Source organism: Corvus moneduloides, chromosome 2 (genome assembly GCF_009650955.1).
Source record: "Corvus moneduloides isolate bCorMon1 chromosome 2, bCorMon1.pri, whole genome shotgun sequence".
Lineage (NCBI taxonomy): Eukaryota > Metazoa > Chordata > Aves > Passeriformes > Corvidae > Corvus > Corvus moneduloides.
The window spans coordinates 18,025,719-18,158,411 of record NC_045477.1 but is presented as its reverse complement, the minus strand read 5'-3'; the positions used below and the strand labels follow the sequence as shown (position 1 = coordinate 18,158,411).

General features: G+C 41.0%; 3 protein-coding genes and 1 long non-coding RNA gene across 16 annotated transcripts; 3 read left to right on the top strand and 1 right to left on the bottom strand.

The window, feature by feature from the left end:
- Positions 1-11,741: 11,741 nt before the first annotated feature.
- On the bottom strand, positions 11,742-29,821 carry LOC116439146. The gene is made up of 3 exons (XR_004238062.1): positions 29,308-29,821; positions 27,633-28,515; positions 11,742-17,933 (listed from the first exon to the last, which is right to left on the bottom strand). It is a non-coding gene; the product is annotated as an uncharacterized LOC116439146 (long non-coding RNA).
- Positions 29,822-37,880: 8,059 nt separating this feature from the next.
- Positions 37,881-103,560, top strand: PHLDB2 (pleckstrin homology like domain family B member 2). Of its 13 annotated transcripts, none has more exons than XM_032098293.1 (20): positions 37,881-37,905; positions 48,256-48,365; positions 51,672-53,020; positions 61,790-62,173; positions 64,420-64,563; positions 65,421-65,558; positions 74,488-74,616; positions 78,186-78,341; positions 79,100-79,210; positions 79,946-80,035; positions 83,183-83,326; positions 84,151-84,324; positions 84,980-85,120; positions 85,698-85,797; positions 93,065-93,272; positions 95,046-95,136; positions 95,560-95,706; positions 98,062-98,281; positions 100,832-100,917; positions 101,602-103,560. In XM_032098293.1, the coding sequence occupies exons 2-20, from the start codon at positions 48,317-48,319 to the stop codon at positions 101,740-101,742; spliced, it is 4,002 nt and encodes a 1,333-aa protein (XP_031954184.1). In that variant the 5' UTR covers positions 37,881-37,905; positions 48,256-48,316; the 3' UTR covers positions 101,743-103,560. The 13 variants fall into 13 exon arrangements, with proteins under 13 accessions (XP_031954184.1, XP_031954181.1, XP_031954187.1 ...); XM_032098290.1 differs by lacking the exon at positions 37,881-37,905 and adding an exon at positions 39,137-39,177; XM_032098291.1 differs by lacking the exon at positions 37,881-37,905 and adding an exon at positions 39,433-39,976.
- A 1,558-nt stretch (positions 103,561-105,118) lies between these two features.
- Positions 105,119-112,172, top strand: ABHD10 (abhydrolase domain containing 10, depalmitoylase). The gene is made up of 5 exons (XM_032098289.1): positions 105,119-105,227; positions 108,118-108,301; positions 109,110-109,221; positions 110,156-110,293; positions 111,340-112,172. The coding sequence occupies exons 1-5, from the start codon at positions 105,134-105,136 to the stop codon at positions 111,679-111,681; spliced, it is 870 nt and encodes a 289-aa protein (XP_031954180.1). The 5' UTR covers positions 105,119-105,133; the 3' UTR covers positions 111,682-112,172.
- A 9,232-nt stretch (positions 112,173-121,404) lies between these two features.
- Positions 121,405-132,105, top strand: TAGLN3 (transgelin 3). Its single transcript, XM_032098288.1, has 5 exons — positions 121,405-121,785; positions 122,208-122,389; positions 123,244-123,418; positions 127,928-128,030; positions 131,552-132,105. Exons 2-5 carry the CDS (start codon positions 122,210-122,212, stop codon positions 131,691-131,693), a joined length of 600 nt encoding a protein of 199 aa, XP_031954179.1. The 5' UTR covers positions 121,405-121,785; positions 122,208-122,209; the 3' UTR covers positions 131,694-132,105.
- The last annotated feature ends 588 nt before the right edge of the window (positions 132,106-132,693 follow it).

The following is a 132,693-nucleotide window of genomic DNA, read 5'->3' as shown; positions in this document are numbered from 1 at the left end:
ATATCTGTTCTTGGGAAAGTAATTCTAAACTTGCTATGGTCTCCTCATGTGTTTATAGTATCACCTGGATTGTACAAATGTTTTCACTAGAGCTGGTTGAAATTTTCTTGTAGGAAGAGTCTGCAGAAAAGGATTTTACTGAAAAATAAAAATTTCATGTGGAAAAGGAAAGCTCTTCCTGGGACATTGCTTTGGACTGTTTTTGCTATCTCTGTTCAAAATGTTTTCTGTGAAAAGAGAAGGATTTTAAAGCTAAGGAGTCTTGCTTTCAGACTTCCTGTGAATGTTTGTACTTTGTGGTAGGATGGAGGGGAATATTGGTTCCCATAAGTGTTGTGTGGATTGTAGACTTGGCAGACCTTTGAACATGTGAAGCATTACAAAACTTCTGTTATTTTTGATGTGAATTACATTCTCAGTTGTCTTGTAAATGGTTTTTAAACCCGAAGAGCAAAGAGCTCCAGAAAACCCAAGTGTAACATAACTACTGACCACTAATTTTTTTTATTATTTTTGCTTTTTAGTGTACCTGAATATCTGTAAGAGTGAATGACTGTGGTTGGAGTTGAAGGTGGTTCAGGATTATCCCAAGTTATGCTTGAGGCATCCCAGGGTCCACACAAGGATTAGGGATATTTTCCTGGAAGTTTTGCTGCAATTTTTCTTCACAGCTGGTGCTGGTTTTTTACACCATTGTTGCATGATGATGAGCTGATATTTGGAGGAGGTGACTGTGTCTGCTGAGGACTGATTTCACTTGGTCGCATGACTGTTATAATTTGGAAATGTGTGACCAGTTCGGGAGTCTGCTCTGGACTGAGGTCCTGAGGTAGCTGGAGAATGGATGAATGAAGGACTGAGAGCTGAAGACATTCAAAGTCCCCTTAAAATGGTGGCTTGTTTTACTCCCTGTACCCAAGGCTAACAAACCTGACTATTTCTTCTGCATCCTTTCTATGGACAAGGTATAGGATTTTGATAAGCTCTATCTTCTTATGCCCTTGGAGACTGTCAAGAAACTAAGTATCTGTGCAAAAGTGAGGATGCAGCAGGCTTGTGGCTTTTCACAAAAGCCAATCTATTCTTCTAGCTCAGGCAAGATGTTCTGCAGGAATGAAACCACTCCTGCAGCCCCTGTGGGCTTTTTAGTAAGGCTCAGTCAGGCAGTTATCAGATTTCGGTAATGCTGATGTTATCGCTGTTCGAACTGCCTCTGTTTTGATTCCGAGCACCGCCCACGTTCTCAGAGATGGTTTGTGAGGCTTTCACCGCCGGCTGCCTGTGCCCACATTCTGAGGTGCGTTGGGACAAGGCTGGGATTCGTGCCTGAAATGCCTGGCGCATACCAACAAACCCACTCCCACTGCCTGTCTGTTTGGAGGAGGCACTGGCAGACCAAAGGGCTCTCGTGGCCTCCGATAAGTTAATTACTGGTGGCTTAAATGTTTATGGGGTGGAATGTGCCTCCCATTCAGCATCTGACCTGTGCTGAGAAGCTGCCTTTGACAGGTTGTTTCATGCGTGAATGGTTTAAAGCGTCTGTGCAAAGTTGAAAGTTGTTTGAACGATGTATTATCAGTGCTCCTTTATAACACTGAAGCTTCTTTGCTGTCTGATTTAAAATATGAATAAGCCCAGTACACTGGAGCTGGGGATGTAAGCTCATCTGGCACAAGGGTTTCTCTGAAGCAGCCGTGTAGCCCCTTCAAACCCAGTATTTTGTGTGTGTAATTGTGTTGTTGCTAGTTACAAGGTAGTCATTGTTTATATCCTCGTCTACCCTTCCGGCTTCCTCTTGGAAGAACGGGCACAGCTCCAATCTCCCTGAGGCAACTGGAGGCTGTGGCTGATGGTGGTTGGCAGCACCAGCCAAGGCGTGACACTTGCGAGGGGAATGTCTGAGCTGGGACCCAGCAGTTGCCCTCCAGATCATCCTAACCCAGAGCAGGACACAGAGGAACAGCCCCTCTTGTGGAAGAGGCGGCTTCCAGGATGAACAATAGCCTTAGGGAATGAGATCTCGTGCAATGTACAAAAACCCCCTTATTCTGCAGTGAAGTAGAATATGAGTGCCACCAGAATAGTTAATTTGAGACAACTCTGTGGCTAATTGAGTGTTTAATTCTTAAATCAGGGAATGGTTTTGATTTTAGTTTTCCTAAAAAAAAAATCGTTTTTAGGGAAATGAGAAGAAAGAAAGGAAGCATACTTTTCCTTTGGAAACAATAACGAGAGGTTTGGATTATCAAATAGCAGCTGTGTTGATGCAAACACAATAGCTGTCTGTCAAGAGCATGCAGACAGTTTACGGATGAAATTGCTGTGCTCCCAGCTCCCAGCAAACACTGGTATCCACTGTGGGGGAAACTGATGATGGCCATGGATGAGGCACTTCCTTAGCAGGTTTCTCCAGCATTATAGCTTAACATGCTGGGGAAAATTTTGATGAAAAGGTTTTCTGTGGAATAGAGAATGCCGTTTTATCAAAACTGAAACACCTTCTATGAAACTGCGGATCCTGGAAAAAAAATTATTTGGAAAAAAAGAGAGTGATTAGTTTCCTCTGTTTGGTGAGGGTGAAATGTCTATACCTAATCAATTGTGTTTTGGGAAAGTAGTGTGTTTCATTTGGTTTGTTGAAGAGTATACTCAACCCGAACTGCATTGGGTATCTTAAGGCGGATTTGAAAGTGAAGAAAGAATGTTTGCCACAAGGTTTCCCTGACTGAAATTAGAAATGTGAATCTAAAGATTTTTACTGGTCTTAGAATTGGGATTTTTTCGGCCTTTTTTGCTTGTTAAGACTGAATTACTCTTAAACATCACAATGATTTTCAAGAACAAACCCTGATTCTTGGCTGGCTTGTCCACAATAAAGCATTCACTCAAGTAGCTACCTAACTGCTACACAGCCTTCAGGACACTAGTGTTTGAATTATTTCATTTAGGCTGCTAACCTCTTCACTTGAAATAGCATCCCCCTCTCCAGTCACAGTGTTTTGCCAGGAGCTTTTTGTACCACGTGGAACAGGCAGAGGAGACACAACCAGCCCAGCATCACATCTGAGCTTGACTTGCTTTAGATTCTTGGGAGAAAAAGCCCAAATGGTACAGCCGTGGCAAGCTGTACAAGAGCAAACCACCTGCGTTAGTGTGAATAGAACTCCCTTTTTGTAGCATCCCTCAACACAAGGGAACTTAAAAATCATCACATTTGTGGGCACATCTTTGTATACTTGATATGCTCATTGTCCTCAGAAACACGGGAAAGACAACAAGGATGCAGGTCTTCTGTTGTGCTGTAGTGGTCCTGGAGGATACCATGGTCAGGTGGAAAAACCATGAGAAGAAAAGATTCCAAGTGTGTTTGTGATGGGGAAATGAACTGTGAGAGACAAAGCAGGAGGGGAAAGAAGTCCCTGATCAGCATACATTGCTTTAGAAGGAGTCAGTAGAGGCTCCCTGGCAGCAGCACCACTTGCTTCCAGCAGTTTGGAAAATGATTATGGACTGAGCAAAACACAGGGGCCTGGGAAAGGGCATATTCTTCAGCAGGGTTTGGGACAGTTATGTCCCTCTGTCTATTCCTGTCTTGCATAAATACTTTAAACTGGCACCAGCCTGTAGCCAGTTGCAGCCGATGTTGCATATTTTTCATGTACCACATTTTGAAAATGTGACTCAGAACTGCCTTGATCTGAAATGTAAGTTTAATTTTAAAACTGGGAGGAATGGCTTATAAGCCTTTGTGTAAAAGGAAATGTTTTAGTACACTGTTATTTTTAAACATGTTATGGAATTGCAAAGTTGTGTGAATCAAGTGCTGATTCTCACGTTGTAGCTAGAAATAGGAAAGTCTGTATTGAAGAGTCAAACAACACTGAAATTTAGAAGGTTAAACTAGCAGTAAAAAGGGGGTTAATGCAAGTAAAATATTAACATGATTTCTAAGGATGCAGAGCTGTTTAATCAGACCTGGTACTACATCTGCATGTCTTTTTCTGTCTGAAAACTCTTTTTATCTATTGTCCAACTTTAGGTGTGATAGTGGGAGGAAGGTATTCAAAGTGATTAATTTTTGCCAATGAAATGCAGTGAAAGGGTGGAGAAGATACTGCTGTTCCCCAGAGAAAACTTAGAGGTGATGGCAATCTTGCATAGACACCGGAGAATCCTTGCAGAGGAGCCCTTGTGGCAGGGAGAGCCACCTTGGGAGATTGCAGCCCACCTTTGTACTGGGCTAGGCTCTGCTCTTTTAGCATTTTTATGGAAATAGTTTTAGTGGGAGTCACACAGTGATGTGCCCAGCAAAGCCCTGTTTGTTGGAGAATGGAGATGGTAGAGTGTAGCAATGGTGATGGGCACTGATATTTCCGTGCAAGCCCAAAGGCATTACAAACCCAAAGTTCTATAAACACAGAGCTAAGATTGCTCAGTTGTCTGAGCAATCAGCAGCATGGCATGGGGGGAAGAACAGTGCCTCTAGCAACAAATGTGAAGTCAAGATGTACAAATTCCTACCCTGGGAATTGTTGGTTTAGAGTATGGAGTGGCTATTGAATTGCAGAGATTAAAGGCTGCCTCTGTGTTTAGAAGTTGTGTAAATATGTAAAAAATTAAAAAGATGGTGCTAAAGAATTTGAGGTTTTTATAAGGCTACATTTCACAGATGCAAAGTGTAACACATTTTTGCAGGTTTTTCCTAGTACTGTTTTCCCACTACTAGATGGTGGAGATGTTCACTGGACCTGCTAAGGAGAGGTGCAGTCAAAATGTGATGCATAACTTGGTTCTCAAGCATCACAGTGCAGGGCTCAGTTTCAGAGCACTGAATTCTTCTTGCCATGGGGATTGGCCTTGGCTGCTTTCAGGTGACGTGTGACAGCAGTGTGGAACGTCGGGTGATGAGCGTGGTGTTACAGTGGGTCTTCCTTACACGTGGTCTAAATCTCATCTTTGTGCTTACAGGGAAGAAAGCTGCTCCAAAGTGTCCTATAGACTGTGTGAGGGCAGGATATGACAGTGCTGGACAATGCTCAACCAGACTGAACTTCAGATATTCCACACTGTGGTAGCCAAGTACTGAAATGGCATAAAGCCTGCTCTTTAGCAAACAGAGCTCACCAATTCCTGATGATGGCCATAATAGGAATATTTTGCAATGGCAGGAAATCCTGATGAAGCAATGGTACAGCATAAAAGGCAGTTTTGCTGCTGACACTTCCCACTGTGGAAAAGCTGTGCTCTCTTTCAAGATTCTCAGAAAGACCAACTTACTACTTTATTGCCTGTTTCCTAAACTGTGGAAGTGATGTGCTCACCATATTATTTTATAGAGTAATATGTAATGGTGTTAAACATTTAGCTTTAGCAGAATAGTAAGATTTATGAAACTGAAGTTTACAAGTTAAGGAAAAAATCAGAGGCAATTGCAGTAGAAAGGTTTTAAATCTCTTTGAAACTCTAAGGTTCTAAAAGTTTTTGTTATGACAAGGTGCCTCTTGATTTCCAGCTTTAAATGCCTTTTGCAGGCAAAGATAATTGTTTTCTCATGCAAGTCAAGTGACCATGCTTACTTTGGTCTTCAAAGTGAAAGATCCACTGACTAGTGTTTATGAGAAATGATGCTATTAGAGTCAACAATAAATAGTTTCTGTAATGCCATGCTTGACTGTAGAAGAGAATAGTACAACTGCGAGCAGTAAAACAGAAAATTGCTGCAAAAGAGTTTAACTTAGCAGTTCTGGAAATCCAGATTTCAAGTTTCTGTGAGACTCAGGTGGTGGAATGTTTTGTGTGTGTCAAATAATACTTTTAGAACCAGACCTCTTGGAACTCTGGTTTTATTGTGCTATTATATTTCCCTTGGAAGTAGATGGGAAATAAAACCGCATTGATCATGGGCACTATCAGCTGATGTTTTTCAACTTGAGCTGCACTGTATTTTTGGTACTGTGCCTTTCTGTTCTTTTTATGTTCTTTTTGGATCCTGGCTTTGTTGAAACTGGTCAGACCCTAAGCCTTTACACTTGTGAATGCAATTCTTACACTCTGCCTTTTGCAGGGTGCAGCAAGCAAAAATGTTTTTGTTCCACCCAGCACAAACACCAGACACAGCCTGGCTGTGCATGGGGGAAGGGGAGCAGGATCTGGTGTGCCAAGGAGCAGTGACTGCCTGCGAGGTGGGCTTGGTGCTTGTGAGCACTGCAGCCATGTCCTTGCTCTGCACTTACTGTGGGCTGGGCTGTCAGCCAAAATTCCTTGAACTGGAGGAAAAAATGAGTTTTGTGTGATGCACTACAGGCAGCAAATCCAACCTCTGTGGTCCTCTTGAAGAATGACGATTATGATGAGGGTGGTGAGGCACGAGCATGGGTTACCCCAAGATGCTGTGGACGCCTCATCGTTGAAAGTGTTTAAGGCCAGGTTGGATGGGGATTTGAGCAACCTGGTCTAGTGAAAGGTATCCCTGCCCATGGCTGAGGAGATGATGATCTTCAAAGATTCCTTTCAATTCAAACCATTCTAAAATCCTATAAAGAGCATCTTGGGACCTGTCTTTCAAGAGAATGGTGGAAATAGATGAGCGGTGGCTAACCCCATTTGCTGAAGAGATACTAGAAGATCAGCTTTTGGAAGAGAGGGCAAAAGGTGGCTGCGTCTTCTGAGAGGCAACATGGGCTACTTGTCACTTCTGCTTGGTAAATTCATGCTTGCTCTAGTTATTTTAATCTGCAAGTTTTCTGTCAGAACTCTGCAGGAGGAAGAACTTTGATTATCCTTTTTCAACACCACAGTAGTTTACATCAGTCTTTAAAAGATGATACAGCCAACTGTAGATGTATCCGTTTTTAATCAAATATTCTAAATAATGTAGGTATTGTCTTGCTTAATAAGTCTAGGGAACTATGATCTAATCAAACAGCAGATCAGAGAAATGGTCTTCAAGTACTAGCTGGGATCATCATCCAAATGAAGAAATTCATCAGTGTTTTCCCTAATGATTTGGATGATGGAACAGTGATTCATGATTAAATATATTTGATAAAGTAATATTTGGGCTGGAAGTGAGGTTCAGGATTTCTAGGCAATGAGTTTCTGGTTCAAAATAACTGAAAGAAACTGAAAAAACTATTTGAAAACAGATTATATATGCCAGGGAAGACAAATGTGAATTTCTTCATTGTAACAAGCAATAATTGGTCAGTTGGTCACAAGGTGGGAAACTGATTAGTAGATTGCAGTTCTGCAGAAAAAGATCTTAAAATGTCAGATCAATTTATATTATTGATATAAATATATCAATAATATATTTATATTTATCAGTAATATATATTGTCAGTTATTCCACAAGGTTAAACTGACAGAGGTGATAATACATGCAAAGGGATCCTACTCCCTCTAAAACCAACTGGAGAGGCTTGAAAGGAATACGAAGAAGGACTGGGGCCACGCACGGTGAAGAGAAAGACGGTTGTGGAATTCAAGGCAAGTAAGGCTGAAAGAAACCAAATAAGTTGTTTGCAAAGACAAAAGCAATGCTCTGTTCTCTGGCCCATGGTGGCCAAAATGGGCATTAAGATGGCTTTGCTGAAAGTAACAGTGGCTGGAATAGGCAAGCTGCAGAATCTCTGTTCAAACCATTTAGATGAAGTCTGTCAGGGCTCATGTGCTCAGCTGATTCTGCCTGGGAACATGACTGTGTGGTTTGAATTCATGAGGTCCTGCTTGGTCTTCTGCTGCTGATCACACTGGGAGGTGGGGAGGGGAGGGAGGAACCCTTAACGTGTGGTGATCTTACTTTTTGGCCAGTGCTTGCTTCTGCCTTTCTTCAACCTCATGCTTCTAATTCCTGAGCTCAGACTCTGCTCTGCCTGCTTGTTGACATAAACTATGCAGCCAGTCCTTTCAGGCAGGGGCTATGTTTACCTGCCTATTTATCTGCCATCAGTGGGGCTCCAGTGTTGATTGGCGCTCCAAGAATAAACAATAACCATTGTCAGAGTAGATTTTTCAGAACAGAGCAATCTGAAGTAATTTGGTTATGAAAAGCTCCCCAGAGCATGAGTGCTTGCTGTGACCCAGAAATTTTGGCATGAAAATCAATTACATGGTAGGATTTATGTGGCAAACTTGTGGCTCTTCCTTGTGCAGACAGCACACGGTGTCATGGAGATGGTGCCTATTGTGTGAAATATATGTGCAGCCTTCCTAAGGGAACAAACTCCAGCCATGGGAAAGATGGCTGAAGGAGCCCTTTTGTTGGGAAAGGGGGCGATGAAAAGACAGTCTTTGGAGTTTCCAAAGTGAGATGATATGAACAATAACTGCTGGGAGTGAGATCTAGGGGCCAAAGATGCAGGGTGTGAAGCCAAGTGACTCCCATCAGACATTGTCTCCAAAGGGACAGCAGCTCTGTTGTTTGAGAGCTGGTTAGACAAAGCACTGAAGAATCCAGAGCTGTTTGAAATGGGCCAAAATCCCTTTTCTTTTTCCATTTCTCTGCCCTGCTGCTTTTTGCCTCTCATGAACGTTCCTGCCAGATTCTGCTTGCTTTTTGGTTCGTGGGGAAAAACTGGGAAAAATTACTCCTATCACCTGCCCTGTTTCAGAGAGCTTTTCTACTGAAGGTACAATAATCTCTTGAATGGGGACTCAGGCCCTGGGAACTGTTGCTATATTCCCCACCAAAATTGTGGAAACTGCTAAGACGGTGTTGTATCCTGTGGGCTTCTCAGAGCTGTTAAGGACAGTCACCTGGGCAGGCAGACTGTGGGTGCAATAGACCAAAAAAAAAAAAAAAAACTTTATAAAATTTGAATTTCTCTAAAACAGCTTTAAAATGAAAAATTTGGGCCTTTTTTTTCCCCCCAATAATAAAAAAAAAAAAATAGTCAACCAAAACCCCTCAAAATGGCTAAAGGTCTTTATGGAGACTATGTTAAATCTTAATCTGAAATTATAAATCTGCCCCAAGGACTGAATCCATCTGAAGATGATCAAAGCCATTCTTCCAGTTCATTCTAACTAGCAGAGCAAGGGAATTTCCTAGCAAGTCACTATTGGTATGTGAAAGTGCAATGTGTTAAATATCTAAAAGATATGCTCTGCTCAGAGCAATGAAACTTGTCTTGATTTCTGCTCTGGACAAGTTTCAGAAACGCAGAGACACAGAGATAGAAAGGTAAAGCAGCAAGAAAATATGCATGTCCAGCATCCACACCTCCCTCTGGGGCAAATACCCAATTCTTGAGATGACAGCAAAGAAGCCACGTACAGCACTATGAGCTTGTGTGATAGGTTCATATGCAGTGAGACACAGTTTCTTTCCTAATCCATATGGTGATCAGTTTAAACCATGAAGTGTGAAATGTGATTACTCTTGTCCAGTGTTTGAATTAGGGGGCTGCAAGGAAAGGCCCATTGCTCTGGATTGCATGAAGGAGGAGAGAACAGGCACAGAGACTGAGCTGCTTCCTCATGTCTGTGAGGCAGGGCAGAAATATTCCTCTTCCATTTATTCCTTGAGATTAAAGTATGATGAAATAGATAACATTCCCTCAGGAGAGCTTTAATACAGATCTGCCATGCAGATGGAATGCACTGACTTGGAGCCCTTTCTCCTACCCTGTCCTGAAAGGTTTTCTAATAGAAAAGCTAATGTGCTTTGCTGTTGATCTAACACTGGTACTTTTCACACTATAAGGCTGAGAAATTCACTTTAGGGTTGCATAAGCTTTCTTTTGAATCTGTGCTGCCACTTGAGCTGTCAGCTTTGTAGAGAAACCTCACAAAACTGTATGTAAGTCTAGAATGTGTAAATGAGAACAGCTGAAAACCAGTGGTGTTTGCATTGAAACACCAAGTGTCATTTTCTGTTGCTTCTTCACTTGCTTTGCTTTTGTAGACTGAACTTCCATATTTTTTTAACCAGTTATAGTAGCCTTCTAGAATCAGAAGAGTCACTGCTCTCCTCTAGAAGCAGCTGTGTGAAATGTTTTGGTTTTAAGTGTGGTTTCACCTGAGTGCACTGGCACCCCGTGATTGCCTCTAGAGAGACAATCCCATCATAGCTCTGCGCTGTAATCGCCTGCTTGCAAGTACGTGACCCTGCAGTTACTTGGACTTGGACATGTTATAATATTCACGAGATATTGATGGTCTGTATCAAAGGAAAAGAATTCATTCTGCTAGCCAAGTCTGGAAGCTAGACTTAAGGAAATCCACACGGTACAAAAATCTCAGCTTTGGTTTGGTGGGCTGCTAATATGTGATTGGTTTATCTGAGAACAGAATGGTGTTCTTCACCTGCCTATAAAATGCTACACAGCAAATGCATCAGAACAGTAAAGATTGGTAGTCTTTATGCTTATTCTCTCTTAGAGGCTTTCTACTGGCCTTTGAAAACAAATTCATTTTCAATATTTCAGTATTCACTCCATGCAAGCTATTGTGTAGACTACTGGCAAGCTACCTACAGAGAAATTCCAGTCTGGTTGCCTGTTGCCTTTTTCTGTCACATTATTGACGTATTAATATCTTTCCAAGCATAAGTCTGTGCACTGAGATTTTTTTTATTCAGGGCATTTTTTTCCCCAGTTTTCTGGGGGAATTTCCTTGAGGAAATTCTGGAGGAATGCTGGAGAGATGTTGTCATGCTGGATGAGTCTCACTGCTGAGTGCAGGGAATTTCAGTCGCGAGATGGAGCCTCAGACCTGCCTCCTTGACACAGTTCCATGACTTTGCTGCTCAATAAGAAAAGATATTGGAAGAAACAGAGTGGCTTTGGGCTGGGAGCCAGGAAAGGTGGGGAGATCCCTTGTGTTTGGCCTGCTGGGGATTTGGCTGGGGTTTTGGGGTGCTTTTTAGTGAGCCTCCCTATTCAGCAACAACAGTGTTTTCTTCATTCATGGCCTGTCCTAGGCTTAAACAACCAGCCATGTGGCCCAGGCTGTGGATCCCATGCTAGTTAGAATATAAAAGGTCCATTATTTATTATAAAATAAGCAAGTACAGATAGAAATGATATAGCTTGAGCTATGAATCACATCTGATTCACGTAAAGGTTACAAGTCCAAGTCTACATTCATCTGTATCAAGTGCTGTTCTACTATTGGTGCTAATACATGAAAACACAGGCGTTAGTACAAGAAGGCATTTCATGTGAGGTATTCATCTTATCTTGCTTCAGACTAGGTATTTCGACTGTGTCGTCACTTGTATTTAACAGTTGTCAAAACAGCTGAATATGGCAGAGGGGTTGTTTCTCATCAGCCGACTTTGCAGCCTGCCTGACTTCAGATAATAAATCCCTTCATAGCATAAAATATTTTCCTATGGAGAAACCAATTATTAACTTCTGCCTTCCTCAAGGTTTTAATAATATACTGTATATAGGCGATATCTGTGGTTTGGATAGGAGAGAGATGAGAAGAAATATAGCAATTTATTTTTACATATTAGGCAATATGTCTGGATAATGGGGGATGTGATAGAATTAATTATGTAGAGCTGCAGTGACAGCTAAAAAATGGAGCATACAAATATGTATGTATCTTTTGACTGTTGCTAGTTCTAGCCACCACAAATAATAGAGACTATAAAGCTGGCCCTGCTTGGTTAGTTCATTATTTCCAATTAACTCTAATTTCCTCCAGATGTATGTGGCATTAGTCATTTTTGTATGGCGTGTATATATAGTGTGCTTCATTTTTTTCAGATTATTTGTTATTTGTTCTCTGGGCTTGGTTTAGTAATCCCAATTATGCTATTTCTATTTCCCCACTACATGACCAAAATGCATTGGCAGAAGAGCATTAAAGAAAGAAAGGAAATGCATTCAGACATCCTAACTTTCATAATCTTGTTAATATCAATCAGTGTTCTAGGAGCCATAAACAGTTTTACAAATACTTGATAATCTCCAAATATTTTCAAACCTTTAATACTCTGGTCTGGTAATTGAACACAAATTAAGCTACAGGTTTAATTTCTTTTTAAAGCCATGCTTTATTTTAAGCTTTCTTTTCTGTTCCCATGCTACCATATTTGATGCAATTGCTTCTAGCCAGAGGGGTTTGTGTTTGTCACAGGCTATCATTTCCCACAGGAAGCCAGGGGCCTTTGGGTTCCTGAGGCTGGGAGCTCTCTTGCTGCATTGCTGTATTTGTTCCCAGGGTCTCTGCCGTGAGCACGGCCGCACTCACCACTGCTGCCCTGGCTGCTTTTCTCTTTTGTTGCTGTGGCAGGAACTCGACTGTATTGGGTGTGCATGGCAAGGGTTTTGTAGCAGGGTGGCTACAGGGGTGGCTTCTCTGGGAAGCTGCCAGAAGCTTCCCCCATGTCCAATGGAGCCAGTGCCAGGTGGCCCCAGGCTGGACCTGCCATTGATCAAGGCTGAGCCCATCAGTGACAATAGTAACGCCCCTGTTAAAACATGTGTAAGAAGGGAGAAAAATCACTGTGCAGAAGCAAATTGCAGCCAGAGAAGAGCAGAGTGAGACCATGTGAGAGAAACATCTCTGCAGAAACCAAGGTCAGTGCAGAAGGAGGAGCAGGAGCGGCGCCAGGCATCAGAGCAGAGATTTCCCTGCAGACCGTGGTGAGGCAGGTAGTGCCCCTGCAGCCCATGGAGGTTCATGGTGGAGCAGATACTCACCTGCAGTCCATGGAGAAGGCCGTGCCAGGCTGGGTGGACACCCAAAGCAGGCTGTGACCCTGTGGCAAGCCTGTACCTTTTGTTGTATTTTCTCTCCCCGGCCCAGCTGAGGAGGGGAGTGATAGAGCAGCTTTAACAGGCAGCTGGCATCCATCAAGGATTCAACCCACCACATCAACTTAGTTCAAGAAATACATTTTTTGGCACTGGCAGTCACTCTTATGGTCCTTGTGCCTACTGGCTGGTGCACAAAGCACAGAAAGCACTCCTGACCTGTGCCTCCAGGCAGCTCTCATGACTGGTATCAGCAAGTACCACCTACCCACGTAAATCCTTATCTCCTTCTGCCCTCCACCATCTCCTAATTGTTCACTGATGCATCTTCCTTTAGAACCATGGTTCCTAAAATCAGTTTATACCACTATTGAGGCTAGTAACAGCAGCAGCTCTGGACTCTGTGCTTTGGGCATGAGCAGTAAAAGATGGTTGTTGGTTCAGGCAGAGCTTCTGTAATATGTGAAGTATCTGGCATGCAGCTTGCCTAGGAAACCCTAATGAAGACCATTGTTCATCACGGCTGGATGTAGAGTTGGGCAGATGTCATGGACCTACCTGGAGTCTCAGCTGTGAGCCTCTCATTTTTGGTACCAGACTTCCATTTTCTGCTTTTCTTGAATCCATGAAAGAAAGCTAAGAAACAAGTGACATCTGTCTTGCACATCTTTTCTTCACATGTGAGTAGTGGGTCTAATGATTACCAAAGGAGACCTTGAGTGAAACAGGCAATAGAGAGGTACAGACTCAAAACTTTGTAAGGATTTTAACTGTCTAGCTCCTTGGGATGTTAGTTTTATTTGTGTGGCTCTTACATTTTAGGGTTAATTATTTTAAATACAAGCTAAGCAGGATACATAATTATGTAAGTCCCTTGGTATCCTTTGGAAATAAAAATCATTTTGCTGCTAGATCTTGCTAACTTCAGGAGGAAAATACAGCTTTATAGTATCAGGCAATAAAATTAAACTTTACCCTAGAAGAGACCTCTTTGGATATTTCTACAACTTTGCATGATGTCTTGGAAATGTCTGATGTATGCAAGAATAATAAACCTCCTGCAGTGTCTCAGCTGTAGGCAAATGGCTCTGTCTCTGAATGGTCCATGCAAGTGGTTTCCTATACTTGAGGGGCAAATTGTATGATTAGGCAATTAATAGTAAAAACTTTGCTCTTCTCCAGTGGAGTGCAGCAATATTCAGCAGAACCTATTGCTCATTTGTTCCTTGTAGTTCGTTTTTGCTTCTTAAACAGTCAGCACTGGTTGAGTAATTATTTTTTCGTATAATTAAAACAGCTCTGATTGCCGAGTCACCGCTTTCTGTAGTCCCATAGTGAATACATCTCACATTCATTTCTCCTTTTGAACCTACATGTAGAGGAGTCATCAATACAAGATACTTGCAATTACCTCTGCTTGTTCAGAGAAGGCAATTAACCATGTGATTCTTCATCTTGTAAACTGATGCTTTGTCTTAATGGGCCATTTTGCAAACAAATTCTGATGATCCATTGAGCACACAGGTTCACGTGCGGGAGCCTCGTGCTAATACTGCTGCAGCCATAGGTGGTAAATAAGGCAAAGGGCAGTAGCAGTCTTTCCATAAGGGCCTATGATGTTGCTGAGGGAGGGAATACTAGCACTGAGGAAAAAAGTAGTCTTCCATCCCTCACTGAGTCACTGATATCCAGAAGTAAATAATTCACTGTCTCAGTCTTTCCAGTGTCATCACTTTTGATAATATGGGCCTGTCTGTAAGAAGCAGTAGAACTTGCCTGTATGTTTTTGGCAAGCCATTTCTTTTCCTTAGAAAGGATTATGTGTATTTGCTGACTTATTTGGCATAGGTATGCAATTATTTTACTTTGTTAGACAGTATTTACAGATGTTTATTTGAGACTATTTGGTTTGTGAGTTTAAACATTCCTGTCACTGGTGAAGCAAATAAATAGTCTGGAGGAAGATGTTTAATCTGTCATCATTCTTCATTAATAAAGCAAAATCTAAAGAAAAGAGCGAGGATGGACTCTAGTATGACTGCATTTGATCTGGTCCTCTGAGGTATTGCCTGCTTAGGCTATCTAGCTTGGGTTTCTCTTGCAAGCAGAACCCCTGCCCAATGCCTCCCAGCCTCTAGGGATAGCGGTTTCTGATCAATTAAAAAATATGTTTTAATCATGATTAAAGAGTCAGTCAGAAAACCAGTCTTTTCAATTTTGTAAGAACTGAAGATACACCTGCATAAAGCCTGCAGGCAACTTAGGGTTTGAATCTATAGGAACATTCCTCAGGCTATTTCTGTTGACAGATGATTTTTGTATAGGAACTTCTTAACTTATGGAAGATTGGGTTTCAGTTTTGAATATATTTTTTTTAGCCAGCTTTAAACACTGACACTTCTAACATATTTATCTTCTTAATATGAGTCTTCTCACTCCACCTCCTTTTCTCTGCACCTCTAGAAGATATTCCAACATGTCTGACTATATTATTTGGACTCATGAATGATGTCAGTGCACATAGGCAGCTCTGCTATATTGGGGAAATAGAAAAGGAGGTGGCTGAACACCCCTTTCACAGGGGTTTACAGGAGAGGGATGGCCTGAAGCTGGGAGAAGGCAGCACGTGTATGCGCACACCCATCTCTCTGCCTGGCTTCTCTATAGTCCCTCTGTCACATTTAGGGAGGTGAGCATGCAAGAGTTGGATGTGAGGACAGAAAGGCAGAACAAACATGAGGGGTGGTGGGAGAGGCACGTGGTAAACCCCTGTGCACTTTGGATGCTGTCAAGGTCAGTGACTACACTCCTGAAGGTGAACGTCAGCTGCCAAAAAATCCAGGGCTCGGGCTGAATGTCTGCAGATGTTTTGTATCTCCCAGTAAGTGCCAAGGGCACTTGGACCACCTAAATAGTGGGGCAAGGCTGAGAAAGCCTTTCCTCAGGCAGGCAGCTTGGAGCAGGAGCATTGCTTCAGAGAAGTACTTGGCCATTCCTCACATCCGAGATGTCACGGGCTGTCAGTGGCTGCTGTACAGCAAAGCAGGGCTTAGTTTGCCCATGGCAGCCAAGAGCCCCGTGGGCTCACACGTAGGGTTCAGGCCCTTGCTGCCCCAAGCATCCTGTGCCATGAATGATCTGCAGAAGCAGCTACTTCATGCCACTTGCCCCATGGAATTATAATTCCCCTCAGACCAAAGTTATTCCAGGGCACGGGATGGGTATCTGGCAGTTCAGAAAGGAAACAAAAAGGGATTCTTGTGACACAGCTCCTGGATACTGTATTGTCCCTTCTTCAAAGATGTAGTGGTGTCACTGGTTGCTAATATATCCTGGATAGAAAGATCAAAGATTAAATGGGGTGCATGGGATGAAAGAGGAGACTGGTCCTGTAATGTAACCTAGAGAGTGAAACTACCTTATCCTTCCCTTGGCCATGAAAATACAATTTACTTTGAGTATTGTGCATGTGGATTGTGTGTAATCCATAACGAAGCCACTGCTGAAGGCACAGGCTAAAATTGCATGGCCTAATTCTCTGACAATTGGTGGTGTCTGCTTAAAAGACATCGTGTTTTTGTGCAGATGACTTTGGGTTTTCAGAGGGAAAGTCTTCAATGTTGTCTGAAAAACAAAGCAATCTGAGCAGTTCTGCATGTTGCATATGCCAAAACAGAGATCTAAACTCACAGTTACTTTAGAAAATATGGACTAAAATATTTAAAAATTAATTCTTCATCATTTTATTTCCAGGATTAATTCTCTTGAGATCACCACTGACATAGACATTGTCAGTCTTTCAATTTCATTCCTGTTGCTGTGGGCACCTATGAAATGGGAGCACTGCAATACTTCCAATTCTTGTAGTGCAGAGAAAATCCCAGCGTTTTTTAAAAGACTTGTTTGTTCTGACTGAATTCAGAGAAAAATTGTAGCCTTTGGTTTAGAAGTTTGGTTAAATGGTGACTTTTGGCAGTCTTTTTCACAGAATCAGTCAGAGAACCAACTAGCTTGGAAAAGATCTCTGAGAACACATCCAACCTTTGACCAAGCACCACCATGTGAACTAGAACATGGCACTAGATTTTTCTAGACTTTTTTCCCCCCAAATATAGATTTTTTTTTGTATATCATAAATCAGAAACTAAGTGACGTGTAGCAAGACTTGAAAAATATTAGTTTTACCAGATGTGACACTTGAGCACAAGATGTTCAAAGAAAAAGTCTTTGGCTTTCTACCAAAATGTCAATGACATTTGTGATGAATTAAAATAAATTTTGTCAATTGCCAAAAACTAAATGGGAAAAAGAAAGCATTTTCAGCTATAGAAAATTATTCTGACTCCTTCCCATTACACTGGATAATAAGGTCTAAATTCCCTACTCAGACTGATGCAGATCCATAATAATTCTTCCAAAATCAATACCTAGCTCATATTTACATATTTACAGGCAAGTGAACAAATATTGCTCAGGTAATTTCTGCAACTTCGATAAAGATTCCAGTTTTCTCAGATTAATCACCTTAGATTAAACTTTTTAAATGTTTGCATAGGTCTTAAAATGTATATTTATATTTTCACAATTTCAAATTGAAAGTATAGAGCATTCTGTTTGTGGAAAATAAAGCCACGATTTAATTGATACTGGTTACATCCTGTTAAAATATTTTCTGAAATTTACTAATAAGTGGAACTCTATACATAAAACAATGAAAAGTTGCTTATTCAGAGGTACACAGATGTATAATATACTGTGCATTAAATTTTAACAGCCTGATTGCAGGCATCGAGCATTAGAAGTAGTAGCCAATAAGTAGGCAGAACTTAAAATGGTAACAGTGAAATTTCATTCTGGATTAATCTCTAAAAGGAGAACTTTCTAGTTAAAAACAGAGTACTGGATGTCTGTCCCATTAGAATCCTTACAATGGTTCCTAGAAAATGGGAGTTATTTGCTTCAAACACCCATATTAATACTTCACCAAACTTCCCAGGCCCAGCAGGACACATCTTGCACTCACCTGCTGAGATAAAAGCTGACATTTGAAATTCCCCTAAGCCACGTCACTCGGCCAAACTGAAGGTCCTGTGTCCATGTCAGTGTCTCCCTGGGGCCCGTGCTTCCCAGCAGAATCCCTGCTTGGTGCCTCGCCCCTTTGTGAGCAGCAGTCGCACAGCTGCCTGGTGCCGTGTGCTGATGCTCTTGTCCAAATGGTTCCTGCTTAGAGATAACAAAAATCACAGAGGTTTGCTGCTGGAGATACTGATGCAGGACTGCATCCTTCTGAAATGTGACTGTAACAGGCTCTGAATGAGCTAGGCAGTAAAAATGTCATTAGTTTGCCTTCTAAAAAATGCCAATGGCTTGATTTTTTCCCCAGCAGAATGCATTTGGAGTTCATCAAGACGAGCACACAAAGTGAACTCGTTGGTCCTTGTGCTCCTTTCTATTTGGCCTAGAATTTGATCTTAATTTGTATTTTTGGTTTGAATAAATTTCTCACTGTATTGTGCTAATACTTACTTCTCTTGCTAATACTGAATAAGAAAAGAATTTTATTTATGCATCAAGTTTTATTAAGCAGGAGTGCATAGCATGCTCTGGGATTAAATTATTAAATATAATGTATAAGGTAAGTGACAGAACTAGCAGAGTATATATATATTTATATAGCATATAGTATTATTTAGTATTTACTGTATGCTAAACAAGAAAAAAACATTTCAGTCATTATTAATACAGAAAATAAAATCAGAAACCAGAAGAAAGAGGGACACAAAACTAGATTTTTAAATATTAGTTTAAGTTAATGATTAAACACCCAAGTATCTGTGGAATAGGTTATGGTGGGAGAAGAAACCAAGTGATGACAAATCAGTGGCTGGTGTAGTCTTAAGACTTACAACCTATGGCTCCTGGCTCCCCAAACTCATCTTTGGAAGGAACGAGTAGGGCCCTTCAGTGAAGCTGTACTGGTTTCACAGGGTACTCCTGGCTTGAGGCCTTCTGGAAATGTTTCCTGTCTTGGTGCCATTTGGGTGCCTATTACTCTTAATTAGGTTTCCAGACCACTTTGGTGTTTTGCAGAAATTTGAGAATAAAACAATAAATACCTCATCTTTTGGGGTTTTTTCACTTGATTTTTTTTTTAATACAAACCAGAAGAGCCTGCTTTTCAGTTTTAGCTATGGAAGAAGCTGGACTTCTCTGAGGGACAAAATAGGATAGCATGAGAAATGGCATGCTTTAGTATTTGTGTGCTTCACACTAGATGAAGATGACAGAGATCACCTGTTTTCATTTAGAAGCTTCTTTTAGTTAAAGCTGCCCTTCTTTCAGCCTGGGCTTTACCCTTATACGGCAACTTACTGAGTAAAATTAAATAATTTTAAAATAAATGGTTTGTATTAAGGCCACAGAGGACAGTTTTTAATCTCAATCTTCAAAGAGTCTTTGACCTGAGCAATCTATCTCTTTCTTCTCCTTTGTATTCAATCCAGTGTTCATTCCGTTTACCTCACTGCCTCATGCAGATACTAAAACACACACTATTGTTTACCTTTGGCTGTAATTTCTGTACCTCTGTGGGGGTTTTTCGCCACCCAGCCAGGAAACACAAGAGAGGGTGTGCTTTTAAAGATAGGAAAGTAGCTTTAAATATCCTGATGGAAGAGCTGTGGGATTTTTTTATTTTTTAAAGGCATCATTTTCTTGAAGACTTTCCAAATTTGTGCCTTTGTGAAACATTTATTTTAGAGTCCATTTCTGAGTCTAGAAGTGAAGCTTTTTCTAACAACATAAGCAGGACTTCCTTTTCTCCTCTCATCCCCCTGCCTTCCCGGGGCCTTAAAAAGAGCATTTTTCCTGTAGAATAAATAACTTCACCAAAATAGGTATACAAACCCACTGTAGAACTCAGTCTGTTTATAGCTGAAACCCAACTGTTAGTTTGCAGCTGGTCTCTGTAGTTTATGTTGAAGCTCACAGAAAGTTGTCAGCTTCTCTGAGATTTTTGTTTCACATGTTAGTTCCCTTAAATGAGAAATCAACCTTCTTCCTGACCCTTCTTAATGCTAAGTTCTACAAGCAATGGGTACAGGAAGGGTCAATACTTTATGAATACTTAAAAACTGTTCACGATGTACACTTTCCTAGTTGGAAGTTGCACCAGAGGCAAGAGCTGGTGTCAGGGCTGGATGCAGCTCTCACAGGCATCGAGGCAAGTAGAGGAAGGTGATGAAGCAGAGGAAGGTGATGACCAATGTGACTGTGTGCTAAAATAATACAGACGAAGAAAAAGCTCCACAGAATTATAAATATTCCTGCTCTACTAAGCTATGTTGCTTTGCTTTTTTGCATTTTTGGGGTGGGGGAAGAGAGACAGAGACAAGATTTACAAATTAATCTATACAGGACCTTTTGTGGGTGAGTTCAGGACAGAGCTAGCATCTTCATTTTGTAATAGACTGTAGATTCTAAGCTAGAGGTCATGGTCATAAAAGGTTCATGATCCTGGAGGTGATGTTATATGCCTACAAGCATGAATTAGAAATGTATTTACAAAGCAAAAAATTTTGGAAGCAGCCCTCTCTTTTTGCCAGAGCTACTTTTAGATTCTGACCACAAGAAACAAAGTGTGGAGACAACTGGAAAATTATGTTGCTGTTCCAGTTCAGGTGGTGTTGTCAGAATATGCAAGACCTAACAAGATTAGAGTAGTTTTGCCCTTTAATTTGAACAGATACAAGTTGAAGTTACTAGTAGATTTACATCATCACTCTGGTTCAACACTGAGTCATGGGATTATTTCATTCTGCTATACTCATTTTTGCTGAACCACTTTGCTCCTTTTTTTTGTTTTGTGAGGGTGGGTTAAACAAATGCTAATTCCTCAGTGAAATATTTCTCCCCTGTTGAAACTTGAATGGGATATTACAGAGTGCAAGATCAGAAACCACCCTTCATGCAATAGCTGTTCCAGGAATGGCTTACCAGGAAAGCAGATTGCCGAGGGGTGGGTAACGTGAATGAGAGGGACAAGGGGGACTTTGCAAAGGGTACTTATATTTTGATGTTTCTTGTCTTGTGACATTAATCTAATTTTTTTTTGCACTGAATCAAGTTGGATGTCGCATATTTCTTTAATCCAAGTTGTTAAATTCCCAGCTCTTGCTCAAGCACACTGTCATTTCTGCTTTTCATTAAGGTTGTTTGACTATTTCATGCCACGGAAAAAGAGGTTATTCACATCACAGCTTTCCTGGTTGTGAGGAGCAGATGGGACTGTATCTACGGGACTTCTACAGCAAGTCCAGGACCAGGTCATGACTCTGGATTTTTACAGGAACCCACATGTTCAGATGCCTACAAGGCCAAACAGGTAGGAGTGCAGAAGCACAGCACCCACCTCACTCCTCTGAGGAGGAGGCCCAGGGCACTTGCAAAGTGTGAGTCATCTGTGCTGCTCCAGAGTGCAGCTGCTACAGCATCGTAGGAAAGCACTAAACTGAAGCTTAAAAATGAGGGGAAGGGACAAACTCTGTGTAAAAAGAAACTGTAAGTTAGTTGAAGGGTGCTGAGAGGATTTTAATAGAGCCCTCTGAGATTTTCCTGTAACTTCTCCCCTTTAATGAAGAGAAGCATTTTTTCCAGGATAGGGGACAAGATGCTTGACTAGGCTTGACCATTGTTGCTAATGCAAATGGAGAATGGGTTTTGTTTTTTCCAAACTGGTGTTTAAAGTATGAAGAAAAAATACCATTCTTGCCCAGCACTGACCTTCCCTTTGCATTTTACCTGGGTTTAAATCTATTTTGCTTTCTCTCCTAGAAAATAAATTCTCCCCAAAGCAGACTATGTAGTTATAAGAGGAAGACTGCACTACTCTTGGAAAAATCTGCATACCTTTGTGCTTACGTTCCCCTACTTTTGTGTCTGAGCTGAGCCCTTGACAACTGAAAATATTTAAAGAAGAAAAACTAAACCCTAATGAATGTGAAAGGCATCTGCACAAAAACACAAGACTTCTTACTTCTGTCTCAATTGAAATACATTAAAAGGCTTGTACAGGCAGTAAAAGTAAACACGGCTACTCCTTCCTTCTATGCTGTTGTGCACCAGTTTTGAAGGTCTTTGTTACTGTTTTTGTGTCCTTATTCTTTACCTGACAAAGATCCCTAAGTAAAATTTCTTTCTGTGTCTAAGCTCAGCAGCTACGTGGTCACATCTCTCTGTATCATTTTTCCTGTGAACTTTCCATTCCTTCTCCTTTACTTGGAACAAAATCAAGCATTCCGTTAATGGCCAGAAGCCTGCAGCGGGAGGGCCCTACCACAGCTCATCTGGGCCTGTGGACGCAATAGGTGAAATGCTATCAGTCTTCTGGAACAGTGATGAGTATCTTTAAAGTCACTTTCCTATAATAGAAACTAAGAGCAGGAAAAAGCATTGGTCTCCTTCATGACTTCTCAAGACCTGTTTTTGCCACATAAAGTCAATTGGCTATAAGCTGTGGACCCAGCTTGGCTTCAAAGTGTGCCTGGCTCTTCATTCACAAACTAAATGCTCTAGAGAGCTGCCAAACCGGGGGATTATTTTGTCTCATTTTCTGGCAAGCTGCGACTGCGTGTACCACTTCATTTATATGCTAATTGAGGCCAAGCCTCCAAATAGGCTCCATACAATATCAGTGTGACTTGGCTCTGACTGTATGGCTGTTCTGCCTTCAGCAGCCTCACTGTGTGTGCTCTGAGCTGGACAGGGTTTAATATGTCTTCATCAATGAAGTCCTGGGTCCTGACCCCAGCTTTTGGAGAGTGACGACTGAATTTGAGGAGTCATTCACACTGAGGATTACCACGTCTCTGTGAAGGTGAGCTCATGCCATTTCTTGACCAGGACTCTACACTTTTCAGGTCTGAGGAGATGTTGATGTTTCTTAGGTCAGCTGGCATAATAAAAGGTTGCAGAGGGCACAGCTAATTATGGGGACAACGTGTTGACAAGCCAGCTAAGTTGAACAGCCAGTTTTGTTACCTCCTCTTGTGCATGGCAAAAGTTCACTCTCTCCTAAACTGCCCATTTTAGAAGCATAGCAAGCATCCATGCTCTGTCAGCCATTCCTTGAGGAGCTCAGTATTGTTAGAGAAAGAGCAGATACAAATATGTGCATTCAAGGCTACTTTAAAAATATATACATGAAGGGTTCTATTTGACTGTTTCGGATGTTATGAATTCCAGAAGTCAAGCATGGACTGTTCAGTAAGTGGACATGCTGAATGTCATAGGATGTTTCACTGAAGGTCTCTAAACTGAGGTTGGGAAATGTGTACACCTTTTCAGAGAGCAGTATTAGTACCTCATGCTTTGAGGCAGAGATGTGACACATACTTTACCATTAACCCCAGAGTTCAGGGGTTCACACTAAGTTCTGAAATTTCTATGTGATATAATTTCCACTTTTTAAACTTTTTTTTAGAAACATATCAAGGCGTGTTTCTAGAATCTCATTAAAAGAGAACTGAGTGCTTGAAAATTAGAAAATTCCCAGCTGTCAGTCACCTGTGTGATTCCTCTGTGTGTCTACTCTGCAGCACATGCTGTTTTGGACAACAGCAGAATGAGGACATGGAGTTGCAACATGCCTAATTTTTAAAAACTGAGGGCTTGTGCTGCGTTTCCAAGTCCTGGTCCAAGTGCCCAAAATAGAGCTACTAGCCATAGCCTACTGGAGAGAGCAAACAGCCAAGGAAAGGCTGTTGACAAGAACAAAAATGTGCCAAAAATTCCTGTGCTCTCCCAAGCTGATTGCATGCTCACAACTCTGAAATAAGGGATTATTTGAAACCAGGATTCATGGCTTGGGCTCAGGCACCTGCACTGTTACTTTATATATTGGGGGTTTGGCTGTTATCTTTGGAGTTGTGTCAGTGCCCCTCTCTCATCCAGGAAGCAGGAATAATAGTTCAGCATGAGCTTCCTCCCCTTCCTGAGGCAGCTCAAACTTATACCTCTTGTGCAGGACAATTGGTTATCCAGTTAAAGAATTGACACAGAGAGGCTCTTCACCTCACCTATGGATGTGAAGTCATGATTTTGCCAGAAAAGGAAGACTCATAGAGCCACAGAGCAAAAAGCAAGAGGCAGCATGACTGTTCTGCTAGTGATGAGGCAATTTCCTGGGATGGAGCAGTTATGGGACAAGGTACTTCCCAGAAGTGTCTAATCATTTTGCAATCTGCTTGTCATTCATCAGGTAAAACTTCCATGGGATTTCCAAAGCCTGCCCATGCATTCACTTTTGTTTGTTCCTATGAACAGCTTGTGCCTGTTCACAACAGTGTGTTGCCTCCGGGTTATGAACTGTTGGTTGACAAAAATAGGTGCCAGGTGAGGCTCCTGCCATGGCACGACTGCCAGGCTGAAGAATTCTAAGGAGGTGGCTCATTTATCTCCATGACACTGTGCTCCTTTGTGTGCTCAGTGGAGCAGGTCTTGGCAAGTGGCACTGAAGGTGTTTAAAGTGGAAAAGCTCCAAAGCTGATAAATTTCCTCTGTCAAATGGGTCAGAGAAAGGACATCCCTGCTCTAGGCCAGGCTGGCGTCATTAGGGAAATGAGGGCTGTTCCTCAGCCTTGGAAGTGACCCAGCCTAGAGCTGAGCATTCAGAAGCTGTGCTAAAGGGGGTCATTGCAAAGGGCAGGATCAGGGTGGAGGAGCAGGGAGGAGAGCTTGCTGCTGCACTCAGAGCACCATCCTGTGCTCTGTGAAGCTCTGCAAGGGGCAGCAGTCTTTGTTCCATCAGGTGTCAGCTTTTGCCAGGAAGCAAAGGCAGTAAAAAACCTGAAGAAGCTGGGGAGAGCCAAGTTGGCACAAGCTGGCTTCTAGGAGACTTGTATCTGAAGAACCATCCAAAAGTCTGAAAATACCCTATGAACAGTGAAATCTTAAAGGTTTCTGCCCAAACCCCTTTGCTACCAGCGCTGCAGTTCTGTTACTGCTGGAGTATGGTGCTTGCTCCTCAGCAGCACTGGAAGTCTGATATTTGTTTATTCCATGCTGGAATGAAAAGAGAACAGTTTGAAACGTTCTTCTTTTTTACAAATATATTTTTCTTGTTAACTCAGTTGGGCTAATGTTTGCTTTTGGATGCTAATGGGATGTTTTAATTCATGAATGTTTGTTTTGTGGTGTCAGGCACTGACCTGACACAGGATCCCACTTAAAAGTTCTGCCTGAGTTTTTACTCCAGACCCACTCAGATGAACACAGCAGGAACTTGAATGTGGGTGTCCCAATGTCAAGAGCTTTCCAGAGAATGAAGCCAGCTTCTACTCATTGCCAAAAATGCCAGTTTTGACTGAAAGGTAAAAATTTCTTTATTCTGGCTATGCTGTGTCTTACCACATTAAGGCTAGCTGAAAATACAGGTTAATTTTGAAATGTGTAGAGTTGCATTTCACAAAGTTATGAACCTACAGTTAAGGCAAAATCCAGATCTTTCAGCAAAGGGAACAGCCTGTTGGCATATTTAACTAGAAAATAGATTTAGCTGGGGACGAAAGAATGATTTATAGAGCAAGAGGAAGAGTGGATGGGCCATTTTCCTGTAGTACAAAAGACTACTTTTGTCAAAGGAAAGGGAGCCACTGCATTTAAATACAAGGTTTCATTCCTGTAGGCATGTAGAGGAAGGTGGTCTGCAGCTTTAGAAGTTCCCTGGGAAGAGATCTGTGTGTCTGAGAAAACTTGAGGTCCATGGTTAGTGTCCTGCTGACTAGTTCTGAGGGACGTAAATACAATGGCTTGCCTGGGTACTAAAAATGCACATCTTGTGATGCTGGCAGTTGCTGGAGGTAGTGGGTGTAACAACCACCCTTCATTTAAATCAACTGCAAAGTGCAATTAGGCTTTAGGGAATAGAGAGCTGAAACAATAGGAGCCACCACCCCAAAAATGAGGGTATGTGCAAAGCTGTTTAAGAATGTGTTGTGTAGGTGGAGGGTTTGACAACATTGAATTGAATTAACATGCAGGTGGCTGTTCATGTGGAAGAGAAACCAGAAAGTCATCAGGGCAGCATGCAGATAAGGCAAAAAGAAAGTCACAGCCAAATAAATTCCTCTCTGAGTGAAAGCTGAGTTTTCAGAAGTCAGGCACCTGGAGCTTCAAGCAAGCAAGGTGTTATCTGCTCTGCAGTGCTTACTGATATGTGAGAACTTATGTTTTAGGAGTTGCTCTGAAATCAGAAGGCTTTGTATCAGAAAAATGCAGTACCAGGTTCCAACACCTGTCCAACTGCAAGAGATAAATGATGCAGACGTATCGACCAGTTAGAATGTGGCAGTGCTCTGATGGCTCTCCTCATTATTGCAGTGTCAGAGAAGCAGGTATCTCAGCTTTTAACTCTAGCTAAGCAAGTGAACCCTTTATATGGAATGCAACTTCAGATTCCAGTGTGGGAAATATAAATTAACATCAATTAAAAGGAAAAGGCCAGGTCAGAATAAAACACAAACCAGACCCACCTGGCCTAAGTCAGTTCTAATGGAGCTTTCCACATAGGAATATTTACTTGCTACAGAGTTGAATTTGGCTGAGTTGCACTTGGCTATGGAGGTTTGCTTTATTTCTTTGTTGTACAGTCAGCATGATCACAGTCCAGTTTTACTCTTTGATTACTACAGCATCCAGCACAGTTTCTCCCTTTAATGAGCTTTCCTTGGTTATTCACCTACCTCATTGCCTAGAAAACATCAGATTTTCAGCATGTTTGTTTTGTTGACTAGGTTTAGCATGTGAGTGAGTTGTTTGCTGTGACAGAAAGGTTGTACCTTGTGTCTTTATTTGAAAAAAAAAAAGGCTTTTGACAGTCTGTTTCTATGCCTGACCTTAAGAGATATCCAACATTATGAGTTTGTGAGACAAAGTTCAAGATTCTCCCAACTGTGCCTTTCACAGATAGTTCCTTGGTTTGAAAGTGTCTGCAGGCTCCACACAATTTTCCGTGCAACTGAGTCTGACTTTTATTAAAGCACTGTCTGCATCTGCCTTTCATTAGTCCCATGAATGATCACTAAGTGTAGATTTAGATTCTTCTTACACTTACACTGCAGAAAATGAAAAGCAAATGGGTTCAAGGTAAGACTGAAGCAAGGCTGTACATAATTCTGCTGCATTCTTCTGAACCCCAGCTAGCTCTCTGGTGATGCACTGGCCAGAGCACTGGCTTTTCTGAGCTTTCCAGAATGCATTACCCAGAGTTCAACCTCTAGACATTCTTTCATGTGTATTAAAGAAGTTTTTAGATTTCTTTGCTATTCTCTTGTGGTATGTGATAAGAGCTGCTGGATTGCCACGATTGCAACGGCCCGACTGTGGCAAACAACAGTCTGTGTCTTTGAATGGTTGTGCTGTACAACTTCAAGCTGTTACAGAGCTTTGGAGAGTGTTTTGTGGCTTGCGGTATATGCAGAATGGGTGATTTGTAGACCTTCTGAGTCTAACCAATTACCCCGGTGCTTGTGAGGCATTGGATTGGATGACCCCGGTGGCTTATTCCATGTAAAGTGTGTGATATCTCACACTGCTCACTATTTTAAGAGAAATAAATAATTGCCTTTGTTGGATTCCCGCTTTGAAAATTTTGCCACAGTCGGGCCGTTGCAATCGTGGCAATCCAGCAGCTCTTATCACATACCACAAGAGAATAGCAAAGAAATCTAAGGCATTTTCAACATCCTAAGCACCAAACACCCTGAAGGCCTCTAAATGAAAATGCACTAAGCAATATATCCTACCCCATTCCTTAGCCCTACTTTTGCACTCTGCTGGTATGACACATGCTCAGTGTAGGACACACACCTTGCACTTGAGCATGCATGTACATAAACATAATCCCCAGGGAGCTTCCCATACCTTTTCTGTCTTCACAGCACAATTGTGGTGTGTCTTCTGGCCTCTGCAGAGCCTGAGAAGAGAGGTGGCATCTCTCTTCCTAAGCACTTCCAAAGCCTGTCAGCAAGTCACCCAAGGCTCAGCAGCTTTGGACATGATCCAGCCCAGAGGCTAAAGGTTTTTTGGTCTCTCTGATCACTGGAAAAAAACAACAGCTCTGATCTGTGTTTGAGGGGAAGAAAGTTTTTGGTCCCAACTGTCTGTGCAGACACATCTCCTGGGACTTTTGCTGCTCAACTGCAGAGCGTTTTTTCCTTCTCTTGTCCTGCTGGTGACTTTTATTTCCATGAATAATTAGGTGGGAATTGCCAGGAATATTTCTTCTCTTATGCAAAACCACCTTCAGTAATTTCAGAAACAGCTGTGTGTGTTTAATATCACCATATCTGGATGCTTCTGCCAGAGTCACTGTGCCCTGCTCTCTGTATAGATGCAGAAGAAATATGGAGTATTCTCACTTGCTTTTCTCTCCCTCTCAGAGCAAAACAAATACAGTAACCGAAACATATGAGCTTCGCAGGACCCAATAGAAAGTAGGTATGTTTTCAAAATGATGTTTGGTTTGCATTTTGAGATTTAGTCTAGTTTAGGTCTTCAGTTACCCAAAACAGTTGCATCCATCTTAATCTAAAAAATGTAAATAGCAGCTCTGTTAGTGACCAGAAAATCGATGCTCTAAAGCTAGTTCCAAATGAAATGGTTCAGGAAAAAAAAAATCTGAGCGCAGTACTCTTCTGGTAGCAGGTAGATGAGAGCTTTGCTTCACATGGAGGATAGGCTTGGACTATTGGCATCCAAACAGATCAGCAATGTGACATTTGTTTCTCACAGGAAAATCCTTTCCCTAGGGTACAGACAGGAAATCCAAAATGAGAGGAGGTAAATACCAAAGGACCACTGAGGAAAGGGGAGGAGAAAGAACAAGAAGCACAGTGTTCACTTGTTGTGTCCACTAAAGAAAGGCTCGGGAAAGAAAACTGCATGAGAAATAAGCACTTATTTTGATATTATATGAAGTGCTGTGATTGCAGGATGAACCACTTCCGTGCTGCGAAGCTGTAGCGCAGATCACTGTGCAGCCCAGTGAAGTCTTTATTTACTGTGTTCTTTGTTTCCTTAAAAATCATTTCATTCCTTTGGGGAAAAAAAAACCAAATCAAATTCACCTTATTCAACTAAAGCATGAGATAGACCCTTAAGTTTGTTCACAGCACTTGTTTTTCTGAGTGCTTGCCACTGTGCACCAGCAGTTTTTGTGAAGCTCTTGACTCTTTCATGTTAGAAATTTTGGTGCAAACTCAGTGATCCAGCAGTGGGTGAGGATTACAGCAGCACACGTGTATTTAACTCAGGGACCTTTTGCTGACTGTATTTTGTCTAGGCTCACACAGCCTCTCAAGCTGCTTCCCTCTGAGTACAGGAGGCTCTGCTTCAAGTATAATGAGGTCTGGGAGGGACAGGAGCTGACCCACTGAGCCTTGCAGTCGCTCCTTGAACCCGCTGATGGGAGCTTTGTTTTGGACCGATGCTGTTCATTCAGCCTCCCCCAGAACTCAGCACACAAATGCTGGGCAGCAAGGGGTGGGTAAGGAGAGCTAATCACTAAAGCACAAGGAACAGAGCAAGGAGAACTCACCTTGGAAGGAAGGGCAGTGCAAGGCTCTTCTGTGTGGTGCTGCTGAGATGCTCCGTGACAGGGAGACTGTGAAACGGGGGCTCTGAAAAGGACATTCTTCACATTGGAATTGCTGACTTGAGGTTTATGTCAGCTGGATCTTTGGGCTTCTTGCCAGCACAGAGAAAGCTAGAAAAAGCTGTTTCTGCTGTTGCATATGATCAGGGAAGAAGGAAAGGAGGAAGAAAATAAATGAGGTACTGTAGTACTTTTAAAAGAGAAACATTTTTTGCAGAGAAGTAAAAATGGAAAGTTAGGACAGCTTTGAAACTGAAGCTACAATCCTACTGTAGTCAAAACTTAGAAAAGATTAAGACTCAGATGGAATTGTTTGAACTGGATTTGCTAATCAAAGGCAAATTTATCTTCAAGTGTTATTTTCACTTAACATTTTTTCACTCAGTTTCCTATGTTCTTTGGAGGGTTCATGCTGTCTTAATGTTTATCGGGGTTGCATGATTTCTGTGCCTTCCAATAAGGAAATAGGATACTCATATATCCTTATTTTTCAAACTTTCATTTCAGTTTTTTATCCATTTAAAACCTGTCCAACTGAGATCAATGATTTCATGGTGCTCATAACCCCTGGTCATGGCATATTTAACAAAAGTTGAGCCCTCAGATAACATTTCCCAAACAAATTCCAGTACAGCTACATTTTGACATTCTCTTCCTGAGCTTTGACCAGATACAAGTGGCACCATTTCATTGTCAAGTTCTATCCAGCTTCTATAAAAACAATAGAGAGGTGAAAACAACATTTTTAATAGGGAAGTATAACTAACTTTTGCTGTCCTTTCTCTGTATAAACTGTTATCAAGACTTTGAAGTTCTGCCAGCTTGTTTCCATTGCAAGAAAAACCTGATAGCAGCTGGAGTTTTTGGAGTACAGAGAGAGCAATGGCAATAGTCCTGTTGACTTTAAAACTATGCATAATGTCCCGGGGTTTAGGAATACAGAATAAAGAAACTGGAAACAATTTTCTTTTTAGAGGTCTCTGCCTTTTCAACACTCTAAGCAGCTTCATCTGTTAAAACTTCTTTCTAACTGATATCCACAGGAACTTTTCTCATTTTCTCACTCGTTTTCAAGGCTTTCATTCCTCGTCTCTCCTGCCCATCAGTACTTCAAACTATCAAATGTTCTAGCCCTGTGCTTATCTGCCCCTTGAGAAGCCTCACTGCTCACATAGCATAACTTCTACTTCATGTTTTGGGTGTTAGCTTCTGGGATTTCTCAGGCATCGCTGCTCCTGAGAGTCCTCTAGTTTGCTTAATGCAAGCCTGGGACCGATGAAAATGGTGATTAACACTTTCAGCCTAACAGCTGGCTGCAGCTAGGGACATAAAAACCAGCTGCCATGTTCTGCTGACTGCATGCATCAGCGGGCAGGTAAAGCTTTATAATCAAGATAATCTGTGGTAAGGGTCCTTCCTTGTGTACACACACAAGCTATAGCCCTGCTTCATCTGCAAAACAGCGTTTAGTTTCAGCATGTGTACTGTATTAAGCTTTCTTTCCATCAATGTAAAAAAAATCTTCTGCAATATGTCGTGAGTTGAGCCATATGGTGTGCGAGAAACAGGTGGAGCAAAGGCTGAGTAACAAGCATTGAAAGAAGAAAACAGCCATTATTTTAAGTAGTCAGGATAAAGGATTACATTTGTGGCCATCACCTTCCAAACAATTATTATCAGAATTGTCAAGCCTGAGAGATGTGCTGCTAACAGTTCTGTGCTGTATGTTGTCTATGGTGGGGAATTGCTACAGGACAGTTTTCTCTGACTTACATTTTGAGTGTTTACAATCTACTGGTTTTCTCTGACTTACATTTTGAGTGTTTACAATCTACTGGTTTTATTATCATTTTTTCACCTCCATCAAGGAGATTTATTTCAATGTCCCTATTGTGTGATTCTCAAATCCACTAGTGCCCTTTTCAAAGTGGTCGCTGGAGCACTTCCCAAGTAAATATTTGTTGAAGTGCTTATTAGCAAGACAATTTCCTTGGATATTTTCTCTTTCCATGAATATTCTTATTAGAAATGTTAACAGAGATGAGAGGCAATTTGCAAAATTTGTTGATATTTCTAAAGTAGTGGAAAAGGATGATTTAATCAGGGTATTTACAAATGCAAGCCTCCTTTTTATTTTGCCTTTTGCTTGACATCTGTTTTATTTTTGTAACAAAAAAAACCCTAGCAGTTGTATGTTCCTATGGCAAGTAAAAGCCAAAGCAGTCATCCAGCTGTTAAAATCAGTGTTAAATCTGAATTTTCTATGGATTTCCCACTGCATGGCAGGAAATCAGCTTTCATTGCTGCTTCCCCCTCCTCCCCATCCAGCCTCCTATTAGATTAATACCAGAAGCATGAAGTAACGTTTAACAGAAAGTTGTTGCTTTTAGCTCTGGGAAAACTTGGCAGCCTCTCCAGAAATGAAGGGGGAGGGGGAACCTGAAGCCTCTGTTAACTAAAGAGGAGATTGGAGGCATAAAGAAACATTTTTCTCCCGTTAAAATTCTGAAGTTTAAAAAAATACACTAATGACAAACTGTTCCTAAGTCTAATGAGGATCTGCTGTTATTCCTCCTCTCTCTTTATGCATTAATTGCCCAACTTCTATGGGCTACTTTTGTGTCCCCATTTCATATTGCTTAGTAATTTATGTCCTGTTAGTAAAGTGTATCACTGAAATAGTGCATTTCTGGTTTTGGTTAGAACAGGTTTCTAGTTTACAGGATGGTCTGAGGAGCTTGCAACCAAAAAGAAGGTTGTTGCTCACCAACGCCAAGATGCCTCCCCTTGAGTACTTTAAGGTTTCAGTAGTACAAAGAAGAAAAAAAAAGGAACATGTAAACAAGGCATCATGACAAAGAAGCCAGACTACCCCCAGCTTCCTATCTCAGATTTTATAGTGGTCTTTAAACTACAGTACAAAATTATAATTTATTATAACAATGTGTTAAAGATTGTCATATGTAAATTTCCTGTGATACTGTGGGATCAGCAAGCATATTTTATTGCTTCCTGTGGCCTAATCCTACATCAGTCAGGGGGAATCTCATGGGAAATGTGTGGTGTCATGGCCACAGCGGTGCAGCCCAGAGCAAAGAGCACACATAGGGCTCTGTGGTAAAGGGGTGCCCAAGCTCCAGAAGCAGCACAGCGGGACACAAACAGGTGCTCTCCGGGGAGCAGCATGGACAAGAACATGTGCATAAGTCAGCAGACTTTACATAGCTCAGCTCCTGTAAAACAGCATTTTCAAACTACTCATATTCCCAAAATATCTGTGTTTGTTTGCTTTTCAGTTTACCTTGTACCATTAGCTGGGGTGCTGCCCTGTAAAGCTTTAGCTTCTGGTCAAAGAGGGGAGTTCCCACCCACCACAGGCTGGGCAGGTGGAGAGATGCAGAGCTTTGAATCTGAAGTACCCAGGTGCTGTGATTTCTTTACACTAAGCTCAGGTGCCAAAAGCCCTTCCAGCAGTTTGCAGCCTGCACGAAGGGCAAGGTCATCCAGAGCCCTCCCACAGTTTCATCCCCTGCCCAGCCTGCCCAAACCCAATCCCGTGACTGGCTCTGTAAGGAAGATGGCACATCCAACAGCAAGCACAGGAAAGAGTGTTACCTGTAGGATGTCTGGGCACGGTCCCCCATTATCCCCCATGGTAACCCAAAATGGGGCTGACATAAGGAGGAAAGGGAAGAACAGCATAGGGATTAATCTGGCACAGGGCATGTATATATATAAGGGGTATGTGCCATATCCTGTCTTACCATGCTTTGCATGCCAGCAAGCTGTCTGGTACAGAAGCTATCCCGGCCTCAGGAGCCAGACTTGTCCAGCACCCATCCGTTAAAAACCTGTGGGGAAATGCTGGACCATCTTCCCCTTTCCCATGCATATTCTGTTGGGAAATGAACGTATTGTGTTCTGTGACATTCTCCACTATCCTGTTACACTTTCAGGATTTGGTTGAAGGGGGTGCAAGTGCAGTGGAAAAGCTAGGTTGTGGGTTGTCACTTGACTTCTATTTTGGTTTAGGTTGATTTTACCTTGGGTATTAGCATATCTTCAGAATGTCTGTCTTTAGGTTTAGTATATTTTGCCTAAGCACTTAAGGCAATTTTAAGTAAGGGCTGCATAGGGAGAGAATTGTTATAATTTACATTTTTCAGATGCTTTTAATCTTGCCTCTGTTAGTAGAAAAAAAAACCAGAAATCTGAGGCTAAAATATATCTCTGCATCTTATTTTGCTCTATTACTGTGAGAAAGTAGTAGCAATATTGTGTTATCTTTTGTGCTGCTAATGGGACATAATTCCACATTTGGGGGCTATCTGCTGAAAAGAAAACCTCTACAACCCTTCTGAATGCACATATAAAAACCTGTCAGCAAAAACAACTTCATGAATCAGTTGTGAGAATATATTTTATCTAAACTTCATTAGGCAAAGCTTCTTCCTTTACAAAAGCCCACATGACTCCGAACAGAATGAAAGAAGTTTTAGCAACCATCTTTCTTTCTGGTACAAATACATTGTTTTACCTCTTTTGACTCTATACTAGTTAATTTTATTTCATTTGAAGGGGAAGAATACTTTTTTGCAGGAGGAAGAAAACAAATGATAATTCATTCCAACACAGATAGATCCATCTTTACACAGATTAACTGTGAAATTACACTAGTAACTTGGTTCTTCTGTTCCATACTTTGCCTCCGCTGAGATTACTTGTGTAACCTTGGGCAAATAGCTTAAATTGCTTTAGATTTCTTCTCACTTCCTACTAAAGAAAGTACTGTCTTACTGATATGACCCACAGTATTGTTATATATGCGTCCAGATTTGATAAATAGAGACCAAAGGAGAATAGAAAACTTCCCTGGCTTGGCATCAGAAGAAAATCATAAGGCTTCCAAACTTGAGTGCATGTAAGGACTTATGAATCAGCTTATTGCTTGCTTCATAAAAGATAAGACTAGAAGGCACAACTATGGAATGAAGGTACCCATGTATCCAACCACTGAGTACAAAACGATTAGCTGTCCTAATCTGTGACTATAACTGTAAACCAGTGTAGCTACAGAATTTGCACCATGTCTTGTGCCAACTGCTTTCCTACTGTTTTGGCATCTATGAGGAGCACTGACCGAGGTTTTGCTAGTGCTTGTAGTTTTCAACGTGTTTTCTCACAGATCATATAATCAAAAATGTACTTGTGTCCAGGAAAAAACACTTCAGTATCACTCTATAGAGCTTAGCAGCAGTAGCAGAGCTGGCTAACGAAGGCCTAACCCCCACTGACCAGTGCACACGCTGATTCTAGGAAAGGGAAGCAATTAATCAGCTGTGAAGACAGAGAACCATACACAAGCTAATAGGGAAATGCTCTTGTGATTTGAAGCAATGTCCATCCTGTGGTAGCAAAAATTCTTTCGATTACTAAAATACTCTATTTAATGAAGAAATAGTGTGATCTTTTATTGCATTAAATGGTCCAGTTGCTTAATGAAAATGATTACCTTTCCAACAAATCTTGTCTTGTTTATGTCCTTAGGCCATTATGGATACAACACTGGTGCTACTTAAATGAATCATTATGAGTTGTGCAATTATAGACAGAGGGATTTTTTCAAGGTAACTACTTATTATTAACAGAAAATTAACTGCTTAAATTAGTCTCCCTTTAATGGTAGTTCTGCAACACAGTTATACTGTGGGCTGGGCAGTCGGCATAAAGGAAGAGCAAATATCCCAGCTGTGCTGTAAATCTAGGCAAAAACTCACAGAAGTGAAACAAAACCCACCTATCAGACCTGTCTCTTAAGCTCTGAATCCAGCTGCAAAAGCAGCCAATGCCTGATGATTCAGAAAAATGAAAAATATAACTGCTTTTTTTGCCTTGCAATTAGAATTTAGTTAATTGTGTACAACTGCGCAAAGGAAGAGAGTAAGGAAATTCCTTTCTTGACCCTTCTAGCAATTGACTTCTGCCCTGAAGCATGAGATTTGATTACTCATGTAACTTATTTTCCCCAGGCAGTTTCTTCTTGATAGCTCTTGCGTGACAGTTTAAGAAAGGACGAGTCACAAGAACACTCCACTGGTTGAACCCCAAATTATTTTATTACTGATATACATTTCTACTGTGTGCTGCATTAATAGATTTTTAGATTTTTAACTACGATGACCACTGTAACTGCAGGGTGTGATTTTTTTTCACCACAATGTAACTGATGAATGCAGTCATGCCCAAGTGTTGCCTTTTGACTTTGCAGATATTCCCACCGGGCCTTAAAAATCAAGATTCTTTCCTAACCTAGAATCCAGCCTGCTATGCTGCCTCAAAATGTCTTTGAGGAAGTTACAGCAGAGGAATCACTGCTTGCTTTGAAGTTTCACCCAAAGTTCTGGTTGTAACCATTGTTACTATTTTCAAGCTATAAACAAGTGTTTCAAAATGCTGGAAAGCACTGAATCCTTACGACTTCATTTGTTGTGACAGGTTTGTTCAAAAAGGGTGCAACTCAATTGATGTGTTGGTGATGCTTGTTCAAGAAACAGAGGTTCAGTCTCAAACACAACTGCTCAGATCTATTTGTTTCTCATCTCATCAATCACTCTAATGCAAGTACTTTTTCGACTTTTTTCAGAAGAGGTAGAGGTGTTGGGAAGGAAGAGGTTTCACCTGGAATCCTTTTCTTGATCTGGTTTTTGTAAATAATTGCACCACCCCACCAAAGCATGTCACAAATCATAGATTGTGAATCCAAATAAGTAGTTAAGGCACAAAATGGAAGACACCAGACCAGTTTTGCCACCAAAGAAAAGGATGGGTGTAACAGCATCTAGTCATCAATGGGAAGCTTTATCTTAACCGATTTTGTCAGGCTGGGAATCGCCTCTCCTCCTGAAGGTAACATAAAGCCTGAACCAACTCCCAGCTGTGGGCTCTGGCTCATTTGACAGAAATGCAGTCATGCCCACCACACCTGATGTGGATAAAATCCGTAAAGGTAAGGGACCAGGTAACACAGAGGTTGTGATTGCAGGTGCCTGCTCAGAGATTACTTCAGTTCTGAAGCGATCTCTCCTTCTATCCTATAAAAGCATGGCATTGAAGTATGGTAACAAAATGGTGTTTTATTACCGTTTTCAATGCTCCTGATTAAAGCATGCTTTTTGCAAACATTCCAACATCTGATTTCTACTTACATGAATTACCATGGAAACTAAACTTTTATTGGGCACGCTTGCATACTGAGGGGTGGAGAATTTTAAAAGCCTCTATGATATGCAGTACAGTTGATGCAGCAGTACAATTGCTATGAAAACTGTTAATGTTAGCTAGGTGGACTGTTGAACCCATCTATGACTTGTAGCTCTTGTGCAAGTTTCCATATACTTTTTCCTGACTTTCTTTAATAGTAGCATGGCTTCTTTTGTTCCAACAAGAGTTTTCAGCTTTTTAGTTTATGGAGTTTCACTTGTTTCCTAATTTTTAAGCATTTCCCACTCATAAAATGTCCAAGACAGGGGGCTTTTTTTGTTGTTTTAAATTGCCAGACTCTTGCCTGTTAAACATTACAACTTACCAAGTTATTTTAGAGCCTCAGCTATGGCTGGTTTTCAGTACTTATTATTTTAGAAATAAGACCTATTCTTTATTTTTATTTCTTTTGCTGAAAAGAAACAGATGACACTGATTTAGACAAAGTTTTCCCAGCATACAGGTTATCAGGAGAAACATATGGTCTGCCTTACCTAGCTTTGCTGCCTCCTCACCTACTGGGTAGGAACTAAGTGAAGGAACGTTTTAGCTGGCACATCACAAGTCCTTCAGAGTAACGCTTTGACCGCAAGAGCAAAGTTGCAGCTTTCCATACTGCTAGGCTTCACTTCCCCCTGGGGAGATTTTTGCAGACTATTACTTACAGTTTTTCCCACTTAAAAGGAAAAGGAAGATCATGTGAGATGAAGGGAAAGCTGGCTGCTTTTGGTTCTGGCTGTGGCAGGATTAAAAGTAATTTTCAGTTCTACTAACTTTAAGCATGTCCTTAACTTAACTCTGCATTTATTACACGCATATTGCCTTTATTTTTTAAGTGCGTGTACTTCTCCTTGCTTGTTCAGTGAACAGAGAAGAGCCAGGTTCAATGCTAGTGGAAAATGAAGCACTGGGATGCTTGTGGAGGCATCACAGAAGAGACCATCTAGGTTCCGGCCTTTTAGAGTAATTAGTCTCAAAGTTTGTCTTTTTATATGTAAACTACAATAGACACCAAGGCAGGGGCAGTCTTTTGTTCAATAGTCTCTAGTATTCTGGGTGTCACTATACAGATTCCAGACATTAATGAGTTATTACGAAGTTTATATTGTAGTAAAGTACCAGTTCTAGCCAAGTAAAATATCCCCTGGAATATGTAAGGCAGGAAGTGTATCACAGCAAACTCCATTTCCTCGTGGCACATGGGAACAGTCAGCAGTCACGGTTTACCTGGCCGAGTGCTGGGTGAGCTTCGACCCATCGCGCAGGACCCCTGCACAGCAGGTAAGTGCTGCTATTCCCGAATTTCCTCTTTGGGAAACAAACGGGGAAAGGTAGAGTGACGAGGCCACACAGCACGAAACAAGATCTCTATGCAGGATACTCTGGCTCACTGCCCTGAGTCCTCCAGGCTGGCTCGCATCTCTCACCGCCGGGGTTTGCCGTACCAAGCTGACACTGCACAGGCGCTCGGAAAGCGAAGGTTGGTTATACGCCCTGGGCTGCCAGCACCCAGTGATCCCGGGCGTGGGACGACCCCTCCCCGAAGGCTATGTCCCCTTTTTTTCCCAATGTAACAGCTCCAACCCCGCCAGTGGCCTGGCTGCTTCTGTCCCCGAGCAGCCTCCTGAGCCAGGATCCCTGCAGGGTCCGGGCTGGCACCTCCAGCCGCTTGTCGAACATGGGACGGGCGAGACGCGCTGCTCTGGCGAAAGTTTTGCCGATCTGGTGCTGGTTTGTAGGATTGCTTTGGTGTGAAAACCCCTCCAGCAAGGGCCGGCCGGGCTCACCAGCCCGTTCCCTGCTTTGGGAACAGCAAAATGCTGGGGGTGGCAGCTGCATCCTTCTGTGATGCACGGGGATGGACGGGGGTCTTTTGCATACACACGAGAGTATCTATGTATACACACATACTTCCATGGGCGTACTTTTCTCAGGTAAGAGAAAATCTTGAATCTCAGGACACCCCAGGCAGAGGCAACAGCAGGTGTGACCCCGGGCTGGGTGAGTGCCAGGGGCGCCCCAACCAGGGCACGGAGGCAACCCGGCTCCATTCCGGGATCGGGAGGGCAGAGGGCAGCCCCCTCTGAAACACGGCTTCCCCGGGGATGAGGAGGAGGAGGAAGATGAGGTGGAGGGCGGGCGCAGGTAAAGCGCAGCCCCAGCCCCAGGCACGGAAAACGGGGCCCGCGCCCTGCCAGCGCCGCCCTGTTTGCTCAGCTAATCTCGCGGGCAGGAAATTGCCTGGCGACTCATATTTATGGATCGTGAAGAGCTCCACGGCGGCCCCTCCGGGGATATCCCTGTGCCCGTTTCCCCGTTCTCGCCCGTCCACCCCCTGCTCCCTCCCTTCCCCCCCATCCCGGCTGCCCTTCGCCCGCCCCGCTCCCGCGACCCCGGCCTGAGGGGAGCGAACCATTCTGCCCGCGGGGGTGCCCCGGCCCCGCCGGGGGGCGGGCGCTGCGGCGGGGGGCGGCTCCCGGGGGCGGCGGCGCTCCAGCAGCCGGGCGGGCGGCGGGGACCGGGATGCGCGGGGAGCGCCGGCGGGAGGCGGCGGTGAGTGCGGGGGAAGCGGCGTCCCGAGGGCTGGGTGAAGCCCTCCCGGCCGCGGGGATGGGAAGAGGGTCTCTCTCGGGCACGCAGAGCCTGGGCTGACACCGGCTCAGCTGCTCGCAGCCGTCCCCGGTTTTTGGGCTACTTTCAAGGGAGTTTGTGCCACCACTCCCCCCATTCACTCCCCCGCCTCCGGCCCCCTCCCACATCTGACGGGTGGGGGGGGTGGGGTTCCCCCCTTGCCCCCCGGCTCGGCAGGGACCCCGCAGCTGAAAGGGACGGGGCTCCCTCCCTGTCCCTTTAGTCGCTTCTCCGTCTTTGTCCGGGTGTTCCCCCCCGGTTCTGCCGCGTCCCCGCTGGCGAACAAAGCCTCTGCCCCGGGGGCGGCGGGGACATCCGTCCGAGGTCCGAGGAAGCAAGGAAGGAACGGCGGGGCTTGGCTTTGCTTGGTTTGGTTTTCCGTCGTCAATAATCTACCTGGTGGAGGGCAAGACGTGGGACAAGGCTCTTTGTCCACGATCCTTTGTTCGGCTGGTGGCTTGTAAAGGCTCCTGCGGCTGTGCGAGGGCTGCCGTGCCCGGCGGGGATGGGTTCCCGGGGCTGAGCCGGCGATGGATGCCGTCTCGGCATCGCTGGAGTTTAGCAACAGGAACCCGGCGTTACGGCGGATCGGCTTGCAGACGGAAATCGGGGGTTTGGGCTCGGTCTCCCCTGACAGATTTAGAGCTCCTAAGTCCTCCCTCGTGTAGCCCTGTCAGCAGCTGGGTGGCATTCGGCGGCGCCCGGAGCCCCGCGCTCGGTGGTGAGTTCAGCTTGGGGATCAAAGCTTTCTCGGGAAGATACCTGCTGCCCACGAGCAAAGGGAGGAACGGGCTGGGAACTACGGTCCCCGCTCCTTCTCCTCCTGCCCCAAAGCTGCCCGAGGAATTTACCCGTGTGCAGAAGTGTAAATAGACAGTCTGCGCTTACATAAAGACTCAAGAGATGGGCTTTCTGCTCCTGCCACTGAGTGCTTTCTTGATTTCACACACATGGCTTTTGTCACCAGTTCCTTTTCCCCCAAATGCTCATCTTGTCAGCCTGTCATCTTGTCTCTGTGCCTTGACTCTGCACGTTCCCGAATCCTCTGTGTCTGCATCTTCAGGGCATCTGGGTGAACATGTTGCCAGTCAGAACATGGTGAATATTTCTTTTTTGTGCCACACCTTCCCTCTCTTTTGGAGGAAGAGGGATACAAGAGCAGCCTTTTTTGCAAGTTTTCATGCTTAGTGAACTTTTTCGGTTTTGCATTCTTTATATTCTCATGGATAATGTCCTCAAAGACAAGTTGTTAACGTGGGAAAGGATGAGAGATGGGAGGAAGTAAGGTATGATAAAGTGGAATTGCAAAGGATGAGGATGGGCTTGCTTTCCCACCGCAGAAGGAAGCAGTGTAGGAAAGAAAGGAGATTAAGTGATCAGAAGATGGGAGAGTGCCTACCTTTGCTGTCATGAGGAGGGGTAGTCTGAACTAAGAGGATTACAGAAAAAGAGATACTTTTAGGGCTGTCAAGCAGTAACATTCTACCATTTCTATATAGTTCATTTTACACAGCTCCTTTTCTACACCAGCAATTTATTTTGTTTCTATTTTGACAAATGCTAAATCGACTCATTAGTGTGTCTCTGTTTTTACTGAGGATATGGAAATCTTTGCCATCAGCCAGGACAGGAAGAGTGGTCATTTTCTTCCATATCAGTTACTGTCTATACTTATCAGATACAATTATCAACCGGATCCTTGGAAGTAGTCAAAGGCATCAGTTGACCACTGTGGAGAAGGAACAAAGCTCATCATGAAAAATTTGAAGTATTTTGAGTTTAGATAGGAAGTGGAGATTAGGTGAGCTAAAGGTTGCAGATCCATCTTGAGGCTGGAGCTGGATCAGAAGGACTGAACACGTTTAAATGGGAAGATCTTTTTTGTCTTTTCCACTTGAAGATCCAGAGAAAAGATTAAATAATCAAAGTGGGTGTGGGCAAGTGCTGGTGATTGTTAATGAAGGGATTAATGCTGTGTTCACTGCACATGTAGTGTATTCTTTCCATTTTAATTTGTTCAAATGAACAGTTAATTCTGGTGTGTAATAACTGCCAGCAAGGCAAACAGTGTTTCCCACTGAATTAAACAAGCAGCTATAAAATGATGTTCTGAGTGTTTTGAGCAGGTGCTGTTCATTTAGGATTTGTTTTAGAGGTGCTGTTCATTTAGCATTTGTTTTAGACTGGTGGAGCACATCCAAGATGCTACAGAAATCCAGGGGGAGTTTTTCCCTGTAGAAAGAAGGTCCTCCAGAGACTGCAGTGTAGAGTAAACTGTATAAATATGACCAAGTTTGGGTTTTTTCTTACTCAGGTCTCATGCAGGTGGAATCAGTTTTTAAGTGAATCATTTGATTTAACTTCCTTTATTATAGTATTTGGTGTAACTGCAGGTATAGCATCTCTGTTCCTTGCCCAAGGGAATGCAGTCCTGGCGCCTGCCGGTAAATGCTGCCCCGTGTTGGTGCAGGCAGACCCATGGCTTGGTAGCACAGCAGCCACAGCCGGTGCCACTTGAGCTGTCACTGTCGTAGTGTGGTGTGCCAAGCAAGTGTGATGAGGAGCATTTAGTCTGGGGGCATGCTTGCTGCCCTGAGAGTGCTGGGAAATGAAGAAGCGTTAAAGAGCTAGAGGGGACATTTGGAAATATGGGGCAAGCATCCCAGGAAGAAGACAAATTGAGGAGAAATGGACGAGCGAAACAAGAGAGACAGAAGCTGTCAGAAGGAGTGGGCACTGGAGAGAACTGATTAACGGAAGGAAGTGACAGGCGAAAGTGGCAGTGAAAGAAATCAGCACAGAGGAAAGCAGATCATGGGCAAAGGTTGCCTGAGACTGGGAAAACGCAATAGAGGGGGAAAAATGGTAAGGACATCCAAGAAAAAGAAAAAAGAGTGGATGATCTTTGAAGCTGTTCTGATTAGTTTTTCTATCTGCTTAGATTTTCTGGGCCTTACCTACCTGCTCTCATTGAATTTGTCAGGGTAGTCCTGGGGCAAGTTTGTCATGTCAAGTAGGATGGGAACAGAGAAACTTCTGTTTAAGGTCTTTCTGCTCTTGTACAGTGAGAATTTCTGCTCCTGTAGACTATGAATTTGGATACAACTGTTTTGCACTCAATCCCCTTCCTGAAATTTTAGATGAAGAAAGTCTGTATTTCTTGGGTTTCAGGAGTGAGTTATATTGGCGTAGAGTATTTAAGTGTATTTATTTCTACACCAGCTCTGTTGTTTGGTTTGGGTTTTCTTAGTCTGCACAGTAAACAGTCACAGCCCACCACCAGAGCTTTCTATTTGCCATCTCTGTGTGAAACTTTAAAGTTTCAGTTTGCAAATCTTTTGAGTGTACTCAAATTTCCAATAGGAAAGGAGTTAATGAAATAGTGTCAGAATGATACCAGGGAGCTTGTCACTACTGTCATGAGATGATACAGTCATTGGGTCAGATAACTGACTCTTGAGCTTAACTACCAGAAAGGTACCGAAATAGAAAAGATGAGTATGACTGGAGTTTGGCTTGTCCTCTGTCAACCGTGTTTTGCTGCATGATGAAAGGAGTTCATTGTTTTAACAGAAATCTCTTTTACTATGTTTCTACTTTTCTGTGGCTTTTGTTTGAGCAGAAAAGCATTAACTCTCCTTCTTCCTTCAACTTATCTCAATGAGCTACTCCAGATGAGACGGTGGTTTGTGTGACTGTAAGATAGGGAGGAGGCAGTGATGTTTACTAAAGTCATGTTTGAGTAGGTGGTCTAGTCTCTTGTATTACCAAATGCATAGGAATTAGTTTAGATTCATTGAAATGAGTGCTGTAACAGTTTCAGTTTCAGGTAAGAGTAGCTGCTATGGCACAAAAGTTACAAAGCTCCAACACTTTTCCCTGGCATTTTTATTTGTGTCTCTTACTATTTGCGGCTCGACCCTCAGTTTATAGTCACCCAACTGTAGTGTTTACATGGTAATGAATGTTTTCATTTTTGATGCGCATTTGAAATTGTCAGCTGTCGTGACCTGATTAAAATGATTATGTCCATCTACTGGACAGAGCAATTGATGTGACAATACCTACAACATCAATCCTTATCAAATAGGAGAGAATCATGTTTTAACAGTAAGACAGAGCAATTAAAAATGTCATATTTAAGTGCCATTTTTGGAGTAGTCAGTGGGTTATTACAGTAAAATATATGTGGTTTGTGAGGGGGATAATGTTATTTAGGGTGTTTTCTGTTGCACTGTTTTATTTCTTCTCCTTCTCCAATATCCAGTGTGATAATTTCTCAGAGGAAGAGGTAAGCCATAAGAGCGACTTCCTCTGCCACTCCCTTTTCCACATTGGAAACCGGCAGGATTGCAAGGGAGCGACTTAGTCAAATCTGATTCACAGATACTTGATTTTTAATTTATTTAGTGTTGCTGAGGGTGCCAAGCTGTGAGTTTTAGGAACTAAAACACCCTTTGCCTGTAACCAGACCTGGTGCTCACTTGCATGCAGGGACCTATGTGTTGCAAGATTTATATCTTGAAAAGACAGGGACTGAGCAGGTTTCAGGGCTATGCTGGCAGGAAATTAGCTGTAGCTTGGGGTCTAGTGTATTATGTTGTGGGGGAGGAGGAGGAGGAAATTAAGAAGGATGTTTAAGGCAACCTTTAGATCACAGCCTTGCTGAGTTGTCCAGGTTTTGGCAAAGATGGCTTTGCTGTCTCTTAAGGATGTGTCCATTCGTGGCTACAGAATCTCCACCAAATTATGCAGGTGCCTTTCTGTGAATATATTGTTTTAGTTTGGCAGTGGACTTCGGGAAAGATGGATTTCCACGTAAGTGTTTTGGAGGTAAACAGTAGATTCCAGTGAGTTTTACTTTGCCATCAGATTGAGCCTATCAAGACTTTTGTTTGTAAATAAGCAGAGTAAGTCAGGAATTAGAACAGGTTTGATTTAATCAGGTATAAGTACATTGTCCTCAGATTATGCAGGAAAAAGGTAAATCAGCTTGGTAATGGAACAGTCTGTTTATGAACGTAGGCATGCTATACTGTGGGAAAAGAAATCTCCAGGCACTGAACCCATCAGCACTCATTCACCAAATTTTGTTCAGAGTGTGAAAATTCAAGAGGCTTTCTTGTTTCCAAAACAGTGTGTGTTTTATTGGAGTAGTTGAAACAGACTCTAATCATTTGAGGATCTTGTTGCAGAACAAATGAAACTCTAATGATGTGCAGACGGTGCCAGTGATGGGCTTTTGTCTTCACCCTCCATCAGTTGGGGTTTCGTCTGTTTTCCAAGAGTGGCAATGCACTGCTGTAGGAGTTTCTGAAGAGAAATGTCAGAGATAGTAGAGGTGCCAGGAGCTGCAGGGAGTTCACTGTTAATATTCACTGAGAAACTGAAAATCAAAAAACAATGAAGAGCAGAAAAGCCTTAAAAGATGGATGGCCAAGTTTGAGAGCTTTGTTTAAAACTGACTGTTTATTTTCAGTCAGAGAAGTGCCTTAGCGATGCCTGAGGCACTGCAACCCACTTGATTTGTAACATAAGAGAAAAGTGGGTGCCAGAGCAGGCTCTGCTGACGGGAGGTGGGTATCAGCCCAGGCAGAAATAAAGAAGAGGTGAGAAGCTTATGTGCTAGGAAAATTTCACCCTAAATCTGTGGATGAAATGCTGGGAAGTGCTGTGTACACAGGTAGTGTACTTGTGGCTTGGCTGAGCTGCAGCTTTTGGCTCCTGCACTGAAGTGTCCTGGTTTTGACCGGGATACAGTTCATTTCTTCCTGGTAGCTGTTACTGCATTGTGTTTTGGATTTAGTATGAGAATAGTGTTGATAACACACTGATGTTGTTTAGTTGTTGCTATGTAGTGTTTCTGTTGAGTCAAGGACTGCACCTTCTTATGCCACACCAGTGAGAAGGCTGGGGGGGCATGAGAAGTTCGGAGGGGACACAGCTGGGACAGCCAACCCAAGGGATATCCCACATCATATGGCATCATAATCAGCATATAAAGCTGGGAGAAGAAGGAAAAAGGGGGTGAAACATTTGGAGTGATGGAACCCTGCTTTCCCAGGGGATTAATTCCTTATTTTGCTTTGCTTTGTGCATGACTTTTGCTTTATCTATCAAACTGTCATTAATTTAGTATATGTTTTCCCTCTTTTATAATTCTCTCCCCCATCCTGGGTGGGGGTTAGCAAGCAGCTGAGGGGGCTGAGTTGCCAGCTGGGATTAAACCACTGCACAAAGGAAAGGAGTTCTTACTGTAAAGCCACCCAGTGTTATAATATCTTAAAATTGGAATCCTTTGTTTGACTCACTGCTTGAGTTGTGAATCACTGTTTCTTCTGGTCGTTAGTGAAACAAAACTTAATTTGGCCTGGGCACTGTAGAGATGAAACATGATTGGTAATGCTGTATACATTCACTTCAGATGACTTTATAAATCCCAGATGAAATAATTTTGCTTCGTTCCAGACAAGGCAGAGCGTGCATGTGCTCTGTAACGAGAGTCAGCCTTGCTGGAGGCCCTGCATAACCTCATCTGAAAAAATATGATTTCATGAGACCGCATATACTGTGGATTTTGAGCTGTTTGTTACCTTAGCTCATTAATTCATTGATTGTTTCTTGGTTTTGGTTACACTGGAAAGCTTTTTAAAAAGTTCTTCTCTCCTTTAAATCCAGTTATTACTAAGTGATGACTTCTCTGATCTCTCATCCTCTAGGAAAAGAGATGTGTAATGAGTTATCAAACCTGAAATGAAAACATATAAATATTTAAACTCAAAAAAGGTTATTAGCAAACCCCGGTATTCACCAAATTGAATCAAAGATTGAATTTTTAATTGCATAGATTCCCTTCCCTTTCAGCTGTGCTCTCCTTAATGTTTGTCACATTGATGAAGTGGTAGCTGTCATCTCACAAATAGAAAGGATGGGGGTTTTGGTGTTCTTAACCATAAAGCAGCAATGTTAGAGACACGGGAAATGCAATGAATCTTCCTGTCTTTCTAAACAACCCTTTGTTCTGTCTTTTAATTCCAAGTTGTCCATGTTTGGTTTTTCTGTTCAATGATACAGTGACATCTTTGTTGCAGACAGATGTGAAATGTTGAGTGTCACTAGTTTTCTGTGTCAAGTTGAGCACGGCCTGAAAAGTTAAGTTTTTGGTTCTTTTCTGGGGACCTCTGGGCACAAAATGCAGTATTTTTAATAGAGATGACACAAGCAATATGCCAAGGTGTCAACATAGTGGCAGTATTAACTGGATTTGTGTCCTGATCCTTCTGCGCTTGGTCTGCAGACAAGTGGGAGAGCCGCTGTCACCTCTTGCTGGGGTTGGCTGCCTGTAGCTGCAGCTGTGCCAGGGATCCATGGGCAGTCCACAGCCCCGCTCCAGCAGAGCTGGGTGCCTGGGATGCTATGCAGGCTTTGAGTTTGGAGGATCTGAGGCAAGCTGGAAGGAATCGGGGAAGGGGTCTATCCATGGGTTGGAAGACAAATGAGGTAAAAAGGATGGTAAATGTTTCACGTCAATAAAATAACCTGTTGAGGATGAAAATTGGGTTGAAAAGCTTTCTGCTGCCTGGGTTCTTTCCCATCAGCTGCTCTGGAGAATTTCAGTCCTGTTGTGCTGGAGAGGCTGGACATGTGGGTGAGTCCCCTCAGGAGCTGCAGCGCTCTGGGGGGGTCTCCTTCCTTACCCTGGCTCCTTGGAGAGTAGTGTCATTTTCAGGGAGTGGTGGGTTATGTATCTTCGAGGAAGCTGCATCTTGCTATGAGGGGTAGAATGTGCATAGTGGGGTTGAAACTTTCTTTGGGACTGAGAAATGACCTCTACAGAGAAAGAAGAAGCATTGCAAAGTGAGGCCAGCACAGGAGGTTCCTGGGGGAACCCAGTGAAAGGACAGGGACTGGCCCCCTGTGGGAGAGCAGCTTGCAGGGAGCAGGTGAGGCAGAAGCCAGAGGCAGAATGAAGGAGCCTCCCTCTGCAAGGATCAGTAGCCAGCTCCCTTCTCCCAGGGCTGTCCTCCCAGGAGAGTAACATGAAAAAGCATGGCACAGGAAGTCTGTGCACCACAGACCTGGAACCTTGGGGCTGTCATGACTGCAGTTAATTAAATAGGTGGCTTGTCTCTAGAGAGCCCCAGATATCTGTCTCCATTCTTCACTTGTTTTCCTGACACGTTTCTATTTGCTTGTCCAGAGCTAAGCCCAAGGACCTACAGATGGTCACCATAAATTTTGTCACTTGATGCAATTTTTAAAAAAATTTTTGTCAACCTTTTAAAAAGAGATGTGCATAAAAAATAAATAAGCCTTTTAATAGAGCAACTCACTAGAAGTCTTCTATTTGGATTTAGTTTTTAGTGGCTGGGATTTAATTTTGGCATTTCTTTTAAGCCAAGTTTCTCTTGAACCCATATCAATTTTTAATTTGATCTTAAATGAGCTTTCAAGAATCCCTTTGCATTCCTAGTCTGGCTTCTTTGGGAACTCAGAAAACATTTTCTGTGTTTTGGATGACATACCTGGTTTTGCATAGGTTTATTCATGGTTGCAGAATGCTGGTGTTGCGTGGGCTGAACTTGGGCTATGGGCTTTCAAAATAAAGTCTTCAGCAGCAAAGTGCTACCTTGTTTGTCATTTCTTAAGGAAGTCACAGGATCACAGACAAAACTCAGGAGCTGTGACTAGTACAGAGCCTGTACAGAGTTTGGACAGAGTCATACATAGATAATGGCTGATTATCAAAACAAATTATATGTCTTTTAAACTGATAAACCAACTGCAGACAGGTTTTACCTTTTTTTTCCACAGACTCCACATTAAACATGGAGTATCCTTTCCAAATATCTTTTAACATATTTCTTTTTGAGTTGTCTGTGGAAATTTTACCATAAGAAAAGCCAGTTGTGTTCTATATTATGCACTCAAAAAATGTTCCCAAAATACACTTTTTAACACGGCGTGGTTTTTTTTTTTCTTTTTTTACTTTATTTGCAGGTCAAAATTTATCTGGTTCACTCAAATTAGTGTCATTTTAACCATCCTGTAGAAGAGAAATATGATGCCAAACAGAAGTAACCTCTCCTCCTTCCAGAATGCTGGATCAGGTAATCAGTTAAAATGAGGTTTGTTTGTAATGCACTGAGATCTTTCAGAATTTCTAATTGATTTTGGCCCTTTAATTCTCCTGACACATGGATAAGATCAGCACTCTGTTCTTATTCCATGTCTAACTCCATTTACCAGGCAGAACAAGGCCACAGCTGCATATGCTGCAGACAGCCAACCCTCCCCCATCACTTTAATGCCTGTCTGGAACAGATATCAGTGACCCCCAGCTAAACAACTTGGGAAAGGAAGAAAAGGAAGGAGGGGAGGGAAAGCAAAAAAAAATTTAAAAAAAGGAAGAATTTCCTTCTGTAGCTCCAGGCAGCAAATACTTTGCTAAACAGAGGACCCTTGTGCTGAGCATGAAAGCTGGGGCTGACCTGGATGCAGGATGGGTTCAGGGCACGTCACGAGCTGAAGCTCCCATCCTTAGTCTCTAGAGCTGCATGCAAAGACAGCATCAGCCAGGATGTGTAACACAGCCTGGCATATTCATCAAGTTTCAACTCAAACATTACCCTAGAAATAAACAAAGCAAACAAGATCTGGTTGGTGGGAAGCAGCTTTGGTTTATTTAAACATGTGCTGTTGTCCAGTTGGGTTTTAACTGTATGATTGCGGGCACTGTGGTGCTGGAAACAAAAACGCAGAGGAACTGGCACAAGGGATAGTAGAGAAAAGCTGAACTGGATTGACTACATGAAGGTATCATGACCTTTTCTTACTGTACTTGTTTGGATTTCAAGTACAATGAACCCTTCACTGCTGTGGTGAACAGGCATGAAAGTTTCCATGAGCTAACTTGTTATTTGGCAAAAGCATCCAGTCTTTGTAGGATTAAATGTGCCCTACTGCTGTTGCAAGGGAGTAATGAACAATTATTAATGTCCCATTAATGTGTCTGCCAAGCTATTTATAGAGGAGCCAGTGAAATTTATGCAAAAATATTTGAACTTAGCTGGGTTAGTTAAGGTTTGGACAATACAATTTTCATATGAGATCAGATTTCAGTTTTAAGAGAGATTTGGAAGAGGGGAGGAGAAAGAGAGACTGAGATGGAAATTAGGGTCTGTTCCACAATGGAAGGTTAAGTATAAAAGGCATATCCATTGTGCTTTACATCTGGGCTCTTAAATAACTTCTACATCTTATTCTTCTTCCTTAAAACACCACTAATATGATGAATACTTGATTCTTCCAGGTGACGTTGTCTTGTCCTGACAAGAGTTCTTTTGAATTTGGGTCACATTTATCCTTTTGTTCATTTGAACTTCATCACCGCTGTTATCAAAATTTATGAAAATAGCTAAAAAATGTCAAGTAAAATATCACAATATAAGAAACTGCAGTTTCGCTGCTCAAAGTGGCGATGGTGTGATGGAGAACTCTGAATTCACTGGTTCAAAGGCAACTTAGATAGTTGTATCATCATCATAAGTGTGTTAAAATTATAAATATAATACAAATTCCATATTTACAGCCAGCATAAAAATACTTAATTCTGTGTAGAGGTAGACTTGAGGTTTAGTTTTGAAGGTGCAAGTTAATGTTTCTGGCCTCTACCAGAGCTTGTAATTAACAACTGCTTAGCCAGGTCCACTGTGGTCAAGAAGGTGTTTTATTTTACTTTGATTTTTGTGTTTGTGTCCCCTAAGGGTGGCTCCTTTTATCTGCTGCCTATTCAGTTCCATAAGTAATGATAGTCATCTCTGTTCCCAAAATTACGGCTTTTTCGCTTACTAATCGAGGAGAACATGTTGTTGCACACCTGGATTGAGCAGAGGAAGCCTGTGCAGCAGAGGACTGGTGATGCCCTGGACAGTGGTGAATTCCGTGGCGTTGTGCCTTCTTAGCAAGGAAGGTCCTGGAGACCAGGACCCTTGGGAGGAATGCATTGCCACCTTCCACAAGATGTGAACGTAGTGATTCTCAATGCAACCAGGTCATATGAGTTCTGGTGGCAGACAGGAATCCCAAATTCTGTCTCTTGGTTGATACAATTGCCTGAAGCGGTACTTGGGAGAGGACTAAAGTATTGCCTCCGAGGACTTTAAGGGCACTTTACACATTAGGTTTTCCCACCGAGTGACAATCTGAAATTCAGTTTCTCATGAGGAAGCTGAAGTCACAGGTGAAATGTGACTGAGCCAAGAGTAAATCCCAGATTTGACCCTTACTTTCAGAAACAACACTTGCTGGCACTGCAGGAACTGACACTCAGAAGTGCTTTATTAGTTCAAAGTGTAGACTAGCACATCCCAGAAGCTGCTGTAAATGTTAATGGTGTCATTTCTACATCAGCTGAGGTCTAAGTGTAAGCCTGCTGGGGCTCCTGTTTATCTCCTGCAGGAACTGGCACCGTCAGGAGCTGAATTCCTTTCTTTGCTTTCGGCAAAGTGGTGCTCAGAACTGTAGACTAGAGCTTGACACTTTGTTGAACAATAACATCCACCACAGCAAAGGCTTTCTTGGTCTGTGCTCTCTTCCTGAGTATAAATTAGATTTCTGAACAATCATTAGGATCTGTAACTTTCACCCCCGTCCATATTTTTAATAGTCATGTGGGTTTGATGTTTTGAATGAAGTCATGCAGCCTAGCATTCTACTTCCTTAAGGTTATCTTTTAACCAAAGTGCTCTTTGCAGATGTAGTTACAGCTTTGTATTTTTAGAGCATGAGCACCTTGAAAAACGTGCCTTGGTTTTGTACTTTCCCATTAAGCTTTGCAGGACCATCCACAAAGTAAGCAGAAAGGTGACAAACTCCTGAGCTTTAAATTGAGTTCACTAGTATATCAGGGCTCATATGCACTAGCTGCACAGATTAAAGGAAGAGGTGATCCAGAGCAGTATCTTATGTCTTTGGCCCTGGGAGACCCGAGTTGGATTCTTTACTCCGCTGTCTGCTTTGCATATTCTCCCTGTTCCTCAGTTCCTCAGCTGTAAAACATCAGGACAACAATTCTTCCTTACTTCATGGATATCTTAAGAGGCTCAGGATTATAAAGGTTGAACCACAGACTCCTGCAATGGATAGGACAGCAAAGAAAGAGTCTAGCCTCTTTCCAACTGTGTTGCTGACTTTGGTATGGTTTTGTGCCTCTACCGCTTCTTTTTCTGTCTCCCATCTTCTGCAGAAGCAGATGGGAAAATTGTGCATCTCCTCCTTTGCTTAGTGATCTGAGACACATTTATTACAAGCACAGTAATTATTGCAAAAAGTGTTCACGTTATTTTGCAGGCATGCACATGCAAGAGGCTACTTACTAGCTAATTTTTTTTTTTCTTGTTTTGTCTTCTTTACAGATTCCAGTAAGATTATGGCAGACTATAGCCACTCACAAAAACAGATGGAATTACAAAATGCTAGTTTGGGAAAGGGTTCTGTGGCGAATTCCCTTGAAAATGGTCTCCAGGATATTATGGAAAACCTCAACACGAAGAAATATTCATCAACTCTTAAATTTAAAACAAATGGGGACTATGCTGGCTCTTATTTAACCCTTTCACAACCTATGCCAATTAAACCTAATTCTTCCTCCAGTGTTAAAAATACACACTCTATTAACAAAATTCAAGGAGGCAAGCAGTTCCCCTGTGAAAGCCCGTATCTTCCAGATAAAAGCATCTCTGTAAAACATTTGGGTTCCATATCAGGCATGTCTCCATCCCTCAGTGGGTATAGTTCAGGAAGGACAGATTTTGATATTCATGCCAGCAGAGAAAATGAAAAATCCCTTGGACACATGGATAAGTTTAACTACTCAAAGTACAGTCAGAGAAATAAATCTTATGACAACATCTACTTCCCAGGAATGCTGGAGTCAAAGAAGATCTCAGGCTCTCTCCTGACTATGTGGAATGGAAGCTCGGGGAACGAGCTGGTGCTCTCACCTGGTAGCAATTCTGGGGCAGCCAGCATGCCTTCCAGCCCAAAGCAAGGCAGGAGAATGAATGCTGAAAACAGTCTGGCCCTACACATAAAGCCACTTAAGTACAAGGATGTGATGATGGAAACTCTGGGTTCACGGCCTAGGAAATACTCTGGTGGATCTCTAAGTCATATGGGAATGTACAGCCGTTCCCTACCCAGACTGTATAAATCAACAGAAAACCAGCTGGTGCCATTAAGTTTGCCCCCCAGAAGCTCTCTGGGTAATAGTAAAAGGAAAAAACTTGGAGAAAAAGATCTACCTCAGAATGCTTTCGATGCTGATAATTACCTGAATTTTTCTTCTTGCAGCTCAGGGGTTTTACCACATGCAAACTCTGTCTCTGGGAGTAATCCCTATGTCAGTTCAACTCTTAGTGTTCCTGCAAGCCCTCGAATTGCTAAAAAGATGCTTTTAGCACCTTCTTCCCCGTATCTCCCCGATGATTTTGATAGACTTGGACTCTCAGGAACAAGTCCCAGTAGTTCTTTCTCCCCAGTGGATTTTGACAGGTCATTCTCTGTCCGAAGAAACCTTTCCACCAGTTCCATGGAACTTGATGACCCAGATCTGGAAACTTACAGACAGACACCAAATTCTCTGCAAATGTCCATGCGAGAGCGGAAGAACAGCATTAGCTCAATTTCAGGAAGGGAAGACCTCATGGACTATCACAGGAGGCAGAGGGAAGAGCGACTTCGGGAGCAGGAGATGGAACGGCTGGTAATTTTTTTCTCTTCCTCTTATTTATCTGTGACATTTAGCATTTGCAAAATACCCATCCCAGGTCTAGCCATCAGGAAGGTACAGCAAAGAATAAGCTGCTCTGTTTTGAAATTCAAATGCTGCCTGCTCCAGATGCCTTGTTTATTGTTACAGTCCATAAAGCTAACCCGTACATAGCGTGCTGCTTGGATAGACGGTGCCATTCAGCCATCCTGAAAAAATGTTGGAACCCATGTAAATTGTATTCAGTTATCCTGTGGGCTCTGTTAAAATGTCTGTGTACATAAAACCCACAAATTACACTGCAGGGATCCAGGACTTTTTGCTTTAGATGATGACACTGTTTTGTGGTAAGTGGGCAAAGAAAAAGAGATTCTGCTCTAAGCTGCTCAGCTTTGTGTGCTGCAGAGTCAGGTATACATTGGTGTGGGCTAAACAGCCATCTGCAGAGATTTTTCTGCTTAGTTTTCATTTTTTCCTTTTGAGCATGTTCATTAAAATACAGGCCTCCTTGCTTCTCCCCCTCCCAAGATGGAGAGTAGCAGAGGAGGACAATTTCTTTCTTTGTCTCAGTGAATGTAAAGTAGTGCATACTGTCTCACCTTGGGATTATATAGGTAGTAAAATGTAATTATGTATTATTGAAACAACTTATGAGTGGGAAAAGTAAAAATGTCTTCAGAACCCACAGAGATGTTTGAAACAGTTTTGTATTGAAACTGTCTCTGGAAGAACACAGAGCAGTTCTTCCAAAGGGTTTTCAGAGTGGCTTTGGGACTCTGACCATATTAACATGCATTCATATTTTATCATCCACATAGAAATAGAGGTCATTAGATGGGCCAGTTGGTACTCCTGAGTCTTAAATTTGAGACATTAACTTTACATTTGTGTGCCCTAATTCACATCTTATGAATTTGAGCAAAATGGAAATAGGATACTCTTAAACCTGTATAGTTTGCATACAGACAGCAAACCTGCAGGAGAATTCATTTCCTGGGCAGGCTGGGGGTGAAAAGCTGTGGGGAGGATGGACGCAGGAGTAGTGGGAATGTGGGAGAAGGGGATGCCTGTCAGTGACCACTAGCAATGACCTGGTGCCTGTGCAGGGCCACCGTTCCCATCTTGAATCGTACGAGTAGCAGGTTCAGCCTAAGAATTGTAACCCAGTGAGATGCCTCTCCATGCCCCATCTCACCTATGTCCTGGATGCAAGTTGGTGAGGAGCCTGTTACACAGACAGGAGTCTGCCTTTTCCCCCCCCAGTCCACTGATCACTGTAGTTTATAAGATACACGCTGTTGTTCGCAAGATGTGAACAGGTTCGCCTTTGCCTGCTCGAAGGCTGTAGTGTTGAGGCTCAGGTGTGAGAGGGGGGCAGGCACTGCCCCTTCCCCACTCCGTGAGTGTCAGGGTATGTGCATCCATGCCCTGCTTTGCTCCCCAAAACCTCTGCTGGCTCCCCTTGAAGCTGCAGCTTCTTGGGAGCAGCGACTGGGCTTCCCAGGGCAAGAAGGACCAACTGTGAGTGAAAATGGCTGTGTGGCTTGGGAAAAAGGTTGTGGGAAACATCAGCAGAAATGTTGTTTCTCCCTCTTCTTCCTGCCTTTGTCCTGCCATTCCTCTACTCCTTTCTGTAATCTTCTCCCTAGTCCTGGTGTGTTGTGTGTGCAGAGTGGTGATTGCTTCTTTGCTTGTTATCAGAAGGTTTTGCAGGCAGTCATGCTGTAAAACCTGAGATAATCAGTCATAAAAGCAACGTATTCGTATTTCAGAGAGAACAGGCTTTTTTTTTTTTTAATTATTTTTCATGGTGAGGGATGAAACATATTGGGTTGTTTCGGTATTCGGTGATGCTGATAATTGTTCCGATTTTATAATTGGATGAAATGGCTACATTCCCACCCCTCAATATTTCCTCTTGCTGAGCAATACTTCCTTCAAGTCCCAATTCTTTAAAAAGAGAATTTGCTTACTGTTTTTCCAAAGTTTTTGAAAAAAATATGATGTTTTGTGTGTTACACATAATTTGAACATGAAGGAATTTGCTCCTGATTGAGTTGATCTTATACTCAAGATACTGCTCCATTCCTTCATTCTCCATTTGCTAGAGCTCTTCATTTCACTCTTCATTTGGTAGAAGAGTGAAATATCACATCAGTGCCTCCTTCCAATGGTTTGAGAGTCTGAAAAATGCCATAAACAGGTTTCTACATCTCTGAGAAGTAGAAAGATCCATATACATATATATATATGTATGTATATAAATCCAGACATCAGTTCTTTGGATATTAGGGCCTGTCCTGTTCTGGGATCCCTGTGGATCCCTGTGTGTGGATCCCTGTCCAAAGGATAGTCAAGGGTCTGTGCAAACAGGGTCTTGATATATCCAGCTGAAGCTACCAAAGAACAATTTTTTTGCCCTTGAGTACTGACATGGGCAAAGGATCCATGTCTGCTCAGGTCTCTCTGTTTTTTGGGATGGGGGAAGGTGTGAATAAAAAACCCCAACTAAAGAAGCGTTCATGGGTATCAAAACTGTGTGCTCTGAGCTTTCAGTGCTGTGTAAAAGCTCAAGTTGAGTAGCTGGTAGGTAAATGGCAGGGAAAATGTAGAGTCCCTGTGCACAAGGATTTTCCTTACTGGGTTTTTGAAGCACAGTAGGTAGAAGAACAGTGTAGGACTGCTCAAATAACTCCATCAGAAAAATAGCACGCTTTTTTAGAGGACTAGAGTGCTCTGTGGTCCAGATAAGAAGTAGAGAGTATCTTTCTTTGCACCAGCACTGCCCCTGTAGCTATTCTGCTGGCACAGAGTGGCTTGAGTGTCTTCTATTTGATAGCTGATATTCACTTCCGGATTTTTTTTGGTAGTAAAATCTATGCACTCACTGCAGTTTGACCTAGTGTCTGCCCTTGAACTCTTCGGTTTACTTTCACTTGTTTACTCTTTCTTTTCCACATAAATTATTCTATGAGTTTGACTTGTGTTTAGTTTGCTTTTAAGTGTCACAGGCTCCTCTAAAAGTTTGCATTTAGAGCTGCTGCTGCAGCCTGCATATGAAAACAAATTATCTGCTGTCATTGCCCAAAGAAATAACCAGAGATGAGAAAAGAAAGTACAAATAGTAAAAATATGCAGGTTGGTTTTTTTAAAATTATTTAAAAGTCTAAGTTTTAATTTGTTGCTGTGCACCAAATAGAAAAGACACATACATACTTTTGCAGGATTTGGTGTTTCTCCATATCTGTTTCTTTAGATCTGCTGTCTATGGCTGGGTTCACATAAACTAGCTGAAGACTGGTGCCGCTTCTGCTTTGCCAGCCTGCTCCTTTGTGACTTGAAGAGCAGGAGGAACTGGCGCTCTTATTCCTGCCATCCCTCTGGCATTAGTGCCAGGGGCCCATGGGCTGTGGGAGCAGGTGGGGCAGCACAGGGCTTCTCCTGGCACAGGCAGCAGGGTCACGACCTGTGTCTGCTTCCTCTCCAGCCCGGCTGACCGGACATTGCATCCTGGCACGGGGATGTTTATACAAGCTGGACATGAGTAGAAGTCAGAGTAGCTATTGCTGACACTAGCCCAGGAGCCTTATAAACAAGGAAAAAGGTTATCACTGTGATCTAATAATGTTCAATGCAATTCAGTTAGCTATTTTTTTTTTTTAATTATTATTTAAAGAGGAAATCTCACTCTTTTTTTCCTATCTGAGATGAAAGCCCAGTTGTGGTAGCTGCTGGAACTAAAAAGGGGCCTCTCTCTTCAGACCATGGGGTGGTTGGGAGTGGAACAGCAAAGGCAACATAATTTGGTAGATATTATGGGCCATCTGTTTTCTTCGATAACTGCTTGTTTAAATAGCACTAAAGTTTTTTGTGCTGGTTTTTAGGCAATACAATATATTTCCTCTAGATGGTGGTAGGTACCTAAAAATCACATGTGCACTAGGTTCGTGATGCCTTCCATAGCCCAGCTGTCAGTAGGGATCTGTAAACATACGCTTGTTAATGAAGTTTTACTAAATCCAGGATTTGTACTGGGAGAGATTTCAATTTACCAATGCCTGAATGTGCAGTAATAAAATTCAAGGGTCTTGTTCCATAGTCCACTTTGTCACAGTCAGAAGAGCACTGAATTTCATTAGTTTATTCAGAAGTAGGGAATAATACCGAATATCCCTGTGCCTGGTTTGCATTGATGCTTTGCAATTTAGTAAGATGTGCTTATGTGAAGGGAAAATGAAATGAAACTATTTTTGAGTTTTTAAGATGGTACTGCCTTAAAATCACGGTTAATAGAGCTTATGTAAGTCTTTATATGACTTGTGGAAAACCTCATATTCATGTTTTATAAATCTATATTGGCACTGTGCCTTTAATAGACCCTTTAAGCATAAATTACCCAAGCTGTATATAAAACTGTAAGTGATTAGCTCTTAAAGGAGCCCCAGGCAAGTAGACAAAGGCTAGCTTCAAGGTAATTTTTCCCACCATTAGTATTTGACAGTCTCTATAGTGTTACAGAAGAGCTACTTAACATCATTTAGTTTTGTAATTGAACAAGTGCTGTATAACAGGATAAAACCCCCTGCAGAATGTAACTAATACTGATGACTCCATAAGTTTTCAGGAACATTCAGTTTCAATTGTGCTGTAAAACATTTCTGTGGGGTCTTTAATAAGCCAAAATCTGGATTACATACGCTTAATTTTTGCAGCTATATGTGTTACGCAAATTAACACTATGGTCCAGGAAGAAATCAATTACAGGAGACCTGTTCTTATTTACAGAACTTAAGTACTGCTCTGGAATTCTGGTTTTCAGGCTCCTGCCCTTGGTGTGGTTCAAAAAGGATCATCTGCATAGGTACTCTAGGGACAAGAGAGCTGAACAACGCTGTTATGTTGGCAGCCAGTGGCATTCCCTCAGGAGCAGAACACGTGTCAGGTACAGGAGCTAATTTTCAGAAAGCCACCTGCTCAGCTCCTCCCTGCAGGCTGTCTCTACTCTGTGCCACTGCTCTCTCCTGCTTTTACCAGTCCGCGTCTCCTGTGCCTGCTCTGGGAAGGAAAGGACGAGGCACACCCGGTCCTCTGCTGTGACCTGGGCCTCTCCATGCTGCTTCTCTGTGCAGCTGTCTCTGCTGTCAGAGCTGCCTCTGAGAGAGGGACATTAAATACAGGTGCTGCTTCTGAAAGCCATGCTGCTGGTGGTAACCTCGGAGCTGAAGCACTAACCATAGCAAAACAAGGACTGACAATGAGAAAATAAACTAGTCTGGAGTGAGAAACTGGTGCAAACTGGGGGGAAGGGAGAGAACAGTTGGCGAACTGTCCTCAGTCCCAGTTCAAGTTTATCTTTGAAATAAGCTCCTTAGAAATGTAGGAAAGAAAGAGAAAGCTTTCTCCTGCCTCTTGTCTATGAGGTAGTGAATGTACTTGTAAGAAAGAAAGTCTGGGGGGTTTCTGCATCTCTCTTCCCCAGTCCCTGCCTCTTTTCCCACCCTCCTTTTTGACTAACTGCTGCTCCCAGCCTTTGCTGAGATGGTGGTGGTTTGTCTGTCTGAGCAACAGTATGAAAGCGCTGTTCTCTGGCAACAGCCTCTTCAGGCAGAGTAAACCTGGCCACACGGACTAGCCATAATTCATGTTAGTCTTTGTCACAAGGGATAGACTGCACATGTATTTTTAATGAAATGTGAGGTTATCCAGATCCTAATGGAACATACCTGAAAAGCTTCCTGTTTGTCACAGCTGTTAACCAAGGCTTGCCTTGATATCCAGATATAGCATCACCTACCTCTACGCATTTGTAAAATTCATAAACATGATCTGTAGCAGATGAACAAATCTAGGAATCACCACATGGTTACTGTTAAAAATGTGGGATATATACCTCTGCTATTTTGGAATTTTTTTTTTGCAGCGTACCACGGATGTCTCTTAATGTCATTGATAATCAGTAGCTGAAAAAGGTTATTATCTCCTTATCCCATCCCTTGTCCTTCAGCACTTAAATTTGCAGCCAACCATAGGTGATGTGTAGCTTTCTCAAAGCCAGGAGTAGCGAAGCTGCTCAGGCAGAAGCTGCACAAGACCTGTTACCCCTCTTTGTAGCGGGGAAGAGAACTATAGAAAATACACAGAGATGTTTTAATCTGTTAGAAAGGACATTTTATGGGGAAACACACTGACAGGCTTACAAGGCTTGATTCAACATCCCTCCCTCCCACCAGAGCCAATTTTAAACCCATTTCCTGCTTTTGACATACCTTTTTTTTTTTTTCCCTCTGCTGTGTTCAGTTCACAAATAACTTGTAGGGTATTTCTTGTAAAATTATTGACTGGATTTTCCATGTGCTACTTTTTTCATGGTTTTCATTTCAAGGGTGCTTTCCTAGCTTGCTTCTTCAGTGATAAATTTATGCTGGAAACAGTTACATGCAGGTGTGCTGGAGCTGGAATGAGCTGGCTGAGATGAAATGGTGAGAATAGAGTGTATAAAATAACCACAGAGCTTCCTGTCCATAAGCCTCTCAGCACATGTCAAAATAGAAGTGAGAGATATCAGTATTTCTGTAACATGTCTGAAAGCTCATCAGGAATTTCTTGAAGACTGGTTTTCCTGCAAATTTTTAAGCTTTTCCCGAGCATCTGAAGCTTGAGGGGGGAAAGAAAGAATCCCTTTTGGTTTGCAGCCAGAGTGCCACACCTGAGCACTTAGGCTGGAATGAGCAGCGGCTGTGCTTTGAAATTTCCATTTCCTATTATTACCCAAGGGATGGAAGCTTGGCGTGGGGTAACCCGATACAGCCTGTTGTTGCAGGAGTGATGGGACCTCGTGTCCTGATGTCCGTGTTTCCCATCTATAACCCTTACAACAGGCCCGATGCCATCACAACAGGGAGAGCTGCATAATTACTGGCTGTCCCAGCCAGCACTTGCACAGGGCTTTAGGAATTGGGTTGCCTGGCCAAAAGACTTAGTAAGAAGGAGGATAGCGGTGCTGGAAGGGTAAGGGAAGAGGCTTAAGGTCTGGCAGTGGTTGCCTGGAGGGAACAAGGCTTTAGAGAGTTATAATTATGTCGACCTTTTGGGGCTGAAGGATGTCTGAGAATCTGCTGGACCTATTTCGTGGAAAATAGAAGTTTGCAGTTGCTGCCCTGGGCTCTGTTATTTCAGCGGCTCGTTACAGGCGGATTCCGAGGAAATCTCAGTGGGAACCTGGGAATAAGCTACCCAAAGGCAAAATCGCTCTCTCACAGCGCTCTCTCGTTTGGGTAGTGCTTGGAAAGGGGTGGGTTCAGACGGGTTCTCCAGCTCAGAAACAGAGGTCTTAATTGCGGGTGATGTGCACATGTGGCGCGTACAGCCAGGTAATCTCTCGGTAGCCGTATAAAAAGCTGGGTGTGTGTAACCAGTGTTAAATTTTCATACAGTTCAATGGCTTGCTGCAGGGAAAGCTGAGGCAGTGTACTGCCTGCCCTACTTTGCTTGATCCTTGTTATCACTTGCAGTTGGGCATAGGAAGTGTTAGGGCTGGCAGAAGTAGCTGCTGTGCAAATCCTCTTTGCAAATGTAATGCCAGGTAGAGCTTGGAAAGTGAATATGTCTGTAGTGGTTCTTGGGGAGGGAGGCTGAGGATGTTGGTTTTTTGGCTTTCTCTTTAAATATAACTGTAAAAGGATTTCCTAGAAATGAGAAATTAGATCATTAGCGCAGGTATTAATGCCAAGCATGGAACTCTCACAGTGGTCTTTTTTCCAGCAAAATTTTCAATAGACTTATGGTAAGCAATTTTAAATTTTTTTTTCTTTAACAAAAGTAACATGAAATTACATAAATGCTTTATCTCTTCAAAATGATAAGGTAAAAAAAATTAATCTGAAATAGAAGTTACAGGAAGCTATGCATAGAGTAAAATAAAACAAATATAGCTTGCTAACAGCTGATGAAAGGTATCATAGAGATCTAGAAATCCTTCAGAAATTAAATGTTTATAACAACTTGAAGCACATCAAGTCAAAATGGCACAGCTACTCTTAGTCTCAAGTTTGAAATGTTGGTATGAATCCATAGGGAATTTGAGTAAACTGGTAAATAAATACTTCCTCCACTTCTGTGCATTTGACAGCTGTTGCATGTTAGATGTGATGCCTCTTTTTTTCTGTTAATGCTCCTAAAACAGTGTTTTTCAAAATGTGACTAAAATGACTAATTCTCTCAAAAGGAGGAATCACAGTTAACAAAATGGAAAATCTAAAAAAGTCAGGAATGGGTGAGTTCATGGAAAATCTATGCAATATTTTGCAGCCTGGTAGGAATATAGCATAAGTGTGAAGTGGAACAATTAGTGATTTACATAGTGAGATCACTGGACATGTGTACATACAAATGGGTGTGAACAAAAAACCTCAATAAAAAATTTAAAAGTACATTTCACAGAAATGAATAGCTAGTTAAATAAGATGTCCTAACACTTACTTATCTTTCCAATGTAGAAAGCTTTGACATTCTTAAAATCTTCTTCCACATTAATTTTGATTCTTCATCTTGCACTGTAATTTATTTATGTATATCTGTTTATCTCTAAATGGTAGATGGACTTTACATGGACTTTAATCCTTCACTTTAAAACAAAAAAACCAAACTCAAAGCAAACAAACAAAACCCCAACCCAAACAAAACAAAAAAACCCAGCAAACTTTAACTTCATCTTTATTTTAGCTCACATGTGACACTCAGTGCCATTATCTTTTTTTGAACTAGGAACGACAGCGGCTTGAGACAATCCTCAGTCTGTGTGCAGAATACTCCAAATCTGACAGCGACCCTGCTGCAGCTACTACAGTTGCTGATGTTCAAAAAATTAACAAAGAACTCGAAAAACTTCAGCTCTCTGATGAGGATTCCGTGTTCGAAGACTCCCAGATGAATCTGGAAACGAGGTTCAGAAGCCACTTGAAATCATCTGCAAGCGACTCGGATTTTTCGGAGCTGAGCAGCCACAGCCGTGGCACTGCTGCTTACCTGCCCTCACGAGGGCTGAGAGCTGATGAGCACTTCAATGAAGGCACCAAGCCCCTGCCTTTTGCTGCTCCCAGCTTCCTGAAGGACACCACCGAGTCATCCTACCTAAGCATCACACCAAAGGTAACGCTCTGTAGGAGGAGACAGTGTAATCCAGGCTTTGCTGCTTGAAATCCTCCTCTAGGAGCTGGCTGTCCTGGCAGGTGCCACAATTAGGCTGGCTTAGGTATGAGAATTAATCTCACAACTCATACAATTTTATAAGCCATCAAATGTAGAAAATATAGCCAGCAAAATGTAGCAGCCAGCAAATGATTATTTCATATCCTGTGGAAGCTAATGGTACTGGAAGTTGGTGGGTTTTTTTAGTGGGATGTACAGTTCAGGAAGAGTTTTAAGATTTTCCAAGGGAGAAGGATTTGCTTGAACAATTACAGCTACTTAAATAAAGAAGGTTTCCAGAACCCTGCTTAGCATCCTGCTGAGATGTAGGAGGGAAGGGATGCTCTGCTGTTTTCTCCCAACCCGAGGCTCTTGTAAGAGGAGTATGTTTTCTCACACTCACTTGGGAGGTGAAGAGGAGTTGCCTGAGCTGAATTCACTTTCCTGTCTCCTTTCCCTTTGAGCCACTTGCCAGATCAGCCGTTGTCTCTTGGGGATGATGTGGTAGCAGCAAGCCTCCTGCCCCTCCAACCAAACTGCTGCCTTTAATCAGCTGCACTTCCTTTCCTGTGTGCTTCTCACTGCTGTTTCATTACCAAAAGGAAATTGTCCTTTAATAAAGGAGCTAACAGCATTTGTAACCATTTCCTTGCTAGTGCAGCAGCCTCCTCCTCCAGGCTGTGCCAGAGCAGCAGTGCAGCAAATCCCAGTGGCAGGCAGTGTGTTAAGTAACTGGATTCAAGAGCTGGAATCAGGAGCGTAATGAGACCAAGCAAAGCCATAAAAGCATGTTTCTGTTTAACAAGTTCACACTTTCAAAATACTTTATCTCTTCCATTTAGTGTTATTTACACACAGTATGATCTTCAGCATGGTTATATGCCTAAGGTGAATTGTATTTAATGCCTGCTACACTCACAACTTGAGAGTCAATAAAAGTGTGTGTGTGTGTAGAAGAAGAGAGAGGTGTGATAGAAACACATCTTCACTTCCAAAGGGTTATCTCTCTGGAAATCTGTTGAGTCTTCTGGTGTGAAATTGTGTTGAATGGAAACATGCTATTATGTCTTGACTTGGTCTTTCCATGTTAAAAAGGTAGTAACACATTTCACTTACAAGTTGCCATGGTCTTTCATTTCTTTCCCATTGGTTGCTTTCTTCATGCAAGTCAGAGATCCTACTTTAAATCCTTATTAGGAAGTTGAAGTCAAAGATGTTATGTCAGCATTATCTGAACAGGAGACTGGACAAAAGGAGGCTTTCCTGCTAGGATTACTATTGCTAAATCAAGGAATGCCATTCATTCCTTCATTGTAAAGGGAGTTCTGTTAAGCCCTGAGAAAAGCAGCAGCAAGCAACTGCGTTAATGAAGTGCAGCTTGTTTTAAAATACTGAGCTCAGATTTGTTCAGGATGAAATGCCTGCTCTCAGAGTAGCCATTCAGTAGCTGAGCTGAGCCTCATTTGAGGCTCAAATTGTGGCCCAAAGGGGACTGCAAAGTGCTGCATGCAGCCCACCTTTAATCCTGGTTGGGGATAATGAGCCAACAGCCTTCCCAGAGGAAGTAGATTGCAAACCCCTGGGGTCAGGTGAACATGAAGAATGCATTTCAAACTCAGTGCTGTTTGGTCTAGTGTTCGATTGTGTAAGATCACAGGTATTTTCTTCGTAATCTTGTTTCATTCTTGTTTAATCTTGTAACTAGTAAGGAAATGGCAACCTGTGCTCCCTGGGGAGATGGAACCAACTTTTGTCCTTATTTTACAGAAGCTGCCCATCTTAATGACTGGTTACAAAAATGTCCTATCCTACCTCTTGGCCTCTATTAACTGAACAGCTGAAATTGACATAAAAAGCATCTCCATCTGTCTGTGTTATTTTTATAAAGGAAAAATTGGATTTTTACAACTTAAATAGCAGAGCATGTAAAGTATTCTCAAAGGTTAAGTTTTAGTAATTCCTTTAGAACGAATAGTATTTACTGTTAAGTATAGTATTTAGTTCCAATGCCTGGAAGTAAAGTATCATGTTTGTTTCTCTTGTACACCTCCTAAATATAGAAATAGCAATATAGTAGATGGGAAATACGTAATGGGTTCAAAACCAACAGTGCCATACTTGTCTAAAATGAGAACTATATGAAAGGGGGCAGAAAAGACAGTGTTTGCCTCTTTTTCTAATGAACTTCTTGTGGTGTGCAACTGCAGATACCAGAATGCACCAGTGAAGAGCAGAGAAGGCAGGAGCTTGGTCAACTGGAGGAGGAGCGCATAGTAATACTGAATAACTTGGAAGAACTTGAGCAGAAGATCAAAGATTTAAATGACCAGATGGATGAGTCCTCAAGAGAGGTATAAAATATGGTTTTTGTTTTCAATGCCTTGCTTGTTACATGTGTCTACATAGCATAAGTCTAATGGGTTCAGCAAGTACATAGGGAACTCATGGATGTGTGTAGCCTTCATATTCTGTGCTTTTTCATCTGGATCACAAACCTGGCAGTCTCCTATTATGAACGGTATTTTTCCCCAGCTGGGGGATGCTTATGATGCTTGGATTAGCCTTTCCCAGCTGTAACCATTACACTCTGAAGTGGAATTGGAACAATCTTGCTTGTTTAATGGTCACTCAGTTGATCCAAATACCTTGTGTCACTTGGGAGTTTTATGGTAGTGTCTCCTGTGGCTGTTTAAAGAGAAAGGAAGTGAGACAACTTCCTTTCAAACCTCCTTGGCTTTACAGTGGCAAGGGTATGTTGGCACCCTCTTGACTTCTGGAATCTCACAGTTGCAAACTAAGCTGGCCAGGCATTTGGGTTGTGCCTGCTCCAATTATCAGCAACAGGAAAGAAACAGCTGTTCCAGAAGGGTTTCCTACAGAGCCTGGGCACAGAGACAGCATCATAACAGGAGGAAGCACAGAGAAGAGATAGAAAACAAAAAGTTTTGGGAAAAAGAATCTTCAAGCTAAAGTTGGTTTGGACTTTATTTTGCAGTATTTTATATTGCAATTTTACTTTTTCTCAAATTTGTGACCTCTTTTTAACTTTTATGGCAGAAAAACTTATGGGGTTATTTTTTTCCCCCTCCCCTTTCTAAAAAATATTTCTCTCTTGTGAGCCAACTCATTCCCCTCCCCCCTGAAAATCATGTGTATCAAGATTTCTTCTGAATCTGGACTGCTTCTGAAAGATGTTTTGTGTTCCTAGTTGGATATGGAATGTGCCCTTTTGGATGGGGAACAGAAATCTGAAACAACAGAGCTGCTGAAAGAGAAGGAAATATTGGATCATCTAAACAGAAAAATAGCTGAACTGGAGAGAAATGTTATTGGTGAAAAGACAAAGGTAATTCAGTTATTGTAGCCTGCTATGTTCTCTGTTCCCCTTGATCTTCAAAATATATTTATATGGTTAATATTAATGGAGCTTATTTGATGAAGTACTGCCTGTAAGTAAATTTGCTTGATAAATATGGAGGAAAAAATAATTGTTTCACCATAATTTCCCTTTAACAGTATTGTTTTCCAAGGTATGATTGGCAAGCAAGATATAGTAAGCTCAAGTAAAAAGACCTGACCTAATGTGAAGATAATTTTATTAATAAAAACACCGCATAGGGCTTGTACTTGGGTTATCTGTTTAAAAGAACAGTATTAATTGCACTGTTCCAGTACCCTCCATTATAAGTTATATAATTTGGGGAAAAGGAAAGAAATTATTTTCTCAGCAGAGGAACAAAAGGAAAAAGGGTGCAGTTTTATCTAATATCATATAGAATATATAAGACATTCATCAAGTATGTAATTTTAAAGCAATTATGTTGTTTTGTTTGCTGACTGACAATTTTAGTACTGTAGAATATTCCCTCTGTAATTAAGTCTCAGGAATTAATTAGTTTTGATACACAGTCATATCCTTAATTGCTCTCAACTATGGAAGAAATAGATAAACATATATTTCCAAAATAGGATAGCAGTATAATAAGATTTTAAGTGCAGAAATGGAAAGGGCCTGCAAGATGAAGTTGTCCCCCTCAAGCCAGGCAGTGCCAGTTCCTTCCAGTGGGCTCTTTGCTGGCCTCTCCAGGCCTTTGCTGGCCTTCTCCACAGGGGATGTGCCATGGCCAATAATACCTCAAGGTCAGGAGGTTTTTCCAGGGGTTTCAGCCAGTGTTGTTTCCTTTTTAAATTTCATCCTCTACCTCATAATTCAGATCTGTCACTTGTGGAATTGCTCTAGCTAGTCTCTCCTCTTTTCTTAAGCTCTCCAGAAATATATGAAAGTTTCTGCATTATTTGCTTTTGCTTAGACAAGCTGCACATTTTTAGCACTTTAGCAGTTCCCATTTAATTCACACCTTACAGCTTGCATTGTTTTGTTCTGAGCTTTCTGTCTTCTATTTTTGCCTGCCCTGTCAGGAGCCTGGCTGTTGCTCTGTGGCTGTGCTTATCAAGCCTGTGTCTGAAAAGGAGAATGATGCACCCACATCTCCGCTCTGAGGGGAGACAGTGCACATCCAGTTTGAGTTTGAACTTCTCTGGACTTTCCTGTCTGAACTTTTCCTTGTTCTTGTGTACCGCTCACTGGTCCTTCAGCTTTCAGTGTTGCCTGTGGTCACATTTTAAGTTGCCTACGTGACATGTTTCATACTTGCTATTTAGCAGAAAGATGAGTTTAAAGTGGGTATCAGCAGATAGGGTGTGCAACCTTCAAAAGGCTGCTGCTAGAAGTTCTGGTTGGTAAGTGGTAATAAATAACATGTTCAGAAATTCAAGAGATCTTTTGTCTTTTGTATGGGTTCTCTGTAGCCTCAAAGTTCAATTAAACTGGAAGTTAATGTAAAATCTGGAGGAAATTTAAATTTTCTTGCCAGTCACCTGACAAACTGTTAGTGTGTATGTAGCAGTGAGAAAATTCAAATGACAGGTCTAGTTTAAATTTTCAGTTGAAATGAAACATGGAAAGCAGCCTATAAAAAGCACTTGTTGCTTATAAGGCAAGTTCACTCAAAACATTTTTTTCAGTGTGAGTCATGGCACTAGTCAGATCAGTTACAAAATTTTAGTTGTCTTTTCTTTTTCATTCCTCTTTGTTTTAGACAAACAAACAAACCCAGCTGTGAGTGTGTGCTCTAAATGTCAAGCCATGGCTCAGTTAATACTGAAATTATCTTTGTAGGATTAACCTCACAGTTCTTTTTTTTTAGTATGTCTGAAAGCATTGCATAAAAGTGAAAGTTGATAAAAGAAATGGGAGATGGGCTTCTATGAAAGGAGTAAAGTATAAAGTGACAGCTGAAGTGCTCTGGGGAAAGTAGTGTCAGCCAGCAAAAGAGATGGCACTGATCCTGTCAACACATAAAAGTTCTGGCTGGCTTGAAACGGTAGCATTTTTTAAAGCTTGATTATTGTATCTATGTTAAAGTTCAGCCATGCAGATCTGGTGCAAGATAGTCAACATCTTGGCTCTGTAGTAATACAGGATCAATCCCCATCTACAAAAAGGGGGCTCAGCTGGAGGTGGTAGGTGGTCCCTTTTGCTGAAATAATTTGAAACTTAGGACAGAGTTAAGGCTCGGCCAGGAGTCTTCACTCTGCTGATGGCACTTTTTGTGTTGTTTCTTGCTAAAACAAGTGTCCCAGTGTCCAGAGGTTGGTCACAGTTTTTGTTAGTTGCCTGAATATTTCACCCCTACCAATACCTGGGGTGTTGATTTTGGTGGGGCTTCAAGGCAAGAAGCTGTTGGGGTCCCATATCTCGAACAGTGGTTACATTTCTGTCAGGGTAAGGGAGTGATAGCTGAATACACCACATGGTGTTGGTTGTCTGGAGGTGAGAGAGAGAGTTCATTTCACTTGTGAAACGATGGTGGGGCAGTAGTGCTGTATATGATGGCACTTGTCTCTGGAGCAACTTGAGCATCTCATGGAATTTGCCACAGATCTTGGCATCTGTTTGACAGGAAACTCCTGCCTGCTCAAGTCTCATCCTTACCCATGCACCTGTTTGAAAAACTTGTGAAATTCTTAAAAAGAGAGATAATAAACTACAACCTAATTATTGTGTCATGTTATGTACTTGAAATGGACTGTATGTTGAAGCTCTTGTACTACCTTCTACCTGATTATTTGATTTTTTAAAATTATTATTATTTTTTTAAATGCGCAGTGCATATTGCATTTAGGTGAGGACACAAAGTTTTGCCAACTTTTTCAGAGTATTAAAGCCACAAGTTTTAGTCCTTGCAAGGCAAAAGAATTGACTGGAAAACATTGTGGAAGTTGGAAGGCAGGAGTGAGTTCAGTTTTGGGCTATCATTGTGCTCTTTGCTGTGGTGCAATGTCTCGGTGTCCCAGCCCCTTGCTTGTAAACCAGGGATGTATTTTGTGAGCAGGTTTGTACATTATATGTTAAGCTGCATGCTGGTCTCATCCGAGTCCTGTGCTCAGCCCTCTCGGATCATGAGGCAGGACTAATGTGGGGGAGAACAAGGGGAACCGGTGGGGTAAATGGTGTAGTGCCTACCCTCGGGTGAGTTGAAAGCATTTCCCTTGCCTTTGTGATTATGCCACTACACACATTGTAAGGAATGAAGCAACTTGTGTTGATTTACTTAGGTTTTGAAAATCAGAGCTGTGGGTGATTGCCATTTCAAAAAGATGACAGAAGCTTTCAGCAGCCCTGCAGCACTCTGCATAGTTCTGCTGTGGTGCCTGTCTGCCAGGGACAAGTGCTGTCAGGACTCAGTTGTCCTGACTGGGGTAGCTACTTCCAGAGCTGTTTCACATGGCCTGTGCTTTTAGCTGTGCTGGAAACCATGCTAGGATATAGAGAAAAGTCCAACTTTGCCTCCTTGGCTGTCCTGCTTGAGAGCAGCTTACAATCACCTTTCCTTTCTTTCCTTTCTTTCCTTTCTTTCCTTTCTTTCCTTTCTTTCCTTTCTTTCCTTTCTTTCCTTTCTTTCCTTTCTTTCCTTTCCTTTCTTTCCTTCTTTTCCTTCCTTTCTTCATATTTGGTTTTATCTACAGAAAAAGATGACAACCTACATATGTGAATATCAGCATTGAGGCTATTAATCACAAGTTCCATTTATGCAGGGAGAGCCCGGGTAAGTCCTTACTAACATAATTTGACAGATACAGCTTGAAACTCTCTGGGACAGAGCTTAGTTACAGATCTTGAAAAAATTACTTTAGGCACAGCCTGCTCTAGAGAGCTGAGCTGGGCAGTACCTGAAACAAGCAAGCAGGTGAAGCTTTTCCCTTCCCTTTTCCCTTTTTCCTGCCACCAGGGCCTAGCTCCCTGTAACTACCACAGCAGTCATTCTGTACTGTTGGTGTACAACAGTGATGCTGTTGTTTCCAGTGGAACAGCACCTCAGGTCCATGGTGCTGTCTGCATTTACAACTTCCTTCCGATGAACCTTTGCTCATGAGGCTTAGATCAGGATTGATGTTTGTCTATAAGGAAATTGAAGAACATTGTATTTGCCTGATTGGATGTCATCCAGCTCTGCAACGCTCTCTGTTTTCGCACAGTGCCTCCTTAATCTGTGCCATTTTAAAACACGCAGTCCAGCATATGTGGAGGAGGATGGTTAATGATTCCCCACACCCTATGTCTCCAAGTAAAGCATGAGGTTGAAAGTAACAGCACAGCCAGCGAAAGAAAGAATAGATCAGTAAGCATGAATAAACAGAAATAACTGAAAATTAGTAATGAATTCAGCAGGCATGCTGTGGGAGCTAATCACAGCTAAACGGGAGTTTTGACTGACCATTTCAAAACAAGTATTTATGCAAAAGTTGAGACTCTTAAAAAAGAGAGGGAGATTATTCCTTTTCTTCTAGAGGACCTTTGCCTTATGTCATGGTAGAAATATATACTCTGGAACTCCTTTATCAACCCAGGTTTCTTCTCCCTCTTCAAAAACAGAAATCAGGAGCAGCTGGCAGGGGATAACTCATATTTTTTGGAATACATTTAATTTTGTCCACATGCTTTTGTGAAAGTATTTTTTCAGTCATTAACAGAATATCCCAGACATGCCAAAACATTTGAAGCTCAGCCTCTTTGCTGAATTAGTACTGCAAAGACTTGCAAGAACAGAGTCAAGGAAAGAGCAGCTGTCAGATGAGCCACCAGCAATCAAAGTTAAATATACTGGTCACCTCTCTCCTCAATCCTTTCTCTTCTAGATGCAAAATTCCTGCTGCTGGATTTTATCCTGATGAATCTGACAAATTTTTGTCATATAGCATAGCCTGTTACATATTTACTGGTCAGATTCCAGTTCAGCAAGATGTAATCAAGTGTTGTAAAATGATGAGCTACCACATCCATAACATTATCTACCTCCTTAAGACACAATACACAAGATAAGGTGTATTGAGGAATACTTGTATCTGCTGGATATATCCACATAAAGATATCCTGTAGAGAGAACACTAATGAGCACAAAGTTGATTACAAAGACTCCAGGAGCAAAACCTGAATTCACAAGCTTTCTTTTAAAACATTCATGAGAGAAATATCAGAATGGGTTATACCCCTAATGGGAATCCTCTTACTGTCTTCTGGATGCTGAAGACTATAGGAATTTGTATTTCCTAACTTGATTTTTTTTTTTTCCTGTGGTTTGGATGATTATTTCCTCATTTACCCTCATGAAGGAGCAGTGCTCTACAATCAAGGGCTTTCTTTTTGCCTCCCCATCTGTTCACTAGGACAACACATTGCAGTGGTCAGAGAATGAGCTTAGAAATTCCAAAAAACTTGAGTTGTCTTAGGAGCAGGTTAATGTGGGCACCTATTGGGATTTTTTTACTCAAAGCAGAGGGATCGTTTCCTCTGGTTTAAAATGCTTTTTAACAGTAGATTAATACATGCATCTGAAACAAGACTGAGATCTCTTGTATAGATGCCATCACTGAATACAGACTGTTATATAATAAATTAGTTACCACTCATACAGAAAAAAAGAACTGTTATGAACAACCTTCCTCTATCTTACTATACTCCTTTTCATATACCTGGCATACATTTTATTTTCTTCTCTTAATAGTTTTGTCATGAAACCCACAGGGATTTAAACACAAAGAATTAAATTGTGGCAATTTTAATGCATCTGTTCTTAAAGAGATCAAGGAATGCAAGAAAGAGTAGTCTGAAAATACAGAAAAGAAGCATGTACAGTTTGGACAGGAGAGTTTGTTTTATTTCAGTGGGGTTTTCTAGTCAGTTATATGCAGTTACATTTCTCAGGAACCTGTGAGAGTTGTGAGAGTAGCTGATTCCATACTGAGAGGGAGTGAATGTGCATGTCTGAAGTTTAGTGTGGGTTATGAGATGCTGCTACTTTAAAACATTTAAAACAATTCTTTCTACTGCTATCCTTCACAGTTTCCAGAACTCCTCCAAAACAGATCCAAGCTTTGCCCCAGCGTCATCAAACCCCAAGTCAGTCCTGCTTTGTATTCAGGCTGACCCCAAATCGGTTCATAACGTGCATGTGGAGGCAGACCATAGGCCAAGCTGGGCAGTAGGCTAAGACCAGATGTTGTACTTGTTTTCCCCTGGAAATTGGATGTTAAGAATTCAGCCAGCCTGCAGTTGATGTGCCTCTGGCATCAGCACTGGGGCTGTCCGCAGAGAAGTATTAACAAGTCCCAGCTCCTGCGGTTAAATGAGGATGAGCAGCAGGAGCGTGGGTTCTGTTCACAGCCGTGCCGCCGGCTGCTCCGGAGCAAACAGCTTGTGGAGTCAGCCACAGACCTGTCTCGGCTGCATCTTGCACTTGGCTTGTGAAGTTATGAATCTTTCCCCTTCTAGAAGAACTTGTCTTGATTCACTTACAGAAAAATAAGTATGAAAAATTGTATGAAAAATTTCTCACTTCTCATTTCTCATTCTCATTCAAATTACTTTTTGTGAATTAAATGGACTTCACCAATGCACAGCCTGAGACGGCAGCAAACTTAACTCCACAGCTGCAAAACATATAATGCCTCTCATTGCTGAAAGTGATATTTCCTGTTAAGACTGCACATTTTGAAGGGAGACAATTTGGTGGGATGTTAGCACTTCCTATGCTATAAATAGACCAGATGAGTATCACTTTCAATCTCAAAGGAATACATTTCTAATTTCTTGAGGCATGTAACAGTATCTCTGGCAGGAGTCTCTGGGAGTTTTATCCTTGCTGATGATGTCTCCTCACCCCCGAGGTTTGACTTGCCCATTGATGAATGAGCATGCTTGTAGCAGTGCATAGACATTTAGAGAGCTATTCATAGCTTCAGAGGCACTGCAGCCAAGGTCAGAGAAGTCCTTGCTGCTTTGGATGGCTAGGTGGGCCGAAAAGGCAAGTGTGAAACAAGGTGGCAGACCGTGGGTTGAATGTTAAATGGACAGCAGAGTTTGTGAGGAGGGGAACCACTAGTTTATTCATAGCTTTCCTTCTGTTTTGGAAATAAGGATGATTCAGCAAATGGGGCTTCTTGGTCTAGAGGTGACCTCGCAGGAGTTGCATGCTTCTCCCTCATTGTGCAGCTCACTCGTGCTACCTCCTCTGTATTTCTGATCCTTGCTGCTGCTGTTGTAAGACAGGAGCTAGGACAGGAAGTCCAGGTCATAGAATATGCTGGCTCAGCTGCTCCTTTTCACAAGCTTAATAAAATGTATTTGTGTTCAGCATATTGTTCATCTGATGGTATGAACTCAGAAGCTGCACATGTAAATGAACATAATGGAGCTGGGAATATGGTTGACATTGGACGTGAATAAAAATTCTTCCTGTTGTTGTTTTTAGTTACTGGAAAAACTGAATCCCAGCCCCTGATCCCACTCAGATTTAGAGATAAAATCATTAAGAAAGCAGGCAGCTAATACATGTTTATTACTATGCCTCTGCCATGCATAAGAGAAACTCGTCAGGCGTAGCAAAGAGGAAGTTTTCCCACAGTTTGAAATGGCAAGCAGGGTATACTAGAAGACATTCCTTCTCTATGGCAAAGAGTGATTCAATGTCCAATCATACAGCACCTGCTGCACCACACATTTGATTTCAAAATTAAATAATAGTTGGGAGTGGAAAAAGTGGAAATGAGTAGATGCTGTGACAGAATTCAGCTGTTCTTGGAGTAGCCAGAATACTGTTAATTTTTGAGTATTAAGGAGAGATGATTAGAGACCATCTGAAAGGAGATGCAATACTACAGAATAATAAGTAGGAAAAGAAAACTATACAGGTGTGATGCTAGAAGATAGCAGATGGCCTGGTTTCAGGGACTTACTTGATTATTTACGCCTGGCATATCAGGCATAAATTGGTTTTTTTCCAGTTATTAATTGCTGCATTGGAGAAAATGCATCTGCTGTGTTGGCCAGTGTAGATTTAAGTGAAAGACTTTGAAAAAATGCTCGGTGCTCTGATTTATTGGTTCCCAAACTTTGGTCCACAGATAAATAACAGTCTATAGGCAAGCTTTAAGTGATACACAGCCAGTCTTTGGAGCAGTGTTGCACAGTAAATCATGGAGTATTTGATTATAAAGATTAAAAGGCCAAAGGCTTTGGAGGGTGAGAAGCAGTGTGCTGAGTACTGCTGCTTGCATGGAACAAAAGGAAAGCTGAACTAGTTGAAGGAGATCAGGGAACCTGTCCCCTGTGATCCCCATGAACAGGTTACAGTTCCTGTATCCTGAAGCAAATTTGCTGGATCACTTGGTGTTTCTGCTGCAACAGGATTTCCTGGCCCAGAGTTATTTCTTCATAATGCTCTGTCTCATTCTGTCTTTTCACTGCTTCCTAAAGTGTATCTGTAGAGAGCTACACAGGCATGAAATTCATTCTCCTGGGTAGGTCCATTTCTCCCTCACTTCCAAACTGCCATCATTTTCCATCCGCTTTGCTTTCTAAAAGCTACTCATTCTCTCTCAGCTTCATCAGTTACCTCACTAACATGGCTACAGTTTCCTTACTTTATTTTATTTTTACATTAGGTGAGACAAGCATTTGGGCAGGGGGCTTTAATAGTCATCCAGGCACAGGTCCAAAGCACAGCGATGAGAGAGAGAATTAATCACGCCACTAGAACAATGAACGTTTTGTTTTGATCCTTTTGCATCCCACCATTGCATTTCAACTAACGAGGTTTCTGTCTCTGCCCTGCGTGCTTCAACTGTTCAGTAAGGTTGTGCCACACACTGTCATAATCACTAACAACTGCTTGGGTTTGAAGGTAATTGTTTTTATTTTCTGGTTCATGCTTCAGGAAAAATTAAAACTTGATGCTGAGAGGGAAAAACTAGAGAGGCTTCAGGAGCTTTACTCCGAGCAGAAGACGCAGCTTGATAATTGCCCTGAGTCCATGAGGGAACAGTTACAGCAGCAGCTGAAGAGGGTCAGTAGCAAGTTTCAAGATCACACTAATTTTTTTTTTTGTTGATTTTTAATTTTCTTTTTTTTTTTCTTAGTTAAGTGTAACATCTTCTCTTTCAAGTATCCAGTGTCTGAACATATTTGCGACTTAGAATTGTTAATAGTCATGAGGGTTATGGCTTTTTTTGTGGAATGTTTGTAATAGATTATGTGCATGATGGCAAATAAGTAGAGTGCAAATGTGTGGATTAGAAATCATTTGGTGTTGAATGTTTTTACAGCTTTGGGTCACTTGCCTGTAATTAGCCCTTTAGGTCTGCTAGGTGATGTGGAAGCTGTTGTGATGTTTGGATGGATGGTGGAACATCATTCTTTACCTTTGTGAGCAAAGACAGGAATTGGCCAGTAAATTGCTATCTTGGTGAAGGCATGGATAACTTCTCTTTTTCAATAGGTAACTTAGCTGTTAGCCTGAACTGCACTTTGAAAAATTAATTTTGAATATTTTACCACTTACCAAAATAGCTTTATTTTGTTCTATATTTTCAACAGTGTCACGCTGGTATAAATAAACTTTGCATAAAGTCTAATTGTAACTTGATTTTAGTTTGTGTTATTTGTAAGCAAAAAAACTACAATATTGTCAATGAAGGTACCATTATTTTCTGTAGAAAACTCTTAGTATTCATTAACCTTAAGTGTTAAGCACGTATAGTTAGCTTTAGTGGGCAGAGGAAATAATTTTGAAAGCATCAGTATGGCAAGCTCAAGAGGCTATCTAAAAGTTAATTCTTTTTTTCTGTCTTGGGTGTTTATATCAGGAAAAAATACTGTAATAGCAGTGATGAAAAAAGGCTTTTCTGCTTTATAGGAAATACTCATTAGATGTTGTTTTATTTGCAGAATTCTATTCTGTTTTTTCAAAGAGCAAAAAGTAAAAAAGCCCAGCTTTGGAAACAACAATGTTAAATTCTCAGTTGCTACAGAAAAAGTGCGCTGGTTTTGAGACACTTAAAGATTTTTGTACGTAACCTTAAAAAAAACAGGCAGTATTATGTAATGTCTCATACATATTAAAAGAAAAGGAAGCTTTTCCTCTGCAGTCACATGCTTGAATGTATTAATTAATTCATGAGATGCTGCAGTCTTGTTGCTGTGGGATGGTAGTAAATCTCTTTTCACTATTGACCATCAAGAGGCTTCTAGAAATCTGTTTGGTTAAATTTTTTAAATTTTTTTTTTGTTCCTGACAAGTAGTCTTAATAATGATTTTGGATTTGAAAGTGGGACAAAACTTGAAATGTGGGAGTGTGGTTAAGTGTCCAGTTAGTTCTATTGCATATTAGTCCAGGCCAGTTGTAGTGGAATTTAGCTGTGGCTGCTGTGGTCAATGCAGTAGAAGTTATCACTGAATTAGTGCTCAGGAGCTCTCAAACTGATCTCAAGTGTGAGAGCAGTCATGAAATGATTGTAAGTGTCATACCCAAAATAGAGAAAATATCTTCCCCAAAAATAACTGGGGCTCCCAACAAAATAAAGACATGGACCTGTTGGAGTGAGTTCAGAGGAGGCCACAAAGATGACCAGAGGGCTGGAGCATTTCTCTTGTGAGGAATGGCTGAGAGAGCTGGGTTCAGCCTGGAGAAGAGAAGGCTCCAGGGAGCCCTTACAGCACCTTCCAGTACCTGAGGGGTCTTCAAGAAAGCTGGAGAGGGACCTTTTAAAAGGGCAGGTAGTGATAACACAAAGGGTAATGGCTTTAAACTGAAAGAGGGGAGGTTTATATTAGATGTTAGGAAGAAATTTGTTACTCAGAGGTTGGTAAGGCACTGGGACAAGTGGCCAAGAAAACTTGTAGACTCCTCATCCCTAGAAGTGTTAAAAGCAAGGTTGGATGGGACTTTGAGCAACTTGGTCTAGTGTAAGGTTCCCTGCCCATGGCAGGGGTTTGGAATGGGATGATCTTTAAGGTCCCTTCCAACCCAAACTATCCTGTGAAATACCTGAGCCTGCAACATGTTATCTTGTGCTACTTTACTGACAAGGAGGAAGGCATGAAGGAGACAAATTCAGTTGTTCTCTCGGGCTTCAGTAACTTGGTAATTTGTGCCCAGGGGAGTGGGCAGCCAATTTCACTGTAGCAGCTGGCTGCAGGGTGAGTCTGGAGTTTGGGTTGGGGTGGGCAGCTGGCAGATTCTTGGGCTCCCTGTGTCTGAAATGCATATACACTCTCCCTATTGGGCAGGAAGTGTATTTTAAATGCCACCAGCTGGCTTTTTCATTATTGGTTGCCTTCTCTGGAGTCTGTTCTACTGCCTCAGTAGCAATTATTGTGACGTACAATAGGCTGAATTTACTGACTTTCATGTCCCAGGCAAAGCCCTTTTGGGTTTTTTGGGGATGCTGAAGATGTCTGGCCAGTTCAAATGAAGCATTTCTGGATTTTAGGTAACTGCTTTCCTGTAACTTTTATCCCACACCTTGGCTTTTGATCTCTTCACTATCTCCTACAAGTGAAGAGCACATTTTTGGAGAGTAAGGGGAAGATGTTTGTATACCATGTAGTAACTTGGATCCTTCAGTTTCTGCATCCTGTGTCTTTTCCCGGTACACTGGAACCTGGCTTTGAATTCCTTTTATAGAGACTTACCTTAGTAGTGGCTTATCCTGGCCAGTAACCTTTGCCTTAGGTTGAAATAAGAAAAGGAGCAAGTTTGCCTTCCTCTAAAATTGCTTCAAGGATGTAGGTTTTCTTGTGTAGCAAGTTATGTACAATGTGTTTATTTTAGAGAGCCTTACCATTTACTAATGCTGCAATTATTAAAAACACCCTTTTCTTCAGGACTCTGAAACTTGTAAGCAGGAATTCATATTATGAATGCACAGATGTTGCAGGAGGAAGATTAGCATTCATTTCTTGTGCTGAAAAGCACCATGAGTTTTATCTCATCATCCCTAAGCGGAAGGCAGGTGTATTCTTGTTTCTTGGTTCATTTCTGCAGCATTCAACTTCTTTTTCTGACAAAACATGATATCAGTTCAGGGCAATGCATAAAAGTGGGCTGATACTTTTTCTGAAGTACTGCACCTTCTGGCTAGGGTGGATGACTAGAGTCCTTAATTGCACAGAGAGCAATTTTCAGCAATTAATTCCTTGTGCAGTTCTCTGGGGATACTGGTGTGATATTTTGTCCCTTTTGTTTGGAAAGCAGGTGCCCTCTGAGTTTGGCATGTGACACCCTCACTAGGTGGGTTCAGGCTTTGATGGTGTCCCAGCTAGGCTACAGCAGAGCCCAGCCAGCTTGGGGGGCTCCACTTGCTCTGCATGCTGCAAAACAGCTCCCTCGCTCTGCAGGTGCTTCTTAGCAAGAGGCAATAGTAGGAGTGATGGAGAAAGCAACATCAAAATAATAATTAGCCCTATTTATTCTCTTATTATGAGAGTAGGTCATTAAAAGTATTGAGATCCTGGTGAGACATGTTGTAGGAAATATATAATTTTAGGTTGATTTTTGTGTTTGTAAGCATCTCTACTGTGGTATCAATGAAAGTATGATTACTTTTTTACATATTACTTTTTTTTTTCTTAAGGATGCTGATATTCTGGACATAGAAAGCAAACACTTTGAAGATTTAGAATTTCAGCAGCTTGAACACGAAAGCAGGTTAGATGAAGAGAAGGAAAATCTGACACAACAGCTCCTGCATGAAGTAGCTGAATATCAGCGCAGCATTGTCAGTAGAAAGGTAAGAGCACCAACACTCGATTAATTTGTTCTTTGTTGAGCATAAAGGCAAGGAAATGTATCTACAGCCTGCCCATCTGCAAGAAATAATGCAAAACATTCCTCTTTGAAAGAGTTTTTGAAGCAGAGCAAAGATAATGGCCCTGTGACATCCCACACAGATCAAATAATGCAATTCTCCAAGAAGAAAGAAATTAATAACATTTCATGCCCTGTTTACATATTTTATGTGAAAATCAAACCCTTTAATTTGCTCAAAAAAAGTACCAAAGCTTTTTCTTTTCCTTTTTAAGAAAGGAGAGTTGTACTTTCTGGACAAAACTACAGTTATTTTAGGGTTGTTATTGATTTTGCTGTTAAATGGTTTTGTTAAAATAATAGTAGAACACCAAATTAAGAAAATAGTTATTTTAAAAATTAGTTATAAAGGTCCTATCTCAATCGATTAAATACCACTTTTTTTCAGAAATCAGAGGTTGAATCTCTTAACCAGTTCTGTTCAGTATATGGATGCTTGTCACTATATTATCAAAGAATATGTGCAATTATTCTTTTGTCTCTTGAGTAAGTTTTCTCTTTACTGTCTAATTCTTATTTAATTATCTCCTTCAGAGCAGTGAGCTGTCTTGTAAAAACTTCTTTTCCTGCTGCTTAATCATGCATATGAATAAGTGAACTTTCATGAATACGATCCTTGCTGCAGGTTGTCTTGAGATTTGAAAATAAATCATGTAAGTTGTGATTTTCTTCTTATATTAGGAAAAGATTTCTGCTCTCAAAAAACAAGCCAATCATATTGTCCAACAAGCACAAAGAGAACAAGATCATTTTGTAAAAGAGAAAAACAACTTAATAATGATGCTGCAAAGGGTAAGTATTTTTTGTCTTTCAAGCATTTTTAGCACGCAATAGAAGAGCATTTCATAGAATAAAAGAATGTAGAGCACAAGAAGAGCATCAGTTGTGCAGAAGCTAGCAAGTTGGTAATCGTGTGACAGACATTCACCTTTAAAAGAAAAAGAAACAATCTTTTGCAGTTAATCAGCAGGTTTCTTAAGAGAAAACACTGCTGGCATTTGATAATTACGAATGTTTTAGAGGTGCCCCCTCTCCCAAGGGCTCAAGCAGAGGCACCCACCCACGTGCTGAAGCTGGAAGCCTGTGCTCCCTGTGTGGCTACCAGAACGGTGCACAGAGTGCTCAGATTTCTGGCTTGCAATAGCCCCTGCAAGGCCATGAGATGACTTCACATCAGCTAACATCTGGTTAGTAAGAAGCTGGTGTGAACCCTTCACGTCTGTTTTATGTTTTACTTTTAATCGTGAGAGAAATCATGTTTTGTTCACTAAGCAGAGTCATCATTTTCAAAACGCTGAAGGAGCACTTATGTGGTTTGGCTGTGGTTGTTAAATATTAAGTCTTTCATTTGCTTTTTGTTCTGTATCTCCATGTTTTTGTTCAGTTCTGTTCTCAATGGATGAAGCTGAAGCTCTGCTGTGCAGTTTCAGCTTTCTCTCCCAGTGTGTTTCTTCACATAGTTAAGGAAATGGCTAACATTTATTTTCACTATGTGGCTATTTAATATAAAATGTCTGGTTTTGACAGGAAAAAGAAAATCTCTGTAATCTGGAAAAGAAATATTCCACACTTTCCGGAGGAAAGGGATTTCCTGTCAGTCCCAATAGTCTGAAAGAGGTAAAGAGTTTCTCTGCTTTTGACTTTACCATAACTAACTTTTAATAATGCTTCATACAAAAGCACTTTAGTATTTCGTATTTAGTGAAGTCCTAGTCATCAAGTCTTTACAAAGTAATTTCATACAATTTTTTAAACTTATTCATAGAAGTCTAAATTCATTAGTGAGCAGAAATAGCTTCTCTTGACATTCTTCCAAATGTAACTGGTATCACTTTAATCTCTTGCTGTGGAGAAATTATTTTTATGTGTGTGGAGTGTGTGTATATGTCTAATTTTCTCAAAACAGACAATTACACTTCATTGAAGTGAAGAAGAATGAGATCTAGGAATAACTGTTCAAGTACAAATATAGTTTGGTCTTACTTTTGCACTGTAGATTTTATCATTGCCTCCCCTCCCTTATTCTAAGGCTCTTTGCTAAAGCATGACAAATGTACATTTTATTCTTTTTAAAAAGTATTGATTTGAAGACTTCAAGCTACTGTGGTTCTAAGATACGTATTGAGCTATTTATTTCACTTTTTTGAATAGTTAGAGTAAGCAAGAAATCTATGCATCTATGGCTGCTTCATTAACTTCTGCTTAAGAGTTCTGACTGGACTTGCTGGAACTGCTTGTATTGAAGCCCTGAGCAAGGTCTGCCACATCTAATGATGTAGCTGTCACTCTGGGAAGTTGGGCTCTCAAAAGTCTAACACAACCACATATCCTTTCAGCACCTGGGAATTGGGATCTTGCTTATCTGATCTCCAAGTTCCTGGTGTGCAGTTTCCCATGCCCCTGGGATTGAGCACCCTTCCTCGCTTGCTTAGACTTTCAGTGTCGAGGTTCTGACCTGGACATCTGACCTCCCACCAGGACATCTGGCAAGTCTAAGCTTCATTATTTTTCCTTTTGAGATGCGTCTGAGCATTCTCTCACTAGAGAATGGGTGCTATCTGGTTGGTTTTTATCACAGACACATAATGGCTTGTTTACTTACATACTTCAAAATGCAACTACATTGAGTGAGGCTACACTTTTTAATGAAATGCATTATTCAGTAGTGTCATTCCCATCACTGCAGTGAAGTCAGTTAGGACTTACTCCAAGGCAAATAAGAGGAGGAACAGCAAGGGTTATCTGTTTCATCCTCAGTGTTTCCACAGGCTCTGTCCTACAAAAGAAATGCCTTTGCCAAATGTTGTGTTTGTCTCGGCCCAGTTTAATTCTTTTCTGGCTGTCCTGGCACCTTTGAAAATCAGGCACCAAATGGCAAACAGGCTTATAGAGACTGCTGGCACAGCAGTTCATTTCACCATAGGATTGCTCATGCATCAGTCGAGTCTGTGGTCCAATGTTTGCCAGCCCTCTTCACCAAAGCACACATTTGTAACCCTCTTCCATTCATTGTGAGCTGAGTCACTGCCTGCAAGAGAGTAACGCTGCCTCACACAAAGAGGGAGGATGCTTATCCCAGTACTTAAATAAGCGAGCAAAATCAATGCTGTTTAAAAGTTCAGCATTGACAAAATGACTTGGATGACTAATCTGACTTGAAACCATTTATTTAATTGAATGTAATAGGGGCCTGAACTAGCACACAGTCATTTGTTCTTTCCTTGGTTTTTTATCCCCACGGTGAATCCTCACTGGTGTGAGTCAGAACTGAATGTTTTTCATATAATGGCCAAAGTGTTTATATCTTCAAAATGACACAATGTTGCATTATAGACTTGCTGAGTTTTGCTTACTGATAAACTGCCACTACAAGATGATTAAGCAAGTTTTGTTAATTCATACTGGACTCTATTTTACTGTAGTGTTGTCACATGTTTTGAGAGATAAACTTTAGTATCCTAGCCAGTTTCCTCAATTAATGGGTCATCAAATAATATAAGAGTTAAGATTTGCCTCCCATTTGTAGAGTGCTTTGTTCACTCTGTATGTATGATACATAATTTTCCAGAATTGTCTTATCTGCTTGAAATAACTGATATCATACATTGAAAATTATGCTAATAGATAGTAATGCTGGTATTTCTTTTCAAATTGTCTTCTATGATCATTACTAAATTTAGGCATTTCTAAAAAGAAGAAATACTAATAGCAGTCTGGCTTCTCTTATGGAATTGCTGAAGTATACACACTGGTATGTCACTATGTTGGTGCAGTACTAGAAACACAGCCCTTGCCACACACTGTCAGAGTGAAAGCAGCTTAACATCTTGATTTAAAAATAAACATATTTCTAGCTCATCTTTATAACATTGCTTCAACAGTGATTTATTCTTCCTTCGGCATAGCCTTGTTTTCTATGGATTATGACATTTGACTTTGTACAGCCTGGTATCCTATGCACAATGGATTAGAATCCATATTTTACTTTTTAAAAAACATTTGTCCATTTAACACCAGAATACATGCAATAACTATATTGTGCCATTATATCTTAAATCTGGTTGCATAAATCTTCTTGCAGGCAGAAGCACACTGATGTTCCTGCCATTTCTCAGTCCATCACCTTCTGTATGACTGGTTAATTTAAAAAAAAAGGAAGCAAATTGTAATGGCTGCAGGGCTAACACTAACAGCATCTTAGCTGGGGTCTTCTGGTAATATATAAAAGCTAGAAGTGTCTTCCAGATGACGCAAATGGGAGATTTGTTAGTGTAATTTATGGCAATGACTTGTCTTTATAAAAGTTCTTCCCAGTTCTGTTACTCATTTGATTTACTCAAATTAGCTTAATAGTTAGGCAAGAAACAAATCAGGTTATTTTATTTAATCAGAGACAAAAAACAAATTAAGATATAAAGATAAGATTTATTCTTCCTTTTCGCCCAATCTGCTTTCCTGAGAAAGAGCTACATAATTTCTAAAGGGTGTTTGCATTTTAGTAAAATCTTTTGGACATTTAATGTACATTTCCATTTTGATTACACAAATGTTTTTGGAATTTAATTAAGAACAGTTTTCAGAATCCATGTATTTAACATTCGAAAATCTTGATGCTAATTTTATTTTATTTATGATTAAGTATTTCAATGATAACAAATATTTGGCTGAATCACTCTAAACTAACTTTCATTGTACTGGATACATTAATACTCTTGCACGTCTTTTGGCTTTTGCTCCTTTTAACTTCTGAATTCCTCCTTTTAGGGCTATATCAGTGTAAGTGAAATTAGTGAGCTGTATGGCAATTCCACGAATATATCCCCTTCCACTCAGACCCCCTCAGATGTTGAAGCAGTTGCCACTGAGCCTTCCACGGCTGTGCTGACGAGCCAGCCACAAAATAAAGAGGTTTGTTTGAGAGACATTTCCCTTTGTTTGCATTGTTCTTTCATGGCTGCCTTTTTATTTTCTTCATTTTTTATTTTTTGGTAATTCAACATGTAACAAACTGACCCTAAAGCAAACTGCTCTCTGCCAGTTACCAAGTCAGATAACAGATTTAATAGTAAAGCTAAAGGACTGCTCTAGCTGTAAAGTGTCTTTGATGAGGTAGATGGGACTCAGAAGGCAAAAAACCCTGAATTCTTATGACCCAAGCAGCACTAAGTTACAATCTTTGCCTGGCAAACCCTATAATGTAATGCACCTCTGGGAAACAGTCTGTGGACAAGCTTATGACAACTTGATTAGTAGTGTCCAGGTGTTCATTTTGTGTTTTGTAGCTTCTTTCCCTCCCCCCCATATAAAGTGGTAGAAGTATATCTTGAATAGTTATGGGAGATGAATAGCTTCTACCCATCTTAGCTGTTCCATGGAGTCTGTCCAGTCTGTCCTCTAGCTTACTTTCTTTTCCTCATTCCTTTGAATATTTTTGCCTTTGTAATGACTAGAGCAAATTTTGAATAAATCTCCTTTTAAAGGAACAGAATAACCTTATAATTGTAAAGCCACGTACCTTTGCATTGCAATAAGGCTGAAACTGGTTTAGCATTTGGTATTTGTGTGCTGCTTCTGGTAGCTCAATATGCCTTGAGAGTTGCAATAGAGCACACCTCCTTTCCTGCTAAACACTCCAACAAACACAGTGCTAAAACTGCAGCTTGTATGTGCCGTATCTTTTGAGAAATTCCAAAAAGAAAACACTGTGTGTAATTTCTCTTTTTTCTATAAAGCTAAGATCACCTCTCTGTTCTGGATTTGTGTTTCCTCACTCTCTTTCTCCTCGCTCTATTGCTCAACTTCCATCAGTCCATTGGCCTGAGGTCATGGCTACTCATGTAGATCCTATTCCTTTATCTGATACACCTCCACCTCTGCCAGCTAAGAAACACCGCAGGCAACAACAGGTAACAGATTCAAAGCTGGTAACTTGGGATTATTTTGTTTTGTTTGCTTTTGTTATGGTGGCCACGAAGTTGATATATGTGTGAGAACATTAGAGTGATAGACTGTAAGTTGATTGTGCTTGCAGAGTGTTGCACTTAAAGGCACTGCTCATTTAAAAATCAACATGCTGTATTATAGAATGTTACTGAACAAAAATTCACCTTATATTAATAATACAGTGGCAAATATTAATATTCAGGAGCCCTTGTAACTGTCAGAGGCCCTGCAGCAATAATGTATGTATGAACTCCTAAATTAAATTTTCATATACATTTGAACAATGCCTTTTAAAAGCTGTATGGTTTTAAGCCACCAATTGATTAGAATAACTTCTAGGGGAAAGTTTTCCTTTGTAATTGGGTTCCACTTGTACACTAGACTTGAATTTTTAACACCAAAGAAAAGGTACAGGGACACGTACATAAAATGTGCACATGAATTTAATGCATTTTTTTAATCACTTTAATGTGATGGAAAGCACTGTGAAGCAGGAGGTGCTCTGTATGTTAGATTTTGTTCTTTCCAGACTATCATCTTCAGTATTTTCCATATAGAGTATAACTGAGCAAGCGCATCAATTCATTTTGTCAAAACTGTAATGAATTCCCCGTGAAGCATTTCAGAAATCTGGAGGAGCGCAAGAAGCAGCACAGGGAGTGCACGTACCTGAGCGATACTTTACCCCGCAAGAAAACTGCCCCGTCTGTGTCTCCCCACTTCAACAGCGCCACGCTGGGACGCAACATCACAAACAAAGTACGTGGCTGCTGCTACTCACAGCCTTCCAGCCTCTGCAGGAAATCCTGTGTTGTGTTAGAGGGAAGGCTGGGTAGCACCCTAAGCATTATGTAACCCCCCAAATTCACATATCAAGTTGACTTTGAACGGACTGCAGGTTTATTAACAAATGGGAATGTATATGAAACCCTCTGCATTTCCAGCCATTCTTCTGACCTCTGGAAATGCCATGCTGTAGTACATTAATCATAAATGCACAATTTCTGTCTCAAGGATTGCATTTTCAGGCTGGTTTAAATTGATTCTAGAGACACAACTTGTTTTCTTTCCTGCTGAAGGCCTCTAAATGGTAAAGTTATGTATAAAGTGAAAATACTCTTTATTTGTGACACGGTAAATCAACATACAGCAGGAAGGTGGAGGTACTACTCTGAAAACATTTTGGCCTAATAGAGACTGTACATAATGGAAATATCCATGGCTGATTGATATGACATGACATTAATATCCATGACAAAGCACATTATTTTGCCATTGCTGATAAAATAAGTCTTGAAATACAGTTTTAAGCACGTATTTACAAAATTTCCTGCAGGGACATTTACCATTAGGACAGAGCAACAGCTGTGGCAGTGTACTTCCTCACTGCCTGGCAACCATGACCAAAGACTCGGAGTCGAGAAGGATGCACAAAGGTAAGACCTTTTCATTGTTTCATTTCTGTTTAAAATCAGTGTTCAATTCTTCATAAATAAGCCTGAAACAGACAAACAGACATGTAAAATAAAAGTTTACTTCTTGGTGACAAAAGCAAGCTCTAAATGTAATTGATTTTTTGATATTGGCAAAATAAGATGTTAATATTAGGACGTAGGTGCATGTGTAGTTTTGAAGTACATGGTCACCAAATATAATCCAGTACACAAGAAAAGTATATTGAAAGTACACATTGTGTTAACTGGGTAATTTCTGTGAGTGATTTTGAAGCAATATATTATATGTTCTTTCTTTTTTTCCTTCCCTTTTTTTTTTATGTTGGGATTTAAAAATTGTTTTTCACAGGCACATGTTTTTGCTTGGATAAATTCCCCAGAGAGAGATAACTTTAAGAAGCTGTGACTGTGGTATTATAAGTGGTCTTAAATATTTGGGCTACAAAATAGGAAGGAAGAGAGCTGTTCTGTTGTGGATAGATGGCTGTGTTTTTTAATAGGGATACAGCAATTGCAGATCCAAAAGCAAGCTACACCTCTGAAACGTGATCTTGTAGGCTATGGGATTCTGTGTCTGTTGTTTGTTGACTTGAGTCAATACACCTATTTTCTGCCTTAATGAGATGTATTATTGATGTGTCCCATCTTCAAAAGGAAGCACTCCTCCGTGCCATCTGTCAGTTTATTTTCTTTCCAGCATCTGCATCACCATTATCAATATCAGTGCAAGAGGTCCTTGTGTAGAACTGCACTAACTGAGCCTGAGCTGAGCTAGATCCACCCCGTTGTTACAGGACTTGTCAGAGCTTGCAGCTATTAAAGATCACGGCAATGACTGACGTCAGTCATATGCACCAAGATGACTTAATGCAGGGATGGAACAAGCAAGCTGAGAAAGGATCGTGACTTACTACAGCCCCTTTATAGCGCTGATCCAGTTGTGATTTGTTGGTTTTGAGCTGTAGTTATGCAGCAGGCCTTACACAAGTCTGCAGTGTTGTGGCTAACTTACCTTTACGTATTTCAGGTACAATACAAAAGGAGCTTCATGCTCAGCTTGGAAAGCATCCTTGATGTAACACGTGTGCAAAGGTGGAATAGCTTGCAATTACGTTCAGACTCGCCACTGTGATGTTATTTCTGTCTGAAAATCAATAGGGATGTTTTGGCTAAACTTTGACAAGAGATCAAGTATTTAAAATTGGAAATATTTCTGTAAAACGGTTGCAAAGAGTGTTAGTGTGTGACCTAAAACACAACTTTAGAGTGTTACCAAATCTAACACAGGCAAGGGTTTTAAAAGTAAATCACTTCTAATGTTAAATTTTTTGTCACGGTGAAATTAAGACAGTCTAAGAGTAGATTTCTTGTCTTAAGAGTGAGAAAGAGAGAAACCTCACGAATCAAAATCGAATTATGGCATGACAAAGAAGAGAGGCAGGGGAGAATGAGCAAGATGTATTCATTGGGGCAGCTGGCATAGCACTTTTCGTATGCCGTTGAGGAATCATGTGCTATACTGCTCATCATACTAGTTGGCTGTTATTTTTTGAAAGACCAACAGTTTGAATGGAAATAGAAAATTATGAAGAGAGCCTTAAGGGATTAATTTGTACTGGGAAAGAGAACAGTTCTAGATGTCCTCTTCTGAAACATTAGCTTTGCCAAAGGGAAACAATGCTGCTGACAGGTGCTTTATTTGAACTGTCACAGGATTTTCAAAGAGTCGTTAACAGGAAGGATATAGGAACACAAGGATCGTTCGTGGCCTCTCTTAGTACTTACTAAAGGGTTTATTCCCTTTCTGTTCAACCTCAAGCTCCTTGAATTTATTGCTGTTGGAGGAACTTGAAGAGTATAACTGCTTTTGCACTGAAGTGCCATGTTTCTAGGTTGGGGAAAGCTCCTTTGTCTGGGTAACACACCACAAAAGTGTTTGCAGGGCTCTTTCTGCACTGCAGTGCAGAACTCAGCAAGGACAGGAATATCCAAGCCAGGTGGCTGGAGTCAGATCCCAGAGAATTTCTATCCAGCTATACAGAAGGGCTGGAAAAAACAGTCTTCAAGCACCTTTCATTCAGCTTCACAGGTAAAGCCTTAATAAATGTCATGGTTTGAGCAGGGAAGGGACTGAGTTTAACTTGGTGGGATTTCTGGTTTCCCCTCACACTTTATACCCATGCTCAGCACACAGAGGGAAAACAAACTTTCTTCAAAGTCAAAAGTAAAGAAAATGCATTTCTGTGGAACAGTGAGATTTGGGTCATGTTTTGAACAGGATGTACTGCTTCAAAGCACCACACAAGACCACTGAAATGGAATATCAGCATCCATTAAAATTCTGAAATCTTACTTGTCTTCCACTAAAATCAACGGGACTTGAGACTGAGTAACTAAGATTAATTTCAGCAGACATCTTTAAATACATCTTTGAAAACCAAGCCAAATGTCATGTCAATGAATGTCCTTGGAGATGTTTTTTTATTCCATCACCAATGATAAATGTTTATTTTATAATAAATACAGATAATTTATTATAAAAACATTCTTGAGGTAGATCAGGTTTGCCTTTTCAGACTGAGTTAATATTTTTCAGAAGATTTATGAACAAATCAGTGGAACTCCATAAATGTAAAGAGTCTGATTATACTGATAAATACGAGCTCTCTAATCTTCCTGCTCCAAAAGTTAGTTGTTCACCTAAAAAAGGTGATGAATAGATAAAAAGTGTTCTCTACCTATCATGTGTAGTGAGTCAGCTCTTGCTTTCCCTGCATTTCTTTCCCCACTTGACAGGTTTTTCACTCCATCAGTTTTCTGTGGTCAAGGTGATATATTGCAAACAACATGGGCGTCTTGGCTTCCTGATACCTTGGGCATAGGGCTGCACCCAGTGCACTGGAACTGGGCTCAGTGGTGAGCCAGGGTCTCACATGATAAATGCCACTTCATCCACTCAGTCTGGAGTCCTGGCTATCAAGCAGTGACCCACAAACTGCTGTCCAAAGAGGATGATGTGCTCCAGAGGTCCTATTAGTAGGACCTGTGCTCCTTCAGGCTTGACAGCATTGAGCAAAGTTCTAGATCAGATGTTCTGGTGTGTGCATATAGATCTGAAAACAAGTCTATTCAATGCTGGCTGGAGGCAGCAGCAGCTCAGCTGGTTTAAAGATATTATCTGAGTGTTATCACTACACTAGTCATGGTCTGAATTTTCTCCAATATGCTTTCTCCAGTTTTTCTTATTTCAGTCCAAGAAGGTAAACGTAAAAGTCTGAGCTGAAAAAAAAGCAAAGGTAAAAGTGAAATCAAGAAATTAAGAGCAGCAACTTGGGTTTGAACATGGATTTCAATCTCATTTGTTTTATGAAGAAACAAGTAATATCTATGAATAAATTTTAGGCTGGATGCAGTAGTAAATATTTTCATAGGTTTTTAATTATTAAATAGTCTGTATTCCAGGACTATCAAGTGGTGTTCAGTCAGTCATGTGAGTTCAATAATTGTTATGGAAAGAAACAGTCACTGTCAGTAATCATAGCTTGAGTTAAGAGCAACTTAAATGTTTTAGAGGACACATATTTGTTTTAAATCATTAGTGGAAAAAGGTATTTCTTAGCAGCCATTCATGAGGTATTTTTGAAGGACTGTATTTATAAATTCACCTGCTGTGTACATGCCTTTGTACCCAAACCATATGCAAAAACAGAATGAAGAAGCTGCTATTTGGTACAATCTTGAGACCTCACCCTGCGCAGTTGGAGGCTTGGGGCTCACAGGGAGTTCTGGGTGCCAGAAGCTTGCACAAGGACAGGCAGGAGCAAGGAGGGTTAGCTAATGCAGTCCCATGGACTGCAGGACGGACTCCAGAAGGGAAGAAGGAATGGTTAGCTGGGAATTAAGGTGTAAGACCAGACACAGCACTGGGAACAAAGCTGTTGGGACAGAGAAGTTAGGTACCAGCGAGATGATTATTTCTGTCCTTTCTAAGCGCTGTATAAAAAAAAAAAAAAACAGTATACTGCAAGCAAGGGATATTTGTTCAAACAATTTAGAAATTTTTCAAAGCAGTCTGCCTTTTTTGTTTGTTTTTCACTCTTTTTCTTGTCAAACTCAGGAAAAAACAGAAAAGGTATGAAAACATCCCTTTCCCTGGCTGTATCTCTCATGTGATGTTTTTCCAAAAGTACCAGTTGAATCAGCACTGTCAAGTAGTTCCCAGACTCTTGAAAAACTTTTAACTAATGGTTAAATAATGATAGCACTTCAAAAATACTTTTTTTCCTGCTGTCAAATAACCTGTCACAACAAAACTTCTGACTTATGCTGATATCTGCAGAGCTGTGGCTTTGCACAGGCCTAATTTTTTGCTTCTTTGCTCATAGCCTCACAAGTAGAGCAGAAAATTTAGAAGTCTTTGCAGATCTGTAGGTGACAATGACAAGGTAGACAGACTTCGGCTTCCTACTTTGGCATGTTTCCACACAACAAATGTATCTTGACATGTTAATGTCAATCTTTAAAAAGAAAAAAAAAAAAGAGAGAGAAAGAAGAAAGAATAGGAATAAAAGAAAAATGTAATGGGATCATTTTCATAAAGTACTATTGGGTTTTTTACATACTTGACAGTGCCACTTTTAATAACAGCTTTCACTTTTAGTTCTACCCTCACCATAATTTTGTGGTGGTATACCTGGCTCTTGTGATTCTGCAGTAACTCCTTTGGAATGTTTTTCTTTGATGACATGGCTTTATGGATAATTGCAATATTTTTCTCAACACTGTGGCTGTTAACATTGTTAAGTTTACGGGTTTGCTGCAGAGCAGTGGAGCTCTGTAGTAAAACCAATGCAACAACAAACATTTTAACTCCTGTATCAGCTTAGACTTGACTGATACTAATCTTGGCTTGTAGGAAAATTTTAGTTAAGTACTGGATTTTACAAGGAGTCTAATATTTTTAAGTGCATGTTGTGTAAATAGGCACCTGAGCAGTTAAAAATTCCTTGAACAACAGATGGTGCCTGCCCAATGTGTAGGTGTGGCTGTGATGGAGGCAGCTTGGTTGTGAAGCCTGGTGGTGTTGGTACAGAGCTGATCCTGAGCTTTGAGCTGCCTGTTGAACATAAAAGGAGAACACTGAATTATGCTTTGTTTCCATGAATGCATCTCATTTTGCAACCTAACAAATGTTGATTTCTTGCAGTGTTTAGTTACATTTGCATGATTGCATAAATTTAACTGATAAATGTTTTCCTCAAAAATGTGTTCTTTATCTTAGGGGATAGAGCATTTGTAGCACTGCTATGCTGCTCTATGCCTTTTAGATGGGTTTATTTTTCAGTGAAATATAAAATATGGAATTAAGATTTCTGAGTAGGCAAGGATTTGTAGAGGGCTCAACAGAAAAACATGCATTTGAATAAAGTTTTTCAGTAATTAATTTTTTTCTCTCTTTCCCTAATGAATCACTGATTACCATTTCACAGAAGCAATTAGTCATTCCAAAGGTTCGAGCATGAAAGGTAATTGCTTATCTGCAATAACAGAAGCATTTGTCAAAATAAGAGGGAAAAAAGCAAACTGCATATGAACCAGTAACACCTGTGTTGTGTGATGCTATTACTTATGACTACTGAGGTGTCTTTGTGTCCCTTTTGTCTCTTTTACTAATCGATGCAATTGAACTTTTATGGAAATTTAGTGTTCTTTTAAATGGCAAATGAGTCCTATTAGTTCCTTAGAAACCAGCTTTAACTATCTCCAAGAAAGTTTTGTATGGTACAGAGGGAAGTGAGGAGGAAACTAACTTGGAAATGCTTGTAGGGCACAGTTTCTTTAATGACATGCTTTAATCATTCAGCTGCAGACACACTTTTCAGATAACTGCAGTTGTTGGCTCTATGAACTGGGACTCTCCCAGCTCTGGCATGGCAAAAAATACCAGAGTAACCTTGTATGTACAGATAGGGAATGAGAATAAGGCAGAAAAATATTTGCACTTTAAGCATGTTTTCCTCACATTGGTGTCTTAATGGTGTCTAGTAAAAACTTTTATCTGGACCTTGCTGCGTTTGTACATTTGTCTGCACTTTTCCTGTGTCTGTTTATCTTAAATATGTGGAATGTCAGTTGCTGCCTTCCTGTAAGAATGTGAGGTTTTCATGTAGTCTATCAGTGCTTCCTAATCTCCAACTCTGCCAGCAGCTCAGAATTTGGGTCAGGAATGTGCAGAGAATATTATAAACCTGACCGAGTATCAGAAATGTGAGAAAGTCTCACTTCTTGCATTCATTGAAGGGAAAGATGAGCAGTGCCAGTTGCATTTGTAATCACGTAGATTGAAAATCCCTTAAAAAGGCACTGTAAAATACTTCAGCAGTTGAAGTGACAACTGTCATTTATACTCTCCTCTTCATCAGGCAAGCTCAACATCCTCTCTCTAAGTCTGCATTACTTTCAAAGTGCAATGGAGACAGAGGGTAAAAATAATTGTGAAGAGACATTTTCAAAGGACACAAAGCCAAACAAAGTTCCTTGTGTTCAAGAAGGATGACTTCAGAAAAAAATGTTTTTGTGAAAATATAGCAGCAGAGCCTTTGAATGAATCTTATTTTTCTTCAAGATCATTGAGCTATAAGGATCTGCTTCAATTCTATAGGGTGAACTGCAGTTTCAAAACTCCAGTAAAGTACCTCTACACCAGTAACTATGATTCTATAACAAGCAGTCAGGATTATTTCAGCTGAAACTAAGAGTCCAATTGTAGTTACCAGAAGGCAAAGTTTTCCCAAAGAGACAAAAAAAAAATCCATATTCAATAAAGTCCACCAGACAAGTACTCAAGAATATTCAATATCAGGACTTTTTTCCTTTTTCTCTAATTAGTCAGTGTCATTTCTTCTAAATCTCCGAATTTAACTGCATTACTTTCCAAATTAGGCCTAAGTTTAATCTTAAAATGTAAATTTCATTTGTTCAAATTAGATTTTCATAATACACATACAAGAACATAGATTGAAAAGTCAGCTATACTAATATGCATATATTTGAATCCATCATAGATAAAACAGGTATTTAAAGCTTTTATTTCAGTGTGACTAACTTGTAAATTAACTGCAATATTGTAGTACCTTGCTCACAGCGCCGTAAAGACTGAGGTGATGTTCAAAACACTTGTGCAGCTAACAAGTTATGCTCCTGTCACATAATTTTTGTGTAAAATCAATGTTTCCTCTGTACTTTATAGGGTACAACCATCAGCGCATCTGTGAAAACCAAAGGCAGAAGTCTCCAGAATTCTACAGCAGAACAGCATCAGAATCCAATGTGTATTTGAACAGTTTCCATTACCCAGATCGTAGTTACAAGGACCATGCCTTTGATACATTAAGCTTAGACAGTTCTGACAGTATGGAGACAAGCATATCAGCGTGCTCACCAGATAACATTTCCAGGTAAATCTTCTTTCCTTCTGATCCTGCAGTGGTCATAGGGGCATAATGAAAAAAGAGAATATGTACATGTACATGTTGACACTGCAATAGTGTGAATGCTGCTGATCGGTTAAGAAAATGTAAGATCATTCGACAGGCATCATATTTGTGTAGCTTCTCATAATCAGGTTTAACTACTTCTCACCTATTTTTTGAAAGATGGAAAATAAAAATATAGAGAAGTTAAGTGATAACGCTGAAGTCTACAGAGCAGTCAGTGCTTCCTCTCCTGGTCACTACAGGGAAGGAATTTCCTCTGATAAGAAATTTCTCAAGGACATCTGCCATTGATGACGTACCCTTGTTCCACAAGTCCACCATGTTAACCAACTAGATGCTTAAGCTGAAACACTTAGGCTTCCTCCAACAGTCTTTTTGCCCTTTTCTCTCCCTTTTCTGGGTCAGTAAAAATTAAGAGATGACACTGAAAGGCTTGCTTTTCCCATCCTCAGAGGCTGTCAGCTCAGACACCATTTCTCAGATGAAAGAAATTTCCATGATCTGTGTTAAAAGTCCAGATGAGTCTCAAAATTGTGTGCAAACAATTTTCTCGTGACAGTCTGTTTTTCATTTCTGACATTATGGTAGTGCTTTCATTCCTGCTCACAGTCCAGCCCCAGCAGTTTCAGAAGCATAAACAGAGGCTGATAATTAAGTACAGATTTGTCGCAGCACTATGAATCCCTTGTGAACACAAGGCCAACTTTTTTGGCTAGCATGCTGTGTTTTACTTAGCATCTGTTTGCTGGGGCAGGGAAGCCCCCTGATTTCCCCTTTTAGTCATTATCACTGTTAAGAGTTTCAGAAAATACCAGTGGCAGTCATTCTGCTGGGTGGTTTGTTTGGGCTTTTTTGCATTGGTTGTTTTTGCTTTTTTTAAAGGAAAAACATTAGGACTGGGGTTTTGAGGATTTCTGTTTTAAAGGGATAGTCAGCAAGTTTCTGATAGGTGGAGACAGGCTGGGAACTAACTCTCTGCATTGATCTAACGTGCCAATGATGTGAAACCTTTCTCTCTCTGACTTCCTGCTCTGACCATTTGAAGGACCCTTTTGGTGCTGTCTGAGCTACCTCGGGCCATCTTCTAAGTCCTGTCTCCAGCCCAGGACTGGGAAGCTGCAACAGCTGTTGAATTTCACTGGTGCTGTTTGCTCTTGTGCTTCCCTCTGACTCTTGCAGCCAGTGCCAGAAGGAAAACAAAAGCAACACAAACAAATATCCCAAATCAATACAAAAAACAGAAAGGGACCCTTTACAACAGGTCTTTCTGCTTCTCACAAGGCAAACTTTGGTGGAAGAAGAAAAGAGTGTAAGCTGATTTTGTTGATAAAATCTGAAAGATAGGCAGTTATTTCTCCTTGACAAAATTTCCCTTTAGCAAAATTAATTCAGGCTGTTATAGATGGTGTTTGAGAATATTTTCTAGCCGTATCAGACTTTAAAGGAAAACAATGTATGATGCTTTGTTCTGACCTATTTAAAATGTATGTTATATTCTACCACGTTTAAGGTGAGAGAATCACTTTTTTTCTAGAAATGCTTAAAGTATGGAAGAAACAGAACTGCTGTAGTCATTCACAACTCACCAAACATACCTCTTTTTTTGTTAGTGGCTACTGCACTGAATTGGATCAGAACACTATCAACTCTATTCTTAAACTATGTTGGACTGCAAAATATTTATTTAAATACCAACTATTCCTTTACATAAGAAATAATGGGTCTTTTTTGCAGTGCTAGCACTTCAAACGTTGCAAGAATAGAGGAGATGGAGAGACTTCTCAAACAAGCGCATGCTGAAAAGACTCGGCTTCTTGAGACCAGGGTAAGCATAATTTTGAATAACTAAGAGTAGGCATGTTAGTTTGGATAATGTTCTCCTAAATGCAACATAGAACCCTACCCAGCTTATACCTAATAGACACTTAAAAATTACCTCTTTCCCCTTGGCTTGACCTCACACTACAACCTTGAGCCCATATGCAATATCTGCTATCTCAAAGGGCGAGTTGATGGCAAAATCCCATCAGAAACTTGGTCAGCATTAGTTTGACACCTGCTGGGGAAGCTGCTTAAGAAGAACCTTCATTTCTATTTGCAATTCTTATTCTGAATTTCAGTCCACAGTGCTGGACATATATTTCTGCCTATTTAAGGGACAAAAAGGTATTTAGCCCTAGCTTAGAAATGACATTGCCAACTATAGTTTCACATATAATTGAAGTTCTGTGTGTGCTGTGGTATCTAGGAACGGGAGATGGAAGCTAAGAAAAGAGCTCTGGAAGAAGAAAAACGCCGCAGAGAGCAACTGGAGAAAAGACTGGAGGAAGAAACAAGCCAGAGGCAAAAACTAATTGAAAAGGAAGTCAAAATACGTGAGAAACAAAGAGCACAGGTCAGATAATGTGGATGTGAAGTGGTTTTGAAGTGTAAGGCTTCCCCTTCATATACAGAAAGGACTAAGTGTATTTCTGCCAATGGTAAACAGGACTGCTTTCAGCTGAACAAATGGATTTAGTATTTCTGAGGTGCAATTCCTTTGCTAGAAGTATGTTTGGGCTCTTGGAGCCAAGTATTCATTTAAAGTTAGATAACAGCATAGGTATCTATTTAGCATTTTATATATAAAGTATCAATATTAATCCTATAAAGTTTGTTACTAAATACAGGCAGAGCAGAATTGTTTGGCCAGAACAACAGAAATTTGTGTGTTAATTTTATAAAGCATTGGTGTGGAGCTGGTGGGTTTTGATTTGTTTAGTTTTTTCTTTTAATGCATAAAATACCTTGAAATGTGTATTATTACTTCCAAACATTTGACCGAAAAGGAAAAGACAGATAAGGAAGTTTTTTCAGCTCCCCATCTACAGCAGAGAGTAAATATTATTCTCTTCTAAAATTAATGGGACTATACAATGAGAAATATTACTTAATTTTAAAAGTTTTACTTTCTACATATTTTTGCTTCTTCTCAGGCTTAGAGGTACCTTGAGTTTTCTGTAGGCTTAGGGTCTTACCTATTTGTTTATTCCTCCAAAACCAATAACATCTATAAGGTACAGCAAACAGACTAGGCAGTCATTGCTAGTATACCAGAGCAAGAAAATGTCTCCATCTTAATAGAAGTATTTGAGTGCAGAAGATTCCATGTCATATTGGAATATCTTTCTGGTTTTATCTGTGCTACCTTTGCTGATGGTTAACCAGCTGTTTCTAGTTAAATAGACTCATTCCCTTGTTTTTATATAAAGTGTAATTATGAATGCTAAATTTTACTTGCTTGGTTGCCTTCTATTTTTCTAAGAAATTTTGTTGACAACTCAAGTATGGCGTAAACAACGATGCAATGCTGATATCTTTATCCCAAATTAGAGCGTGCACGTGTTGTAATAGAATGTCCTGTCAGTTACTGCTAATTGGCAGACTTGGCAGAGAGGCTGAAGGCTGAATTGGCAGGAAGACAAAAACTGTCTGTCAAAAATTACTGGGTTTTTTTCTTTTTTCTTTCCTTTGTACAGTGAGACCAATTTTTTGTTCCCCCACTTAAAAATGTAAATGAGAGGAAGAAACTCCACCCTTGCACTTGCCAGAACTGGTGCCAGCTTGTACCATACAGCACTGCATAATTTTAGAAGGGTGCTAAGGGTTCTTGTGGGCAATACAGCTCCTATTGCACTAAGAGGCTCCTAAGAATGCAATGAGGGAAAATCCCTTTGATTTGAGACTCACAGTGGGATTTAACAGGCTAACTTTAGGAATGGAGCAGGGGCAGATTAGTTTCTCCAGGTCACTGACTTCTCTGGAGTCTAGAGGGAGAAAGGGAGATGCTCCTTTCACAGATCTTGAAAGCACCTAAAATCAGCTTCTGTTCCGAAGTAGCCTCTCTCTGCTTCAACTGTGGCAGGAGCCCTCTCAGGGAGACCTGTCTTCTGTGTTTAACATGAGGGGGGTGGTGACTGTGCATAGACCCTCCAGGCACGGAGAACAAGAATATTCCCTCAGTTGGCAGAGGTTCCAAATCACTGTCTTCTCCTTGTTCTCCCCACTGACACTATCCAGACACTATGCAGAGTCTTGAACTGCAGTCAAGAATGAGGCACTGTCTCCTGCAGTGCTTTGCTGTCTCTTGAAGAAGGATGCACTTCAGCTCTCCATACCTAGATATCTGTGAACTAGATATCACAGTTAATTTGTTCAGCAGAAAATAATTGTTTTTTTCACTGCAACCCCTGAAACTAACTGGCAATTACAGTTCACTCCTATTATTAATGTTTCCCACAATAGCATTTATTTATATATTATACTCTGCATGAAAATACCTGTAGCAGTAGAATTAAAGAGTGACATGTGTGCAGTGAGTATTTGATCCAGAGAAATAAAGGGTTTGCTTAACATCCTACATAGGAAGTTCTTGGACTTCATCTAAGGTAGCAACACACCCTTACATTTAATTAATGTCTTCTCTAAGACAACTTTTCTGTGCTGTGGCCCCTATTTTACCAGCTTATCAGCTGTTGATTTCAAGAAACTTCTATGCTCTATCTGGCTTTTACAAAGGTAGCCAACACTGTAAAGTTAGAAGTTTAAAGAATTTTTCAAGAAAAATACAGCTGCAGTAAAAGCTCTTTATTTTTCTTACATTTATTCTTAGACTCTATGAGCAGCTTTCACTTACATCCTCGCAGCAGAAAGAGTAGGAGATGATAAGGCTTCTCTTAAAAATCATATGATTTTCTTTTCTTTCCTGTAGGCCCGTCCCTTGACTCGCTATTTGCCTGTTAGAAAGGAAGACTTTGACCTACGAAGTCACATTGAAACAGCTGGGCACAACATAGAGACCTGTTACCACATTTCTCTCACAGAGAAGACCTGCCGAGGCTTTCTGATTAAAATGGGAGGAAAAATTAAAACATGGAAAAAACGGTGGTTTGTTTTCGACAGAAACAAGAGAACTTTTACTTATTATGCAGGTAGGTTGCAGGATTGCTACTAGGGTTCATCTGTTCTTCTATTTTCTTATCAAACCCAGCTGAGTTATGAACAAGTAGGGAGTCCAGATAAAACTTAGGTTTCCATTTCATCCATTCACTTAGAGGTCATGTGAACCCTTCCCTATAGAGTTCAATCCTCATGCGAGGTAAGGCAGAATTGAGCATACAAAACAAAATAAAGAAAGAGATGCAGATGGGCAAGAGAAAAAATGGAAGATGATCAGGTTACAAGTACACAGAATAATGGGTCCACATATTTTATTTTTAAATATTATACACTTCCCCCAATGACTGAATTTCTTGTAGCCTTCATACAAGAATATAATTTATTATACTTATATTAAAATTAAATTGAATGCTTCTGCAGTCCTCCTGCTTAATGTGAAGGAAAGACTTTCAGGAAATTAAACACACATGGATTTTTTGAGTTTGCCTTATTTTGAAAGTGTAAGGAATTTCAGATGAAGAATATGCAATACTCCAAAGAGGTTTCTGTACACTAAGTTGTGTTTTACAATATCTGGAGCCATTATAAGCATTACCTTACGTTGTTATCTTAGGGTAAACCTGGAAATGGGGAATTTAAGAACATATTTCTCCAAATGCTGTGCAAATATACACGTGGTTTGATTTTCAAGTTTCAGAGGAAGCCACAAAAATAACATTGTGCTCTGAATATTTATTGTTCAGAGTCCAGAAAGAGGCATATGTAGGATGGTCATTGCTAAGAAGCAGAAGAAAACACCATGAGTACAAAAACCACCCAAACAGTTTCATTTACTTTAATGACATTACTGCTTTCCAGCATCTCATAAGGAACTTAAAATTGATGGTAGGGTTATGCATTGCTCTGTATCTTTTTTAAAAGGTGTACTTGAATTCATTACATTCATTCATTACATACCCACTGAATATTTCTTATTAGTTTGCAGTAATACAAGGAAGAATGTGACAAACATTTTTTATTTTCTTCCTAACATCTGGTTTATTGGTTAGGAAGGCCAGTAACACACAGTAGTGTTCCCATCTGGTACTGATCTTTTTGTCTTTTTTAGTAGTTATGTTAGCATTTAACGGTTTCATTTTTGAGTGCAGTACAGTTGCTGTAGTGTAATTTCAATTACCAACGAAAACTTTTGCTAATGTCTCAAGGACTCCAGCCAACAAGCATAGTTTTATGAGGTCTGTACCAGCTGCACTAAAATGCCGCTGCTTGTATGAGTGAGGATCTGTCAAGATCTTTAAATATGTAGTAGACTTCCAAAATATTGGTGCTGTAAATTCAGAGTAATTGAACTCTTAAGTGAATGTACTGAGATATTGCTTTAGTTCTGCCAGTGCACTGAACAAAGAACTTACCCTGAAGTCTGACAGCTTAGTGCAGTGACTGAAGCATCTGCACTTTCTGAACTGAAGCATTCAGGGAACATTGTGATGGGAGCTTGTGGATACCTGAAATAGTCTTGTAACCAAGGCCCCAGGTGGGGCTTGAAAGGAGAGTGGGTTCCCTGCCTACTTGTACTGCACAGAGAGTATGCTTTGTATAGTGCTGTATTTATCTCAGTGTAATGTGTACTGTAATCTCATAATCCTATACCTCAGTGCTTCAGTACTGTTCCTCTGGGGGCTGGCAGGAAGATTCCCAAAGCTGTATTGTTTGCTCTCTGGGATTTCATTTTGCCATCACATGAAGCTTTCTGAATTGTCTGCAGCTACCCATAGGACATAAGTTGAGCTCCCCAAGTGTTTAAATGACAGCAAAATCCCTCATGGGACTGAGAAAGATGTTCTGCATGACTGTTGAGTGTTGACATGATACTATAACTTGGGGGCAGAAAGCATTATATTCCCCTAATACAAAAGTGCTGGGAGTGAAAGGAAGTTTGCCCCTCAGTGTCCACATGCAGTTGGGATGCTTCTTAACAATTTCTCTCTCCGCTGCAGGAAAATGGAGGGTGGATGCTGTGCTGCCCTCTCCTTTTTCTTGTGCAACATTATAGTGGTGACTGTTTAGTTCACATGTGAAGAAGCATTTTTCAAAAAAAGTACATGCACCAATTATGTTCTAATATAAAGGTTTTGGTGTCAGATTGTATTGAAAATTTGACTATCATTACAGTTTTCCATTGAAGGCAAACTGGAGGTCTTAGCCTGAGAACTGTATGAAGTCTGGCTGGTTTTCATGGAATGGGAAGAGTGGATGTATCTGAGACACATCTGGCCTTCTGTGAGCTAATACCCTCCATAACATTTAGACACTTCAGTGAAGGGAGTGACTTGCAAATAGATGAGGAAATTGCAAAAGCTTTTACCCTTGGAAACTAGGTGAAAAAGAAAACATATTAAAGTCAAAAATGCATCTCTCAACAAAACCAACAAACTAGTAAGAAAGGTTGAAGGTTTCTGTGGGATTTCAGAAGCGGAACTGTTAAGTCACTTATCAGCTGAACATACATGGAAATGCAAATAAAGCTTTTGCTTCTTACTGTCCATTTCAGTTCTGAAGTCTTTCTCTCTTTTCCATTTTAGACAAACATGAAACTAAATTAAAAGGTGTAATATATTTCCAAGCTATTGAAGAAGTCTATTATGATCATCTAAAGAATGCATATAAGGTAAACTTTGTTATTGGCGTTTTAACCACGTATCACATAGAGTACCCCAAGTACGGTAGTCGCTGTAAAATTAAAGGGAGACCTAACACTATTGGGGGACAATTAAAGAAACAAAACAAATATTTAAAAAAATCCTGGAGTGTAGGAAAAGGAAGCTAATCTGTAATTATCACTATTTTGGCGTTTTTTTAATACCGATGGAAGCAGAGATAAGTGCGTCTACCTGCAAAGTGGTATTTGCTGCAAGTAGTTCTTTCGTCCAGTGGTGAGACTGCTGAAATCAGTGGCATGGACAAGTCAAGGCCTGGCTACATGCCTCTGTGCCAGGGAGGGAGTTAACTGTGCTCATGGCACCCCCAGCCTCTCATCTGTAATTTAAATGAACTGTGAACAATTTGTGAAAGCCACTGGACAGAGGGGAGGAGTTAGTTAATTGGGCATGAAACAACAGCTTGGAGCCCTGTAGTACTGTATAATAGTCTACTGGAAAAATGATGCAAAGGTGTTTATGGTGGCCACAAACACTTCAAATGCATCTCTGCTGCAATAGAAGATGCAGTGGTACAGCATTTTATCTTTCTTCTTAACCCTATTCATAAATATCCCTGTAAGCAATTCCACCTCTGGTACCAATAAATGGCTTTGATTTCATGCTTTTGATATCTTCTTTGTGTTTTATTCTAGAGTCCCAACCCATTGCTGACTTTCAGTGTTAAGACCCATGACCGCATCTACTACATGGTTGCTCCTTCTCCAGAAGCCATGAGGATCTGGATGGATGTCATTGTTACAGGCGCAGAAGGCTACACCCACTTCATGTTGTAATAAAAGGGGAGCGATAGGGCATCCTGCAATAACTGATGAAGTTAGCCATACCTAGTGACAGCTGAAAAGCCAGTGAATACCCTGAAATGTCCTCCTTATGATGTGCACCTGAAACCTCAGATTGAGAGGGGGTTAAAAATGCATTGAAAAGGGAGGCTTGTTACCTGTTTTAGTTGATTTTAATAGGAATGAACAAGCTAAAGCTGTTGAGAGAATCACAGTGCTCCAAAATGGATAATCAGGCAATTTTAATTACAGCATCTTGATTGAATGATAAGTTTCTACAAATTCTCTTATACAGAGAATGTCTTCATAAACTTACACTGAACAGTTTACAAGTATGTGTGTTCTCATTGGTATGCAAAAATTCTAGTTGTGAAACAAAAAGGTGTAATAAGCATATATTTTAATATGCAACATTTGACATTTATAGATAATTAGGTGACTTTTTAAAACTTTTAGTCAAGTATTTTATAAAAATACAAACAAGGAGCAGCCCTAAGGTACACACAGTTCTTGCCTTAGTAGTTAAGTGTTACAACAGAGCCAAAGAGTTATACAATTCCCTTATGTTTTCATATTGTTAGTTGTACCTAACTTTCTGTAAGGGGACAGTGCCAAAACTCTTAATGACCTTTAATGTAATTAAATTGTTATGATACTCTGTGTGTTCAAGCACTTAGTGGCAACAACTGTATGTTTAAAGTTTGCATCTATGGAGCTCCACAAAAAAAAAAAAAAAGAAAAGAGAAGAGAAGGATAGCTTTATAAAGATGCATTTTTTTCCACAAGGATGAGAAATGGAAACACATGTATTAACTTCCTCATAAAGAGGGATTTTTTTCATCTTCCCTGTTGAATAGAATAAGCTGATTCTGGACCCTACAGCAATCTTCTTTCATGTAGTAAGGTCCCAGTGTGGTTCTAATCTTACCCTTTGCCAAGTGAACGCTCTATTGAAATCTCTGAAACATTGCCTGCCTTGAAGCCAGCACCAAAATCTCTACCTATCTGAATTCTTTGGAGCCAAGCTTTCAGTCACAGAGAGTTGTTTTGTTGTTTAATGTATATCTGCACAGAATAATACTGTCTAATAGAATAAAAAGAGAGAGGTGAGTTCTAAGAGTTTACACTAAGCAGTGTATGAATAAAAACCCCCGAAAGTTTGAAGTAGTAGGGATTGAGATTCCTAAAACGGCAAAAATACTGAGGGTGCAGTGGTCTCCCATTTTAAAATCACCTCCAAGTCCTGGAGCAATATTGCAAAAATATAAATTATTTAATTGAAATGAACTTCAAGAAAGTCTCATATTATGACCTTAAAGGGGTTCTATTTCAGTAATCAAAACTTACACGCTCTGTGGTTTGTGTACTAGAAGAAAGCACATTAGCCTTTTTTTTTTTTCCCCTTGATGAAAAGTTAATGGTTTTTGATTAAACAAATAAACTGAAAACAGAATAGAAGTATGCTGGCAGAATATTTTTGTTATACTTCTAAAACCCTGTAACTGTAATGAACAGGTTTGTGGTATACACAGGTGATGTGGTTGTTCTAGCATGACAAACATCAGTTTCAACTTGAATCATAAAAGAAGAGACTGTTGTTGCAAGATAATTGTTATCATCTGTGCAGATCACAGCCTGTAATCTATAATTTAAAACACTATCAGAAATAAATTGCTTTTGTTTATACAGTTATTATTTTTCCCTGATGTATCTTGATTTTATTCCTAAGTATAGTTATAAAGGTTTTCTAATAATGATTTTTGTATCCTGCATGATGCAATGAAGGCATTTCAATAAACATTTTTAAAAATACACTTGTTTCAGATATTTTCTTGCTGCATTATCCTGAGACATTTCTGTCTTTTAAATAGTTGTATACAACTATTTGTATGTCATGCAAGCAATATTGTATTTCTCAGTAACAGTTAACTATTCCATGTATTTTCCCATAAAAGAGCTATGGAAAATAACCTTTGGGAGGGCAGTGGAATTAGGAGTGTAGTCTGCTTACTGCATATACATAATATAGTACCTTTTTCATTTTTTATGAACCTGTTTGAAAAATTTATCACCAAGCTTGGATATTGACAATTTTTTTGTTTAAGTATAAACCAGAAATTGCTTGAGTTTGAGGATTTTGCAGTTTTCTCAATATTTGACTTAGACATGACTTGAATGGAATGAAGTATTAACTCACTGTGGAAATGAAAACCAGTGTGGTTTTATGACTGATTTATTTTCGCTAAGTTTGCCATCATCATCATGAAGTGGGGTGGGTTCTGTAGTGGTGGACATCAAGACAACATAAGCAGAGCATGGTGGTAGGCACCCCTGTTTATGATCAGTCTGCACTGATCATAAAAGCCCTTCAAGCTTACCTGCCTGGGAGTCAAATACCTGCTTACCTTGAAGGCTCTCGGGCAGTTGCAAACCAGGTAGGCTGAGTCTTAAAAACCTCCTCTGCTGTGTCCCATGACCTACAGGTGCTGGCCTGGTGCTGGGATGGGAAAACATCCTTACCTTGGCAGGCACTGACCTTTCTTAGCGTTCATTTTCACACGTCAGGGAAGGTTGGACATCAGGAAGAACTTCTTAGCAGAAAGGGTTGTCAAGCATTGGAATGGGCTGCCCAGGGAGGTGGTGGAGGGGCATCCCTGGAGATACTCAAGAAACGACTGGATGTAGCATGTAGTGCTATGGTCCAGTTGACACGGTGGTATTTGGTCAAAGGTCGGACTTGATGATATTTGAGATCTTTTCCAGTCTAAATGATTTGGACATTCTACGATTATTTGCTTTTCTTTGTGGCTGCCATGGCCTGTATATAAAAGTACAGTGCAAAAAGACATAGTTTTGGCTCCTGCACTCATATACCTAAGGCTGAGGGAAGGTGAGGAGGTGTGAGCCCGTTAATAAGGTCCGTTCTCAGCCACTTCTTCTCAAGACTGAAGAGGCGCAGTTCCCTCAGCCTTTCCTCCTAAGAGAAGTGCTCCAATCGCCCTCATTGCCTTCCACCCGACCCGCTCCAAGAGCTCCGTGTCTCTCCTGTACTGAGGAGCCCAGATCTGGACACAGCACTCCAGAGGTGCCTCACCGGGGCTGAGCAGAGGGGCTGGATCACCTGCCTCGGCCTGCTGGCAGTGCTCTTCCCAATGCACACCTCTGGCCTTCTTGGATACAAGGCACTGCTGGCTCTGGGGAAACACGCACGCTGGGAAACGCACGCTGAATGTCTTGGGGCTTTTTATTGACAAAACTTTGTTTGCAGTTTGCCAGGCAGGCTCTCAGCACGGACCGCAGACCGCGGCCCGACCCGCCCCGCCCCGGCCATCCCTTCACAGCCGAGGGAGGCGGGCGGCGCGCGGCGCGTGCGCGGGCGGCGGCCATGGCGGCCATGGCGGGAGCGCTGGTGCGGGTCGGCTGCGCCTCGGCCCTGCGGGCATCGCTGTCACCGCCGAGGGCGGTCCGGGCGCTCCGGGGTAAGGGAGGGGCCCCGGGAAGCTCGGAGCAGAAGGGGTGCCACTCGGAGGGGAGAGGATGTGTGTCGGTGCCGGCTGTGACGGCCGCTGGGCGGCTCTCGGGCAGCTGCGGGTGACACCCTTTCCTCCCCTTCAGCGCCGTCTCCATCGGGAAGGGCCGGGGCGAGGCCCTCTGGTGGGGATGGGGATCTTAAACTCGGTTCCTTTCCGACGGGGTTCCTGACAGGCTTTTCCTCCTTGCCAGCCCCGCGGGGGGGGCTCGGTGTCTGCACAGGGCAGGACAGTCGCTTTCCCCACGTGTGTTTTGTTGGCTCTAAGCTCTTGCCCCTGGTGCGTTTTGAGGAGCTGGGAATCGGTGCGCCAGTTCGCTTGATCGGGTGTGAAGCGTGCCTGCCTGTAAAGCTTCGCCAGGTACCTGAAAAGCTTTGCTAGCATACACTTCTGAGTGAGATCGGTCTCTTCTCAAACACGCAGTGCCCCTTCTTGCCGTGTGAGACCCCGTACTTATGTGACTTGCTGAGTTTATTCATTGCTTTTAATTGGACAGATGAATCTCGTCTAAGGTTGCTCAATAAGTAAAACTTACTTGCCACTAACGGTGCACATTTTGTAGCTGCACAAAAGCTTGAATACAGTGACATTTTGTTGCTGTGTTTTTCTCCCTTTCTGTGTGTTTATAACAGTAACATTATCAGAGCATCTGTTTATTTGAGTGTGTCTTTAGGTGCTCTGGGACCAGGCCAAGCAGCGGTTCCTGCTGGAGTGTGGGTGGTTGCATGGAACCAGGTGTGGACAGCGTTGAGTCCATTGCCTGTCACAGCAGCATTAATCTGCTGCTGCTGGCAATGGGAAGATCACAGTGCAGGAACATTCCCGGAGTTGTTTGGAGGACTTTTTTTGGCTTTGACATGTAACACTGGTCTCAGTCACAGTTTCTGGTGTTCATAAAAGTGCACAGTGATTCCGATATGAAGAGAATTTCATAGATATCATCAGGCAAGGGTCATGTGGTCTTCCTGTAGCTATCACCTTCTGTCTGTAACTTGCTTTTATAAACACTAATACCTGCCTTGCACCCTTTAGAAATGCTTCCCTGCTCTTATCGAGGTCTTTCCTAAAGTCAGGAGGAGAAATTATTGGGCAGCTGCTGATGGTCTTGTCTGTCTAAGGAGAAATTTGAGAGGGTGACTGCAGTGAGCTTTGCTTTTGTGTTGGCTGGGGTGGTTGTTTTAGGGGTTTGCATTATTCAGGTTGGGATTGCCACTGGTGCACTTCCATTAACTTGTTAAATGGACGAATAATTTGTGAAATAGCTTAGACGGTGGTTGTGTCTTGTAGCTGCAGTCGGAACCCTGCCCAGTGTCAAAGTAGTTTGAGGACACCTCCAGAGTGCTGCAGCATGGAAGACCAGTGCCTTCAGAGATGGCTATCAAGACTTATGGGAGAGAAAAATCCTCCTAATTATTTTTCTATTAAATGTAGCAGTTCTTGGTGTATCTCCTCTTACTGGCACTTGAAAAAGTGACTGGCTTAGTGAGAGACACACACAAATCAAAAGCCACAGTGTGGATGCATCTGAATACCTTTACTGTGGGAGTCATTCACCTTTATAAACAACTCATGCCTCAGTAGGATAAAGAACTACCTTATTGTTTGAGGAACAATTTAATGGTTTTAATCTGTAGTTCAAAAGATACCATTTCTGTTGGACTCTAGGAAAGTGCTGAATGCTAGCTGCATCTTTTATCTGTTATGTATCCACACTTACTCATGCACATCCGAGTTTAACAACAAGCCAACCCCCCAAAACCCCTTGAATGTAATCTCTCTGATAGTGACAAAACAGAACTCAAGGCTGCAGGACAGTTAAGTGGTGTGATACTGTCAGGGCTTGTTTTTTGCACTGTTTATGCAGTTATTATACCCCTAGGAAGCCCTGATGCTTTATTTTGGGTTGGATAGCTTCTGTGCCTCGCTGTTGAAGAACCAGTCATCTTCTAATCTAAGAATTAAGAGTGTCAAAGTCTTAGAAGACTTGACCGAGCTTTCAGTTTAACAAATTACCTTGCTGAGTTGGATAATAGAGTGGATTAAGTCTCCTTAACAGCTCTCTATGAATTGCTTGTCCTTACCCTCAGTAGAGGTACAGCTGAGTGCTAAAGTTAGATTAAATCCTGTAGCAGCTATTGGGATTCAGCAGAATTATTAATTAGTTAGCATTTCCTCTGCTAATCTTATTTCCTTGTTTGATGTTATTTCACTTGGTTTTAAACAATGCTAGTGTTGTTTTATGCTCATTATGATGAAGAAGTTAGTCAAAAGACTCTTTCCCAATTCTTATGAACTTCCCCCTATATCTCCATATATTGTGTGGATCCAGGGTTTTGATAAAGGTGCAGTTTTATCCTTCAGTTTTAATTTTCTTGAAGAATTTGTCATCTCATGTACTTGTAAACTTCCATTGCACAAAGTACTCTAGTCTCAGAATTATGCTTTTTGAAAATTAAAAGTTAAACTAAGCAGATAATAAATTGGAAGTTTTTTTGTGAAATGAGTAAATGTATCCAAGATGGTATAAAATATGAGTACTGATGAAGTCTGGGAAGCCTTAGTGTTCATTTTCAGTCAACCACTTGGATAGTTGCTGAGTGAACTCTCTACATGGTTGGCATTTAATGATGAGAATGAATCGCAATAAACTATCTTTCTCAGATTCATCAGTACTTTTCAGTCATTAAAGAATATAGGAGATGCTTTTTTCTTCTCTCTTGAGCCAAAATACCGTATTTTCACATAATATGCCCACATTTGCCAAACCCTGAGTTTATAAAATACTTGTGTTTCTGCCAAGATTATCATGATGCTTGTACTAAGCAGTTCCTCTTATTAGTTTGCAGACTGAAGTCATCGGTCAGCTTTCTTACTCGACCAGATCGACCAAATATTGCTTATCAGAAACTAAAAGGCAGGAATCCGGGGGTTATTTTCCTTCCAGGCTTCAATTCAAATATGAATGGTCAGAAAGCAACTGCCCTTGAAGATTTCTGCAAATCATTAGGCCATGCCTTCATCAGGTACATACAGGAGTATTGTTCTTGAGAAAGTGAAACTGTTCTCGTGGGTTGGGGGAAGGGGTTTTAACACAAATCTGTAAACTTTGGCATTTGGATTGGGATGCTCCCTGTGCTAAGGGAGCTTGTATACAAGCTAAGAAGTCTTTTTTCCATGTCCAAATGTAGGATTTCTGTCAGTAGAGAGACTGAGGTAAATCAGGAAAATGTATTCTGAGAGTAATTCAGAAAATTCTCTAATTTTCTGTAGTCTGGCCAGTGCTCCATGTTACAATCAGGCTATAGGCACAAAAATTAAAAAGGAAGGACCTGGAGTTCTGGTTTTTAAGTTACCACTGTGAGCACTGTCTTTACCTGCCAAGTCTGATTAAGTTACCCTGTGTCTTCTGTGGGTTTAGAAGAACTTGCCCCTGCTTGGTAATGCTGTCCTTTGATAGACTAGATGGAATGCTTTGTGTTATAAGTCTTCATACTTGTGTTCAGTGTTTAAAAGAGTTCGTACATTTTAAAAATACCTTTAAAGTTGAAGTATCTGAGGGGTTTCTTTTGTCTGTAAGGGAAATTTTTTGTCTATTCTTGTAAATTATGATGTTCTATCAAATGATAAGAGAACGCTGCATAGCTTAGTTGTGTGTGTTGTATTTAAACCCCTTTTATGTGATTTTTGGTTCTAGTGATAAACAGGACCAAGTAAGAAAGTACTCAATGTGGTATTTTTCCCCTGCTGATTTGATTATACAGCAGTATTTAGTTAGTGTCTGTGTTGCTGCAGACAGTACTATGACTTTCATGTTGATGGTTATTTTTTCAGATTTGACTATACAGGATGTGGAAGTTCAGATGGTAAATTTGAAGAGTGTACAATTGGGAAGTGGAGAAAAGATGTTCTGTCTATACTGGATGAACTTACAGATGGACCACAGGTTATATTCTGTTTTTAAATATAGAATGGTGGTTTTCCCTCAGGGTAGAACATTGATCAAAAATATGCCATAGTAGCTCTGGTCAGCAGTAGCTTTTGCTGAACAACTGACGCTCACTTTCAAGCTAAATCACTTGAGAAGTCGTATTCACAGGAGCTCTTTTGCAAGCAGGTAGGTCGCAAAATCATGGAAGCATGGGTTGGCAGGGCCTCCTGGAGGTTGTTTATTAGAATCTCCTGCTCAGAGCAGGGCTGTTGTCCCAGAGAGTCTGAGAAGGCCTCATGGTGGAGCAGCCACCTGTCAGGGGACAGGGAATTTTTCCAGTGCAGTACAGCCCTCTTAATGAGAAAGTGTGTCACCGTCCCATGCTGATGAATTAATTAAAGGATTTGCAGGAAGATTACAAGATACTCCATATGATTAAATAGCTTTAAAAAAAAGGCAGGAAAAGCAGCATTTGATTTCTTCAGCTACTTTAGAAATCACTGTGAGAAACTTGGAATCTCCTACAACCTAGAAATACCTAGTATTGTGTTTAAAACAATTTCGTATTAGGAATTGCTTTTGTTTACTTCTTTTACTGCACTGAGCCTTTACCATGTGCATTTATCTTGAGAAGGGAACATAAAAGTATGCATATGATACTGAATTGTTTCAAGTCTCATTTTACAGTGTTTACAGTGTTTCAGTCTCAGACAGCAATAACCAGCCATTCCAAACAGAATAATAAATACCAGGTCTTGTGGTGCTTACTCAGGCAAAATTTCCACTGGAAGTGATAGCAGTTCTGCCTGGGTAAGGACAGCAGGATTATGCCCAAGGTTTAAATCGTTAAACCAAGTGAAAACTGATATTTTGGGCAAGAAGAAAAAACCTATTAGCCATTACCTGTAAAACACTATATTTTCTTCTCTTTTTTAATTTTCTTTTCCAGATTCTGGTGGGCTCCAGCATGGGTGGATGGCTGATGCTTCATGCTGCAATAGCACGCCCAGATAAAGTAGCTGCTCTGGTTGGAGTAGCTGTAGCAGCAGATCACGTTGTAACAACTTTCAAGAGGCTTCCCATTGAGGTAAATGTTGATGGTTGGCTTCTGTGCAGTCAGAAAAAAAAAATATTACCAAGAGTTTAAGAAATTACATTATTTAAACTGTAGTTTTCTTGCAAATTTTCAGGTAAGTTTTTTGTGTTTGATTAATGTAAGCTTACAGTGTGAGACTAGTGTGAGCACTAGCCAGAGTGTGCTTATATTGCTGTCGTTCAGAGGATGTGAAGTCAGATCCCTGCTGTTAGCAGTCCATTCGATTTCAGTGTTGAATATCTTATATTTGCACTGGAATTGGATCCTTGTGCTTTCAAGGATGGAGAAGTAGCCACTAAAGTAGTTGAGGTGGCACTGGATGAGATGAGTATGACACAGGCTGTGTGCATAGAAAGGAAATTCTTCAGGTTAGTGTGTTTGTAAAGACTGTAAGATTTAGGTAGTGGGATCTGCCCTTCTGAGATTCTTCCTTGATGATGTCTATTGACTAGACTAATGTCTAGTCTTCAGGAAAGCAAATCAGGTGTTACATGGCAATAAATAATGTGTGCTTTAAAATAATTTAAAAACTTTCCCGATTTGTTTGTGTTTTTTCTAAGGCACTTTGTAGTGTTGGTATAACTAGGACTAAGGTAAGAATCTGGAAATACAGTATTCAGAGACACCTATTATGGCAAAGACTGAAAAGACTGATCACTGGAAAATGTCTTTTCCCTAGGATTTCTCCTTGTTTGAGGGTCAGTGAACCAATTGAAGCCAAGGAGATTTACTGTTCATGATGGCTATACATATTTTCTTTCTGATAGATTCTGGCTAAGAAACTTAATTTCACTGGTGAATTTTAACTAGATTAATGTAAAGGAGAGGTTTGGAGAGCAGTTTTTTTGACTTGGTAGGGGGTTTGTCTTCTCAGATGCTGTGAGGAGAACAGGAAAACACTTCTGCTCATAAAAATGAACAAGGTGAAATTTTATGCCTGGGAGAGTTTTACTGCTTTTAGAACAGAAATAAGTTGAGGTACTCTTAAGTACTTCTAACATCTGTTTTATCTATTCTTTGCTCTCTTTTTTTTATAGGCACAAAAAGAAATAGAAGAAAAGGGTGAATGGAAGTATCAAACAAAGCACAATGAGGAAGGATATTACTCCTTGACCTATGACTTTATCAGAGAAGCAGAAAATCACTGTGTGCTGAATAGTCCTATTCCTGTAACATGTCCCATACGCCTTATCCATGGCATGAAGGATGGTGATGTCCCTTGGCAGATCTCTATGCAGGTTGCTGATCGTGTTTTGAGCAAGGACGTGGATGTTATCCTCCGCAAAATCGGCCAGCATCGGATGAGTGACAAGGAGGATACAAAACTCCTTGTGAATACTGTTGATGATTTAATCGACAAGCTGTCAATAGTAGCATAAGCTGAAGGGTAGCATTAGTGCATGAACTCTACACCTGACTCTTTTCCTTGAGTAACAGAAGCCTTGTTCTTACCCAGACAGTGGCAAGTCTGTGACTGTCACAGTAGGAACTGAGCTTTATCTGCCGTTTCCTTACCTCTGTTTTGTAAATACAGGTATTTTGTTATTGCTGCATTTGCACACAGTCCAAAGTGGGAAGGAGTGCTGCTATTGTGTTCAGAACCTCTCTTTCAACACTTTAACCATTTTTTTCACAAATTTCCTACAATTTTGTACTGAAATGTTGATTAATTTTTGTTACTATTGGCCTGTATAGTAGAACTTTATTTTCACATCTTTGACACTTATTATTGTCCTTCTGCTGTAGCATCATTGTATCTCATGTCTGAAACCATCTGTGCAAGGCAGAATACAACTTGAGTGTTTACTGAAGTTAGTTACTAGAATAGTGAGTACCATGAAACACAATAAACAGATTTCAGATAAATGGCTATTTTGTTCTGAAGTGCTGTTGAAATTAAAAAGTGGAAGGCACACCCTGATGGTGTGCTTGGGGTACTACATAGGGAAGAATTTGACTTCTGAGAACACAAGGCCTCAAAGCCTTAAGAGCTCTTTATCTGTGCTTATCAGGAGGGTGTGTGTCATCTTCTCCAGTCTCCCTTGTTTGTCATTGTTTATTTGTGGGCCTACTGTTAAGGGAACAATATATGATCTTGGTGTAAGCTGAAACTGGATCAATAAGGTGACTTTAATAGTAGCTTCTTCGAAGTGGGGAGTACAGTGCCACAGGGCTCCACTGCCTCTTTCCTGTGACTTGAGTAGATTACCAGGAGCAGTGTCTTCTTGAGCTGCATGAGTCCAACCCTAAGAAGTTGTAAATGGAACTTGATAGCTGGATAATTCTTATACTATAAGTCCATCGTATTTAATAGGAAATTGGTTTAATTGCAAATATGACTATTACCTGGGTTTTGTACAGAAATACATTACCATTTGTACACTTGAGAGAGAGGAAGTTAGGTGAGAGGCTGGAATTAGTTCAGGCTGGCCTTAATGTGTAACATCAGTCAAGACCATACAGTTGTTTCTGGGTTTATTATTTCAAGTAGTAAATGGCATCACTGTTGTTACCTTAAAAGGCTAAAGCTACTGGGGGTAAGGTATTTCTAGAAAGTTTGTCATTTTCAGTTTTCATTTTCAGCTATGTCAGTGGACGTGCTGAATAGGGCCTTGCTGAGGTAGTGGGTTTTAATTTTAAAAAAAGACTACAAACAACTAAATTTAAAAAAATAAACAGCAACAACAAAACCTAAATTTCGGATGAGTGCAGTTTTATTTAGGCTTCAATACTGCAAAAAACAAGAAGCTGTGATGTAAAAAATTTGTATTTTGATATAAGGGTAAAAAAAGATGGCTCTTGTTTAGATGCAAATTTTCTAATTCAAATGTACTAATTCTCTAACTCAGTCATAAAATCATAGAATGGCTTGGGTTGGAAGGGACCTTAAAGATCATCTAGTTCCAACCCCCATACCATGGGCAGGGATATGTTTTACTGGACCAGGTTGCTCAGAGCCCCAACCTGGCCTTGAACACTTCCAGACATGGGGCATCCACAACTCCTGTGGGCAACCTGTTCCAGTGCCTCACAGAAAAGAACTTTTCCCTAATTATCTGATCTAAACCTACTTTCAGTTTGAACCCATTCTCCCCCTTGTTGTGCCACAACATGCTCTTAGAAGTCATCTCTATCCAGCTCAGGAGAATCTATTGGGATAATTGCTTGAGGAATTAGAACATTTTGTGAAATCTTGTCCCCAGATATTTCTGGTGTAGACTGTTCTTCTGTTTGTATCACTATGCAAATCACTTTGGCTTTAAAACCTCTGGAATGTGCTTTTAACTTTTGAGAAAGTTAATGCAAATTGCATTCCTGGAGTTGGAGCTGTGTTCCTGTTTATGTACTGTTAAGCAGTTGTCATCTTAATATGTGTTTTTATCACTTGCATCTGATAAGACCTAAAAAATAGATTTTGTGGGTTTTAAAGATGCAGTCAAATCAAAATTGTTTCAAAACTTTTTGCCCTAAGTTGTGATAGGTTTTTTTTAATCCAGTTTTGTCATATCTTAGATTGGTTTAGCTCATAATGGAAGAAAAAGCTGAAACAAGTGGACTGCTGTAATTCCAAAGTAATTAATTATAATTAATGTGCATTTATCAGTTGTAGTAGAGGTACTTTTTCTTCACGCATATTAAAGTTATTTCAGTGACTGAAAAATTTTGATCTTTTTTTTAATTAGAGTGTTACACCTGTAAACATTCAATTTAATACTTCAGACAAGGAAAAGGCTTTGTGTGCCTGCATAAACTGTAGCTGTGTATTTCTCCTGAAAGAGTTGCATTGTATTCGTGCCTCACGCTAGTCTTTATTAAATAATTGATATTTTACATGTAAGGTGTCTGTTGCCGTGCCTTAGAGCAAGACAGCTGAAAGCACATGTGAAGTGGAGCAGTTGTGTAAGTAGTTTTCAGGAGGGTTTTTTTCCTTGTTGGCTGGTGGTGTTTTGTGTTGTTGCCCCCCCCCGCCCCCCCCCCCCATTATTCTGCTGTGATAACACGAGGTGGGAGAATTCAGTGTAACAGGGTTGGCACAATTGTTGAGAATACAAACCTGCAACATCGGTGTCTCCAACCACAGCATTACTGAAAACTTAATCCTAGGGAAGGGGTTTTTGCTGCCACTTGTTTTGCAGTTCTGGTTTCCTTCTCTGCTGGCTAAATGGAGATAAGTGGTAGCATTTACAGTACAGGTACACCCAAAGTTTGTTACATATGGCCTAAATGCAAAGGCAGAGATGATGCTTTCTTCATAAAGACAGTATTCCAGGTAGTGCTTTGAATGCTAGTGTCCTTCTCTCTGTGCTTGCTTTTTATTTTTGTAAATCTGGTTTGCTTAAATACAAAGAGCTGGCTCTGAGGTAGCGAGAGCAGACAGACCTTTTCCTCTGACTTTGCTGTGGCAGTTCCGTTGGTATTTATCTTCATAAGCATAAGCATTTTCCCTGTGTTCACTCTGGAAATTACTAGAGTTTTGACTGTTGGCAACTTGGCATGTTCAGATGGCTGAAAGAAGGGACAGTGATAACTAGGGAGATTTACATCCTACCTCTGAGTAGCTGTTGACCTACCAGGAAGTTTTGACAATCTGGAATAATGTGATACTCACTTATGACAGTGTCATCCCAAATTGGTATTGTTTTGTCCTCTGAGTTAATGGCTGGGGCATTGCTTTTTTCTTTGCCAGTAGGTGCCTACATAGCAATTATTTTCAGTATTAGTCATATTTAAAAACTAGCGCTTCATTCCTCTATATACATACTGTGTTAAAATAGAGTATTACACACTTGGAAAGCTCTGCATGGTGCAGATTTTAAAAATCCTTTTTAATGAATGCTTATGTTGCTTTGGGTTTTTTTAAACAGACTTCTGATTTGTTGACAAATGCATAGTATATTTTGTGAACATATAATGTACATTTCCACAACAATAAGCTTGATTTGCATGAAATAATCAGTTTCTAAAGCTTATTCAACTTGTTTCCTAATAAACAAGTGCTCTTACTCTGCTTATATTGAGCTGTACTTACACAGTTTTAGATACACTTACTTTTATCTTGTTAAATATTCTACTTGTTTTGTCTCTCCTGTTGTTTGGCTTTGTATTACACACCAGCTGGTTTGGGGTTTTGGTTTTGGGGGGTTTTTTAACTTAATTGGTGTTAAGTCTTTCATGTAGTTTCAGTTTAGCTAAGCTATTTTCTCTTGCATCAACACTAAATGCAAACAAGGCAGTGTTCACAAAAAAAGCCTAGCTGGATAGGCCTTAGAAGAACCATCTCCTGCTGTTTCATTTTTATGTTAATTTTGGTTACATGCTCTCTTGGACATGCTATTATTCAATGGGGCTAAAAGATTTATGGTACCATACTTTTCATATCAAAATGTGCTTAGAGAGAAACATTCAACCAGTGATTTGTCTGCAGCTGCTCAAGTATCTTCAATGCTCCAGTCATGCTGCAATACAGAGTTGGAACATTTTCTGAACCAGTGCTGTGGTCAGAGTTTCTACATTAGGTTTGTGCTTGTCATTTCTCTCTCCTCTGTGGCAGGAAAAAACCCAAACAAGTGGGAGGGAAAATCTTGTCCTGGGTAATAATGAGATTTCAACTTGTTTGCTAAGTTACTCAGTTGTGCTGTTACAAAGAGACCTACCTTTCACATTTTTTTAGTTTTTTAAGTGCTGAAATGCTACTTTATACTAAAGGCTTCCGGGGAAATAGAAAAGGCTTCTGTGTTTGACCTGTGAGATGAGCAATCTCTCTGCTTTGTGCTGATGACCAAATTCATTAAGATGTGTGTGAATGTAAAATTTCACCAAGGCTTCGTGAAAATTCATCAGCTGTGTAAGGAATGCAGACAGAAACACCAAACATCAGTGTGCACTCCCACCCTTCTAAGTTTGTTCTCAAGCCCAGCAGGGACAGGAAAGGTGGAGGGAACTCAGCCATTATGTTAAATAGCACCCAGCTTGCTGAGCATGAGGTTTCAATGCCCCTGTCCATGGCACTTTGCTCCTGGCCGGTGTTTTCTAAGGGAAGAGATTACTGCTGGGAAAGAGAGGCAGAGATGAAGGACAGAAATGCCCTGGTCACAGATTTACTGCTTGTTGGTCAGTTTTTATAGCTCAGATTTACTTTGTGACTGTAGCACCTCATCTCTCTTCAAAATATATTTCCCTAGAACAGAAAAATGTTACAGCCTTGGTCACGTAATGCATAAATCTAAATTACAGAACTTACTGCAGTCTGGTCATAGGCTTGACATTGTATTTCTCTTTCAAGTCCTGCATATATATGTTATGGGGTCCAGTGCTTCTTTTCCATTAAAGAGAAATGGGCATTCTCCATATGATGCAGTAATTGCAGCTCACAGGTAGACACATTCTCAACCTGCTACAGTCTCTTGATTTGTGTCTGGCAAGAAGCTTCAGGCAGCTCTGCATTTATATTTGGAAAGAAAAGCAAATGACAGCTCCTAAAACTTCCAGTCATTTGGTTCTGAAATTAAAATAAATATTTGAAATGTTTCTAGGCTAGCACGTGAAAGGTTGTGTTCTTTTTGGGCCTTCTGATCTGCACCATGCTGTCCCCTTGCCTCCCACGTGGCAACATGAGAAGGTCACTGCTGCCTGCTGGGGTGGAAGCAGGTGCTCGTGTCAGTGGCAAAGGTCTGCTGAACAGTAGCACGCTTAGGGGTTGGAGTGGTGCCCAGACTTTAGCCTGGGAAAAACAGTCCTTGAAGGCTACCCAGGATCAGATCTTGTCCTTACAAGAATCCTCGGGTTTGGGGTTTAATTGGTTATGGCTTGCTGGCAGAAAGTGTGCCAGAGTATGCTAGTTCTTAGGACAGTAGCTCTTGAAAAAGTTCCTTACAGCAAAGCTAAATCCCTAACCATAAGAAGCAGCATTTATGTAGTTAGAGGATTTGCTCTTTTGGTGGGTTTTGTTTGTAAATTTGTTTGTAAATTTTGCTGTCTGTTTCAGTGAAATAAAGATGTTACCTCCTTTCTGTTCTACTCGTGAATGTGTATTGCATAATTTTCTAACCAAAGTAGCTCTCAGGAGGTACTGTTTTAGTTGGGGACAGATAAACAATCGATATGAAACCTTTTGGGTTTCTTTCAAAGAAGCCTGTTAATCCAGCACAAAACTTAAGAGGTCCTGAGTATTCCAATGCACAATTTACCTCCAAGGTCATCTTGAATAGGGAATAGGGAACGCTGATAATTATATCCACAGGAATTGGTTTCCAGTGCGAAGTGGTAACTGTTTCTGCTGGCAAGCTGCTTGGAAGGTGGTCAGTGATTTACAAATTCCAGAAACACTCCTGTTCATGGCAGCCTTAGGAGCTGCCTTGTTCTGCAGGCTGGAGTATTGGTACATTCTTTTTTGTCACACAAATAGGAATGTCCTTCTTTCCTGAATTACTTTTCTTTTAAACCCAAATTTGAGGTATTCAAAGTATGCACTTGCTTGGGGTGTAACATCTTCAGAGCTAGCAAACAAACCTTTTTGCAGATGGAAGGGAGGATACTTGCTTAAATTAGCACTTTTTGTCTTCGAGGATCTCTATATTGTAGATTTCAAAGTAATGGGGAAGTTAGAATTTCTAAAATTAATGTTGTCCCCTGGTTCTGATAACTCTACCACCTGTTTTTGCACAGTTAAAAAGAGGGCAATATTCCAATACTGCCTTTTTCTCCTAGCCTAATTCTCTTGTGTAGAACATCTCCAGGTATCTTATGAAAAAGCAAGGCCATGCGTAAACCCAAGGCTCTGCAGAGCACTTTCCTGCCTTGAAGCTCCCTGAAAAAGGCCCTGTACTTGAACTGAGCTTGTACTGGACCTGAGCATCCTCTCTGCCACTCTAGAAAACCTGACATCACACATAGACATGCATGCAGGGAGGATCTTTGAGCAGCTCTTCAGATGCTTCCTTTATGAAGGGAGGCGCTGTAAACTTAAAGTTTCGGAAAACTCCGGCTTTTTGTTTTGGGTCTTTTTAATTTTAAAATTAATAATGAAAGGTCCATTATTGTACAGTGGCAAACCAGGAAAATGGAGCCTGGACTTCACAGCTATTGCTGGATAGCTTTATCTGATGGAGATTCAACCCACCATACTTTGTAAGATCATGCTTGGAATAGCTGAAATACCAGGCTCTTTCTAAGGAATGAACTGCCAAACAGGGAATCTGACAAAGGTTAAGGATTGCTCTCTGGTAGGATAACTTTTACTTTTCCTTCTGTATTCTAGTTGGAAGACATTGAAAGCTATCAAATTACCCTGGATATACATGTGGGCTAGTGAGCTAGTTAATGTCAGTTTTGTTACTGGTTTTGGCAGCATTTGTTTAAAGACTTACAAAGATTTTTTAAATTTATAGGATAATATTGTGATTATCTGAGAGCATAAGGTGAGTCATGGTGCTTACAGGCATGAAATGCTACTTCAATTATTTAAGCTTCATCTCTGTTTTTTAGTCATAAATTCCAGTCTTGTGTTGCCAAGAAAAATAAGAGGACAAAATCCATTAGAATCAGTAGGTGAAATGGTCGTACCTTTGTGCTGTAAACCTGCCCCTTTCTTCCACATCACATTTCTAACCATCAGGCTTTATCTACCTGTGTCTGACATAAGGAACTTGAGCTCCTTCAGTTTTTCTTTAACTTGTAGGCACGTGTGCTTGCCATTTCTTAACTTCTGATTTTGGTGAGATAATCCTTCTGAAGTGATTACTGTAAAAGCTCTAATTTTCAATCCTCCGGTTACTGGAATCACTTTGTTTGATTTTACTTCCCTCTTCCCCTCCTTTTTATAAAGAGTAATTGTTGTAACTGGATATGATATTCCCACTGCTCTTGGTGAACCTCCCACGTTTTATTCAGCCAAGCCCTTCAATCACAGTGTCTTACTCAACATCTTACCTTCGTCATCCTCTGCATGTTTTTTAACATCTGTTTTGTCCTAGGACAGAGTGCTGCATTCTTAAAAGTACTTTTTCAATGATGGCTGGACTTTGGCTGCAATAAGACACTTTTTGTCTGCTTCCAAGTAGACTGCTTTCAAGGAGGTTTCTTTATCTTTTTTGCTTATTCATGTTAGCTGGGATCTTCTTAGGAGCCTAGGGGGGGCATTTTGTGACTTCTAATAACATTAAATAGTTCAGGCCTGGGAACATATTCTTGTACAAACTGAATAAAATATACACCATCATTAATGATTTTTCAGTTAGAGTCATATTACAGGACCTACTCATTAGCCAGCTTTAATCTCTCTAATGTGTCATGTTGTTTCAGAATTGGTTTAGTTCCCTAATCAACCTGTCATGGAGTTGCCAACTCTAATATATTACAGAGCTTTTAGTAAATTGTATCAACATTATCACTTAAAAAAAATATTCCATTGTTTTCCCCAGGACTGATGGCACAGAAAGCAGGCTTATGATTTGTTTAGTGGTACTTTGGAAAATATTGGTGGGGAGCTGGCATTTTTCCAATCCTCTGCAGTTTTCCAGTTTTTCATAGCTTTATTAAAAATTGATATTGATGGACAAGCTTTTCAGCTTTCCCAGTGTGGAATGGTCCCCTCGAGAACGGGTTGCATAGCCAACCATCTGTGAAGGGGGAGACCTCTGCTCTGCAGCTTAGGAGAGTTAAATTACTCATCCCTGCCCCCAAGTTAGGAAACAGAGTCAGAGGCTGATGCTAAGGCAGGTGACTTTCATGAAATCTTGTTGCTAGTGGACACTGAGCACCCTGGTGTGACCAGAAACAGCCAGGCACCCTAGGTATCTCCCTTCTAAACAGAAGAACACAAAAAGATCTGAAAGTGCAAAATAAAGCTTATTCTTTGTGGGGCTGGCCAAAGAGTGTGAAGCCCAGCCCTTAACAGCTGCTGAAGGGAAAGGATGTCAGATTCATATTCTGCATCTTCCTGTTGCAGCTACAGCCTGCTCCTTCTCTGATCTCCAGGCGGGGCTTGCAGCCTTGGTTCCTGCGCATCCGCTGTGCCTTCAGCCCCGTGCTCACTGAGATGGAAAGTGCTCAAGTGGTGGCCCTGTCACGTAGCATGCTCTGAGTTATGTAATCTAGTGTTGCATAGGAGTTTAAAACTACCAGTGCGGGGAAGAGAAAGCACTAAATGAAATGCCTGTGGAGGACAACAATGAATTAGGTCATCTATTAAATTTTTCATCTCTTGAGTCTGTTCAAGCCCAGCAGCATCAGAAGCAGTATAAGTCTGAGAATTCAGAATCTTAAAATGAGAAAGTAATGGATGAAGAGCCCATTAGGAAACAGATACACAAGGAACCGTATTTATTTCCCCTATTTTTTTTCCCTTTCTGAATGCAGCAGAAGGACTTTTGTTGGCCAAACTGTCCACCTCAGGCTTATCAACCTCCTTGCGTATCAAGATGAATATTAATCATTTGCCAAAAGGAAACTATTTCATACCAGCATGAATGAAAGCATTTGACAAATTCTTGTATAACTCAGAAAGAAGTAAAAGTGATTTTATTTAATATAGTATTAAATCGGACTGCAGGAAAAGTCTCGTCTTAACCCTTCCTCTCTCCCCTTCCACATTGTATGGGTGGTATAATCAAAATTTAAACGACTGTACATGGGCATAGGTCCCTTCCTATTGCTGGAGGTTAGCTGACTCATACCAGCAGAAAGTAAAATCCTTGTGCTTTATAGTAGGTTTGCTAATTTTCAGTGATTTCACCTTGGTTTTAGTGGTTTGAGTTGTTTTTCAGGACACCATTCCACTATTTGATAGCCTAATATATACTGATGATAGGGTGATAAAAATATTCTATTACCTGCCTTCTCTTCCTTCACTTGTCATCATATTGTTCCCTTGTTCAAACTTTTTATCAGCATTTGAAGGGAAGAGGAGAAATTATTTGTTACACTCTCAGCCTGTTATCATTGCGACGCAGAACAGGGAGAAAAAGGGTTTGTTTCTGGCTTATGATTAAAAGTAAACTAGATGTGTGGTAATTTCTGTCACCTTCATTTAATAGAGTGCCTCTATTTGTATTTCTGTCTATCTGCCACTGGGATGCTTGATGCAGTTTGGGTTGATGCAGACTAGGCGGAGTAGATCTGAGCCGGTGGGGTGAGCAGTGCAAGGCTGAGGAAAGATGCTTGGAAACAGACCACAGATGGGCGAGATAAACAGGATCCCCGGGCTGTGACTGAGGAGGCAGGTCTCTTTAATGGCTCTTAGCAACGCCCCTGCTCTGACCCTCCTCATATGTGAGGAAAATCAAATCAATACACTGTTCTTCAAACCACGATGCTGCAGCAGCAGCAGGGCATTGTGGCAGCCTTCATCTCTTAAATTCATCTTCGCATTTTCAGTGTGCTGATCTCTGGATATCCATCCTTGCATCTCTGCTGAGGAAGACTCTGACTGCATCTTTAATTGGATTGCTCCCATGCACAACCTTCTTCTTATTAGCAAGTATTAGGTAGGCAATTTTAAAGTGCTTTTGGATTTGCAGACAGCTGTAACGTTGATCTGACAACCCTATTGTATTCTCTGTAAACATAGCAGACGCCTCTCTTTAAAACGTACTGTGTTTTAAATCTTGCTTTTCTTCTGCTTTTGTGGTTGGGCAGGGGGGACTGCTGTTTTTTCCTTCCTTTTAAAAAAGATGTTGTAGCTGATTTGTGCTTTTGGAAAATGATATTCCCTCACTGATCCCTCCCCTGTTCTGTGGAACAGCTATAACCGGTGCCATACAGTTACTTTCAGTGTTGATGAACATCTGTTCAACTGTCTAACATTTAGGGCAGGCTGCTCACTCTTTTATTCTTTAATTTTCCTGTGCATACTTCAAAGGTGTAGACTGGGACTCTGCCCACTAAGTAAGTTCTACCTTGTTTCCAGAGATGGCTAACAGAGGACCAAGCTATGGCTTAAGCCGAGAAGTTCAGGAAAAGATTGAACAGAAATACGACCCAGAATTAGAGTCTAGGCTGGTGAACTGGATTATTGTACAGTGTGGAGAACAGATAGAGCACCCTCCTCCTGGAAGGCAACATTTTCAGACCTGGTTGATGGATGGAACGGTAAGTGCTTTGTCCAATTACACACTTTCAGTGTTTATACGCACGGTGCCCCTGTCTCCTGTCTTCATTTAGATAAACTGGTCAGAGCTCAAGGTCAGTGCAGAAATATATATCTTAGTATCTGATTTATTTCCTTTTCACCAAGAGTCTTAATCTCAAAAGATAAATTATCCTACTAGTGCACTGGGATCAGTACGATATTAATGATTCTTATGAGTCATGCATGTTTTATATATAAGTATGACTCATTCCTTCAGCATCCTTTCTCATGCAGTTAAATGAGATCGGTTTTAAAACCAGATGTATACTTTTCTCTTTAAGAAATAATCCGTGTTGACAAGGAAAGGCGAAGAGATATAGCAAATTTGAAGGATAGGATTGTGTCATAACTGTCTTCTTGGGAATAATTCTGTAGCTAAAACATTGTATTGCATTGGTTTATTGAACAACAGGCAGATGCTGCTGTTTGCAGTGGCTGTAAAGACTATGCTAATCACTGAATCTCTGCCAAAGTGACTCTAACAACATTTCAATTGACATTGCTTATTTTTTGGCTTGGGCATGAGGCTTCTTCTCTGTCAGTTGTTATATAACCTCTACCAGTGATTGCTTTGTTGTTTCTAGCAGATTAGGATTTATATGGTTAGGCTGTTGCTTCAGTTAATGAAAGCTTTAATGCTTTTCTAATACACTTTGATTATTATCAATTCACTTCTTTATTTTTAACTGAAGAAATTATGTCCGTGACAGAAACTGGCTGGGTCAAAAGCATTATGCAGCATCATTTCATGTGCAGAAATTGCCTTCTAGTTTGGTGGCCACTTTCTAATTTTGTTTCTGTCTTTATCTCTCAGCTGTTATGCAAGTTAATAAACAGTTTGCATCCAAAGGGAAATGAGCCTATTGCAAAGATCTCTGAATCAAAAATGGCTTTCAAGCAGATGGAACAAATATCTCAGTTCTTAAAAGCTGCTGAAATCTACGGAGTAAGAACAACAGATATTTTCCAGACAGTGGATTTATGGGAAGGTAAAAATAATAAACTGAAAGTCAGTTTACAGTCTTCATTTTACTTTGCTTTGATGTGCATTTTGTCTAGGCATATTCTCTAATGTAATTATCTTTTGTTGCTGTTTGCCTTACCTCATTACCATGTTCTTCCAGTGCTGCATTATTTCCTCTGAGGGATTTATATTACCCTGAGGGCATAACGGAACCTTTCCAAGCTCATGTGTTATCCAAAACCCCATCATTCTGATAGAAATCCACAGACCTAGTAAAACAACTGTTCTCTCTGCTAATTACTTCAAAGTAAATAGCTCCTAACAAGAATATGGAAAACCCTGATTTTCTGATGACAAAATTTTATTGCAGTTCTAAAATTATAAGCAAAGCTTAAATTGGAGCTAAGAAATGCGTTCCCAGGAGCATATATGCCTCTATGAAGCTTATGAGGGTTCATTTATGACTAGTGAGAAACAAAACTCACTGCTTAACACCATATTAGCTGAGCTTCTCTCTCTAAGGAGACTTTTAAGAGAGGTCACTATGGCAACAGCAAAAAAAATCGGGGTGCTCCTGTGGTTTTACAGTAAGACAGGTGTAGTCTGTCTCCATCCCATGCTCTAAATGGAAACTGCTTGTTCTGTTTGCTGAAAAGCTGAGTCATTTGTGCATTCATGGGGCTGGTTTTGCCCACTTCTGTGGTGGTGCATCCCATCCCAGTGCTCTAACCAAACACACTGTATATCCTGCATCTCCCTGGACAAGGTGGTGCAATGACTGAGCACTCAGAGCAAAGACAGCTGCAGAGTAGTGAAAGGCACATATGAAAGGGTCAAAAATCTTCCACGAGAATCAAACAGTGGAAAGAGGAAAACAATCCACTGAGAAAGCTGGCCAGCATAGTTTGTGTAGGAGTACACACTGAGAGAAAAAAGTGGGGTCTGTTTTCACAGGCAGTCAGGATATGTGGAAGGGATCACTCCTGTGAAGGACAGCTGGAGGAATGAAAGACTAGGGAGCTCTTCATGAATGGGTTAGAGGGAAAGGATATACTGATAGCTGGAGTTACTGGGATCTGTAAAGGTCTCAGGGTGCCAGATTTGCTTGACAAATCTGTACCTTTGGGCACAAGGGCAGGATTGTTTCTTACAGTTCAGTCTCTAGTGTTTCATGCAATCTACCTTTACATGTCTTAAACGAAGGGATTTTCTCTGAAGAAGCACCTTCCCACCCATCAGCCTAGCAGGCTGTTGAGAGAGAAGTTCCATCTATCTTGTAAGGGATGATAATGGCTTATTTCAGACATTGTTCTTTGCAGTCTTTTGCAACTCATAATGGCATATGAAAATATGGTACACTGATCCTTATGAGGAAAAGGACTTGCTTTGAAGACATAATGTTCTTAATTATAGTTGCTGTCTTCTAATTTATCTTCCTTTCACTCATCATCTTAACAGATATAAGGTAAAAAGGTAGTAACTTCTTGAGGACAGGAAGTCAAAACACAATTTGCAACCTAGGAGGAAGACATACAAAGCTTTTCTTCACTGTTATTTTAAGATTTCCCAAAGCTAATCTGTGACTCCTCACTTTCCCACTCCCTTTTCATCCTTCCTGCTGCTCATTTCAGTGCTGGGATGAAACAGTCTGTCTCTCCAGCAGTGAGGCACTGCAAGCTCTTTGTGCCTCACCGTAACTCTGACCTCTGGCATCTGTACTGCTTCAGGGTTGAATTGTCTGAACAGGGATGCATTAGCTGGGCAAAAAGGACAGTCTCTTTTTCACTATTTTATAATTGCAGCACTCCTATACTTCACATCATAACCTCTTTAGAAAGAGAGATGTTAATGTATGTTTGTAGGGAAAGAAAAGCGTGTGACTGAGAAACAGTTTGTCCCTGGCACTAATTGTTTTCCACGAGCTTTTGCTTTGAAATTCTTAGCAATGATTAATGAAAATATTTTAGGATACGATCTGCTGTTGGCTGTTTCAAACTCACTCAGTCCATCTGTTGCATTTTTCTTCATCCCTGTGGCTCCTTGATCCAGGGAAAGTATCACCTCTCTTTTGGCCCTTTCTTACATAAATGTACTGTGCTGAGCAGCTTTCCCTGATCCACGCCCAAGATATGTTCTCTGCCTTTTACAGATCCCTCCTTGGTATATTTCCAGGCAGGCAAGAGGCAGCTGCACCACTGGGTATTTGTTCAACGTCTACAGAAAAGCTTTTCAGGAATACTCTGCAGAGCAGTTCTTCATCTTTGTATTTGAACTTTCCCCTTTCTGGACCTGGAGAAGAGGTCCTTCCAGATAGGTTTCCCCTAAAGAGACAGGCTTTGCACAAGAAGTGAGCAGAGACCCCTACCTCCTTGTTTTAAGAACAGTGCCAAGTTCCTCTACAAGGCTCTGCTATTCAAAGCACACTGCAGAGGACACTGAGATGCAGGAGTGTCATGAGTGTGAGTCCCTGCAGAGAGGCTGAAGCTGTGGGCCAGGTGGGCGGCCCACATGGCTGTCAATAAACAAGTGCTGGAGTTAAGGGAAGGCTCTGACTACAATTTGCTGCAATACCAGAGTCAAACCTGGCTTCAGAGAAGGTGTATGATCCCTTCTGTCAGGTGACTGCACTGGAAATTTAAAATTTTTCCCTGTATTTTTTTTTTTATTCTGACCATCAAGGCCCTTGTATCCTTTGCTGGAAGAGGGCAAGTGACACAAGACCACTTGGATTCAGGTCTTCCCTCACCCACAGCACTCCTCATATGCAGCAAGGAGTCTCTGCAGAGCAGAGCCATGGCCATGGTTTTGTTTTGTCACGTGTCATTCAGCTCCCACTCACTCAGTTTTTCCCCAGCAGCAGCTCCCACTCATCACTGACAAATAAAGCAGAGCTGAGCACAGAGCGTGGGGGGGGGGGGCTGCCAGATGGCTCTGCAAGGCTGATCATCATATTTCACTGCCTGTCTTTTGTTCCTTTTGCTTTTTTCTTCGCTTGTCGTCATTATTCAGCTGATTCACTTTTAAATCCTTCTCCACATCCCTTTTCATCCCAGGCAGTCACTGCACTCCTGTTATATGGGAGGCATCCCAAGGACGTTGTCTGTGGCATCTGTTACAGCATATGGTACATCTGCTGCTCCGGGGAGCTCTGAGGGTCCCTGCCTCGTGCTCCTCCGTGTGCGCCTGTGGACGTGCGCGTGGGGGATGTCAGCTCTGCAGCCGCCCTCCCAAGCAAGGACCCTGTCTGATGCAGTTTGCCTTCAATACAGTAAAATACATCAGTTCTGGATGGCTGACAATTTATTTTCTGAGCAAATGGTCCCCTGCAGATAGGATTTTTATAAACTTTAGTAGTCTGTATGACAGGCACAGTTGGAAGCTGATGTTTTCAGCTTCAGGGTGCTGTCCTCACCTCAGCCACTGTGATACAGAGCCCTGGACTGCATCTGCCTGTAATCAGGGTGATGCACCACAAACACAGAGTGTGCACTGTTCCCTTCCCACTATACTCCAGCTCATCTACAGTGATGTTCATTAATATTGGTCCACCGAATTCTGTTTTCATCATGTCTCTGGTATCTCCTTTTTTCTGAATTGCTTGTTTTCATATGTGAAGAACCAGAATCAGATCAATTAACTAGATACATTGCTTTAGGGAAGAGGAAGAACTGGAATGAAAGAGGGGAGGTAAGTCATAGAAATGCTCATGGAAGGATTTCATAAGGGAGAAGCAAAAGGCAGATTTCCAGTAACTTACCACTTCACACAATTGGAAATACCTGCTGCAACTTATTTTTGCTAGAAAGTATTCCAAAAGGTAGCATGTCTGGACTGGGTAATGAGTTATGTAACTTATATTTGGCTAAAGATGAGACAAGCCCTGACTTTTTGAGCTGAGGGATGGAGTAAGGTAGCATAGGGAGAACGTGCAAAAATAGTAGACCAAATGGGAAAAACTAAAGGTATGAAACTGAATAGCATCGTAGTAAGTAGGACAGATTAGAGAGGTGCTTTGATGTTTAATTTGGGAAGGACTGATAGAAGCTATCAGTGCAGGAGCTCCCAGAACTGCTGTGAGCTCTATTAGCACAGGAATCAAACTTACTCTGAACAAACTGAGACACAGCACTGTTATTTAACACACTATTCTCCTTCAGCCACATTTCACTGAGTATATTACCATTATTTGTATACCAAAGTAATCTCTCCTTAGGAGAAAATTTTGTCAAATGGATTCTATAGACTTAAAATGGCATGAGGGAAGGCATTAAAATAATCAAAGGCCTGGAAACCTAGAAATGTCTGAAAAATTAAGTTTTGCTTTAACTCTATCCCTTTGTTGACTTTTAATAAGCTCTTGCATGTCAGTACTTTCATTTCAGCAATGGTAAAATAGCATTTATAATTCTATTAATGCACATCTTCAGGGACCTGAGGGAGTTAGTTAATACATCACATAAAACTGCTTTTCAGTGTGCCAAGCTATTTGTTGTGCAAGGATTTCCTATATTAATTTCACTGTCTGGCCTTCTAGGGAAGGACATGGCAGCAGTGCAGAGAACCTTAATGGCTTTGGGCAGTTTGGCGGTCACCAAGGATGACGGCTGCTACAAGGGAGATCCATCCTGGTTCCACAGGTAAAGTCCAGAGCACAGCTGCTCAGAGCTGTCTTCCCTGGGAAGCTGGTAATATCTGCCTTTAGGCTTTAAGGAAATTTATTGGGAAAGGAAGGGAAGAATATTTCCCAAGTTTCCTTGTAATAGGGAGGTTTTTCTCTCTGGAGGTTAGAGAAGGGAAGCAGGAAAAGTATACATTTGTCATCAGATTTGCTCTCTCACATCAGACAGCAGACAGAAAGACTAATGAAGACAAGGCTGTTATGGTTGTCTGTGAGCCCCTATGTAGTGACCCCCTTACTGAGCAAAGAGAAGTCATGAAATCTCTTTCCTTTTTTTATCAAACCAAAAATGATTTAATTTCCTAGGCTTCTTTATTCTTGGGGAACACCACCTATCTGTGAAGAATTCTCTGTCTTGGCAAAGCTGTTTATTTGTTCTGAAATTCCATTTGTTTTGGCTCAGGAGGCTGTAAAGCAGGGACAGGAAGAAAAGGAAATCCTCCCACAGTTACTCTCCTGCCCCACAGGCATATTATTGACATGACTTTCTGCCTTCCAAGAGTATTTCTTACACAGAAATGTCGAAGACAGCTTAGCAAAAAGAGTGCTGACTGCTTGTCTTTTCTTTCCTTGAATTTTCTGATGTCTAGGTGAGGCTCAGCAAAAATAAAGCAAACTTCACTTTGTTTGTCTTAAACCCTGAGCTGGTTAAACTGAATCTGAGATTTGAATTTTAGGTGAATAAATGCAAACTCCTTGTTTATATGAAATCAGGTTACATTAACTTAATACACTGCACAAATAGATTTATGTTTATGGAATATAATTACATTTAAAATTGATTTCAAATCCAGTTACATTCTTTAATATAAACCAGACATGAAATCACTATGACCCAGACAGACTTATTTGTTTTATGTAACTAAAACAAAGTCCCACATGGAAAAATTAATTTTCATCTGGACTCTTAATTGCGGGTGGGAACAGTTTTTGTTGGCATGGATGAAGATGTGATCACGTCCCTTCTCCTCTAGCTGTCTGTCCAGCCCGTACTGCTTGGATAGCCAATCCGTAGCTATTGCAATCCCTGTGAATCCATGTTATAGCCACTGCCTTAAGGAAAGCTGGTGTTACAGCATGTTGCCAGTCAGAAGCTGCTTTCTGAGTAGCTTCCCTATCCCTTCAGGCAGACCAAGCCCCCTCTCTGCCACCAAGTGTTACTCATAAATCAGGGCTCTCAGGCTGATTCTTAATCGCCTTAAGTTAAATTGAGAGACCAATATCAAATGGCATAAGAGTATCTGTGCAGGGATCTACAGTGATTAGGATAATGCCACACTTGAGCTAAGCCATTTAACTTTCCATTGCCAGTGTCTCACATACCCAGTGCCATCAGACTGATCCCCCCTTCTTTCCACGCCCTAGCAAGGTTCATGGATCCATAGCTGTTCGTTATCCTGTAGCTTGGCAAACACAAACACTGGTGTGAAGTTGGCACAAAAAGCTGACAGATCTGGTGTGCTCAGTTTTAAGTAAGAATGATGCCAGACAGACCAAACAGAATTTGACACAGTGTTAGACATGAGTAGACTTGCCTTCACCTCTTTTCTTACTCTCAGTTAAGGCCATTTCCACCCACCTAAAAACAAATCTTGTACATGTTATCTGTAAGACCATCATATACTAAACGTGGTGCTTATGATGGTAAAAATAACACTATATGATCCAAGCTATATATGTAATACATTTTTATTCATATATCCAGGCTACCCTTTAGTCTTGCCTTTTATTTCTTCTTTGCAGGTCTCAGTTTTTCTCTTGTTAAATTACTTTCTGACTCTCTGTGGAACTACTCATCAACATAGCTAAACATTCTAGAAGGAAAAAGAAAAGAACAGTAGAATGCTCTCCTGGTTTTTTTTTAGTTAAAATAGAGGCAGACACAGTGAACCTGAGATTTAATTAGGTAATAGGAGTAGTTCTAAAAACATCCTCTCCTAGAGACTCTGGCAGTAGTTTGGTGCCTGTGTAAGTATTCTGGAAAATAAATTAAGCAGCGGTGAGAGGGGCCTGCTTTCTGAAGCACCACAGTTCTGTGTGCTTCCCCCAAAAGAGTGAGCTTTCTGGCAAGAACTGTGGGATCTGAAAGCCTGTGATGGGCCTCTATAAGCCCTCTTACTAGTCTATACTTCACCACTTGACTCATTCTGAAAAATGACTGGTCAGTCCTGGTGTCCTGTGGATCTCTCTCGTGCTTCTGCTTTGCTGGGCTGTCACGTGGACATGGGTTTGTCTCCTGCACTGTCCTGAACACCCTGAGCCTAGCAGAGAGTTTAAGTGCTTTTTTGGACTTGAGCCAGGGTTCTCAGCACAGTGCAGGATATGACCCTCACAGAGAGGATCGTGTTGATGGTTTTCAATCACAGCAGATACCTAATCTAGTATTCTCATCTAGTGGTGGGGTGGGGAAGAAAAGGGGAACTGTAACTTGATGCCATATTGCAGTGTAACCTGTAACCTGATCACAGGACAAACAGACACAGCAGGGAAATAGATTCTACCTGTATGGGAGTAGGGTCTGGTAGATGGAAAGCCTCCCTCAGTCTGGGGCTCTGCCAGTTCATATGGCTCGTTTGATGGCAACAGACTGATCCTTCTCCATTGTAAATTGCTTGTTTTCCCACCTAGTATAAATGAAAGATGAATCCAAGCTGAACAGTTTCTTGTGAGGCAACAAAGTGCAAACTTTTGTCCTTCTTAGCTGCCACTTTGGCCTTCAGTGCTATTTTCAGGGAGAAAAAGACTCCTTTTATGCTCCAACAAAGGTTCATTGATCCAAAGGGCTTTTGAGACCAGAGACACTGAACAAAAATGGTCAGTATGTTTTGACAGAAGATAAAGGACTGTCATATAGTTAAGACACAGGTGCAAAGGGCAAAGTCTACTGCTTAGGAGGTGAGAGATCTTGAAATGGAAACAAAGCAAGTGTTCTGTCCTGCAGACAACCAGTGTCCGCTCTGCAAAAATGAGCAAGTTCCTTCTCTGACCCTTTGTTGCTCTGGGTACACTAAGCTTTTATTTACTCTGAGTTAAATTATACCAATTTGTACTGTTGCTCTGGATGGGTATCAACTTGTAGTATACCACAAGTAAGTGTCTCATTGATCAGATCCCATGGACTACAGATGTTAAGAGATACAGGGCTCAACACAAATTAACCCTATTTTGTGTTTTATATACAGCACTGCATAAACATTTTACCTGTCACAGCTGCTGGGGAAGTCCCTTGGGGTTCTGGAATAACGGGGACAGTGAAAGTATAAAGTGTTGTATGTTTGACTAGAGCATTACTTCTATCTGCAGGAAAGCAATTAGCTCGGCCAGTACTATCCAGCACATGGGATGGTGCACATGACATATTGCATTACAAGGGACATGAGCCAATTTCAGATTGATTTTCATGATCCCTGTATGATTTCATGATCACACACAGAATGATGGTATGTATGTATTTTGCTCTTTTTTCGTGCATCTGGACAGGAAAGCACAGCAGAATCGACGAGGATTTTCAGAGGAGCAGCTTCGGCAGGGACAGAACGTAATAGGCCTTCAGATGGGCAGCAACAAAGGAGCATCACAGTCGGGTATGACAGGCTATGGGATGCCAAGGCAGATTATCTAAAAGCATCTCTGTCTGTGGAGAAAACACTCTTTCTGCAGCATGGTCTGTTAAGGAAAAAAAAAAGAAAAAGAAAAAAATGCTTATTAGTTCCCTTTCTGCCTAGTTTTTAATAGTTAGTGCTCTCTGAGGTTTGAGGTATTTTTGGTTTGGTTTGTTTTCTTTGCAGCTGCAAGAGTTCGTCTAGGAACTTGGGTTTTTGTGGTGGTGTGTGTCAGTTCACAGCACGTGTGCACTGCTGCCGCCTACTTTTCACTTCTGAACTATGCAAAGACAATTATTCTGTATTAATTTATTTGCAAAGTGTTATCTTCCATATTTGTCTCACACTGCACTTGTATTTCAACCAGTAACCTCGTTCTTCAATTCAGTGATGATATTGTTTGACTTAAGAATAAAGACAAATTAAAGACAACTCAAAGACTCGTTATTTAAAGGAGGTAAAAGCCAAAAGCAACAACCACATGGTGCAGTGCAGAGGAGTTAAATATTTTCAATGGTCAATGTTTTATCTCTAACCCAGAGCCCTCTCTGAGTGACTCCCTGCTATAGTGTTTACAGTCTGTGTTACATGTTCAATTTAGTGTTTGTGTAAAGGCGCACCCAAAGTATTTTCCTAAAAAGAAGAAAATATTTATTATCCACAGAGTCTGATTCATGTAGTCCCTTCCAATTTAGCTCCGATTTTTCTTGACCTGGTGTGCTGGGTCATCTGCAGCCCACAAACTCGTGGATCGAGCTAAAATCAGTTTTATAGGGAAAGCAAAAGCTGTGTGGGAAAACAAAGCAAAATAAGGAATTAATTCACTATTTCCCATTGGCAGGCAGGCATTTAGCCACTTCCTGGAAAGCATGGCCTCAGCATGCTTGATGATTACTTGTCACCACAGTTACTCCCTTCCTCATCTTCCCTGAGCCTTTGCTGCTGACCATAACACAATATGTATGGGATATCCCTTTAGCCAGGTGGGGTCAGCTGTCCCAGCTGCGCCTCTCCCAGCTT

What these genes read in the sequence shown, in the direction of transcription:
- TAGLN3 (XM_032098288.1), top strand. Translation starts at nt 122,210, where the DNA reads ATGGCTAACAGAGGACCAAGCTATGGCTTAAGCCGAGAAGTTCAGGAA. An exon ending in CCTGGTTGATGGATGGAACG is followed by an intron (nt 122,390 to 123,243) that starts GTAAGTGCTTTG and finishes TTTATCTCTCAG; the next exon opens with CTGTTATGCAAGTTAATAAA. An exon ending in GATCCATCCTGGTTCCACAG is followed by an intron (nt 128,031 to 131,551) that starts GTAAAGTCCAGA and finishes GCATCTGGACAG; the next exon opens with GAAAGCACAGCAGAATCGAC.
- PHLDB2 (XM_032098293.1), top strand. Translation starts at nt 48,317, where the DNA reads ATGATGCCAAACAGAAGTAACCTCTCCTCCTTCCAGAATGCTGGATCA. An exon ending in ACCTAAGCATCACACCAAAG is followed by an intron (nt 62,174 to 64,419) that starts GTAACGCTCTGT and finishes GTGCAACTGCAG; the next exon opens with ATACCAGAATGCACCAGTGA. An exon ending in GTCGAGAAGGATGCACAAAG is followed by an intron (nt 85,798 to 93,064) that starts GTAAGACCTTTT and finishes TGTACTTTATAG; the next exon opens with GGTACAACCATCAGCGCATC.
- ABHD10 (XM_032098289.1), top strand. Translation starts at nt 105,134, where the DNA reads ATGGCGGCCATGGCGGGAGCGCTGGTGCGGGTCGGCTGCGCCTCGGCC. An exon ending in TTAGGCCATGCCTTCATCAG is followed by an intron (nt 108,302 to 109,109) that starts GTACATACAGGA and finishes TTATTTTTTCAG; the next exon opens with ATTTGACTATACAGGATGTG. An exon ending in AACTTACAGATGGACCACAG is followed by an intron (nt 109,222 to 110,155) that starts GTTATATTCTGT and finishes TTTCTTTTCCAG; the next exon opens with ATTCTGGTGGGCTCCAGCAT.